Raw genomic sequence first — 144,179 nt, forward strand, 5'->3', positions numbered from 1 at the left:
TTTCTGTAAAGTGTGGTCACTTTTTTCCCTTTGGGAGAGTGTTGAGTGTTACATTTTCAGTGAATATAAAAGTTCACCCAAGTGACTTCCCTTGCATAGCCCATTAAGGATTCAGTCTTGGTTTCCAGGCACTGGATGAGTAGTGCAATTTTGGGCTGCCTGCCAACCTGCAAAATGGTTCTTTTCTTCTACTGGCTTTATCTTCATCTTTTCACATCCCATTTTTTTCTCCACTGGCTCCAATAAGGCTTCCACACTCCCTCATCTCTACTGAAAGAACTCTGGTCAAGGACACCAGTGATCTTCTGTACCATTCAACAAACATTCTACTGTGTCTGACTCAATGATCAGCAGCAGTGTTAAACCCATCAATAGTGCTTTCCTTCCTGAAACACTTCCTTTTCTAAGGTGCTGTGAAGATACTTTAGGTTTTTTCCTATATTACTAGCTACTCCTCTTCTGCTTGACCTCTAAATGTGGCAATTGGGGACTCAGGTTTCAGTCCCTTGTCTTCTTTTCTCTGCCGTCATACTGCTTTTGCCCATTTCCCTTGGCATTGTCTCTTTGCTCCCATGCTTTCAACTGCTGCAACTCCCATCTATCTAGTGCCAACTTTTCCTACACTAGAACTCTTATGTGGGTGCTAGACTCCAATATTTCCATCTACCTACTAATCATCTCCTCAAACTCAAAATGTCCAGAACAGAGATCTTTGTCTTGCCTCCATCCCCTCACCAGATCTCATACTCTGTCTCCTCTGTCTTTTTAAATGTCACAAACATATATCCAGCTGCTTTGGCCAAAAACCTAGGTGACATCACTAACTCCTCTCTCTCCTTTACATACCTCCACTTACAAATCCCTCCTCAAGCCTTGTCAGTCTTACATTCTCAATATCTCATGAATCTGTCCACTTAAACTTATCTTCCACTACCACCCTAATCTAGGCCAACATCCTCTGTTATCTGTATGACAACCCATCTTGTACTGATCTTCCTGCCTCTGCTCTTGCTCCACTACCTACAGTCCAATCTTCCCATAGCAGCCAAAACAGTGGTCTTTTCAAAACATAAAAAGGATTATGTCTCTTTCCCACACAATACTGTATTGTTTAGTTGTTCTTACAGTATCATCAGACTACAAATCCCAAATCCATAATCTGACATGTCTACCTTTTTAGTCTCCCTTCCCTTTCCTCAAACTGTGTGAACTTTTCTTAGTTCCTTAGATATGGTTATGCTCTGTGAGCACTGGTTCTTCAGGTATGTTGTCCCTTCTCACTTCATCTGCACCTTGTTGACCTAGTTGACTTCTCTTCATCCTTCATGTCACAGTTTAAATACCAATTCCTCAAGTAAGCCTACTCTGACCCTCCCATTCAGCCTTCAGAGCCCTTGCTCTGCTCTGTGTTTCCAGGAGCTTGCTATATACTCTTCCTGTCATGGTACTGATTTAACTGCATTGTAACTCTTTAACTATTTGCTGTCTCTCCATTGAGATTAGAAGCTCTAGAGGGCAGGGACCTTTTCACTTTTCGTACCCTATGTCTGCCACGTGTCTAGCAGAGTAGGCTCTTTGCACCAGTTCATCCTTCCACTGGCATACTTTTTACCTTCATCTTTAAAAGTCTAGCTACTCATCCTTCAGATCTCAGGTTAGAGGTCATCTCATATGTGCTGTCCCTGACCACCTTATTTGAATTAGCCACCCAGCCACTCCATCACATATCCCTACTTTCACCCTTTGTGTTACACTCGCTACTCTTGGATATTTCTCTTATTTGTGTGGCTTTTTAAAATCTCCTTATTGTCTATCTTCCCCAGAAAGACTGTATGCTCCATAAGAACAGAACTTGTTTGGTTTTGACCCACATTGTAACATGGTCCCTAGGTTAAAGCCCGGCACATGGTAGGATGAATACTGGATAAATACATGTTGGACAGATTGGATAAATGAACCCATGAATGAATTAATCAATGAATGAATAATTCAAACAATCAATCAAATGCAACCCAGAGGAGAGCAGCAGTCCTTGAGTAGAAACAGTAAACTAAGTGAAGAGACTGTGAAGCCTCAGCTGGGGCCTAATGTGGGCCATCAGTGGTTGCCTAAGGGCCATGGTTTACATTCTCCCAGGATGAATTGCTTCTGGAACTCATGAAAAGAAGACACTGAAGAAGATTCTTTTTTTTTAACTCTTTGAGTAGTGAGTTTTTTGTTAACCCTTTGAGGGAGGACGTACACAAACGTTGGTACTGTTCAAAGGGTTAAATTTCCAAATGGGACAGATCCTTGAAAAAAAATTGAAAGAAAAAAATTGCACCCCCATGGCTGAAGGAACAGATGGCAGAAGGTGGCTTCTCAGATCTGTCAGTGGGTGATGGAGACTGGTTAATTGATGACAGGTAAGGTCTGAGACACAGATGTCACATGAACACTCATGAAAACAAGTATAACATTGGCTAGTGATGAGACCCAGGGCAGAAGAACTGAGCTGCCCAGATGTTTAATGACTCTTTTGAACAGTCTCAGCTTTTCGGGAGGACAGTAAAGAGGAATATTGGCTAATAGTCCCTGCATTCCATTGCTGCCCTGCCTCTGCCTTCAACCTTCCTACCTCCCCACACATTCCCCTCCCCCATACCATCAACAGCAAGAACAGAAAGCCATCATTCCACTTCTAGAAGCTATGTTCACAAGGACGTGTCCAACCTACTAAATCAAGCTCTTCACTCTTATGAATACTAAGAAGTGAACCTCAATGGAGTTCTTGCCAACATAACTTCTCCCTTGCTCAGCATAGAAATTGAGATTCTCAGCTTTCCAGCAAACATTTCTGAAGCTACCTTGTTTCTTTTTTTAAATGGCAAACTAAAGAGCTCTCTCTCAAAAAGCCCCTCCTCCACTTCTCACTTTGGTGGAGAGCCATGCCAGTTTGGACATCTCCCAAGAACCAGACTTCTTATGCCAGACATTTTATGAACAACATGCAAGTTCCTTTAAATGCTGCCTGATTGAAGGAAGGTCTGTGGGATTTGAGCTTTAGAGAATTCCCACCCGAAGGCCACTTGATTATTAAGTACTACAAGAATAGACAGTAAGCTCAAAATATAAAACCAAATGCCTTGAAGTCCATTTGCTTTCTATTTCACATATTGTTGCAGACAGTTCAGAGCATTGTGTGTCTTCTGGTTCAAAACACCCTGTGTGGTGCTGCATAAAAAAAAAGAAATCATAATTTGTACTCTTGAAAGAGTCCAGTGGAGCAAGATCACCATATGTGCAAAGAAAATACTTGTTAATGAAGAAATGGGTAGTACAGACACAGATGGTGTGCCCAGCTTTCTTTGTCTGTGCCACTTCTTATAGTGGTCTGAGGCTCTCCGCTTTCCTTGGGGACCCATAACATAAAAGACCTGGATCCAGAATACCAGGATCAGGACTTGCTCCTTATCCAGGACTCTATATCACAGCTCAAGTTTAAATTCTGGTTTCTGGAGCAAGATAATCTAAAAAGAGCAAAAGCATCTTCTAACCGAAACTACCTCTCAAATTAACCAAGGGTTGATTGGAAAGCAGCGCCCCTGGCCCCAGAGCCACAGTGGGATGCCAGCTCGGGTGCACTGGGGATGAATTTATCCTGGTGGCTCCAGTCCTAATCAGCCTTCCTTCTTAGTAATCCACTTGATCATGTCCCATCACACAAGCAGTTACTTTACTAGAAAATAAAAATACAAACATGGATCTGAGTAACTTCCCCCAGAGGCCTGCCTTTGAGACTCTGGCAGAGCAGAAATCAATGAGGTGACTGAGCTTGTGAAATATAGACATTTCTTGTCGGAGCCAGTAGCTCTTGGAGGAAAAAAAAAGTAATAAAGGACAAAAAAAAAAAAAACCACCCCAAAACAAATAAAAACCCAACTTGCTTAACTGGTTATCTTTTTGCTTCAGGGCTAGCCACACAATATTGCTATTGCAGAATGAGTTCAAGGAAAATGAGAAAGCAGAAATGTGAAACAATAATTAGGCATTGCATGGTTATCATAAACCACCAAACGCCAGACAGCCTCTACCACAGCAGTCCAGAACACGCTGTGGTTCATGAGACAAGAGTGATGACCAAGGTTGACATGTCCACTGCCTCCACACTCTCCCAGCAATCCCGGGGCCCACCCACAGCATACCACATCCCAGCTCCTAAGAGATTCTTTCCCTTCCAGATGTGGCTGTGAGAAAGAGAACTAAGCAAAGGGTTCCTTCATCCCCAACTCACACTGTTTTTACCCAGATGGGTACAACACAGCAAAGCACAGCCAAACCCGCTGCTAGTGGCTGTGAAGAGACGAGGAAATGCGGGGCAGATGGTAATGCCATCGGACTATGGAACCAGTCCCTGAAGAGAGAGAGAAAGCCACACAATGAGTTTCATTCTGTGACAAATCAAATGGCTCAAATGCTGAAAACACCCACCAACATTCCAAAAGGTGTTTCCAAACTATCATCTTGACTCTTGATTCCTTGGGTGAAACAAACTTCTTTTATCTGAAAAAATCATGTGCGGAGTGCCTTTTAGGGAACTACCTTCAGAACCTGCAGGCAACTCCTGAGCGCTAGATGGAAATTTTTTTAAAAAAATTGGCCAACATTTGATCCGTGCCCACTACACAGATGTTCCAACAAGGCTGCCCTACTTCAGATCCAAAAAGAAGGCGAAGGGAACTTCCTCAGGTGTCACATAACTTGCTTCTGAAGAGCAGCGCTGAGATGTCCAGCACACTGGCAGCGACATTGGAATAAGTATACAATCTCCCAAGGGAACTTCTTGGATCGACAGCACATTGAATAAATGTAAAAGTTCTGATGCAATTTAATAAATATGAAAGTTCTGATATGCCTGTTAGAACTCAATATCTACTTTGTGTTGTGCCATGTGTTTGGGAAGAGGGGAAGGGAGTGAGGGACGCCACTGAATGAATTCACATGCTCTCTTCCTAAGTGGAGGAACAAAGGCTTCAGTGCAGGGCTTGGCAAACTTTTCCTGTAAGGGTCAAATAGTAGATGTTTTCAGCTTCATGGGCCATATGGACTCTATTACATAGGCTCAAACTTTGCCTTTGTAGTGCAAAAGCAACTGTAGACAATATGCAAACAATGAGTATGGCTGTGTGCCAATAAAACTTTATTTGCAAAAACAGCTCAGACTGGATTTTTCTCAGTGGGTGGAATTTGGTCCACAGGCCATAGTTTATGACGCGACGCCTGCTTTCTTCAAAGCGGACATTCATTTGCAGACTTCTTGTTCACTATCTACGAACAACTTGCTGAAAAGTAAAGGGACAAACAGAGGCCCCTAGACTCCCATAATCACTTCTCTTCAACCATTCTCAGTTTAATCCCATGATGTCATTCTGAAATGCAGCGGGTCACTGACAGGGTCAAATTACTCAGAGAAAAACAGGATGTTTGACATCTAAAATATTCAGAATGAGCCCAGAGCTCATCTCTATAAAAAATGCTTTTATATAGATGGGAAGCAAGGAAAAAAAGAAAGCAGCAATGGGTGGCTGAGTGGGGACAGCTACTAACAGAATGTGCTCAGATGGCAGGCCTGCTGCCCTGGAGAGCACATCTTTGCTTGCAGCTGTCACTGCGGTGGACAGATGACTTCATTTCAGCTCCCCCCAAATAAAGGGATAATAATTTCTCACTTGGGAGAAATATCATATGGTAGATGCTTGAAATGTTGTAAGAAAAGTATAAAGTACTTGGGGGGAAAAAGTTACTTCCAAAAGCATGAAATTTGTCTAGAAAAGGATAAGGCAGTTGCTTTGTGATTACTATAGCTTCTTAGAAAACCAAGTCTGATCCCATGGGATTAGGTAACAAGAGGGGCATTATCAAGGCAAATCAATGGGAAGATCTGTTTCTTGTGTTTATATACCTTTAGTGCAGCTCAAATATGCAACACTTATTCAACAAAGCCCTCCCAAGACCTGTCCCTGCTGAAATCTCCAACCTTAATGCCCACTAACTCGCTATCTTGTACTCCAGGCTTAAAAGTGCATAACATGAGTTTTAATTCTCCAAAGGCCCAGGAACATGTGGTTTCATGCCTCTAGGCTTTTGTTCATTGGAGTTGTTTGTTTTCAGAAGGTCCTTCTAGCCCTTCAAAATTCAACTCCTTTTGCCTGTTCCCTAGCCCCCGCAAATGTGTTCAGCACCCTCTCTTCTGTGCTTCCTTGAGATCTTGTATATATTGTGTTGTACTTACTACGCTGTTGAATTATTTACTTGATAATATAAGTGATTTCCTCCACTAGAGCATGGGCTCTTCGCTGTCTGGCAGAGCCTAGACAGTGCTAAGCTCACGGAGAGAGCTCCATAGACATCTGTGGACTTGGATGTCCAATAGTGAGGCCACCTTACTTGCCTAGGGATTCTCTTTTGAACCAGAGCTGAATTTTTCAGGGCCAGCTTAGTTAGGGCTCCAGGTTGAAGTTCCTAGAACATAACCATCTGTAGCTTTGTGTTCCTTAGTGTAAAGTCCTCACTAGGAATTGAGTCACTGTCATAGTTCTTTCACCAACTTTCTTAACTAAACTCTTACACACTAAGACTTCCAATCCAAACACTGGGAGTGTGCAGCCAGCTCCTTACTATCCTTCAAGTCTCATCTTCAATGTCTCCTCTTCTGAGAGACTTTCTCTGACTTCTTAGTCTTGGTCATCCCATTATTCTGTCTTGGTGCATCTTTTTTTTCTGTTTTTGCTTTATATCACTCATTATAATCTGTCATGATATGTAATATTTCTTTACTTGTCTATTGTCTGCTTTTCTCACTAGAGGCTTAGCTCCATGAGGACAGGGACTGTTTATCTCATTCATTGGTATAGCCATGGCTTAGAACAAGATATGACAGTTAGGCAAATATCTGTTGAATAAATCAATGTTGTGAGATTTGAGCAATGTGACACACCTGGAATGCCTCACACAGAACCCCTGCTTATAATCATACTACTGTATAAATGTGTTGTTGTTTTTATGTCAAAATCTCTTCGAACATACAAATCCCAGGGAGGAAAGAAGCAGGATACTAAATCTACATTTCTTCCAGTCCAGCACTTACAAACATGCTTCCTTCCACCTCCATAGAAATGTAAAGGGAGAAAATGCCAAAACGAAGGCTTTTGTCCTCTTTCAGGTACAAATAAGATGTGTGAAGGAGTCGGCAGCCTTCATGTTTTCTTCAAGTAAGGCAGAAGCTAAATTCTTTACTGCTTGAGCAAACAGAAAGACCAAAAATGTTCACACAGAACCTTAAAAGTGGAAGTGACAACACAGCAGAAAGGGAGAGAAGCCTGGATTAGGCGACTGTGCCCATATAAGGCCCTGCAGACAGCTCCCAGTGGAGCCTGAGATAACTTGGCACTTCTCAGCAAAGACCAACAGGACAGGATTCTGTTCACAAATAACCCCAGATCTGCTGTCTACATTTTCATCTAAACATTAGGAAAAACCTAAAACTACCCTAAACATTTCAGGCCTCAAAACTCTTGAAAGAAGTGCCAAAAATAACTCAAAGACGGCCATCATGGAAATGCTAGTTTGAGACTTACTGGAGTTCTTCCTGAGTTGTTGAGGAAGAGGCTGGGGTAGGGGGACAGAGCTCTGTAAGTCAACTGAGGTCACACATGGGCTGAGACCTGCTTGCTTTTCTACCAGTGACCTATGTGGCCAGGGACTTGGCCAAATCTCCATGCAGAGATCTAGATAACATTTTCGACATTGTGGGCTATGAGACCTCTGTCCCAACTCCTCACTCTGCTGTTACAGTTAAAAAGCCTTAGACCATGTGTAAATGAGTGGGTATGGCTGCATGTCAATAAAACTTTATTGGTGGACACTGAAATTTTAATGTCATAGAATCTTTATGTTGTGAAATATTCTTTTTTTGTTTTTTCCAACTATTTCAAAATGTAAGTTATTCTTAGCTCTCAGGCAATATAAAACCAGGCAGTGGGCCAGATTTGGACTGCAGGCTGCAGCGCACTGAGCCCTGCAGTAGGCAGGGGTGCACAAAGACAGAGCATTGGGCCTTCGGCCTCACTTGGATTTTTCAATCTCACTGTTCCATTTTTTGACTAGGATCCTGGTCAGCAAACTGTGGCTTGTGAGCCACATGTGGCTCTTTGGCCCCTTGAGTGTGGCTTTTCCACAAAATATCACATGTAGGTGCTACCTCGATAAGGAATGTACCTACTTATATAGTTTAAGTTTAAAAAATTTGGCTGTCAAAAGAAATTTCAATTGTTGTACTGTTGATATTTGGATCTGATGACTAATGAGTTTGCCGACCACTGGACTAGGTGACCTTCCACAAGTCAGTAAACTCTGTGAACCTCAGTTTACCCATCTGTATGGATCTGGAATAACGATTCAAAAAGAAAAGGCACAAAAACACTCAGCATAGTTCTTGGCACACATAGCCAGTACTCAATAAATGTTAGCTACCGTTATTTGAAATTCCCTTTTATCGGAACTGGGACTTTCCTTTCTGATAACCTTAGTGACTACCACAGTGTCTGGCTCACAATAGACATTCATGAATTCTTTGTTGAATGAATGAAACCCCACTGAAATGCAGCTCCTGATGCCTTTACTCACTCACTGTCCAGGCTGTAGAGTTATAGTCTCCCTCACTTCCAAAACTTTTAGTTTTCGTTCAGTATCCTGGTTGGGTTGCTACTGGGAACAAATGGTCAGGGCTGAACTTTGTGCAATGCCAGGATATACATGTGGTAGGTATTGCTTAACAAATGAATAAATGGATGAGCACCAACTACCTAAGCCAAGCCCTGTGCTGTGGTATTTGAAGTCTAAAAAAAAAGAGATATCCCTCTCCCCCATCCCTAGGGATCATGATGTTACGGGGGGGGGGGTCATTAGGATGAGGGAAACCCCTCTGAAAATTTGCTTGGGGAGGCAGAAGGCCATTGTACAGTACTACCTTAATGCCTTCTTCTCTGTGTTCTTCAGCTGATCTCACAGGGGCAGCAGGCCTGCTTACCACCTGCCTTCCTAGGAGACACAGCTCACACAAACAAACTGTTGGAGGGGTTGTTTTGAGCCAAATTGCTTTCTACATACACATCCTCACCCAGAGGGCCACTGCTCCAGCTGCTGAGGTAAAAAGGGGGTTGGCCTGGGATTCAGACCTGGGTGCTTCATGGGAGGAATTATATATTTTTATATAAACAGCATATGGTGTTCATCTACCCCTCATAAGGAGGCTGTGTGGTTTCCTGGCACATGGGTAATTTTAAGTTTCAAAGTTTCTCCTGGGTCGTGGAAAAAAAAAGCTGCAGAAAACATGGAAAGGAAAATTCTCTTGAGCTGTCCGCTGCAGTCCCTAAACCATGAAGAGCATCGCTGGCACAGTAAGGGCTCCAGCAAAGCCCCCTGAGGAAAGGCCACAGCCTTGCTGACAAGGTGTTGGTTTCCCCGCTGGAGAAACAGCCAGGGCTCAATGACTGCGCTGTACTGGCAGCTGCCTGCTGGGAAAGCCTAGCCTTGGATGACACCGAGAGGGGACTGTGGGCTATATCAGCACTGGCAAGATGCTTAAAGGCTTCCAGCTTTTCTCTAGAGTCAGGCTTGACTTGGCTTTGACTACAAATACTGTCAACCACATCACAAAAGCGCTCAGAAAATGGAAAATGTTAAGGGCATTTGTGGGAACCAAGAAGGAGCCAAACACAAACATGGCATCATTTTCCCTATTACCCAAGGAACCACCTTCCCAAGTCTGGAAGAGGCATAAAGTCAGGGGCCTTCATGCTTGTTGAACAGGCCTTTGGAAGCTCTAGGGAGTCCTACAGGAGTATGCATCTCAGAGCCTGCTTTGACCCTTTGCACCCATAGCATCGTCTGTTTTTTATGATTAATAATAGTGATACTATCTATAACAGCTATTATTGATAGAGTGTTCACTGCGGCCCAGGCACTGTACTAAGTAGCTGTGTGCTCTTGGACATTCAGTGAACCTCTCTGAACCTCAGTTTCTTGCTTACCTGTAAAAGTGATAATAACAGTGGTTAGCTCAGAGGGTTGTTGTAAGGATTCAAGGAGGCGATATATGTGAACTTCTTAACCCTGTCCCTGGCCCGTATTAGGTACTCAGTAAGGGGCAACTGTTATTATTATTTCATGTGAAAAATAGCAAATAAATAGGATCAAAGGGGAAAACGAGAACAGTCTTAACTCTGTTTGACTTCTGCATTCCCTCACCCTCACTCTTTTCACCCAATCTTGGCTCTCAATAAAGACCTTGCAATTCTCTCTCAACCCCCAGAAAGGCAGGCAGGGCAAGAGCTGACCTGGCCATTGAGAATCACAAACCAATTCATTCCGGGGCTCTGTGCCCATCCACAGCAACTCTGAGAAGACTGCCTCTTTCTTCCTCCCTGCTAAGTCCATCTTCTGCATTTTAGATGTCCTTGACAATGTAGCTTTTGCCTGGCTCTGCAGAGCAACACATGACACAGGCCATAGCAATGTGACAAGTAGTTTGTTGGTTCTCCTGCCAGGCTCTGTAGCTGTGAGTCAGAAATGCCAAGGCATTTGAAAGCAAGATCCACCCCTTCTGTGGAGGCCTCCAAAAATAATGCCCCAAAAGAGACTTTCCCCCTTCTGAGTGTGAAGTAGAAAGGAGAAAAAGACGAGTAGCAGCAAAGCAGTCCAGTGAAGGGCAGGTCTCATCTTTTTTCATTTTTTCACTCACTCGTTTGTTCATTACATTCTTAGCAAGCACCTACTCTCTTCTCAGTAGTACGACACAGGCGTGGGCGGAAATGAGACGAACGGGACAAGGGGTTCACCATGCAGGGGAGCAGAGATGGACAAAATTCACGAGGAATTCTAATGTGGTGTGATAAGTTTTCTGCCAGAGAGCAGAACAGGGTGCTGTTGGGCCACTGGAGGAATAGGAATGTGTTGTTTGATTCTGAGAAAACGCCAGCAGTAACAACATTAAATAGGTTTTGATGAAAACGAGTGGAACTCAGCAACCCAGGAACCAATGCAGAGCACACAGAGCCTGCAAAGGCCACCGTGGAGCTGTTTTGTCTGGGTCATGGTGACTCTGCTTCTATTTTTTGTCCATTCCTGAGCCTGCTAATCAGGTTCTTGCCTCCAGTCCTCAAGACAGAATTAATCCTTAAGAAAATGCATACAATATTAAGTTACAAAATACAAAATAAAAGCACTCAATCCTGTTTACAGTAGGGTTCCAATTTTGTACATTTTGTTCCTCTATGGGGGAGTACATATGCATATACAGTAAAAAGACTTGAAGGAAACCATCAAAACATGAAAAATATTTCTTTGGGAAGTATTTTTATATCTCCTTGTTTCTGAGTTAAATATTTTAATTTTTTTACAGTGATCATTTGTTAATCTTTACTATCTGAAAAATAATGCTAATATTAGAAGTCAAAAGCCTGCCAAAGGCTATGTGTTGTATGATTATGTTTATCTGACCTTCCAGAAATGGCAAAGTTATGGGGACAGAAAACAGGTCAATAGTTGCCAGGATCCTGAGGACAAGAGGGGCGACAAAAGTACAGGGGAATTTTTGAAATGATGGAAATGTTCTCTATCTTAATTGTGGTGATGGTGACATGATCATATCTGTTTTTCAAAACTCACAAAAATTTACATTACAAAGGACTTTACTTCATAAAATCGTACCTCAGTAAATCAGAGTTTGTTTTAAAGTTAGAATATTAATTATTTCCCCGGCTCTATTACCTCTGGAGAATCTGATGAACCTAGGAAGATAATAAAAATTTTGGAGTATGTGATATCCAAGAGAAATAAAAAAAGCAAATAAAAGAAATTTTAAATTTCTGTCAGGCTCTCCATGTTCAGCCTTAGACAGCTGGGGCTTGAGTTTTGTTTTTTGTTTTTAGCTCCTTTTTGTTAAGTCATTTTGAGACCAGGATTTATGTGTAAGACATAATTTTCCTTGGTATTTAATGAAGTGACTTTAGTATGAATTCAAGTATAGAATTTACAACTGGAGTGATATCTTTATGAAACATTGACATCTCTGAAAACGTTTAAAAAAACTTTTTATTAGAAACATTGTTTGGACGGTTAGAACAGACTGCCAAAATAATCCTCTTTAGACCAGACACTTCACAGATTGATCATTTATTCTGCTTTTCTTGATGGTATCTTATCTCAATTCAATCTGATGGGGAATCAAGAAGATGTCAAGCCAATGACCTCACTTTATTTTTGAAGATTAGAGTTTTCATTTACTGCCGGGGACATAAATAAATAAACAAACTTATTTGGAGTAGAAAACTACATGAACCAGAAGCTGGCAAGAAATTAAGATTATCTGATGAAGTAAGAGAGCTACCCTTGTCTGACCAGGGGCTGGAGCAGTAAATAGAGCATCAAACTGGGACATAGAAGACACAGGTTTGAAACCCCAATGTTGCAGGCTTGAGAGGAGGCTCATCTGGCTAGAGTGTGGGCTCACTAGCTTCAGCACGGGGTCGCTGGCTTGAGCGTGGGATCATGGACAAGACCCTATGGTTGCTGGCTTGAGCCCAAGGTCACTGGCTTGAGCTCAAGGTCACTGGCTTGAGCAAGGGGTCACTTGGTCTGCTGTAGCCCTCCGGTCAAGGCACATATGAGAAAGCAATCAATGAACAACTAAGGTGCCACAATAAAGAATTGATGCTTCTCATCTCTCTCCCTTCCTGTCTGACTGTCCTTAGCTGTCCCTCTCTCTGTCTGTCTCTGTCAAAAAAAGAGAGAGAGAGAGAGAGAGAGAGAGAGCTACCCTTCATACATAAGGACTTGAAGGTCTACTGTGTTTATAGCATAGAGGTAGGTGCTACAATTCTTATCCAGAATTACCAGGTTAAACACTGGGTTTCAGTTCAGTTATGTCATGCAAATATTTAAGACAGTTTTGTGCTTTATTTACTATAGATTGGATCATTATCTGTAAGTACTAATATTAAATACTATATAATTGAGGTAGAAACTGAAGCTACCTCTTTTATTTTTTTCCTTCGGCTACTAATAAGAAGAGAAAATTATATAATTTATCAGAGCTTTGGAAAGGAAGTGGGGAAGAAACTCAATACAGAGAAGAGCTGTTCCAGTCACTTTTTAATTTACCCATAAGCACTTCTGTTTTTCCTTAGAAGTGGCTCCAAATGCATAGTACAGAAACTATATGTACAGATTCTCCTGGTAAAAATAAAATCAGTTGAGAAATCACAGAGAAATATCAAAAGTTAGAAAATATTTAAGCGATTGATCCTGATAAAGGGCATCATGAAAAGATGGCATGGAGTTCTCTATGGGGAAAGAAATGGTCTATTTTATTTACAAACTAGGATTTTTTTTTTTAGTGTGAGAGACAGAGACAGAGACAGAAAGAGGGACAGATAAGGACAGACAGGCAGGAAGGGAGACAGATGAGAAGCATCAATTCTTTGTTGCGGCACCTTAGTTGTTCATTGATTGCTTTCTCATATGTGCCTTGATTGGGGGGCTCCAGCAGAGCAAGTGACCCCTTGCTTAAACTAGTAACCTTGGGCTTTAAGCCAGCGACCTTTGGGCTCAAGCAACGACCATGGGGTCATGTCTATGATCCCACACTCAAGCCAGCAACCCCACACTCAAGCTGGTGAGCCTGTGCTCAAGCCAGTGACCTCAAGGGTTCTGAACCTGGGTCTTCTGGATCCTAGTCTGATGCTCTAGCCCAGTGGTAGTCAACCTGGTCCCTACCTCTCACTAGTGGGTGTTCCAGCTTTCATGGTGGGCGGTAGCGGAGCAACCAAAGTATAAATAAAAAGGTAGATGTACTATTGTAAGTTGTTTATTCTGCCAAACTTAGTGAAAATCCGACATAAAGTACTTGGTAAGTAATTATTATTATATGCTTTAACTTGCTGTCACTCTGCTTTATAAATTTTATAAAGTAAAGTGACTTCCTTACTTTATAAATCACCATTACTGTGGAACCGGTGGGCAGTTAGAAAATGTTACTACTAACAGAGATCAAAAGTGGGTGGTACATATAAAAAGGTTGACTACCCCTGCTCTATCCACTGCACCACTGCATGGTCAGGCAACAAACAGGGAACTTTGAGCTTTAGACCCGTGATGGCGAACCTTTTTATAAAACCTGCCCACTTTTGCAGTGCTGGTCAACCTGGTCCCTCCCGCCCACTAGTGGACGTTCCAGCTTTCATGGTGGGCCAATTGCGGTGCCGTTTGGTTGCTCCGCTATCTCCCACCGTGAAAGCTGGGATGCCCACTAGTGGGCGGGAGGGATCAGGTTGACCAGCACTGCAAAGTGGGCGGTTTTTATAAAAAGGTTCGCCATCACAGTTCTAGACCCAATGGCCTAATGGATGTCTCCATTTGACTATCCCACAGGTACTTCATGCTCAATGTGACTAAACCTGAATTCCTTCCCTTTCCCTCTCCCTCTGATCTCTTCCTCTTGGGTTCCACATCTTGGGAATGGAACCACAACTCACCCAGTCCAGAAACCTGGTAGTTATCTGTAACATCCCACTCTCCCTCACTTCTCATATCCAAGGACTTAACAAATATCCCCTAAACGTGTTTTTGTTATTCTTTTACTGTCACTATTGGTCAGTGATGTCTCCATATTCCTGGATTCAATGGATGCTGTTCTGTCTTTGTATTACTTGATCTTTCACTGATTTTGACATTACAGGCCATTCCTTCTTTATTAACATTTTTTTCTTCCCTTGATATCTGTAACACCAGTCTCTTTTGTTTTCCATCAACCTCTCTAGTTATTCCTTGTCTCCTTTTATTACAATTTTCCTTTAAACATCACTGATTTTTCTTGGCTTTTTTTCTAGGACTCTTTCTATTATACATTTTCTCTTGGTGATCTCATCCACTCTCAAAGTCAAGACATCTCTTCTGTGCTTCAGGCTTATATATATAACTTATCCTTTATGGCTCAATACCACACCAGCTTCTTCAGGCATCATAGAATAATAATTTATCTAATTACAATTCTGTCTCTTCCACTAGACCATGAGTTCCTTGAGGGCAAGTACCAGGACTTATTTACCTCTGAATTTTCAGTACCTAGGATAGACACTTAGACAGTTTGTTGAATAAATTATTGATTAGTAGAATCAAGTAACTGGCCTCCTATAAAATGTAGAGGTTCAAATCCCATTGTAGATATTGCTACCAATGGGTCAGAAAGAGTAGAGCTCAGCTGAAGAGAGTACAATGTAATGAGAGCAAAGTTGCTGTGAACTCTGAAAAATCATCTTGAAAATGTGATGCTGGTCATCAAGAGGAGCGGGTGCAAACACAGAATCACTAACCCAAATGATGGTAGGGTCTAGCTTCAGCAAGAAATCTTCCTTTCTTATTGCTGTCTCCACCTGAAATCCCTTTGTAGAGTTAGACTGATGTGAACTCAAGAAAACCTTGGAGAGATGTAGGAGAGAAATGTCTCTTTCCTTAGTGTTCCTAGAGGCTACACATCTAACATTACCAGCTACTAGGAAAAAACTATGGTGAACCTTTTATTTCTTCTTCTTGTCTGATTGCTGTGGCTAGGACTTCCAGAACTATGTTGAATAAGAGTGGTGAAGGGGGCACCCCTGCCTTGTTCTTGATCTTAAGGGGATTACTTTTAACTTTTGCCCATTGAGTATGATGTTGGCTGTGGGTTTGTCATAGATGGCCTTTATCATGTTGAGGTATGTTCCTTGTATTACCACTTTGCTGAGAGTTTTTATCATGAACGGGTGCTGGATTTTATCAAATGCTTTTTCTGCATCTATTGAAATTATCATGTGGTTTTTCTCCTTTCTTTTGTTTATGTGATGAATCACTTTGATTGATTTGCAAATATTGCACCAGCTTTGCCTCCCCAGAATAAATCCCACTCGACTATGATGTATGATTTTTTTCATGTATTACTGGATCCAGTTTGCTAATGTTTTGAGGATTTCAGCATCTAAATTCATCAGAGATATTGGCCTATAATTTTCTTTCTTTGTGTTGTCTTTGCCTGGTTTTGGAATCAGAATTATGCTCCCCTCATAAAAGGAGCTTGGAAGTCCTCCCTCATCTTGGGTTTTTTGAAATAGTTTGAGAAGGATATGACTTAGTTCTTCTTTGAATATTTGGTAGAATTCACTTGTGAAGCAATCTGGCCCAGGGCTTTTGTCCAAGTTGGAAAAAAAGAAGTAAAACTATCATTATTTGCAGATGATATAATACTGTATATAGAAAACCCTAAAGTCTCAGTCAAAAAACTACTGGACCTGATAAATGAATTCCAGAAGGTGGCAGGATATAAAATTAATACTCAGAAATCAGAGGCATTTTTATACACTAACAATGAACTGTTAGAAACAAAAATTAAGCAAGCAGTCTCCTTCACTATTGCAACAAAAAAATAAAGTACCTAGGAGTAAATTTAACTAAGGAGATTCAAGACTTGTACTTGGAAAATTATTAAAGAAATTCTATAATTGATAAAAGAAATCAAGGAAGATACAAAGAAGTGGAAGCATATACCGTGTTCATGGATAGGAAGAATAAACATTATTAAAATGTCTGTATTACCCAAAGCAATTTATAAATTCAATGCAATACCAATTAAAATACCAATGACATACTTCAAAGATATAGAACACATATTCCAAAAATTTATATGAAACCAAAAAAGAACACAAATAGCCTCAGCAATCTTGAAAAGGAAGAATAAAGTGGGTAGTATCACACTTCCTGATATCAAGTTATACTACAAGGCCATTGTACTCAAAACAGCCTGGTACTGGCATAAGAACAGGCATATAGATCAATGGAACAGAACAGAGAACCCAGAAATAAACCCACACCTTTATGGACAATTGATCTTTGACAAAGGAGGTAAGAACATATAATGGAGTAAAGACAGCCTCTTTAACAAATGGTGTTGGGAAAATTGAACAGCTACCTGTAAAAAAATGAAACTAGACCACCAACTTACACCATTCACAAAAATAAACTCAAAATGGATAAAAGACTTAAATGTAAGCCGTGAAACCATAAGCATCTTAGAAGAAAACATAGGCAGTAAGCTCTCCGACATCTCTTGTAGCAATATATTTGCTGATTTATCTCCATGGGCAAAGGAAATAAAAGACAGGATAAACAAATGGGACTATATCAAAATAAAAAGCTTTTGCATAGCTAAAGACAATATGAACAGAAAAGACAAACTACACAATGGGAGATCATATTTGACAATACGTCTTACAAGGGGTTAATAACCAAAAATTATAAAGAACTTGTAAAACTCAATACCAGGAAGATAAACAATCCAATCAAAAAATGGGCAAAAGAAATGAATAGACTCTTCTCCAAAGAGGACATACAGATGGCCAATAGGCATATGAAAAAATGCTCAACATCACTAATCATTAGAGAAATGCAAATTAAAATCACAGTGAGATACCACTTCATACCAATCAGAATGGTGCTCATTAACAAAACAACACATAATAAGTGCTGATGAGGATGTGGAGAAAAGGGAACCCTCCTGCACTGTTGGTGGAAATGCAGACTGGTGCAGCTACTATGAAAAACAGTATGGAAATTCCTCAAAGAATTAACAATGGAACTGCCTTTTGACCCAGACATCCTACTTCTAGGAATATATCCCAAGAACACCATAGCACTGATTTAAAAGAAGAAATGCACCCCCATGTTTATGGCAGCATTGTTCACAATAGCCAAGATCTGGAAACAGCCCAAGTGTCTGTCAGTGGATGAGTGGATTAAAAAGCAGTGGTACATATATACTATGGAATAATATGGGGCTATGAAAAAGAAGAAAATATTACCTTTTGCAACAACATGGATGGACCTGGAAACTATTATGTTGAGTGAAATAAGCCAGGCAGAGAAAGAAAAATATCATATGACCTCACTCATTTGAGGAATCCAATGAACAATTTGAACTGAGGAAGGGAACTGAGACAGAGGAGAGATTAAAGGGACCAGAGGAAAAGAGGACAGAGAGAAAAGGGATGATAGGATGGGATAATCCTTCAGGGAAGGGGAGAGGGTGTTGTTGGGAGGGGGCAAGGGAGATGTTGAAGGGAATATGGGGGGGAATGCATTCGGGGTGACACTAGAATCTATGTAAACAAAAGAAATGAAAATCAATTAAAAAATCTATGGTGAACCAACAATGTCTTCTTTGGGGTTAAGAAAACTCGGAGTTCTGTTTGCTTCTTGAACTTGAGGCTTTAGTTCTTTCCACAGGCTTGGGAAGTTCTCATCAATTATTTGTTTAAGTATGTTCTCCATTCCATTTTCTCTCTCTTCTCCCTCTGATATACCTATTATTCTTATGTTATTCTTTTTGATGGAGTCAGATAATTCTTGTAGGGCTATCTCATTTTTTTTAATTTTTGAGTCTCTTTCGTCTTCTCTCTGTTGTGCCTCAAGTTGCTTGTCTTCTATTTCACTAATCCTCTCTTCTATCTGACCTGTTCTATTAGCTAAGCTTGTTACTTCGTTTTTCAGCTCGTGAATTGAGTTTTTCATCTCTGTTTGATTTGTTTTTATAGTTTCAATTTCCTTGGACATATATTCTTTGTGTTCATGGAGTTGTTTTCTGATCTCCCTATATTGCCTTTCTGTGTTTTCTTGTATATCTCGGAGGATTTTTAGGATTTCTATCTTGAATTCTCTGTCATTTAGCTCCAAGGTTTCCAATATATTAAATTTTTTCTCCATAGATTTTTCCTCATCTAGCTGTGTTACCTCTCTTTCTTTTGTATCCATGATATTCGATTTTCTCTTTCTTAATGGCATCTGAGGGTGGTTTTGTTGATAGTATTAATGAGATTTAATAAAGAATAAAAAGTTAAAAAAAATAAAAAAATAACAAATCGAAAAGAGTTGTTTTTTTAAAAAAAATTAATAATGAAATAAAGAAAAATAAAATAAAATAAAAATTTTTTAAAAAAGGAAATTATTCCCCCCCTCTTTTTTTCCTCTCCTCTCCTCTCCCCTCTTTCTTGAGAAAATCTTGTGGTGGACTGTGAGTTATAACAAACAATGCCTGTGATGGAGGGCCTGAATTGGGGAAAAGTAATAAAGGGGCAAAAAAGAGAGAAAGAAAAAAAAAAAAAAAGGAAAAAAAAAAAAAGAAAAAAGAAAAAAAAAAGAGCATATGGACCCACAAAAAGCAAATAAGGAAAAAATTTGGGTCAAGAATAAAATGATTTGCTTTTAGGTGTTGGTTTTCTAAGAGTTATGATGAGAGGAATAGGAGGAAAATGGAAAAATGGGGGGACAAATTAAAAACTTACTATTGTATTTAGTGGAACAAGAACTAGATAATATGGAGAGCCAGGGATGGGAGCACTGCTAGTGAGTTAAAAAGGTGAAGTAAAAACCCCCCAAAATGCCACAAACATAGGTTTGAGTCCCAGATAAGATAATTTGTTTGTTATTGAGGTTTGAATGAGAGGAGATGTAAAGGAGAAAGGAAGAAACTAATATAGAGGGAGAAAAGAAAGAGAGAGAGAGAAAAAAAGAGGGAACCACTAAAAGAAGAAAAAAGAAAGGAGAGAGAGAGAGAGAGTTAAGGGTTTTGGAGTGCAACCCTCATAGAGAGAAAGGAAGAGAAGAGAAATGATAATGGGAGATGTAACACTTATGGGTAGTGTAGTTCAAGGAGAGGAGAGAGTAAGACCGGTAGAGAGTTAATCGGCCAAATTGGAGGAGGAAAAAAAGGTCTCAAGAATGAAGATAAGAGAAACAAACGAACAAATATAATAAAATGGGATAGGTTATAAAGTCTGCAGATTATTCTTGATTTTGAGAGGTTATCTTCTTGCTTTTTCTTTTCTCTCCCTCTTCCTGGTCGGTGACTCTGTACCCCGGGTTCTGCCCCTTTGGCACGCTGAGGTAGAGGTGTGCAGTTGATAAGTCTCTATGGCAATGTCATGTATTGTGCTTTATTCTCGTTGGGAGTCGAGGCTCATTAGCATTTATAGGCTCCGACAGTGAGAGAGTCCGTGTTCCTGGAGCCTTTCTCCTAGTCTTTCCTTCCTCAATTAGTAGCCTGATAGTCCAGGTATGGGGTTGCTGCTGCCTCTGCCTGGATAGTAAGAGGCTCAAATTGCTGGCAACTCCCCACTCTATTTCCACTCAGCACAGGGCTCTGGGTAAGGCTCAGTCAGTCAGAGCTGCTAGCATAATCAGGCGGGCTTTCCGCCCACTCGAAGAGCTCTGGCTCTGCCACTCTATCCGGTAACACAAGCGGGCGCCCACTTCTGGGGGGCGCTTGGAGGAAACTCTCACTCACTGTCTGCAACCAGGATATCCGGCCAGCAGTCTCACGCTCTGAGTGAAACCCCCAACCGCAGGGAAAAGTTGCAGCGTTGGAATTGAGTCTCGCTCCGTCCCCGTGTGCGGCTTTTGCAAGGCGCTGGGGCGGCCCGAGATTCCGCTTTGGCCCACACAAAGGCCCCTGACTCTGCCCCTCTCTGCGATAACACGGGCGCGCACTGCCGAGGCACTCGGAGGAATCGCTCACTCCTTATCTGCGCGCGCAAACCAGGATATGAGGCCGGCCGCGGTTCCCTCTGAGTGAAACAGCCTCCAGCACGGAAAATCTCCACCGTTGGGATTAGTTCTCACTCCCTCCCGTGCGTGGCTTTCCCAGGGCGCTGGGGCTGCCCAGAGACTCTGCCCTCAGCCCACAGAAAGGCCTCTGACCCTGCCTCTCCGTGGGGCAACACGGGCACCCACTTCCGCGGCTTAGGAAGAAATCTCTCTTCCACTAACTGCGCACCGACCAGGAGACCGGGTAAAATGGCCGCTCCGCTTGTCTTTCTTTGTTTGGGTTTGGCGCGAGTGTTAGCTTGTATTGCCCGGGTTGCCACAGGATCAGATTTTCCTCGGCTTGGATCTCTGAGCCACAGCCTGGTTCGGCCGTTTTTGCTGCGGCGGCCTGGATCTATTCACCCCCTTTGCCCGCCTCAGTTTCTATATTCACAGTTACCAGAGAAAGCCGCCCTGTTTAGGTTAGTGAGGAAGGCGGAGCATTTCTTACTCCCTATTTCCTTCGGGGTTTGGTTATATATTTAGCCAATTTTTCACTCAATCATACCTTTGGGTGTATTGCGAAGAATCTGGAAGCTCCAAGTATAGGTTTTTCTGTTTCTGGTTGAAGATCTTGTTGAGTTTTGGGGGAGATTTATCGGTATCGCTTCCTACTCCGCCATTACTCTGACGTCATCTCCCAACAATGTCTTCTTTGTAAGTGAAGGAAATACTTGGTGGTATAAATTCTGAGTTGAATATACATTTCAGATCAACATATGAGTCTTACAATTTCTGGGTGGATAAATAAAATTCTGCTGAGGAATGAATGTAATCATGGATTAATATAAAACAATTTTAGGAAATACCTATCAGGACCAATATTATATTACAGAAAAAAATGACACCTCTCTGTGGATCATCTTTCTCTCATGAGAGTTCTGAAGTGGCTTTTCCCAGCAATTCCAGAGGCAAGGAAGACTTCATTTTGGAAACATTGGCTGGTGAGCTGGTGACTCGCATGTCAGATGAATTAATAAAAGTTAAAAAAACAAAAATGAGATGTTTCTTTCATCTTAATATAGGTGTCTATGGTTTCTTTTATCAGTTTCTTTCTATTGAGGCAAAAACCAATTTTTAAAAAATTTAACAACAGCTCCGACAAGGGGTTAATGTCACAAAGGTCAGCAACAAACAAGCAAACAATCCAATTAAAAAATGGTGAGAGGATCTGAACAGACACTTCTCCCAAGAAGACATACAAATGGCCAACAGATACATGAAAAAGTGGTGATCTTCACTAGCTATTTGAAAAATGCAAATCAAAACTACAATGAGATACCACCTCAAACCTGTTTGATCGGCTATTTTCAATTAGACAGGTGAAAACAAGTGTTGGAGAGGCTGTGGAGAAAAAGGAACCCTCATTTACTGCTAGTGGAAATGTAAATTAGCATAACCATTATAAAAGAAAGTATGTTGGTTCCTCAAAAAATTAAGAATAGAATTACCATATGATCCAGCAATCCCTCTACTGGGTATATACCCCCAAAACTCAAAAACATTGGTACGTAAAGACACATGCACCCCCATGTTCATTGCAGCATTGTTTACAGTGGCCAAGACATGGAAACAACCAAAGTGTCCCTCAATAGAGGATTGGATAAAGAAGATGTGGTACATGTATACAATGGAATACTACTCAGCCATAAGAAATGATGACATATTGCTATTTATGACAACATGGATGAAAATTGAGAGCATTATTCTAAGTGAAATAAGTAAATCAGAAAAAATTAGTAACTATATGATTTCACACATAGGTGGGATATAAAACTGAGACTCAGCCTGATCTGTGGCAGCACAGTGGATAAAGCGACGACCTGGAAATGCTGAGGTTGCCGGTTCGAAACCCTGGGCTTGCCTGGTCAAGGCACATATGGGAGTTGATGCTTCCAGCTCCTCCCCCCTGTCTCTCTCTCCTCTCTCTCTGTCTCTCTCTCTCCCTCTCTCTCTCCTCTCTAAAATGAATAAATAAAATTAAAAAATTTAAAAAAACTGAGACTCATAGACATAGATAAAAGTGCAGTGGTTACCAGGGGGAGGAGGGACATAAGAGAGGGGGTGGGGGAAAGGGGTAAAGAGGGACAAATATACAGGGATGGAAAATGATTTGAATTTGGGTGATGAGTATGCAATATAATCAACAGTTCAAATGCTAAATAAACTTTTACCTGAAACCTATGTACTCTTATTGATCAATGTCACCCTGTTAAATTTAATTTTCTAAGTAAAATTTTTAAAAATTTGAATCCCTATATATTCAATGAATTCTGGCTCAGTAGTTGCTATTTGGCTCAAATGTCCACAAAGTGTGCAGTTCAGGCACTGTTTCAGAAATCTAATGGCACACAGTGTTTTGAGAACAGCATACTAGAAGGCTTGGGATGCTAGATTCGTTTTGCCAGAGAACTTGCGATAGCCTTTGTGGAAAAGCACATAATGGAGCAGTCTCCTTGCTTGCACATATCCTCCACAGAACCAGAAAGGGTCTGCTTAACCAGCCGTGGCTTCCTTTCCAGGTCCAATATTCATATCTTGGCCCTTTATGCTCCTGAAAAATGCTAAGAACTGCATGTTACAGAACCTATTATATATATATATTCATTCTTTCAGCTGGACCAGTAGAAGATTGAAATCTAGAGCAGCACACTTGAAAAAGATTCTTGATAATATCACTCACCATTCCCTGAGAACTTTGGAAGCTTTCTCTTTTTTGCAAGGAGAAAAAATAATTTATTTTTTCCTCCATCCATTGTACTTTGGTTAAAGCATTTATTTTCCTCAGATACTACCCATACCAGAAATCTCCAGAAGTTCCTAGGTAATAATGGAAGAATGAACTACAAGTCCTGGTGTTTTTCAAACTTGCATCCTCTTCCAACTTTCTTGTTTGAGGCATTATTCTCCTTATCCCGCCCCTCTTTTCCTTATTAGGCTCAATCTGCCTTTACCTGTGTGATCCAGAGGCAAATTTAGATTTGTACCTTTACTGCCACATCTCTTAACTTCTTTGTCATAAAAGTTATTCTCTAAAATTGTAGATATGATTCCACTCACCTATTTTCCCAACCCAGATTGCTAGGAATCATTGTAAATGGCCTCTCTCACTCAACTTGATTTAGTCTCCAAGTTCTGTTGAGTTGGGCTAAATAGCTATTGCATATATTCCTTCTTCTCCATTGACATTTTTCTAGTCCAGGCTACCACTCTCTCTCAGACCAAGTCTTCTAACCATCATCTATGTCCACTCTTGCCCCTATCTAGATAATCTATCTTTCCTACTGCAGCCAAAAACAAAAACAAAAAACAAAAAACAAAACAGGCATCTTCTGTTATCTGACAGAAGACTTCTAGATTCTTCAAATGGAAAAAATTAAAACAAAAACAAACAAAAAACAGCTCACAGCTCACAGGCTTTTTGCCTAGTCCACATGGGAACACAGCTGTATAGGAAATTCAAATGAATAAAAGAGAACAAAATCATGCAATAAAGCCTCGTGACTCCCAAAGCAACCAAGAATTCAATTCTCCTCAAGCAATTTTTGTAGGATTAGTATTTAAACACACAGTGAACCACTTCAGTTCCAACAAATCTGGAGAAATTAGACCCTATTTCCAAAGGCACGCGGAGAACCTTCAAATGCATTTTCTCATTATTGCAAAGAAATAACATGCACAACTAAGCTGTGTCTCTTCAGTGGGTCCCAGTGCCTCAGACAGCACCGAGTGGAAAGTGAGCAGACCTAGTGTACTGCCAGGACACCAAAAACAGGGCTCCCAAGCTGAGGGGCTCTTTCCCTTGGCAGACAGAGTTGGCCAGAAACTGTCAGGTCTCCTGGAGTTCGGACCCCAGCCATGACAGCCCCAGATAAGCCAGTTCTCAGAGTTCGGTCTTTGCCATAGCAACCACTTGGTATACTTCCAAGTTCCTGAGCTGGAGATTCTGAAGGAAAGCAACCCAGAGCAGAAGCATGGTCTGAAAAGTTTTCCGTGTTTTATTCACATAGCACCTCATCGGCAAGATGTTACAGAGTACTCAGCCTCAGTTTCAAGAGCCTTCTGATTGTGGTCAAATTGCTTCAATATCCATCACTTCATTTGATCCTCCAAACTGGCTTGGCAGCTACTTGGGGCTGCAATCATAATCAAGTACCTCCCACAGTGCTGGCGCATGACAGTAGCTCAGTAAATGTTTACCCGATCAATGAGCTGTCATCATTTTATAAAGGAAGAAACAGGCTTGAAGAGGTTTCCATGGCTTCCTAAGAGTGTGCAGTGGCAGACAAGAGGACTGGGACTCCTCTGGTTTATATCACTTATGTGCTACCATGCTTGCCTTCAAAAGCCAACTCAATAAAAGTCATGACATTTCACTCCTTTCAACAAACATTTGTTGTGTAGCTACCCTAAATCACAGACTTTCCACCATTCTTCCCCTTTTCTCTGCCTGCCTGGTTCGTTCAAGTCTTGGCTCTAATGTTATCACCTGAGCAAGGCCATAGGACACACCCTCCCACGTGTGCCCTGCCCCCACAGCCCACATCCACTACCCTCTATCACATTTCCCATCTGTCACTTATCCCAATCCCTTATTATGCTGTGCATTTGTTTATTTATGGTTGGCCTTCCCTGACGGGATATAAGTACCATGAGGGCAGGGGTCCGGCCCACCTTCTGGTGACAGCCCACTCTTAGATAAGAAGTATCACTGAAACACAAAGCCAATGTGGTCTCAGGTGTACTCATAAAAATGTCTAGAACTATGGTCTGCTGGTGTGTGTCCAGAGGAAAGGGAGGCAATGAGGTTGTAAGGCTGGGAGGTGGAAAGACTTGGGTAAGACGTACTAGTTCCTCTTTTCAAAGTTCTGAAGGCTGCTGCCCAGGGGAGGGGTGTGCAGCTGCCCAAGAAGGTGGGAAGCAGACAGACGGCTTTGGGTGGCAGGTGCTTCTCATTGGGTACCACCTCCTGCTTCCCACGCTAATGTGCAAGTGCTGGGGGGAGCAGGCGTCTATTCCTCACCCTGTGGATACAGCACACTGCATGTTATGCTGGTCACTCAATAACTATTCAATCGGATGTTGTGTGGAAGATCAACTGCAGGTAGACATCTCTCACTGCTCACTCTGCCCGGCAGGCTCCTCATCTTTACCCCCTTCCCCTGGTTGATGCTATGCTTCCTCTTGAGGGCTAAGATAACCTGTGTAGGGTGTACAAAGAACAGAAAAGCAGCCTGAGAGCAGTCCCACTTGTGCATGATGGCAACTCAGACTGGATTCCTCTAGGTTCATTCAGGTGCCTCGCTGAACAGATGTATGAGCAGTTGGTTTTTCCCTTGGTCAGGAAAGTCTTCACTCTTCCCCTACCACCAGATCACAGTCCCCTTCCATGGCTTCCTACAGTTTTCCATCGGAGCCTTATGGTGCTTGGATCTGATGTTACTTGATTATTTGAGATAGATTTCCCCTACCAGGAGGCAATTAATCTTTCTTGCATGAATGATCCCTAGCAGCTTGAGATGGCTGTCACCGCCTGTAGAATATGCCGAGTGGGCACTGTTCTTCGCCACTGTATTCACTGGGGGCAGCGCAAAGTGAGCACTCAACTATTTCTTGAATAAATTAACTTTACTTTCTTGAATAAACAAGTAGCAGAGTCTGGATTTGAACCCAGGTCTGTGTAACTCCAAAACCTGGGTTTTTCTACTATGCCAAACTATGTGGTCACAGAGCCAGTGTTTAGGACCACAAGCTCTGCCATAAGGCATGGGCCCCTTGGTGAAGATGAAGATGTTCAAGGTGTACTGTGAGGCATGCTGCTGACCAGGTTGCCCTGTTTACAGGCTAAGAGACACAGGCACTCTACTAAGAATTTGATAAACTTCCCAACCAGGGAAACTCGTGTCTGCAGTCAACAGTGCAGAGGAGGAACAGAGATGAGACTTCGTGCCCTGCCCTGGCCTGATGGCACACAGTTGGTGGGAAGCAGGACAGAAATCTGCAGCTAGCTCCCTTCATCGTCCTTCTAGGTGTACTCGAGATGGAGTAGCCCAGACCCCGCCGCAGAAGCCAGTACAGTAGTGGTTAACGGTTTAGACTTGATAGAGTCTAGACTAGGTTTGAGTCCTGATTCTTCAAATCGCTAGCAGTGTGACTTCTCTGAATCTTTTTCCTAATCTTTGAAATGAAAATAGAATGTATCCTCACAGTATAATTAAGATTAAATATCTAGATTTAAAAATATTTCATATACACGTTGCTTTATGAAGCTGGTCTCAAAAAAGGGACTTGTTGTTTTCATTTCCAATTTATTTCAAGCTTCATACTTCATCATGTGTGTGGTACTTTTTACAGAACTTTCTGATTCAGTCGAAACATCTATACCATCACCTCCTTACACTCCTGTATGGAGTCAGGTAACGAATGCATTGTTCAAATCTAATATAGGGTTTGATTTGTGAATTAGAACACAGGGGTTTAGTTAAAAGAGCCTGTGCTGTGTCAGTCCACCACCTGTGTCTCTCACAGGACCATGAGTCGAAGAACTGGAACGGATGGCCACACATAGGAATAGTGTGGTTCGTGCCATTACCAGACATAATCAAAGTTGCTGTCAGCAAACTCTAACCTACAAAACTTCTCACGTACAAAAAGAAATACATTACCTAGCCTTAACTTGGAAAAAGAAAAATTTGTGTGATCATGCTTTCAGCCAAACTTGGAACTGCCTGTCTACCAAACTGAATACAGAATTTACTCTCTCCATAGAATGGGACAAATATTTTATAAACATATCCATTACTGAGCTAACAGGGTGCAAATCAGAGCCACAGGATTTGACTGCTTTGAGTCATATTTGTTAAATGGTCCAATTGTGACCATAAGGAAATACATCTAGCCTTACACATAAACACCAGAAATTTGCGGCCCTATAAGTTACATTGTTAGGTTTATGTTTCTTTCTTTTTAAAACATCAGTCTTCCTTCTTTCCCACTGGGTATATAGGTAGAAAAATAAATGAAGTCAGCACTCTTTATTTCTCACTAGAATAAACTGTGACTTAAATATGGTGAATGGTTATTTGCAAGGCTATACTTTTCTTTTTAATGACAGATTTTCCTAAAAGAAACCACTATAACATTTGTCTAAGTACTCCAAGGGAAGACAGACAGACAAAAAATAAAGATTAAAAGTCTATTACTGTAACATCACATTGCCAAACACAGACAACTAGGATAAAATGCCAAGAAACCTTCAAATATAACTTTAAAAGATGAGACATTCAAGTCATTCAAATGTGTAGCGTTCACAAAGAACAGAAAAAGCAGCCCGAGAGCAGTCCCACTGGTGCATGACAGCAACTCAGACCGGCCTTCATCCAGGCTCATTCAGGTGTCTCAGCTGAACAGATGTATGAGCAGTTGGTTTTATCCTTCTTTGCTTGGAGATGTGCAGAGATCAGAGGAGAGGAGAATCTTCCAGATGCTGATATAAGCACAGGAGGCTTGATTCCCCTTTGATAATGTAGAAAGGCTGAATTAGTTGACTCAAGTGTTATCAGTTTCTCTAAGAAAAAGTCTATGCATGCTGAAACAGACGAGTTACTGAATTTGTCATGCTAAGTATTTACAGTCCTTTTCATAAAGTGAGTTCAGTGAACTGACAGAATAAAAAAAGGTAGTTGTTAATTTCTTGTATAACCTTTCTACAACGTGAATAACTTCATGGGTAAATGACGCTGAAGTTCAAAGCCCCCCAAGCATACATTAACAAAAAAGTATTGACTGCATGAAGAGGCACATAACATAAAATGCACACTTCACACGGTTCCTGCATAGCAGGAAAGTCGCTATCACTACATAACAAATGGCTCTGCCAACAGTTAGAGCTGCCACTCAAGTGTACAACAGTAGGATCCCCTTAACATTTCAAGGACTATTTACAACTGCAAATACACCTTTGAGAGAATAAATACATTTTTTTGGAAAGACATTATTTTGTTGGAAAATTTGAACATAATGTAAATAAATAAATTTTTGAACTGGGTAAAATTTAAGGCAATGCTACTCAGACCCGTGGAGGGGAAAACCCACCAGTTTCTCTTTTGCTTCTGAAACATTAACAGGTCAGAATCAAGGTAAGAAAGTATCCCCGTTCCAAGTATTTAATGACATTTTAGGTATTTTCAGCATCACAAAATAGCATCCACTTTCATACTGGGAATATGAAATGTGAAATTGTTATGTACACTCCTCCTTGAAAACTGTAAAGAACAAAACCGCATGGCAGCTTAGATATTTTCTAATAAAAAGTAACAGGAAACTAAAGACAGCTACACCAGCATGCAGAGGGGTCATCCTCCTACACTCAGCCCTCCCGAGCACGGAATGCCCCTTACGACCCACTTTGGTGTAGCGTGTAACGATCATGGATTCATAAATTAACTTTTAACATCAACTACAGACTAACAAATGACAATTAGACACAGTAAATTCAAAATTTTTACATTTTGCTCCTATCTGGCTGCTAAAGAGCAGTAATTTAAATCGATATAAAAACTTCTGACCTACAGAGCTTAATTATACAGATCAAGTACAGAATCAAAAAGTAAGCAGCAATTGAGTTTCTTATTTAAATGTATCTGGTACAGAATATTTATACATTTGGGATGAGAGATCTCCCAACCACCATCCTCTTTCCCCCCGCCGCCCTCGGCCCCCTCTCGGCCGCCCCAGCCCCTCCAGATAGAAGTTAAGTGCCCTGAACTATGTGCAACTGTACTTTGGCTAAGCTGGCCAGATGTGTCCCCCTCTACGGCCTGGGTCTGGAAGCAAAGAAAGCAAGTCTTGGAAGCCATCTGCAGCGTTCCTTTCCCAACAACAGTGTCCTGCAGTCAAGGAGTCAATTATTTCATAGCAGGGGAAAGGGCCCACTTCACTCCCCCACCTGAATGGGGAAGATCAGGCCACCAGAGAAGGAGGAAAGAGAAAGGTCACACACAAGAAAGGCAGCAGCGATCAACGCAAGTTTCCCAGCAAAGGGATCTCTCCGCCCTGGGCTCCCCCAGAAATAACATTCCCACTTTCCTCTCCCTCCCCTCCCACAAAACAAAATTAATTCCCATCACAAGAACATGGTACTCTGGTTAAGTGTCAGGTAAATAGAAGAATCAGTACATCTGTCACTTTTTATATTTTAACTGAGACATGAAGCTAACAGAACACACAACATCACTGTGAAAATAAATTTCTAAAACAGTTCCAGTCTACACAGTGCAGCCAATAAAACATAAAGGAAGTGTTTGTTCACAATCTGCCTTGAACATATTTATATTCTTTCAATGCCATATAAATAGCATTTATATACCTTACACATTCAGACATGCACTTGGACTTTTTAGGTAGTACAAATTTCTTCACAATCACATGTGCAAATTTTACAAACCACTAAGTGAGTATTAGTAAGTTTAAGATGGACTGTGTCTCCTATTATCTAACAAATTTAATGGGGGCTCAGAATCATCCATAGGAAGCACCAGGCGTGTTCCCCGAATGACCAGTTCATGGTCCCCAAATGCAAGCTCCCGATCTAAGGCATCTTCAGAGCTGTTTCCCATAAATCTCCTCGGGACACCGGATGCTGCTGATTCCGTGTTCACAGTAGAATCCCCATAGGTCAAACTAATATCACCATCATTGAGAATAAGATCGGAGTCATCATCTTTTAATTGTTCCTGGTTCTAAAAGCAAATAAAATAAGTTTTAGGAATTGTTGTGAGATTTAAGAAACATTTCCAATAGCAGAATTTTCAAGGACTCCCTATTTAAACACCTCAGGGGTTGCCTGGTGCCCTTAGGATAAAGCCTCAAGTCCTTATGTTGGCCTAAAACACAGAGCTGACTTGGGCCTTCAACTTCATCTCCCACCACAGTCTACACTTACCCAACCTTGTGTGTCCGCTGGACTGAACTGCTGACAGTTGCTTCAATCTCTCAAGCTTTCTCTTAGCTCTTGTCTCCTATTCCTCTTCCATCCTTCACCGAGGTCTCAGCTTAAAGTCACTTTTCTCAGAAGTCACCTTAATACTCAAAAACTAGGCGAGGTGCCCTGCTGTGTTCTCCTCCAGCCCCCTGTCCTTAGCCCTCTTTCTAGAGCAGCACTGACCCTCGTGTCATAACCGCGTGGACACTGGGCCATGCTACACTCCCCCCACTGGACCCAGTCCCATCTGTCTAGTCCAACAACCAAAGAGTTTGGAGCACAAAGAAAAAATTGAATAAATTCAATTGATTATTGAATCGATTTATATAAATGAAGCTTTTACTTCTTGATTAACAATACCTAGAAATACAATATCCCTCAAATAGATTGAACCCTTACTGCATACTTGTCTCCAGGCTTGATAAACTTTAGTTCTAATGAAAACTTCGTGGCCCAAAAAGTATAATCAAATAATGTCCTACAAAGGGAAAAGAGTCCAGACTCTGAGTGCCATTTTGGTAAGAAATGTATGGGTGCACAGAGAAGTCAAGAAGGGCGTTCAACCAAATGAGGAGAGTTCGCTCTGCATGACAAGGTTGCTAGTACCTTTCACTGTCTTCTTTATGCTTCTGTACTCTCTCAAGTTTCAACGAACATATATTACTTTTAAAAATAAAAAGGCATTTAAATTTTTTTATCATTTTTTATTTTGAAATTACATTTAATGGAGTGACGTTCATGAATCAGAAGAGTACATAGGTGTTGTGGACCATTAATGGCAAAAAAGCCATTATAGATTCGGGGCTTGGCAGGGGGCTAAGTTCTCCCCCCTCCATCTCCATATTTGGCTTTGATGCTGAGTATTTGCACCCACTCCACCTGCTTCCTTGGGTTGCAGGAAGCAATATACATGCCCTTCCTCTGACTCTTTGTTTGTTTCAGATGTTTGTAAATTTCACTAATGTATCCTGTTTTTGCCTTAGGAGAGTTCCTGTCTTAGCCTTTGATGTGCAACTTTGTATCAGGGCCCTTGATTTGCATAGGTCTATATAATAAAGTGAACTGGGGCTATGAGGCACTCAGATACTGCCAGGCAGTTTGAGGAGTCCTCCCGGTCCCATCATTTTTGTTTTGACAAAGTGTGTTTCCTCAATTTTGCACCGTTATTAGGAGCCGCACTGGTCCGCGGCAAGCGGTGCCCAAACAGAAGACTTGAGTATGAGTATGAGGAAACTAAAACTGAAGGAAGGTGACAGAACTCCCCAAAGTGAAGTGTGCACAGTGAGTAAAGAAAGTTTTTGGGGAAAGTGTAGTTGGGAGTAAAAGATTATGGGACAGATAGGATAAAAAATAAGGAACCTTTATGTAGAAATGTTTCTGTATGAAGACAAATTGTTGTCTGAAGAGTATCAGGGTGAGCTGGAAACAGAGGGATGTGAATACAAGGATAACTTGGAGTCTGAGGATGACAGGGGGGATGAAAAATCCGTGGCTATGGCTGCCTTAGCCGCGGGGCCTCTGCTGCTCTCAGTTCCTTCCTACATTCAACCCTCTGCTCCTTCGTTCCCTTATCGGGCTGATTACCAGGCTCGAAATGTAGGGGAAACAATAAATGATGGCTTTACCCATTTTCCTGTTGTAGAAAAACAGGATGATACAGGGAGACTAGTGCGAGAACATGAACCTGTACCTTTTAAAACTCTGAAAGAGCTTAAACTTGCTTGTGTTCAGTATGGGCCTACTGCCCCTTTTTCACTTGGTTTATTAGATTCTATTAGGGCAAAGGCTCTTCCCCCAAATGACTGGAAGGTGATTGCTTGTGCTTGTCTCTCTGGGGGTGATTATTTGCTGTGGAAGTTGGACTTTCATGAAGGGGCTGTTGAGGTAGGAGAAAAATCTCAGCATAGTCAACCTGAGCCACCGGTTACTGCAACTATAGAATTTGAGAATGGATAGGAGATTCAGGGATTAGGAAAGTTACAGCTTTTCCTGTCCTGATCTGATTTTCTTTAATGTTTTAACTATGATCTTCTGAACTATCATTTTGTTTGTTTCTTGTTCTTTGCCTGGAGGTTGAGGCAGAGGACCTGTGTTGGATCTGACTATAGGAAATATCCCAACAGCTGCCGAGAGCAAATTTTCTCGGGGAGATTTTGTTTAGTCACATCCTTCAGTCTCTCTGTCAGAAAATACCCTGACTAATATCAGGCAGGCATCTTTCTAATCTGGATGTGCTCTGAAATCCCGGGTTTCTCTCTGGTTTGTCTGGTTCGTCTAATTCTTGTTTCTGTTTAGTCTTTGTTTAATGTTGTCAAAATGTGTCTGTTTTTAAGGCCTGAATTAAGTTTGTTTTTGCATGCAAAGGTTGGAAATGCTGGCTCTAATATTTAGAAAAAATAAAATGTTTTTGGAAGCTGTAAGGAGTGCTCATTTAAATTTAAATAGAATAGAATGTAGATCCTTAAGTCTTACTGATTTGGCTAGTGCATTGTGAGGTGTGTTCAGAGTTAGGAGCCAAAAGCAACTTAAGTAAGAAACTCCTGCAAATCTTCTTTGTCATGCTCTTTTTACTTTAAGTTTCTTTAATACTGATGTACAGGGTCATTCAGCAGCAGAGAGACTCTGGAACCCTGCAAGAAAAGCCTTCCCTGAAGTGCGATGGAGGGACCCACTCACAGGAATCTGGAAAGGGCCAGACCCTGTTCTCTTATGGGGCCGAGGATATGTGTGTGTTTTCCCTAGGTCTGCTGAAGCTCCTCGGTGGTTCCCTGAACGACTGGTGAGACACCATGATTCTAGATGAGAGACTCACTTTACAAGAGCAATTGCATAAGACTTACTATGCTCTCTTCCCTTTCTCAATTATTATCTAATTTTTTAATGTTTTAGATCATTTTATTTCCTTTCTGCTCCATTGCTTGAAAAGAGGGCAAAAGGGGGGCCTGATTTGGGTGTTGCTGAACAGAAATCTCATACAGCCATCTTGAGATTTTTCGAGAGAGATCTCTGTTTAGTATATATCCTTATTACGTTCCTATTAAGGTAGCCCTACTTAAGATCAAGCAGGCCATAGTTTAACCTCTAAAACCCTGGGTTTTCACTCTTGATTTGTGTGATTGTATGTAAAGTCTTTGTATAATGTCTAAATGTTTTTGTTTATAAGGCCTGAATTAAGTCCTTACATGAAAAGTAATGATGATAATAGTTTTGGAAGTGCCGGCTCTAGTATTGAAAACAAAATGGGGATAATTTCATTTCCCTACATGGATATGATTTTGTTTGGAATAAGTAAAGCGCGCTCATTTTGGATCCAAAAGACTTGCTGGTTCGGCCAGGCTGCTCCAGGCCGCAAGTGGAAGGCTTGGGGCAGCATAGATTTACATAATAAAGGTGTAAAGATTTTTTTTGCTGTAGGAGAATAATGAAGATCACACTGGGATTTTTCAGTTTTGATATGTACTCTTTAAGGTGCCTGTTAATTAATATTAAGGGGGTGTTTTGATAAGTGTGGGAATGTTGCTTGAAGGTGCATTTACTCTATTTTTGTTAAAAGTTAACAAAGTCAAGAATTTCTTGCAATCTTTGAAGTCAAAATATTGTAAAGTGTGCTTAACATTTGCTTGAAGATCAATTGTAAATAATATAAAAAGAAAGGGGGGGTCATGTCCTGGAACCCCTGCAGGTCTACCCTGTCATGCTTTTTACTTCAAACAGTTTCTTTTGAATGCTGATGTACAAGAGATGCCAAATTTTTTGTCCTGCAAACTACTACCCCTTTTTTATTTTTATTTGATTCCAGCTAATAACACTGTTTTGTCCTTTTCTGAATAGCTCCAGATATATAGGCAGATAGGGACTCTCAAGCCCCTCAGCAAGATCTTCTGAGCATGGCTTTTAAGGTACCAAGAGGCCAAAAAAGCCCAAAGGAGATCAGGTAAAATACTAGCTCTTGGCATACGCCCTCAGAGGCTCCAACGCTCCAACTGGAACTTCATCAGGGCCCTGCTTCAACAGTGGAAAGGATGGTCATTTGAGCCAAAGCCTGCCAGGCTTACATACTTTTACTGTGAGGAAGAAGGGACACTGGAAGGTAGGCTTCCCCCTCACTCCTCTAAGGGAGGGTTCAGTCTCTTCCAGCCCTGCTCCAGCCACCTGTGACCTAACCTTGCCCAGAATACTGGGATTTGCCACTGAAGACTGAAAGGTGCCCAGGGCCGTCGGCCCCATCTACAGCACTGTGGACGAGCCTGGGGTATTTCTTCCAAGTAGCCGGTAGACTGGTCTCATTGACACAAGGGCCATTTAACTATGTCTTGCCTGAATATTCAGGGTTTTTTTATTCTTCCCTCGAAGATCTCTGTTGTGGGTATTGATAGTCCTATTTTCTGCTGCTTTGTTTAATATATAGTCTTTCCTTTATTCCTCCTGCCTCAATGCCCCACTCATATTTTAGGCTAGGACCTACTCCTAATTCAGAGCTCCTTTTTTCCTTTTTTGCCAACTTACAAATTTACCTCTGCCACCCAGCTTAGTGTATCCCAAGGTTCTCCTCACCACCCCATGGCTGTAAAGCTCCAGTATAGGACCCCTGGGTTCATCTTTCCAGTTTAAAGAAAACGGAAGCTCCGTCTTCATGTGTGCTGCGGATAATGCAGTCTACCTGGGTCATCACCAGCTAGAATCAGCGGTCATTGGGACTTTGACGCTAGCTGCAGAGTGTGGAAGTGTGACGGCAATTCCAGTGCCATGTGGACTTCTCCTGAATGTGGACTTTTCCTGGACTCCTGCTCCTGTGACAGTTTTTGATGGACTGAACTGGGGTTGGGTTGCATTTGCAGAGATTTGGAATGGTGTTGGTGCCAACTTGGACTTGGTGAACACTTTAAGGACATTACTCTTTTATAGATTCTTCTTGTATTAGCTTAAAGAGTTTGCTTAAAGGCTTTAATCGATGTATTAGTATACTTGTTTTGGGTATCTGTTAGCATTTGCTATACTAATTTTGTGTTTGTTCTGTATTTTTTCCGTCTTCCTCCAAATTAGAAAATCAGATGAGTGCAAATCTCAGCACACAAATTAAAAAGAAAAGGGGGATATGTTGTGGACCGTTAATGGCAAAAAGTCATTATAGATTCGAGGCTTGGCAGGGGGCTAAGTTCTCCCCCCCCCATCTCCATATTTGGCTTTGATGCTGAGTATTTGTGCCCACTCCCCTTGCTTCCTTGGGTTGCAGGAAGCAATATATATGCCCTTCCTCTGACTCTTTGTTTGTTTCAGATGTTTGTAAATTTTACTAATGTATCCTGTTTTTGCCTTGGGAGAGTTCCTGTCTTAGCCTTTGATGTGCAACTTTGTATCAGGGCCCTTGATTTGCATAGGTGTATATAATAAAGTGAACTGGGGCTATGAGGCACTCAGATACTGCCAGGCAGTTTGAGGAATCCTCCCGGTCCCATCAGTTTTGTTCTGCCAAAGTGTGTTTCCTCAATTCTGCACCGTTATTTGGACCTGCACTGGTCCGTGGCACATAGGTTTTAGGTGAACATCTCTATAGCATTTGAACTGTTGACTGTGCTGTGTGCTCATCACCCAAAGTTAAATCATTTTCCATCACCCTATATTTTAATGTAAAGAGTAAGAATCATTCTAAGCACTCATTGATCAAGCAAAATCAATGTGGCTAATACCACTTGAGGGAAGTAGAGCTGATAGAAACATCTTACATTCAGCTCTCCAATACTATGTGTGTTTGAAAATTTTAAATTTGTGTAACAGTCAAATAGATTGAGAAGGCTATTAAATAAATGTAATTTCCTTTTGCCTTGCCAGAACTTTGCCTAAATACTCAAAGACAAAGACATGTGAATTAAAAGCAAAACCCGTAATGACCAACCACCCATAATTCCTTCCTGTCTTAACTAGTTAACACTAAGTCTAACCAGTGCATATCACTTAATCCAGCAAAACTCAGAACAAAGGTCTGTGACACCTTTAAGTGTCGGCAGCGGCTCTTCAGCACCTTCTAATGTCTCACTAAGTTTGACATTTGAGGAAGGAGCTATCAAATTTTAAAATGCATATGTAGCTTTGGTAGTTGGCTCAGTGGATAAAGCGTCAGCCCAGAGTGCTGATGCCCTGGGTTCAATTCCTGATCAGGGCACACATGAGAAGCAACCATCTGCTTGTCTTCCAAACTTTGCTTTCCCCCTTCTCTCTTTCTTTCCTTCCTGCAGCCAGTGGCTCGATTGCTTCAAGTGCTGGCCCAGGCACTGAGGATAGCTCGGTTGATTCGAGCATTGGCCCCAAACAGGGGTTACTGGGTGGATCCTGGTCGGGGTGCATGCAGGATTCTGTCTATCTCCCCACCTCTCACTTAAAAAGAAATAAAATGCATATATGCCTTTTGACCCAGCAATTTAACATTTGAAATCTATTCTGTATACTTTTATATATATACTTGAGTAAGTTTATATGAACAAGGGTTTTCACCAAAAACATTGCTTGTAATAACAACAAAGAAAAAGAAGGAGAGGTCTATCCATAGAAGACTGATTATTACATCAATCTTGGTGTAGTCACACAATGGAAGCACTGCAGTTATGAATAAAGAAAAGGTAAAGGATCTCATAAACTCATAGAAAGGTATCTATGATGTCCACTAAGCAAAAAACACACACACACACACACAAAAAAAACCAAGTAACAGGACAATACACTGATTATGAACTTATTTGTGCAAAATAATAGCAAACAGCTATATATACACATATAAGTTTGTGAAGATAAACTATCTTAGGCAGTAGCCACAATAAACCCTTAATAGAGAATGCCTGAGGAATGTAGGTGGGAGGGGGGCAATTTCTATTTCTCCCTTGTACATTCCATCCTGTTTGAATATTTGGACAAAGCATATTCCTTTTAATAACTAAAAACAGTAGGTGTTCCTATAAAAAGGGGAAATTTGGACACACACACACAGAGAACAGCACATGAAGATGAAGACAGAGATCTGCGTGATGCATCTATAAGCCAAGATATGCAAAAGCTTAGCAGCAGACCAATACAAGCTAGGAAACAATGAGGAGGCACAGAAAAGAGTGCCCCTCACAGCCCTCAGCAGGAACCAACACTGCCAATACCTTGACCTGGCTTCTAGCCTCCAGAATGCTGAGACAATAAATTCCTGTTGTTAAGCCATTTGGTTGTGCTGCTTTTTTACACCAGCACTAGGAAGCTAATACCATGATGTTGTATTTTGCTTTATTCCACAGGACATACAGTTCTTGTGGAACTCTTCTGGCTGTTGGCGATGGCCGAGTGGGTCTCCAGAATCCAGGAGCTAAGACTCACTGACTTACCAGCAGAGTTGGCTGACCCCTCTGCACAGAGCCACATAGGCTACTAGGGCACAGGGGGAGTGGAGGCTGCTTCTGAGAAGGGGGCTTGGGCAACGTGGGAAGGAGAGAAGAAACAATCTGGATGTCTGCCCAGCCCATCTAACCAGCACGATCTGTCAGAACTGTGCGTGCTCCACTATAACACAAAGCTGTGAGGGACTCCTCCCTGACCTCGCTGCCAGCCCCCAGAGTCTACCCATCCTCCATTGTCTGGGGCTGTGCGTTCACACCCCCAGAGAAGGGCGGAGGGGCCTGGAGGGAGTGCATGTCTGTACCCCTTCACCACAGCCTGCCCCTCAGGACGCTGTATCAGAGTAGTCAGAATTGGCAGGTTTTGTTAACACTTTATTTGATACCACAGATTATTTCTGAAAGGTTGGGTGAGAAGCAAAGGTTTTTAGAAAATACTTATAACATGCTAACATTTAAAAATAAAAGCTGGTCAGCATCTGCCATTTCTTTCTCTGTTGTAATACTTGTCAAATCGACAATCATATGTCAGTAGCTAAGGAAAAGATACGGCATGGTTGTATCTAAACATGCTTGCACCTCCCAGCAATGTGGAACAGAGGCAGAAAAAGCTTTACTAATATCCAAGACGGTACATGTGAAATAAAAGGCCATCTGTTGTACTTCAGGGGCATCAAAAATTACTTTATTAATCCTCTCAAAATAATTGTGAAAACCCATATTTACAGATTAACACACACACACACACACACACACACACACTCAGTAAGGTGTTCAGGCCACATATTGCAGATAAATGAACCAGCATGGAAAAAGAATTATATGCTAATATCACCAACAGTAAGGTGAGGTACTATTCTAGATCTGTTTTGATTGATGTTACAAAGCCTGTGAATTATATTTATAGATCCCAGTTGATTTTCTGAGCAAAGTATGCTTATATTCCCTCTCATGGATTTTATACTTTAAAGCAGGGGTCCCCAAACTTTTTACACAGGGGGCCAGTTCACTGTCCCACAGACCGTTGGAGGGCCACCACATACAGTGCTCCTCTCACTGACCACCAATGAAAGAGGTGCCCCTTCCAGAAGTGCAGCAGGGGGCTGGATAAATGGCCTCAGGGGGCCGCATGTGGGCCGTAGTTTGGGGATGCCTGCTTTATTTTATTTTATTTTATTTTATTTATTCATTTTAGAGAGGAGAGAGAGAGGGAGAGAGAGAGACAGAGAGAGAGAGAGAGAGGAGAGAGAGGGGGGAGGAGCTGGAAGCATCAACTCCCATATGTGCCTTGACCAGGCAAGCCCAGGGTTTCGAACCGGCGACCTCAGCATTTCCAGGTCGCCGCTTTATCCACTGCGCCACCACAGGTCAGGCCGGGACGCCTGCTTTAAAGACAAGTAAAACAAAGCTAGCAACCCAAACACTGAGCAGATAAACTTATTTACATAATAAACAACTTAGGTTTTGAATAAAAGCTCCTTACTTCGTAAGCCTGGGGGCTGGTCAGGCATCTCGCGATGGGTCCACAGCAGGCAGGGAGTGTTGTCGTGAGGGGAGGCCCACTGTGTGTCAGCAGAGGCTTCAAATAGCTGTGCTGGTTAAGGAAGGGCTGCATCCTTGTCTTCACAAATCTAAAAGTACAACTCATTTGCTAACAAGCACCGTTGCTGCACCGACCATTTCAGAGGACAGCAAAGGGACTTGACATGACATCAGTGAGATAGCAAAGGAAGATTTTATCATCTCTACTTCACAGATACGGAAACTGAGGCTCAAAAAGTCTATGACCTACCTAAAGATAGGATGAGGAACATGGAAAGGCAAGCTCCATACTGGAGAAGGTATTCACAAATACATATATCCAACAAAGAACCCCACTCAGGAATCCAGAAATAACTTCACATCAGTTAGACAAGGCAACTCACAAAGTGGACAAAAGAACTGAGCAGACACACTTCATAGAAGAGGACATGGAAATGGCCAATACGAAAGGATGCTTGACCTCACTGGTTACGAGAGAAATGCAGGCTAGACCACAGGAGAGACATCATTACACACCCACCACAATGGCTAAGAATGAGAAGGCTGACAAATACCAGGTTCTGGTGCAGACGTGGGACAACTGGCACTCCCTTCCCTTGCTGGTGGGGGTGTAAGTCAGTTACAATCACTCTGGAAACTGGCTGGTAATATCCATTAAAGCTAAACACACACTTGCCCTAAATTGCATTCTTAGGCGTCCAATGCAAGAGAAACGAGTGCCTGTCTATGTTTAGCAAAAGATGTACACACAAATGTTTACCTTTATTTGTAATAGCTCAAGGTGTCAGTCAACCAAGAGTTTGTCAACAGTGGATAGTTGGGGGAAAATAGAAGATTCATACTATGGAACACTATGCAGTGATGAAAAAGAAATGAATTACCAAGACAGGCAACAATACGGATAAATTATACAATGTTGAGTGAAAGAAGCAAGAGAAAATAATACATATGACTCTACCTATCTGATGGGAAAAAAAAGCACGTAAAACTAATCCATGTTGTTAGAAATTAGAATACTGGTTGCCTGTTTGGGGGTATGACTACAAGGGAACACAGGGCACCTTCTAGTGTGCTGATAATGTTCTACATACCTTCAAGCGGTGACAGGCATGCAGCTATATGCACAGATCAAAATTCAGTGAGCTGTACACTTACGATTTCTGTGCATTACAATATTCAAGTTGTATTACAACCATAACAAACAATCTGACTACACAAAGGAACTAAAATGATGAATTCTACCTAAAATCTAGGGCACTAGGTTTTAAAATTAGTAGGCATTGACCCTGGCCAGTTTGCTCAGTGGATAGAGTCGGGCTGGAGTGTGGATGTCCTGGGCTTGATCCCTATTTAGTGCACACATGAGAAGCGGCCATCTGCTTCTCTTTCCCTACAGTGCCCCCTTCTCTCTCTTCTCCTCCTGCAGCCAGTGGCTTGATTTGTTTGAGCGTTGGCCCTGTGTACTGAGGATAGCTCAGTTGATTCAAGCACCAGCCCCAGATGGGCATTGCCAGGTAGATCCTGGTCAGAGTGTACATGGGAGTCTGTCTCTCTACCCCCTCTCCTCTCACTTAAAAAAATTACTAGGTCTTATTCTAGTAGCACTTAGTAGGGTAATATTGAGTTAAACAAGTCCTGGTGTTCTATAAATCCTATAGGAATATACAGAAAAGTAAATTACTATTCTACTGTTTCTATAAATTAGGAGTATTTAATTGTTCTGCACATTATGCAGAAAATGTACAGAATGTTTTATACAGGAAACAATTTTTGTTAAATGAGAGGGATGAAAAATCCCTATGACACATGGAAGTGGCTTACACCCAAAATGCTGATAATGGAGCCAAAAGTAATGACATAATCACTAAACAATTTTAGAGTTAGGATCTCTCCCTAATGAGAGTTTTAATACCACAGACATGCATGTACTCTCTTTTCCACACAGTAATTTAATTGTGAGTATTGTGAAAAGGGAACATAAAAATCTAGCCAACAGAATATAGTAAGCAGTAGATTCTAATGATGTGTCAAATGCATTTTTCTTAAATATACAAGGCTTTGATGAGAAAGACAAAAGCAGGCAAACATTTTTATGTAGTTGTCTCAAATATGCTTTAATGGAACTTAAACCAGGTTTTGATTCATTTAATGGTAAGTCTCAGCCTGAAAGAACTGCATGGTTCCTTTTTGTACTTCAATTTTTTTTTTTTTTCATTTTTCTGAAGCTGGAAACAGGGAGAAACAGTCTGACAGACTCCCCGCATGCGCCCAACCGGGATCCACCCGGCACGTCCACCAGGGGCGATGCTCTGCCCACCAGGGGGCGATGCTCTGCCCATCCTGGGCGTCGCCATGTTGCAACCAGAGCCACTCTAGCGCCTGAGGCAGAGGCCACAGAGCCATCCCCAGCGCCCGGGCCATCTTTGCTCCAATGGAGCCTTGGCTGCGGGAGAGGAAGAGAGAGACAGAGAGGAAAGTGCGGCGGAGGGGTGGAGAAGCAAATGGGCGCTTCTCCTGTGTGCCCTGGCCGGGAATCGAACCCGGGTCCTCCGCACGCTAGGCTGACACTCTACCGCTGAGCCAACCGGCCAGGGCTCAATTTTCAAATAAGGAATTAATTTAAAAAAAAATAGGGAGTAGGCCCTGGCCGGTCGGCTCAGTGGTAGAGCGTCGGCCTGGCGTGCGGGAGTCCCGGGTTTGATTCCCGGCCAGGGCACACAGGAGAAGCGCCCATCTGCTTCTCCACTCCTCCCCCTCTCCTTCCTCTCTGTCCCTCTCTTCCCCTCCCACAGCCAAGGCTCCATTGGAGCAAAGTTTGCCCAGGCGCTGAGGATGGCTCTGTGGCCTCTGCCTCAGGTGCTAGAATGGCTCTGATTGCAGCAGAGCGATGCCCCAAGATGGGCAGAGCATCGCCCCCTGGTGGGCGTGCCAGGTGGATCCCGGTCAGGCGCACGCGGGAGTCTGTCTGACTGCCTTCCCATTTCCAACTTCAGAAAAATACAAAAAAAAAAAAGGTAGTACATTGTTTTTTAAGGGCATGATCTAAACAGGTAATAGCCTAAAACATGACCCAAAGTATAGCTATGAATGAGACTGTCACACTAGGACAAGAAAGAAACTTGGCAAACAATGTAACACTGGCATTCTGAATGGAGAGGAGAATTTGCCTGTCTTCGGAAAGGTCAGAGAAAAAAAGCACATCACTGACTATTGTGGTATCTAACCTTTCTAATCTTATTCTCATGCTTTCCTAAGGCAGACTTTCCTCTTTTATTCTAGCAAGTACACAGACAAGAACCAACAAATACCTCTTTCAGGATTCACGAAATTAGCTAAAGGACAATAAATATTCAAATTTGCTCAATAAATAACCCTATACATCAAAGAAAATCTATCCTAAGGGCTCCGGAGTCCCTTCACACAGCCAGCTTCTGCAACAACCAGTCCACTGGTTTCATGGGTTTGCACAGGAATTCATGTGTGTGGGTCTCCTTCAGTAAGCTTCCCACCACCCTGAAAGAGGAAGGACAGACCACAGATTTTACACTCTGACCCAGGAAGAAAAGGATCGAAACAGTGGTTCCGTTAGACTGTAACTGTCTGTGTCCACACTAGCATCCTTCTCTCAGTTAAGGATACTTATGGTCGAAGTTGTACCATATCCGGAAGAGCCAGGCGCTCTCTGCTTTGGTAGTTCTTCTTTCATTTTCAGGAATACTCTGCAAACAAATAGTAAGAAATCGATATACACACAAAGATAAAAACACATTTCTTTAGGGTCACTTCTTTATAGAATCAGAAGTATAGCATATTCCATATGAGATACTCTCCAACACGGGGGGCAATCCCTAGAAATCTTCAAAGTTGCTACTATGTTCTTAGAATGCTAGCAAAATGACACCAAGTTGGGCAAGTCCATAGTGGGCCTGACCGGCATGGAGGGAAACCTCACACAGCTGCCGGAGAGGGATGAAACCAGCTTCCAAACACAAACGGAGCTTTTATTCGTAACTCGTAACTTGGTATGGTCAGTAGTGGAGCAGTTAGGTGATCTGATTCACGGTGGCTCTAACAGGAGCTAGCTGGGCAAGGCCCTTTCCTCTGTGGGCCTGGATTTCTTGATGCATGCAGTGTGAGGGGTAAGGAACACCAAAGGTCCTTTCTAGCAAGAGTGCTCTATGGTTCCATGATTTTCCAAGAGTGGAGTTCAGATTCTGGGTTTTGGGTCCCTTCCTGTCCTTCCTGATCCTAGAAATAAATGAATGTTCCTTTTAAAATGTTTGAGAATATTGCATGGGCTTAAAAGAGCTGAAAAAACACCTCTACTTCCTTTGACATCAGTAGGCATAGGTTTGTGTGTCTTGTTTTTTGAAGAGCAATAATCTCTAAATCTCATGATCACCTCACCACACAAACACCTGGACACCCCCCCCCCCACTCCACACTTACTATCCTGTTCCTCAGTGCCTCCCAGTGCACACTCACAACACTGAGTAAACAATGTAACAAACCAAGGTGTCCACGGACTTTTGAAGGCAAGGGAAAAAAGGTATTTTTTACAGTATGTCACAAGTGATACTCACCAACCTGGCTTTCTGCCTGTCACTCCATTTCCATTTCTCCTCTGTGACAACAGAGGTGACAAAGCAGGTGGAGACTCATGAGCTAGTGATCAAGCATTTGTCTGGTGTGCTGTATGACAACTTTATTCTTGTCTGAACACAGCGTGGAAGCATTAAGGAGCTATTATCCCGCTGAAAACTACCCCAGCAGCTCAGAATCATGGAAATTTATCCAGCCTGGTTTGCTCAGGTATTTCAAGTCCATGTAATTAATTATACTTGAAGTTTCTCACCAAAAGAGAGGCAAATTTTTACTATATCACACACATACTCATCACTCAACAGCTAACAAAATTAGCATTTAGGAAATGTATCTGACAAATGTTGTTGTTTTAAACCACACCCTGATGACAAATAGAGCAAGGCTTGTTTCACACAAGAAAAAGAATTGTGTTTTGAAAGAGATGTTTTCTGTCTTTAAAAGTATTTCTGTGATTTCCCATCTAATGTCTGGGACAGAGCCACACATTCAAGTGGTGCTCAGAAACTATTAGAAAGTGCCTGGAAAATACCAGGAAAGAGCAGTCAGTTTAGAGAAGGCACTGGGTTACGCTGCACTCAGTCTACTAGGTCCAAGTGCAGTGGAACAAGGGAGATAGGAACATGGGGAAGCAGGCAAGGAGATGCGGGCAGGGCTGAGGCACGGGGTGAGAAAGGGCCTTCTCCTGAACAGTCAGGGAAGGCTGGCTGAAGATTCCAAAGCTTCTAGGCAGTTCTCAAGGGTAGCTGCTGGTCATCCAATCTGAAAGTTACACAGGAAGAGCAGCTGGAGTGGGGCTGACATCAGAGACAAGCCTTCATGCGCAAACCAAGTGGAAAAAGGCTCCCCGTGCCAGAGCAGTCACTTGAAAACTCCGGAGTGCTATGGCCTGCTTTCCTCTGGAGCCAAAACCCAGGGTGGCCCAGAGATATGTGAGCTGTCACCTTTGATAAGCACACGGTCTAAAACTCAGTGTTGTTCCTACCACAGAGTGAGAGAACCCAGCAAAGATGCCAGTTAAGAGCTGAGCAAATAGGACAGGATCTAAATAATGGTCATGGCAGATGTTCTTTCCAAACAACTGGACAGTTGACAGAAATGCCACGGACAATACAAAGGCATATTTACCAAATGTTCTTGGTCTGAATCAACACCAACCCTAAAGGAGAAACACAAAAGATATATGAGATCTTGAAGAAAAAAAATATATATATACTGTATATATATATATGCCCATTCACACACGCACATTGTCAGGCAACTTCTTTCAACACAAGCTATGGAGTGGTTAATGCTTTCTTGCTTTTCTCTGCTTGTTGATTTAAATTTCTGACTTCTGCCACTTTCCTTAGCAACAGCTCAGACCCTTAGGCAAGCAGAGTTTATTAACGATTCTCTTCTGTAATCCCACTTACCAGTTTCAGAAAAATAACTTTTGCTTCTCTGAATGTGAATGCCAGTCCATTATAAGCAGAGTCAGGGGAAGCAGCATTGTCCCAACTTACTGAATAAAAACGACTGGCAGTTCCAAAAGCCAGGCAGGCACAATGCAGCCCCAGGAGGGAGGTGCATGCTTCTGGACCTCTCCGTTCTCATGGTAACATTCTCTTGTGATGACTAAACAGAGAGTCCAATTACAGTTGGGTTTTTTTAATAAGCTAATGAATAGACATTAGCCTTGGTTCTTCATAATTCTTTCATCTGCTCAGAACTCCTGCTTTCCACATCCCAGGGAACAGCTTCATTATGAAGAAGTTCTCTTGGACTCTTCCCGATGTCCTCACCACCAGCGGCACTCACCAACTCTGTTCATTCTTTCTAAACCGTCTCTCAGGTCACCTCTCTTTCCCATGCCAACTGCTCAAACTCAGGCCTCGTTCTGACTCACGAAGTCGACAGCACTTGGACGTACGGTTTTCCAGCTGCCAAGCTCTTCCCTAGATTTCACTGTCTAAAGCCTAGAGCTCACTGGGTTATTCTCTTGACAAATGACTCTGAGAGTGGCTTACAACCCAGAGGGTCAAGTCTAAAGTCTTCGGTGTGGCATCAAGATTCTCTACAAATTAGCAGCCCTGTTCCAACCTAGCGCTTCCCCATTCTATTCTCCATACTCGCCATTAGCCACACCTGGCTACTCCTCTTCCAAATCCCTGTCCTTTCCTGAGCCTCATGACTTTGCTCATGCTGTTCCCTCTATCTGAAATGTCGTCTCTCTTTTTTTTCTACTCCTTTTCCGAGTTCCAAATGAACCATTCTATGACCCTTCAAGCAGAATTATTTCCTCTTTTGTGCTTTGACAGCACCTTCTAGATTCTTCTCTAACACTTAGCACAATATAGTTATTTACCTGTCAGTCTCCCCAAATAGACTGTGAACTCCTTAGGGTAAAGGCCATGTCTCAACTCATCTTTGTATCCCGAGTCTAGCACAGTACCTGACATATACAATAGGCGCTCAAATGTTTATCAGTTGAGGTCACTACTACAGACAAACACAGAAAACAGCAGCATGAGAAGCTGAAGCTGTAGCAGTAGCGACCCAGAATAGGAGCAATACTGATGGCAAGGAAATGAGGCAAGACCTCATCTGAAAGGCGAGTGAATCATAGTACTTGAAAACAGATGGCGATGACCAGATTCATAATTCCAAGAAAGGTTCATTTCTTCGTTGTTAAAATGGCCAGAAGCTGTTCAATATCTTTTTAGCCACGTTGAACTCAAACCACATTTGTGCATCTCAAGTGACACCTAGTGGTCGCAGAGAGAATACATCTGTAATATTTGGAACACTATGGGAAGCGATTTCAATGTACTCAACCTTTAGAGAGCACTTAGTAGCTTCCAGGCATTGCTCTCTCTAGGCACGGGCAAAGGCACGACTGAGACACAGACAGCCCTGCCATCAAGGAGCTCGCAGACTAGTGAGGGACCGACGAGAGCATAATCTCCAAAGGCTCTGCAGTCAGGGAGAGCTGGGCTCTCATGTGACCTCAGCCCCTTTCGTCCAGGGATGTAGCTCAATGAACTGTGATTTTTATCACCTGGAAAATGGGGATAATATCCAACCACACAGAGTTGCTGCAAGGATCGAATAAGAAAAGTATTATATATCTCAAGATTTTCAAAGAGTGTCCGGCACATCATTAACACAAAGTGGTAGCTCTTCTAACAGTATAATTATTACGAGGCTGACTGAAATACTATACTCAATGTTAAGCAAATGGAAGAGTGGTTCCAATACAAAAGGAGAGGGCCAAACAAAGCAGGCGCTTGAGCTGTGTCCTTTCCTGGGAGTGAAAAGCAATTCCAGGCAAAGCAACAAAGGGGGCAAATGCTTGCAGATGGAGAAGTGCCAAACACAGGTGGTGAGCGACAGGGAACCGAATGTGACCATCATAAACTATGAAAGGGTGTGGTAATAGCTATCTGGCTGGCTCTAACTCACCGAGGATCTGTCGCCCACACAACAGCTGGAGTGATGTTTTGACCTACAAAATCATGTCTCTCCTGTGCTTTAAAGTCATAAGATTTTCAGTTGGATTTTAAAATCCAAGCTCATTACCATGACCTACAACACTCAAAAGCAGGAGTCCACAAACCACTGCCGCATCCAACGCACCTCCTGTTTTTGTGAATAAAGTCTTGTTGGAACACAACCACACCAACTGATTTATGTACCACCTATGGGGCTTTCACACTAGAGCTGCGTACTGAGACAGAGTCCATACGGCCTGAAAACCCTAAAATATTTACTACCTTCCCCTTACAGAACGAGTTTGCAAACTGCTGCCCCTATAGGGCTATGCTCACCTCATTTCCTACCTACCCTTCAGTCACTATACTCCAGGTATGTGGGCTTTTTTTCTGTTCATTAAAGAGGTCAAGTGAGTTCCTGCCTCAGGGCCTTTGCATTTGCTTTCCCCTCTGCCTGGACTGCTCTTCTTCCTGTTTAACTGGCAATACCCTGTCCTTCAGGCTGACTGAGCTTAAATGTAACTTTAGAGAGAGGGACATTTCCTGATTTCTACCTATGAAATACATTTGATCCCCAGTCACTATCATAGTACCTTGTTTATCATCATAATATTTAGTATCATCTAAAATTGTCATTTTCTGTTGATTACTAGTTTATTTTCTGTCTTCTCCCACTAAAGTATAGACTTTATGAGACCAAGGGCTTTTTCTATCTTATTAATACCACTGTAACCTCTATAGAGCAGGGTCTCAAACTTCCCATTACTTACATTTTGGCCCAGATAGTAATTCTCTGCTGTGGGGGTTGCTTTGTGCAATGTAGGGAGTTTAGCAGCACACCTGGCCTCTACCAGCTAGATGCCCATAGCAGCCTTCTGTCTTCAATTACGACAACAAAAAAAATGTCTCCAGACATGACCAAATATCCCTTGGGGAGTGGGGAAAAATTGCTTCCAACTGAGAATCATTAAGTTAGAGCCTAAAACAGTGTCTGTCACATGGTTGATGCTCAATTTATCAAACGAATAACTAAAAGGCACATTTGCAATGCTATGCTAAGAGCTTTACAGACATTATTAGTTCACTGAATCCTCACAACAACCCTAGGAGGTGGGGACTAACACACATATGCTACAAATGAGGAAACTGAGGCTTAAAAAGGGTGATGGGCTTGCTCAAAATCACAGAATTAATAAAGGAAGGAGCAAGAACTCAAAATTAATGAGCAGGAACTCAAAGCCAAGTCTAAATCTGTACTAATCTTAAACTTCAAGAACTTATTTTCAGTCTCCTCAAAATTATACTAGACAAATTTCAGAGTTGGTAAGTGAATTGAAATTCTAGTCTCTCTTTGAAGAAGCCAAAAAACCCAAAAACCAAACCAAACAAAAAAAACTAAAACAAGAGTTAACCTGCAACTGACTGCAAGGTAATACATATAATTAAGTACCAAGCTATGCTATAGGACAGGCAAGATGGGGCCAGAGAGTTTGCAGTGCTGGTTAGGTAGATTTAACCTTGGGTGGGTAAGGGAACTGTGTGGGTTTTTCTTTTTTGGGAGGAAAGGGAGTAAGCATGGATATTTTGTTAGGTTTGTGTTCAGGGCTGTTAGGAAAGATAACTGACTACTTAAACTTGAGACTAAATTTAAGAGTATTATTATTCCGCCTGACCAATAGTGGCACAGTAGATCGAGCATCAACCTGAGATGTTGAGGTCGCAGGTTTGAAACTCCGAGGTCCCTGGCTTGAGTGGTGGGCTCATTCAGCTTGAGCACAGGCTTGCCAGCTTGAGTGCCGTCACTGGCTTGAGCACGAGGTGGCCGGCTTAAGTGAGGGATCATCAACATGATCCCAAGGTCATGGGCTTGAGCCCAAAGGTCACTGGCTTGAAGCCCAAGGACGCTGGCTTGAGCAAGAGGTCCCTGGCTCAGGTTGAACACCTCCCTCCTCGGTCAAGGCACACGTGAGAAGCATCAGTGAACAAGTAAAGTGACGGGACTGAGTTGATGCTTCTCATCTTCCTTCCCCTCTCTCTCTCTCTCTCTCTCTCTCTCTCTCTCTCTCAAAAAAGTATTATTTTCCCCAAATTCTTACATTTAATCTTGTTTTTCTTAAGAATAAGGAAGAGTCTTTATTCCAAAGCTCTTGAGAAAAGGAAGAAATTTAATCTTTCCAAAATTTACCACCCTTTTTTCGAGGTTCTTCTGTCCACCAATTGCACCAATTGTCTGTATGACTTTAAACAACTTAGAAATTTTTTAAGCCTCCATTTCCTCACTTGTAAAGTGGACCTTCTGTGATCAGACAAATGTGTGAAATGCACTCAGCACACTTCCCAGCACATTATAGGTGCTCGAGGAATGCCAGGACCTCCCTGAAGCAATAATCAGGGTTATACAAACACTATTTCTGTATACTTTTGATTATATACAGTAACAGCACAGAAATTGTGAGAAAAGGATGTGAACAGTAACGTGAGATAAAGACAATAGTAACTACATTCAAAGTGTGATTTAGAGCAGGTTGGTCTTCAGAATGTTAAAAGAGAGGCATAATATAATGAAAAAAATGGAGAACAGATTCTATAAAATGTAACATACTGCTTTCTCTAATGAACCCTACAATACATTTTAGAAGCTCAGTAGCTTTTAAGGTCTGTAAAGTTTCAGCTAAATGCAAAACTAAAATCTACAAAGACTTTAGCAAGAAAGGCTGCTGTATCCATGGAAACAATGCACAACTCTTGAGATACAAGGGAGCTTTCCAACTGAATGCATTAACGAGTATGCATCTAAGATGAAGACCTCACAATCTCAACCTGGGATTGTCAGGTCAGAAACCGTGCTGCTCATAAAGAGAAGAAGTATTGATAATATCTAACACTGATTAGGGTTGGGATAAACAGGCCTGTCTCATAGGCTGCAGAAGAAAAAAAAATGATCCAATCCAGTGGTATGGATCAGAAGCTTTAAAAATTTGCATATCCTGTGACCAAGCAATTCCACTTCCAGGAATGCATCCTTAGGCAATTATCAAACAAATGCACAATGGTGTGTGCCTTTCCAAGTGTCTGCAGTTATAATAAACAGTAACAGCAAAATCTTCAAATGCTAACGGTAACAATATCCTACAAACAATACAAAACTCAACTGTAGAGATTTAGGTGAATAAATTATGATCCATACAGCCAATAAAATAAGGATATTTACTAACATAAATGTCCATGCTATATTACATTTAAAAATCAATTTATAAGAGTAGGTATAGTGTTGCCCCTTATTGCTAAAAAAATATATATATAATACATAGCAAGAGGTCTGGAAAGACATCCTTCAAAGTGTTAACAACGGTTTTTATTTTTTTTGCATATTTTTCTGTACTACATGTTATTAAATATATTTGTCAAAGTTTAAAATTTTCTCATGATTAAAAGAAAAATAACCTGAATTCTAATTTAAAATTAAGATGTCCCCAATCACTACTGACCTTATATGCAAGCACGACAGCATGGCAGTGGTGCCGCCACCAAACACCCACACGGTGAAGAACACGATCAGCAGCGTCGTGCTGAACATCATCTGCCGAGCGTAAGTAGCAGTGTCCCGAATGGCCAAGGCAAATGCCATCGCTCCACGGAGGCCTAAAGGGAATGGAAGAGGAAGTTCTTCAATAACTCATCACCAACGTGAGCTTCGTACATTCAGAGAAATCAGACATTCTGAGAACTCGGAGGGGTGTGCACAATGCATAATGTATAAGGTCTACCAGAAAGTTCTGTCCGTTTTTTTTTTTTTCAATTTTTTTTTTTTGTATTTTTCCAAAGCTGGAAACAGGGAGGCAGTCAGACAGACTCCCGCATGCACCCGATCGGGATCCACCAGGCATGCCCACCAGGGGGCGATGCTCTGCCCATCTTGGGGCGTTGCTCCGCCACAATCAGAGCCATTCTAGCGCCTGAGGCAGAGGCCACAGAGCCATCCTCAGCGCCCAGGCCAACTTTGCTCCAATGGAGCCTTGGCTGTGGGAGAGGAAGAGAGAGACAGAGAGGAAGGAGAGGGGGAGGGGTGGAGCAGATGGGTGCTTCTCCTGTGTGCCCTGGCCGGGAATCGAACCCGGGTCTCCTGCACGCCAGGCCGACACTGTACCAAGTTCTGTCCGTTTTTGGAATAAAACAAAATACAAATTTTGCTTACCGTCAATAAACTTTATTAAATAATATAATTGCCATTATTATTAATGATTTTTTGCCAGCGTGAGGGCAATTTGTATATCCCATTTTTGAAAAATGTTTTATCTTTTCATGCAAAAAACTGAACCAGTGCTTGTTTGATATCTTCTTCATTTTTGAATTTTTTGCCCTTCAAAAAATTTTGTAAGTACAAAAACAAATGATAGTTGGAGGGTGCTAAGTCTGGGGAATATGGTGGATGCGACAGACATGCTTCTGTAGCATTTCTTCCTTGTTGAAATTCGTAAAAATTAGTGTCATAAATGAACTTTATCAGTAGCCATGGGTACACTATGGCTTCACACATAAGACTAACGTGAATCAACTTTGTTTTAGTTAATTTGCTACATCAGTATGTATACATTAAGTGATAAAAATAGAGGCACATATGCACCAAATAAACATGTGCTTACGTGTCAAAACTTGTTGTGATAGAAACGGACAGAACTTTCCGGTAGACCTTATATATATATGTACATACAAATACATGTAAAGAGAGTAACTAGATGATACTGACATGCATTGATCTTTTAATAATTTTTTAAAGTTTTAAGATTTTAAAATTTGTTTTGGGGGGGGGAGAGGGAGAGAGGGTGGGTGACAGAGAGAGAGAGAGAGAGAGAGGGGGGGGGGGCGAGAGCAGGAAGCATCAACTCCCATATGTGCCTTGACCGGGCAAGCCCAGGGTTTCAAACCGGCGACCTCAGACTTCCAGGTTGACACTTTATCCACTGCAACACTGCAGGTCAGGATAATAATTTTTTGAAATTTATTTTTAAACTTACATGCAGTAAAATTCACTCTTTCTGGTGTCCAGTTCCATGATTTCAACAAATGCATAGAGGTGTGTGACCACTAATACAACCGAGACACAGCAGTTTCATTATCTCCCTACATTCCTTTCTTTGACCTCTTTTTCGTCCAGCTTCTTCATCCCCGTGCTAAAGCCCTGGCACCCACTCATCTGTTCTCTATCACTCTGTCTTTGTCTTCCTGAGAATGTCATATCAATGGAACCAGACAGCATGTGACCTTTTGAGACTAGCCTCTTTCATTCAGCTTACTGCCTCTGTGGTTCATCCGTGTTGTTCTGTTCTCTCCCCGTTTTAGTGCTGAGAATTAGTCTGGTGCGAATGTAGCACAGTCTGCATATTCAGTCGCCCACTGTGACACAGATATTGGGGCTGTTGCCACATTTTGGCACTTAGGAACAGAATTGCCAGACATTCACAGACAGCTTTTTGTGTGAAAGTGCACAAATCTTTACCTTCTTTACTAAGTGTGACATATTTCTGAATTTGGAATTTGGAACCAGAATTAGGACACTAGAAGTTTGTTTTTCTATTGGCAGTTGCAATTCCAATGGTTCAGGGAGTCCTATATTACCAGCGTATCATTTGTTTAAAACCCAGCTGGCATGTGCACTGTGAGTGGTTTCCTGGAATGGGCAGAGAAGGAAAGTTATAACTTACCGGCAAACATCATCATGTGTTGAAAATTTGATCCAATCTTACTTCTTCTGCCCAAATTAAGTAAGAGGGACAAGGGGTAAATATTGGCAGCTCTTCCCAAGAAAATAGCAAGCTAAAATTATTAATAGGTTAAGGATATTTTCTTTTTGCTATATTAATATTATTTAGGCTCTACATTCAAGACGGTGAAAGACTGCCTTAGGAAGCTTTCTAGCAGAGTCTTCTGATTCTGCCAACACCGAGCAGTCCAACGGAACTTTCTGCAATGGTGGAAACGTTCTTTATCTGCATTGGCCAATGTGCTGAGTGCCTGAAATGTGGCCAGTGTGACTAAGGAATTGAAATTTTATTTCATTTCATTAATTTAAATTTAAATAATTAGAATTGCCTAGTTGCTAACCAAATTGGACAGTGCAGATCTAACACAAAGGAAATTCATGAGATGAACAGAAACATGTTTAAAAGCAGAGTTTCTTTGGTATGATCTTAAGATTATTAATATAATAGGTTAATTCATTTTCATTGTCAGTCTTGGTAGGAGGAAGAGTAATACTAGCTAAATGTGTTCCTGCTTCCTCAGAACAAAGAAAAGAGCAGCCCAAGCACCTTGTACCACTGGAATTTCTGTTATCCCCATGTGTACCTCCAAGTCTATTAACTTCTACCCTGCTTCAAAGGGAAGGCTTCATGGGAATTCAGAAGGGTTTTTTTTTAAACATTTTTTAAAAATATTTATTTATTTATTTATTTATTTATTTATTTATTTATTTTTTACAGAGAGAGAGAGTAAGTCAGAGAGAGGGGCAGATAGGGACAGACAGACAGGAACGGAGAGAGATGAGAAGCATCAATCATTAGTTTTTCATTGAGCGTTGCAACACCTTAGTTGTTCATTGATTGCTTTCTCATATGTGCCTTGACCGCAGGCCTTCAGCAGAACAAGTAACCCCTTGGTGGAGCCAGCGACCTTGGGTTCAAGCTGGTGGGCTTTTCCTCAGACCAGATGAGCCTGCACTCAAGCTGGCGACCTCGGGGTCTCGAACCTGGGTCCTCTGCATCCCAGTCCGATGCTCTATCCACTGCGCCACTCCCTGGTCAGGCCAGAAGGGTTTTAACAACCAAAAAATTTAGTGTCTTTTCCTCCAGTTTGTCATCTACAGAGACTCCCACTTTACAATTACAATTTTTATTTCAGAGGTTACAATATAACTTCTACCCCATTTTCTAAAAGAAAGATAAAGGAAAATCTAAGATTAAAAACAAAAGAAGGCCCTGTCCAGTGGCTCAGTGGATAGAGTGTTGGACTGGCATATGGACGTCCCTGGTTTGATTCCTGGTGAGGGTACACAGGAGAAGCAACCATCTGCTTCCCCCCGTCCCCTTCACTCCCTCTTCTCCTCTCACAACCAGCAGCTTGACTGATTTGAGCGTGGCCTCTGACACTGAGAATAGCTTGGCTGGTGTGAGCGTGTCAGCCTCAGGCACTAAAAATAGCTCTGTACTCGAGCATTGGCCCCAAATGGGTTTGTTGGGTAGATCTTGGTCATGGTGCATGTAGGAATCTGCCTCACTATCTCCCCTCCTCTCATCTAAAAACAAACAAAAAAACTCAAGAAAACAAGATGGAAAAAACAAGTATTGACCTAAATATCTTTGGAAATGTTTACAGTCTATAAGACTAAAGGCAAAAGGAACTGCACATAAGCACTATATGCTCATTGATAAACTTCTATCTTGTTTAAATCTCAGTGAATTTGTGTCTTTGTCACATGAAACCAAACCTAGATCCTAAAATATAGCAAGAAAACAGCTCTCCCTGGTAAGGGTTAATTTTCATGGCATGATTTTGTATTGAGAAACTTAAACTCCTAACAGACTCAGAAACCTAAGGAGAATATTTAGCATTGTTTCTGGTTAAATGTAATGGGTCAAGCCACTTGACTGCTCAAAAATTTCACAAACATAGTAGGATATGAAGTTTTTAATCTCATGGGAGTCTTCCAGCTAAGATTCTTCTCTTATTAATAGGACTTTATCTTTTAGCCTGAAGTTCATGCAGAATGGCATTTCAGTAGTATCTCACTTCCTAACAGAGATCCTGCTTAAGAGTTTTAATTTTTTTGTGACAGAGACAAAGACAGAGAGAGAGACAGGTAAAGACAGACAGGAAGGGAGAGAGATAAGAAGCATCAGTTCTTCATTGTGGCATGTTAGTTGTTCGTTGATTGCTTTCTCATGTGTCTTGACCCTGGGGCTATAGCAGAGCGAGTGACCCTTTGCTCAAGCCAGCGACCTTGGGCTTCAAGCCAGTGACTTTTGGGCTCAAGCCAGTGACCATGGGCTCATGTCTATGATCCCACACTCAAGCCAGGGACCCGGTGCTCAAGCTGGTGAGCCCGCGCTCAAGCCAGCAACCTCAGGGTTTTGAACTCGAGTCCTCTGCACCCCAGTCGGATGCTCTATCCACTGTGCCACCCCCTGGCAAGGCTTAAGAGTTTTAATTTAAAAATATTTCTTTTAATCTCTTTGGCAGAATCTGTATTCTGATGTGTTTCTGAAAATACTTCTTCTGAAAAATCACTCATTCAAACATCCTTTTCTCCAACGACAACTCTTCTTTCTCCCACAATTCGTGTTCATCTATCTCACTAAGATAACCCTCTACCACACTGGGACCTCCAGCCCCAGATTTGGCTGCTTCCCCTGTCAGTCCTTTCCCAGCTTCACTTCTCCAAACATTGTAACAACACTCTCCAAGGCCTGCTGTTCACTTGCCTCTTTTTCTTTTTTTTAAGGGAGAGGAGGGGAGACAGAGAGACTCCCACATGCACCCCATCCGGGACCCACTCAGCAATCCCCGTCTGGGGCCTACGCTTGAACCAATTGAGCCACTCGCTGTGGGAGGGGAAGAGGGAGAGAAGGGAGAGAAGGGAGGGGAAGAGAAGTAGATGGTCGTTTCTCACGTGTGCCCTGACGGGACTGAACCCAGGTATCTGTATGCTGGGCTGACACTCTATCCACTGAGCCAGCTGGCCAGGGCCCATTTGCCTCTTTCTGTGCTTTCTTTGTACCCACTTGACAAAACCTCAAACTTAGATGGACCCAACTATCTCTTTCCTCCATTCTTCCAGTATGAAGTCATACAACAGGCAGACTGAGTACTAACGTCTATTCCTCATACTTGAATGGGTCCCTAATACTGCTCAGCAATTCTACAAAATTTCTTTGGTCAGCTCACTCTTCCATTCTCTGTAACAACCATTTCTAAATCTCCTGAAAACTCCTGTCATCTGTGGAAGCCAGCCTCCAAGATGGTCCCCAATGATGCCTGCCTGCACATATTCACAGCTTTGTGAAGTCCCCGCTCACACTGCACTAGGGTCCACCTGTGTAAGCAACAGGATACGGCAGAAGGGATGATGGTATATCATTTCCAAGATGAGGTTATCAAAGGCACTTTGGCCTCCATGTTCAGGCTTCGTCAGCTTGCTTCCTCCGAGGGAAGCAATGTCGTGAGCTGCCCGACAGAGAGGCCCATGTGGAGCAGAACTGAAGCCTCTAGCTAACCGCCATGTGAGTGTGGGGTGGATTCTGCAGCCCATCAGGTCTGCAGAGTGTACAGTCCCAGCCCAGAGACTGACTGCAACCTCATGACATATCTTTGAGCCAGAAGCGCCCAGCTAAGCTGTTCCTGGTATGCTGACTCTCAGGAACTGTGTGAGATAATACATGACTGTTGTTTTAAGCCACTAAATTTTAAGGTGATTTGTTACATAATAGGTAACTGATAGGCCACCTGCTCCTATCTCACTTTTAGCAGATAATCTCACCTCCTACTTGATAGACAGAAACAGAGGTTATCAATCAGGGACACTGTCTTGCAAATATGCTTCATCCCTACATAATCTCTCCTCTCTGGAGCCACCATGGAGTTCCGCCTCCTCCTGCTGAAGGCCACACGCTCTAGATTTCACCTCCTCCTGCCTCCATGAGGCTGGCAGTACTGATTGCTCCCTTTCATGTACTCAGCTTCTCCCCTTCTACTGGATTTTAAAGACTCAACAAGAGAGAGAGCTTGAGAATGAGAGAGAAAGAGAGAGAGAGAGAGGGAGCGAGAGCATACCTCTTCAGCCTTCCATCAACTGTCAAGTACCGCCCTGTGCACAGACCGCACTGCTCCCCAGTCCCTACCCTCTCCTCCTTCCCTTTCGTAACAGAGGACGGAAAGTTTGTCTGCACATTGGCAGAATTGTAAGAGACCTTTTCTGTCATTTCAGTCGATCAGAATTAATTGTGCGATAAACAAAACTGAAAATGCAACAGACAGAGTAGGAAAAACTTAAAATCCTTAGTTGTACTCAGAGGAAAATTTTACATACTAATTGTATTCTTATTGTACTCAGAAAACACACGTGAATCATAATTAAAAGAAAACATTTTAAAAACAGAACCCATAATAAAGGATACAAATGCTCCTACTACGAATGTGGGGTTAAAGACATGGTTCTGGAATGTGAACAGTGCCAGTCCCATGTAGGAGAAGATGAAATTCTCTGCCAAGAAATTGAGAAGCTCAAACAACTGAAACAAAACATTAAAAGGTTAATCCAGTAAATTTAGTTGTATAATTTGAAAACGTGCATTACTAAGACAGTGAAACAGACACTTCAAATATGTAAAGATCATGTGTATCCCCCAAAACATGTGATTTCAGAGGGAAGGAAATGCAGTGATATTTCCACTCCCACAGAAAAAGCCAGAAATCTTGCCCCTCTCCCCAATCAGCTTTCTTTCTCCAGTCCCCATATCCAGTCATTCTTATCCTCCTCTTCCAAACACAAATAATTTTCCTTTTGGAATGTTTCTTGTTGTCTCTGCCAAACGACCTTTGTCTACATTTCATCACTTCCCACCCACAATGCTGCCAAAGGACCCTAACGGGTATCTGTGTCACCCTTCTACACAGCCCCATCCAGAGAATCTCTAAATACGGCAGTTTCCCAGACACTTTCCTCTTCACAGGCTATAAGATCCAGTTCACATTCTTTTTTTTTTTTTTTTAAATTTACTGTGTTAACACGGTTTCAGTTCAGATTCCTTTGTGCTGGCATAGGGTGCTTCGTGATGATTCTCATACTGCCACCTTGGCATGTGGTTTCACTTCTACAGACTCTTGGCCTTCACTGAGGGGGTGTGGGCATATGCGCTACTGCCTTGTGCTCTGTGGCCTCTGCAGCTGCCTGTCCACCCCCACCTGTCCACACCACTGCCTTGCCAAGTGTTACTAACAGAGGAGGGACACGAGACTTGCTGAACGATTAAATTCCAGGCTCGGGAACATGAGCCCTCTACCCAACAGAACAGGGTACTAAGTCACAACAAGCAGTCAGGAGCCCAAATGCCTTTTCCACTTGCTAGCCATGTGGCCTTAGGAAAGTTAGTTCATCTTTCTAAAGTGGTGTTGCCTTATTACTGAAAAGTGAGAATAAAAGTAAAATTAAGTACATATTTATTAATTTACTTCAAATGACAATATAGTAGTTTTATACTTGTTTCATAACAATAGCTAAACTTGACCTAGTTTTTACTGTGTGCCCAATACTATGCTAAGGACTTTCCATGCATTATCTTGTTTCAATCTCGCAACAACTCTGTGAGGTAGGTACTATTATTCTCCTCATTTTCAAGATGACAGAACTGAAGCACTGAGAAGTTATGTAACCTAGGCCTGGTCACGCAGCCAGCAGGTAACAGAACCAGGATCTACAACACAGTGACTCCTGAGCTTCCACTTTAGTCTACACCAGAGACTGACAGGCTTTTCCTGTGAAGGGCCAAGAGTAAATATTTGAGGCTTTGTGGGTTTCTTGGTGCCTGTCACAACCACTCAACTCTGCTGACAGAGCACAAGAACAGCCAGACTATATATACATTAGGAGATGGGTATGGCAATGTGTCAATAAGACTGTTGATGGACACTGAAACTGGAATTTCACAGAACTTTCACATGTCACAAATCCTTCTTCTGATTTGTCTGCAACCACTTAGAAATGTGGAGACCTGAGTTTGCAGGCCTCACAGGGAAGCCTGGCTGACGTTTGCCAAGCTCTGCTCTGCAGTTCACTGCCTTCCATTTGAGAATGTTTTATTTCTGCCTTTACTGGCTTTGCTTCCCCAGGTTCCTCTGAATACTTGCCAGCTTTCTAGTCTCACAAGTTACTCCATGATAGCTTTCTAGCTCCTCAAGCTTCAAACCATCCCCCCAAACTTTAGTATGACATATAATCTGAAACACACAGCTAGAATTTCCACTAGTCTGGTGTTTTTAATATACACAAGCTTCATATTACCAATAAGACATGACACTCTTACCTTGTTTTTCTTTATTCCCCACCCCAGTGCCTAGAAAAATGCCAAGCTGCCCCACCAGCCGATTATCTTCTCTATACTTATTGCAGTGAATTGACTTGTGAAAGGGATTTTTAACTCCAATGCATATCCTTTGGGGGGGGGGAGGCCAATTTCTTTTGAGGGGTTGGGAAAAAAGCATATGTCATACTCTAAATTTGTGGCTCTAGAGAAAAAGAACTACAGGTGTCCCTCGTCATATTGCAGTTCACTTTTCACAGTCTCACTGCATCACGGATTTTTAAATTGTATACATCTAATTTTGTATCGTGGATTTTTCGCTATATCGTGGGATTTTGCAGTATATAGGTATTTTTATATATTTATTATTGTAATTATTTTTGCGGTAAAATAAGCAAAATAAGTGTGGGAAAGGTTTCTAAGAGTGTAGGGGGGTTATAAAGCCCTAAAAATATATATAAATAATAAATATATGGTTGTTACTTCACGGATTTTCACCTATTGTGGGGGGTTTTGGAACCTAACCCCGTGATAGACGAGGGACCATTGTACCTTTGCTTCTGTTTTGTCATGAGCCCTTTCCAGGCTAAACTCAAGTGTTCTAATCATTTGACAAAACTTAAAGCTGCTATTTCTCCATGTAATCCTAATCAAGTATGCATCTGTATCTATTCTCGAAATGACATATTGTTCATGTCCTTGCTCCATATGCCTCAGAAGACAAGAAATGCTTTGTCTGTATCCTTTATAGTTCCCTTCAGGAACCTTGCATGACTGATCCTTCCGCACCATATGAATCCCAACCACACACTCCTGGAAACTCAGCACCTGTGCAGTGCCTGAAGGAAGTTAATCTCTGTATCATCCAGCAGTAGATGGAGTCAGATTAGAAGGCAATCTTACCATCATCACACAGTAGTTGTTCTCCTCAGACCTGAGTGAGCTTCTAAAGAAGTAAGCCTTTATATTAGGAAAGCAGGAAGGAAGCTAGCTGACACAATAACAAATAGTCCTTGGCTATTCTGCTGACCCACCTCACCCTAAAAGCTGTCACCTTTCAACCTGTGAACTCCAGCTATTTATGGAGTCAAAGGAAGAGGATTCGGGATGAGTAGACATCATTTTGAACAGATCAAGGTTTATTTATTTATTTTTTTCAGTATGCAAACACTTCTGTTTCACTGCAGGGAGGAAGAGTTTATAAAGTTTCTCTTACCTGTTTAGTTCTATGCTGAGACTCCATGGACAAATTGTTGTATGTATAATGGGCCTGTGTGATGCCACAGAACAACACGGCAACCACGCCTGTAAAGACAGAATTCCAAGTTCCCATGAGAGGACAGTTCCTGACTTTTCTACCGAGGCTCTTATTTTACAGAAGTAGATTCTACACTTAGTTGACATTTTCAGCTGTGACTTACTTTGTTGGGACTTATCACTTCCATTGAAAATCTTTTTTATGCCCCCAAATGATGTCATAAATCCCAGCCATTACAATGTGCTCAAATACTAGAGGAGCTTGTCTACTAGCAGACAAAAATAACTGGCAAAGTTGCTTTTGGTAAGAGTTTACAATAAAGAGGAGAAAGGAACCTACCTGTGAAACCCCAGGCTTCAGCCAAGAGGAAGGTACTCCAGGACATCAGAAAGAACAAGCCTGTCTCCAACAACTGGAACTCCCGTAATTTGGTGAACTTGGTCACGTAAGACTGTCAAGGTTGGTAATAAGATCTTGTAAGACAAGAGTACAGGAGTGTAAGTAGAAAAAAATAAGCAAAGCAAGGCAACCATGAAAGTGAGAGAAGGATTCGCCAGCCTCTCTAACACAAAATCCACAGAATAAGGAGGCACCAGAGTGAAGAAACTCAAAATGAGCACCCTACTGAGGAGTCAGCAGTCCCCCCTTTTGTGACGAAGTCTTACAGCTTAGTCAACCCAGCTGATTTATGGGTGTCACATGCCTTGCCAGCAATCACGTGGTAAAGGACAGGCAGAGACAGGAGCAACAGATCAGATGCACAATATGCCAACTCTATCAGTTTGTGACCCAGAGCAAGACAGCTTCCATAATTACAGAAACGTACATCTAGTGAAAATGTCATTTTCGTCTGACCAGTGGTGGCGCAGTGAATAGATCAATGACCTGAGATGTTGAAGTCCCAGGTTCAAAACCCTGAGGTTGTTGGCTTGAGTGCGGGCTCATCAAGCTTGAGCATGGGGTCACTGGCTTGAGCAACAGGTCGCTAGCTCGGCTGGAACCCCCTGGTCAAGGCACATATGAGAAGCATCAATGAACAACTAAAATTGCCATTACTACGAGTTGATGCTTCTCATGTCTCTCCCTCCCTATCTCTTGCAAAAAAAAAAAATCATCTCCATGAGATTTCAGATTTATTCAATGTCCTAACACCTCTGTTAGGGTGCAGAGCTTTCCATGATGAAGAAACTAAGGCATGTCATTTATACTAGTCTGAAAAATATTTTTTAGCTAGCAGTGGAAGGGCCCATGTGAAGCTGTGACAAATCTTGGGCTGGAATCTACACTCACTTCAACAAACATACTACAACAAGATTAATAAGATATACTTCCCATCCTCAAGGAACTTGTAATGGGAAAAGAATACTATTGGTCCTAGCTCCTTCAGAATTCTTTTTACGGGCCCTTTGTGCCTCAGTTCACCTATAAAAAGTTACAAGACAAGCCTCTTCCAGCACAAAGCTGAAGTGTAACAAACTTTCAGTTTTCTTTGAGAGAGTGAGAGAGACAGGAAGGGAGAGAGAAGATGAGAGAGAGCAAGAATCATCAACTCCTAGTTGCGTTCTCTTTAGTTGTACATTGAGTTTCTCCTATGTGCCTTGATCAGGGCCAACCCAGCGCCCCCTTGCTCAAACCAGAGACCTTGACCTTTACATGTGAGCAACGTTTGGGCTCAAGCTGGGGAGTTTGGGATCATGTGTACAATTCCCAGCTCAGGCCAGTAACCCTGCGCCAATGGGCCTGCACTCAAGAGCCAGTGACCTCGGGGTTTCAAACCTGTGACTGGTGACCTCAGTGTTCCAAATTGCTGCTTTATCCACTGTGTCGGTCAGGCAAACTAATAGATTCTTGAAAAAACTATTTGAAGTTTTATAGCTGGAAGTTCTTTAGAGATCATCTAGCCTCACTGATTTCCCCCATGGTTCAAGTCCTCTACCTTCCTCCAAAGAGGCTCCATGAGTGAAGTGTCAGTGTTTTTATACAGAAGCTCCAGGAAGGCAGAGGCCACATCTGTCTTATCTTTGATTCCCAGAGCATAGCACCTGGCATGTAGCAGGCAAACAAGAAATGTTTTTAAATGAAAACCAGAATGACTTGCCCAATATTTCAGATAGCAAACTGGTGGCAGTGCCTAGGACGCTGGAGCAGAAGGTTAAAATCGGTGCAGCTGAGATGAATTCCATGAATCCTGGCCCAGGAGCCCTATCTGGTTCCACTGGCATCATGGTTGTAGGGTTCCCATTTTCCCTTTTAAACAAACAGCAAAAGACTGCTAGGCTGCACGGGAACACAGAACACTCAGAGGCTCTCTGGAATATATCTACTTTTACACTGACTTTATACACAACCTTAAAATTCACCCGAAAGGGTCACTGTGTCTAATTAAACGTTTGTAGTGCAAGTTTGAGGGCATGGAGCCCTACACAAAACAATTGAATTCTTTTATTTATTGGTAAACATGATTGTATAATGTTTTCAAACCAAGTGCTTGGTTATAAGATTAATAATTATACCACAGTGCTAATCATGGAACTAAGAGAGGCCACAAGACACAGCACTCAATCACGCTGCTGGGTTAGTTAGAACAGATTAATATCATAAAAGGATATTAACGCCGTCACCACCCCAGTAGCGGCGCCCATCGCGAAAGAGCCACTGAAGATCCCAAGGAAGATCCCGATAGACTTGAACATGGCCGTGACATCAAAGGTATGGCTGTTGTCTCCAGCTGGCTGGTACGCCACTATTGAGCTACAAAGAAGAGACTGTTCTTACTTCCAGAAGCAACTTTTACTTTAAAAACAGTATCTAAAAAATCATTACATGAATAAATAAATAAAAACATTATCTAGTGTAGAGCTTAACAGATGAAACCAAAGGGGGAAAAAATAAAATCTTTGAATTTGGATTGCCAAAATCAAAGTCAAAAGGTTACCAAAACCCTGCAGCAGCTGAAGCTAACGGAGAAAACAGCTTTGACTTAAATGACAATTCAGGAGGTTCAACACGCTAAGGTCCTGTTTATGAAAGTTGTCTTGAACCTTTTCTCCAGCTTCCAGATACTGTGCAGTACTGTTCTTCTGTGACTCTGCTTAAGACATACTAATAATACTGAGTGCCGGAAAGCCCTAACATACTAATGTGAACAAATTGATGAAAAACTACACTATTTCCCACAGAGAAATAATACTCAACCTGGTCACATTTTGTTTTTTCTATGGGGAAAAAAAAGGTGACTGAAGTCTCCTTTCAACTTTTAGAATACCAGCATGGGCTCAATGCCTAACATCTATTCACTCATTGAAATGGACTTTCACAGGGAAAAAGGCTTGAGAGGCCTTACAAGGAATTAGAACCCACTCAACAGTACTTCTAGCACACCCAGCTGGATCCTCTACCTCAAACTTCTGAAAGAAAGCAACTCTGTAAGAGGCCAGGCCAGGCAATCACAGGCGGCACTCTCCATCTTGACTCACAATACAAACCTGGTCTAAAATGCTTCTTTTCAAACAGTCACCCCAGGAATTAGAAGTGGCTGAGAAAAATCACTGTTGCCAGCAGGTCTCTGGCGGGAGTGCCTACCATTACAAAATCAGTCCTCATTTCACTGAAGTGAAGTACCAGTGTTTCAATAAAAATTCTACACTTAAAAGACATCATACAAGTCATGTCAAAGAAAAGGAGGAATAAAACTAACATTGCTAATAATATACTGTGTTCTCCCTGAGGTTACTGCAATGTTTTTTCTCATTCAAGGCTACAAAATGGGCTTGCTGTACCTCATACAGCAAGTTCTTTTCATAGCTCCCCAGTTAAGTTGAAAAAAATCGAAGACCAAATGAAAATTTCCTAATTTTACCTATTTTATTGAAGTATAGTACTAACATCAATTTCTTGTAATCGCACCAAGAAATTTCTGAAACTCACAAAGAATTGAACAATTTAAACATTTGCATTTAAATGTTCAAAGTGACCAGACCTTTTAGGGACCAGTAGATCTGATACTGTTTTACTACATACAAAGTGGCCTTTAATGTCATGCTTTCTTACCTACACATCAAGGGCCCCACCACCATAAATGAGATCTGACCACAATGTAATATGGAAATATAGCAGCTGCCTGGCAGAAAGCAAGGATACAGCTACAAAAACCTTCTTTCTCCATTTTTTCAAAATGCTGGCTGGAACAAAATATCTGGTGCCATGCCCTCCTGAGACTACCTTCCCTAGATTAGTTCAGAAAAATACAGGATTCCCGGCCCTGGCCAGTTGGCTCAGTGGTAGAGCATCGGCCTGGCGTGCAGAAGTCCCGGGTTCGATTCCCGGCCAGGGCACACAGAAGAAGCGCCCATCTGCTTCTCCACCCCTCCCCATCTCCTTCCTCCCTGTCTCTCACTTCCCCTCCCGCAGCCGAGGCTCCATTGGAGCAGAGATGGCCTGGGCGCAAGGGATGTCTCCTTGGCCTCTGACCCAGGTGCTAGTGTGGCTTTGGTTACAACAGAGTGATGCCTCAAAGGGGTAAAGCATCGCCCCCTGGTGGGCGTGCCAGGTGGATCCCGGTCGGACGCATGCGGGAGTCTGTCTGACTGTCTTTCCCGGTTTCTAGCTTCAGAAAAATACAAAAATAAATAAATAAATAAATAAATACAGGATTCCCATTATTCACTATTTTATGCTTTAATTGCTAAAAATGCATGAAAACACATGAAAGTCATGATGGGCTGAGAACAAATAACATATTCATTTTCTTCTATTTTAGTCAATTGCTGGCCTCTGGATTGAAATCTTAACTCATTTTTTCCACATTAATCAATATTTTATTTTGAGGCAGTGACATTTTTATGAATAAATTTTAAAAAGCCTGAAAGTAATACAATGTACTATTGGGGGATGGGAAATTAATCAATCGCTCCACTACCCTGACAGATCTTATTCCCCATCTGTATTTCTTTTCCCTTTTTGTTTCATGCATGCTACTTCATGTTTAGTTGTAATCACAGTGAACATGTGGTTCTAAATTCTGCTTCTTCAATTGGCAATGATGTAAGAATTACTAGTCTCTCAAACCTTGGCTTCTAAGACTTCAAAAATGGTCCAAATGGAAGTATATGTGATTTACTTAACCATTCCTGCACTGTTACACATTTAAAAGTTGCTTCTAGAGGACTCCAAGATGGCGACCGAGTAGGCAGAGGTTCCAACTGCCACCTCCCTGGACCAAATTGGATTACAAATTAATTCAAGAGCAATTATCTTGATCAACCAACTTTGGACTAAACCACGAGGAGTCTATAACCAAGGATCACAGAAGCCACACTGAGACTGGTAAGAAGGGCAGAGACACGGAAAGGATTGCCCCGTGCCCAGCAGTGAGCGGTGGCTGTGTGTCCACAGGGACTCTCACTGTGGGGGGGTGCCCTGAGAGGTGTGGGTCCTCAGGCCCAGGCCCAGAGCCCTACCTTAGAGCCCCAGAGCCTAGAAGCGGCACCCAGACAGCATTTGGTGGGGAAGAGCTGAGAGGTTTCTGTCTGCGAGAAAGAGACAAGAGCTCTTGGGAGATAGAGATTCTAGCTTAAAGGGCCAGCACAGGAAATCTCGTTCACAGTCACTTATCCAGGGCCCTAGAGGAGAGAGAGCTGCAAGGACTAGAGTTGCGTGAGGACAGTATGTCAAGTTGGAGGCCCAGGGAAAGACGCTGTGGGGGACAGCCACCAGAACCCCTTTATGCTGAGTCATTCTCCAATACTGCAGTTGCCATCTTCCTTGGGTGGAGCATCCCTCTCTGAGAGGCATCCGCCTGGGGGAAAGCAACTGCTCTGCCCTAGGAAGTCTCTCCTGTCCCACCCTATAGAGACTGGGAAGATCTGAGAAGTCAGGAAGCAGGGGGCATGTCAGTGACTCAGAAATCTGATGTGGGAGGCCACAGCTCCCCTGCATCCCAGCCTATGACTGGTGCTTCTGCCTCACAGGAGACTCAGTAGAAACTGTCTGGGCTGCCAGCCGACAAATCTCTGGGTCTCTGAGACCACACTCACTGGACTGCTGGAAGCCACACCCTACAGAGGTCTATGAAAAAAGTCTGGACAGACTAATACCTGGAGCCGAGGGGCGGAGCCACATACACCACCCTTCTTAATTTCTGAATTGCTGCACGTGCTAGACTCTGCCAGAGGTTTTTTTCAGTGGCCAAACCCAACAAGCAGCCAGCAGACAGAGGCTGCAAGAGAAGGGGCTCAGGGGACCTTGGCCTTTTTCTACCCTTCCCCCAGCCTAGAGAGGGTAAAAGCCAGACTTGGGTAGGCAGCTTGGTATATGCATGCGCATCTGGCCCAGCAGAGGCAGCCACAAACTCTAGATTGCTAGTAGCTCCAAGAATGTTGCTGAGGGCCTGTCACGGGCAGTGTTCTCACTGGTCTGTGCTGGGTTCCCTCCAGGGATGACCAAGGCTGACACATGCAGTGGCCAGCTACAGAAAACTTTGGTTTAGGACCTAACGACCCTTGCTGGCAGTGTGTCCTAAGAGAGAGCTCAACCAACCCCAGGCCCAGCTGAAGCGAGTTCCATTCTCTGTGGCCCTCACCTGCACAGCAGCTTGTGTGCATTGGATAGGGTGGAGCTTCACAGTAATCTGGCCTGGTGCTGGGTATCCTGCCCTGCTGGGCTAGGTTCTACAGGGGGAAGGGAGAGAGGCTTGCAGCATGGACATTTAAAGTATGGGTCCCCATGAACCTACTGTTCGGTAAACTCGAGGAGCTTAGCCACTCTCTGGGAGGGAGCACAGTCAGCTGAAGGGAAGGACTCTCTCAGTTCTCCTCTCTGAGACCAGGAGCTCACCAGCAGGAAGAACTTCTTTATAGAGGATTGTCAGCCCTACTCGATCTGAACCTGTTGATCACCTTGCTGCAGAGAAATAAAATTTGAGTATCCAGCAGTGGCTGAGGGATTAGGCTCTGGAGTAGGGGCCGCTTTCCTAATACTGTGCTCCTAACCAAGAGACCCCTGAAGTAGAAGGTCTCACTAACATTGTATTCACAAATTCTGCTGCACTAACTCTCCAAGCGTGCAACCTGTAGAGGGGTTTGTGGGGTGAGGCCAGTCTGAGCGCACATGACAGTCTTTCTACAGAAGACTCTGTGAGAAGACCAGGAAGCAGCAAAAAGAGGCGGAGCAGCTGAAAAGTAGAGGCAAATCTTACGAAGCTTGGGGCTTTTACAGAGCTATAATCATCTCTAAGCAGGAGGAAGATGAGCCTTAAACATGGTTTGGCCCCTCTCACACTACCCAGGCAAATAAAATGCAGACACAAACAGTGAACAGAGCAGTAGCTCCAGACAGGTAGCCCAAGGCAAGTTACAAACAACAGCTGATGCCAATCCAAGGAGACTCAGAACCAACACAGGCAGTAGTGGGTGAAAGACAGCACCAACCCTAGACTCAGCTAACTACACAAGCAGCACACACAAAGGAGTCTAGCACGCACCAGATACTGAAGAGAATAAATATGCCCAGCAGGACAGACACTGCACACTGTGTAATACACATGACCAAGGTTGACCCTTAGAGCCAAGCCATCCTAAAGGCACGAAAGGACCAACTGCATTCAATACTCACATACTACAGGAGGGTAAATACTACCCTCAAGAAACATACCTAGAGTAAGGAACTGAGGTGGCCTGGCAGCCAGTACCACTGAGCCCATTTTCCTCATAAAGATACCACAACAAATTTCAAAACCAGACAACGCTACCTAATACACAGAGTGGGCAGACAAAGAAATATGACCCAAATGAATCAACAAGAGAAATCTTCAGAAAAAAATAACTAAATGAAATGGAAGTAACCAAACTACAAAACACAGAGTTTAAAATAATTATTTTTAGGATGCTCAAGGATTTTAGAGCAACAATGGATGGTCATAATGAGCACCTAAATAAAGAGATAGCAAGCATCAGAAAGGACAGTGAAATCATAAAAAAGAACCAGTCAGAAATGACAAGTACAATATCAGAAATGAAGACTGTGCTAGAAGGAATCAACAGCAGGCTACATGAAGCACAGGATTGAATTAGTGATTTAGAGGACAAGATAAAGAAAAGCACAGAAGCAGAGCAGTGAAATGAAAAGAGGCTCAAAAAGATTGAAGAAACTCTAAGAGACCTTTGCAACAACATGAAGAGAAACAACATCTGCATCATAGGGGTTCCTGAAGGAGAAGAGAATGAACAAGGGATAGAGAACCTGTTTGAAGAAATCATAGCTAAAAATTTCCCTAAATTGGTGAAGGAAAGTCACACAAGTTCAAGAAGCACAGAGAGTCCCATTAAAGATGAACCCAGCAAGGCCTACACCAAGATACATCATAATTAAAATGCCAAAGTTAAGAGACAAAGAAAGAATACTAAAAGCTGCAAGAGAAAAGCAGTTAATTACTACAGAGGAGCCCCCATAAAGATGACTTCGGACATCTCAGCAGAAACACTTGAGGTCAGAAGGGATTGGCAAGAAATATTCAAAGTGATGCAAAACAAGAACCTACAACCAAGACTACTTTATCCAGTAAGGCTATTGTTTAAAATTGAAAGAGAAATAAGAAGATTCCCAAAGGAAAAAAAAAAAAAGACTCAAGGAATTAATTACAACCAAAGCAGTACTGCAAGAAATGTTATGGTGTCTGCTGTAAAAAGAGCAAAGGAAAAAAGGAATTGAGAGAAAGGACTGTAGGTTTAGAGAATAAGATGGCAATCAATAAGTATACATCAATAACCTTAAATGTAACCATTTAATGCTCCAATCAAAAGACATAGGATAGCTGCATGGATAAGATAACAGGTCCTGTACATATGCTGGCTACAAAAGACACACGTGAAAACAAAAGATACACATAGACTGAAAGTAAAGGGATGGAAAAAATGTTTCATGAAAATGGAAATACAAAAAAAGCTGGTGTAGCAATACTTATATCTGACAAAATAGACTTTAAAACAAAGGCTATAAAGTAAGAGATAAAGAAGGTCACTACATAATGATAAAGGGAGCAATCCAACAGAAAGATAAAACCAGTATAAATATCTATGCGCCTAATAGAGGAGCACCTAAATATATAATGCAGATTTTGATGGGCATAAAGGGTGAGATCAACAGTAATATTATAATAGTAGGGGATTTTAATACCCCACTAACATCACTAGACAGATCCTCAAGAAAGAAAATTAACAAAGAAATAGCAGACTTAAAGGACACACTAGATCAAGTGGATTTAATAGATATATTTACAACCTTTCACCCTAAAGCAGCAGAATATACACTCTTTTCAAGTGCTCATGGCACATTTTCTAGGATAGACCACATGTTAGGACACAAAACAACTCTCAATAAATTTAAGAAGATTGAAATCACATCAAGCATCTTCTCTGATCCCAATGCTATGAAACTAGAAATCAATAGAAAAACTGAATAACATTCAAACACTTGGAGGCTAAAAAGCATATTATTAAATAACAAATGGGTTAACAATGAGGTCAAAGAAAAAAATCAAAATATTTCTTGAAACAAATGAAAGTGAACATAAAACAACCCAAAATCTATCGGACACAGCAATAGCATTTCTGAGAGGGAAGATCATAGCATTACAGGCATACCTTAAGAAGCAAGAAAAAGCTCAAATAAACAACCTAACCCTGCACCTAGAAGAACTAGAAAAACAACAACAAATAAAGACCAGAGAAAGTGGAAGGAAGGAAATAATAAAGATCAGAGCAGAAATAAATGACATAGAGGCTAAGAAAGTAATATAATAGAGCAATGAAATCAAGAGCTGGTTCTTTGGAAAGGTAAACAAGATTGAACAAACCTTACACTACTAATAAAAAAAAAAGAGAACCCAAATAAATAAAATTAGAAATGAAAGTGGAGAAGTATCAACTGACACCACAGAAATACAAAGGATTGTAAGAAAATACTATGAAGATCTATATGCCAAAAAATTGAACAACCTAGGTGAAAAGGATAAATTCCTAGAAACATATAATCTTCTAAAACTCAATCAGGAAGAATCAGAAAATGTAAACAAACCTATTACAACAAATGAAACTGAAACAGTTATCATAAAACTCCCAGCAAACAAAAGTCCTGGACCAGATGACTTCATAGGGTAATTTTACCAACCGTTCAAAGAAGAACTAACATCTATCCTTCTCAAGCTATTTCAAAAAATTCAAGAGGAGGGAAGACTCCCAAACTCATTTTATGAGGCCAAGCATTATCTTCATTCCAATCCAGGTAAAGACACTACAAAGATACAAAACTATAGGCCAATATCCCTGATGAACATAGATGCTAAATTTCCCAACAAAATATTAGCAAACTGGAATCAGCAACACATCAAAAAGATCATGCATCATGATCAAGTGGGATTTATTCTGGAAGGAAAGGCTGGCACAATATTTGCAAATCGAGGAACGGGATTCATCACATAAACAAAAGGAAGGATAAAAAAAAAATCACATGGTTATATAACAGATGCAGAAAAAGCATTCAATAAAATCCAGCATCCACTTATGATCAAACCTCTCAGCAAAGTGGGAATACAGGGACAGCAAAGTGGGAATACAGGGAACACACCTTAACAAAATAAAGGTCATATATGACAAATTGACAGCCAACATCATACTCAATGAGCAAAAATTAAAAGCAATCCTCTTAAGAACAGGAACAGGCAGGGGTGCCCCCTTCAACCACTCTTACTCAACATAGTTTGGAAGTCCTAGCCACAGCAATCAGAGAAGAAGAAAAAATAAAAGGCATCCAAATTGAAAAAGTAGTAAAACTATCATTATTTGCTGATGACATGATACTGCACATAGCAAACACTCTCAGTCAAAAAAACTACTAGACCAGATAAATGAATTTGGCAAGGTGGTAGGATATAAAATTAATATTCAAAAATCAGTGACATTTTTATACACCAACAATAAACTGCCAGAAACAGAAATTAAGGAAACAATCCCCTTCACTATTGCAACAACAGCAGCAAAAAATAAAGTACCTAGGAGTAAATTTAACCAAGGAGGTAAAAGACTTGTACTCAGAAAATTATAAGACATTGAAAAAAGAAATCAAGGAAGATACATACAAGTGTAAGCAAATACCATGTTCATGGATAGGAAGAATAAACAATTAAAATGTCTATATTATCCAAAGCAATCTAGAAATTCAATGAAATTCCTATGAAAATACCAATGGCACACTTCACAGATCTGGAACCTATATTGCAAAAATTTATATGGAACCAAAAAAGAACCCAAATCTCCACAGCAATCTTGAAACTGAAGAAAAATTTTTATATTGGGTGATGGGTATACAATATAATCAATGCTATAGAAATGTTCACCTGAAACCTATGTATTCTTATTGATCAATGTCACCTTGTTAAAGTTAATTCTCTAAATCAAATTTAAAAAAAATAAAAAATAAAACGAAGAACAAAGTGAAAGGTATCACATTTCCTTACATCAAGTTATACTACAAGGACACTGTAATCAAAACATCTTGGTACTGGCATATGAACAGGCATACAGAACAATGGAACAGAACAGAGAACCCAGAAAGAAACTCATGCCTTTATGGTCAATTGATATTTGTCAAAGGAGGCAAAGGTATACAATGGAATAGACATTCTCTTTAATAAATGGTGCTGGGAAAATTGGACAGGTACATACAAAAAAATGAAACTGGACCACCAACTTACACCATTCACAAAAATAAACTCAAAGTGGATAAAAGACTTAAATGTAAGTCACAAAACCACAAAAATCTTGGAAGAAAACAGGCAGTAAACTCTCTGATATCTCTTGTGTCAATATTTTTCTGATATATCTCCACAGGCAAGTGAAATAAAGGATAAAATAAATAAATGGGATTATAGCAAACTAAAAAGCTTTTCCACAGCAACAGACAGCTTTAACAGAATAAAAAAACAACCCACACAATAGGAGAATATATTTGCTGATATATCTGATGAGGGGTTAATAACCAACATTTATAAAGAACTTCTAAAACTCAACACTAGGAAGGTAAACAACCCAATTAAAAAATGGGCAAAGGAACTGAATGGACACTTCTCCAAAGAGGACATACAGATGGCCAATAGGCATATGAGAAAATGTTCAACATCATTAATCATCAGAGAAATGAAAATTAAAACCACAATGAGATATCACCTCATACCTGTCAGAATGGCGCTCATTAACAAAACAACACACAATAAGTGCTGGCGAGGGTGTGGAGAAAAGAGAACCCTTCTGCACTGCTGGTGGGAATGCAGACTGGTGCAGCCACTGTAGAAAACAGTATGGTGCTTCCTCAAAAAATTAAAAATGGAACTGCGTTTTGACCCAGCTATTCCACTTTTAGGAATATATCCTAAGAATCCCAAATCACTGATTCAGAAGAAGAAATGCACTCCCATATTTATTGCAGCATTGTTTATAATAGCCAAGGTCTGGAAACAGCCCAAGTGTCTGTCAGTGGATAAGCAGATTAAAAAGCTTTGGTACATATACACAATGGAATACTACGCAGCCATGAAAAAGAAGGAACTCTTAACCTTTTGTGACAGCATGGATGGACCTGGAGATTATTATGCTAAGTGAAATAAGGCAGGCAGAGAAAGACAAGTATCATATGACCTCACATATATGTGGAATCTAATGAACACAGTGAACTGAAGAAGGGAATAGAGGCAGAGGCAGGGTCACAGGGAGCAGAGGGACAGCAGTCAGAGGGAAGGGGGATGAGGGGACAGGATCAGAGAAGGTGAAGGAATTAGTGAAATTATATATACAAAAGACAGAGATATAGATAATAGGACAGCAAATCCCAGAGGGAAAGGGGGAGGGAGGGAGAAGAAAGGCAGCAAAGGGTGTGTAGTGTGGGCATGTTGTTGAGGGGTGAGGGTGTTATATTGAGTGGGACACTTGAATCCATGTTAATATAATTTTAAAAATTAATAAAAATAATTTTTAAAATATAAGAAAAATTAAAAAAAGAAAAAATAATAAAATGAATTTTAAATTTAGAAAATGAGCAGAGAACCTGAAGAGAGGACTCAGTGAAAAAGGTGAAGGGATTAAAGAGCAACAAAAACACCAAAAAAACCTGACAGATAAGAACAACAGTCTGGTGATTATCAGAGGAAAAAAGGGAGCAGGGGAGGTAGAAGAGAGAAAGGGAGGATAAATGGTGATGGAAGGAAATGTGACTGGGGTGGTGAACACACAATAGATATACAAATGATGTATTACAGAGTTGTACACCTGAAACCTGTCTAATTTTATTAACCAAAAGCCACCCCTTAATAAATTGTTTAAAAGCTGCTTATAAACTTTTTACTCCTATTAATAACAGTGTGAAAAACAAAGTTGTGCTTTTTAAAGATTTTGGACTATTTCCTTGTGCTATTCCTAGAAATATGGTGTTACTACACCCACGGCTCTTTCTGTACACTGCACGACTGCTTTCACATCCATTGGCCTAGAAACTCTACTTCTAAAAAAATCATACAGATATAATCTCAAGAATTAACATAGATTTACACATACATATTGTAAAGCCAGTAGCCACGGCTACCATCACAGCCGCCTGGCCCATGCAGGTTCACATTTGATTCTGACAGACGGTAATGAAACAACGGAGCCAAGAACCGGTGGGCCATCACCTTTAATCCTAGCTTGCACCCGGCGGGCAAGAAATACATACAGTGGGAAAACACTTCCCTTTCCATTCAAGGCTCCCAAAGCCACTGACTTATCCGGAGTTTCCTAGAATCAAAGGTTTCTACCTCACCAGCCTTATTCACCTCTGTTCCCCATCTCCTTCTCCTGTACAAACTGATTCTTCTTCAGCACTCTGCCATCTTGGCTGCTTCTCCCTTCCTTCACGTGGCCTTTCTCTGCTCTCCTCCTGCATGGGCTCCTGTGCCCCATTTTATAGTGTAGAAATCAAAGCCTTTAATCCGATATACAAACAAGGAAGTCTCTGATATAAAGTCACTTAGGGTAGGAAAGGCTTAGCCTTAAAACTAGGCCTTAAGCTATAACGACCCTGCCTGCTTACAGCCTGTCTCCCACACCCAGTGCAAACTATAAGTGAGTAAACATATATATCATATTTACAAACTTATTTGACCAACACATATGTTCATGTAGTATTATTCACAATAATACAATATTAGAAAATGCCAAATATTAATTAACAGAGGACTGAAGAGATAAATTTGAGGTGCATTCTTAACAATGGGATAATAGAGGTATTAATATATAGTGCAATGTCCAAGGGAAAAAAACACATTACAGAAAGTATATACACTCTATGTCTTTTCATGTTTAAAATGACTAATATATTTATATGTATGTTAATTCCTAATGGGAAAAGTCTGGATGAAAACCTTAATCATAATTATTTTTGAGAGCTGAAATTTCAAAAATTTCTTATTTTCTAAGTGAAATCCTTTGAATTTTTGTTACAAATGTATTAATTTTGTTATCATAAACAATGAATGAAAATAAAATGCAAAAGAGTAGGTGATACCAATTTCAATGTTAACACCAATGTAGTTTTATGACACCAGGGTTTCTCAGTCTGGCATTATTGATATTAGGGCCAGATAGGTATCTATCTGCTGGGTGGTGGGTGTTTTCCTATGTACTTACGGGTATTTAGCAGTACCCCTGCCTGGCCTCTACTCACCAGATGTGAGCAGCAAGTTCCTCCCATTCCTGACAACAAAAAAGTTGACAAATGCTGCCAAATATCCCCCCCAGGCAGGGAGACAAAATTGCCTCCAGTTAAGAATGACTGCACTGGACCATTAACAGCTGTAACTATTTTCATTAATAAATTCTTCTTCTTAACTGAACAGGTAAAGCTGGTGATATATTTTAACATGTATGAGTTCAATTAGTTTGTCATATTTGTTTAGTCACTGTACTTCCTTCTTTATAAAATGTACATGACCCTAAAACATATTTTAAACTAGTCTGAATTTAGGTCTTCAGGCTCATTACGATACATCCATCAGAATAGAATGCAACTTAGATCTTATCTCTAACTGGATAAATATACAGTGGTACCTTGAGATAAGAGTTTAATTCATTCTGTAACCGAGCTCATAAGTCATTCAACTCATATATCAAACAAATTTATCCCATTTAAAATAACTGAAATGATTTAATCTGTTCCAGCCCTGTGAAACATCCCCAAAACATTCTAAATTATGAAAAAAGACATTTTTAATTAAGAAACATACATGTATACTTAGTTACCAATGCATAACAAAATATATGAAATAAAAGAAAAAATGTTATTTAGTACTGTATTCTTACCTTGGGTACAGACGAGTGCGGTTAACGGAGTTGAATGGCGGAGGAGGAGGGAGGGAGGAAGGGATGCAGGCACTGTAGACACGTAAACTAAAACTGCACTTTCTTAACACTAAATGTAAACTAAAACTGCACTTTCTTAACCTAAATGTAAACTAAAACTGCACTTTCTTTACTTAAAATGAAACCACAAAAACTTAATTGTAAAAAAATGCACTTTCTTAACTTTAAACTTAACTTAAGCTTAACATTAAGTATTTTTCATTTAATCATCACCTGTTCTTGCCTTTTTGGCTGCACCTTCGGCACTTTCACTTGAAGGACTTGAATAAAAATCTATCCAAAGAGGTTTGCTTTTGCCTGCCTTTTAAAATGTTACGGAAATGTGACGAACAAGTGTCATTAAAAAGTGCTGAAGCACAATCAGTTGAAACTTTTCCTGGGTGTTTCTTTTCAATGAAACTTGAAAGCTTCTTGCACATTGCCAGCATGTCTTTAATTTCACTTGTAGAAATCACTTCCTCCAACTCTACCTCTTCCTCACTACTAATCTCTTGCAGAAGCTCCACATGTTGCATCATCTGTAGCTCCTTCAACTCCTCAGTTGTGAGTTCCTCCTCATGTTCCTCAATGAGCTCGTTTACGTCACCCTCATCTACCTCCAGACCCATCAACTTTCCGAGGGACACAATCTCCTCCAACACTTCTACCTCGGTCTCAGTCTCTGGTTCAAATCCTTTGAAGACCCTATCTGCAACAACACCAGGCAATAACTTTTTCCATGCCGAGTTCAAGGTTCTTCTTGTAACCTCTTGCCATGCCAAGTCAATAATGCGTAAACATATCACGATGTTGTAGTGATCTTTCCAAAACTCTTGAAGGGTTACATTTGTATTCTCAGTCACCTCAAAGCATTGGCAGAACAAGTGCTTTGTGTAAAGCTTTTTAAAGTTGGAAATGACCTGCTGATTCATAGGTTGCAAGATTGAAGTTGTGTCGGGTGGGAGGTAGAGGACTTTCACAAATTTGAACTCATCGAGAATTTCATCTTCAAGACCAGGTGGGTGGGCTGGAGCATTATCAAGGACTAGTAATGCTTTCATCGGGAGTTTATTTTCTTGAAGATATTTCTTCACTGCAGGACTAAAGACGAGATTTACCCATTCAATAAAAAACTGCCATGTAACCCATGCCCTAGCTTTGGTGCACCACATAACCTGCAGTTTTTCTTTAAGAATCTTGTGAGTCTTAAAGGCTTGGGGATTTTCGGAATGATACACTAGCAGTAGCTTTACTTTACAGTCAACATTAGCATTTGCACACAATGCAAGGATCAGACGGTCCTTCATGGGATTATGGCCTGGCAGCTTCTTCTCCTCTGCAGTGATGAAAGTCCTCTGGGGCATTTTTTTCCAGAACAATCCTATTTCGTCACAGTTGAAAACTTGTTGGGGGATGCAGCCTTCCTTTGCGATAAGCGCAGCAAAACATGTGATGTACTCCTCAGCTGCCTTACGTCAGCACTCACAGCTTCACCATGCCTCACCACCAGATCTCTTCTTGAAATTTTCAAACCAGCCATGACTTGCCTTAAATGTATCTTCTGCTGCCTCTTTTGAAGTTGATAGTTCTTTCTTCTTCAAGTCGCCGTAAATAATACGTGCCTTTTTGTATATTACAGTCTCCGTCACTATCTCCTGCCAGCTCTTTCTCTTTCACCCACACCAGCAGAAGCTTCTCCATTTCTTCATGGATATTTGTCCTTAACTGGGATCGAATTGTAGTTCCTTTAGCTGGATTTGCACTTTTGATGGAATCCTTTTGTTTAAGGATGGTACAAATTGTAGATGTATTGCGGTCGTACAGCCTTGCCAGTTCAATCACTCATACACCACGCTCATGTTTTTCTATTATTTCTTGCTTTACTTCTATCGACATCATTCTCTTCTTTTTCTCAGCACTGTCCTTTACATTCACTTTCTTTGGCCCCACGATAGCACAGAAAAAAAGTTAGTAAAAAATGCAAAAATGGTGCAAGAATGAGTACAGCACACAAAATTTGACATGATTCTACGGGTAACACGTGAGAAAGAACGAGATGCTGGTGTTGTGCTGCTAATACTGGACCTATGCGCCAATGCACCAACTAGCGGCAACTTCCCAAATCACAACTCATATCTTAGAATTTTGCTCGGATCTTGAACAAAAATACAGACCGAGTTGCAGCTCGTATCTTTAAAAAAAAAAAATTGTATGTTGGTCTGCTCGTATCTCAAGGTACCACTGTACTCAACTGTAGGAGTATATACAGATGTGCCTCAGACAGTGATGGACGAAGGAACCAGTTTCACTCCACCCTCACCAGATTAAAAGTATTAACATTAACAAAAGAAGTACTGCTCATCTAACATGACCAAAAACAACAACAAACAAACAGAAGCAATTTCCAACATCACTTCAAGAATGGTTGCCTTATTAACCTATTCATTGCCAAATGGAAGTCCTTCAGAATGGGGTTCCCCCATTTATGCAAGGTTGCTTTACAGAATATACACATAAGAAAATCATTAAACTAACAAGACTCAACACAAAGTAGACTATTTCTATCTAACATACTTTAAAAGGCAAGTGACAGAGATAACCGACATATCGTCAAGCACTGCAGCTAGTTACCTCTCACAGCCAGCAACAGACTGATTTTCCTTCAACTTTTGGGCAGAAACTCATTTGCTCGCCTACCCTAAGACACCCACACAGCTGACAGTTTCCTCGACATGATACCCTCTAGATACAGCCCTTCTCCACTAGAGTGCCACCAAACTATGTAATGAGTTAAATCATCTCCTATGGATCTAGAATAGTACTAGCTACGCACCATCCTTAGGAGAACTGAGAAAGGAATCACTCTGATCATTCTCTCTGTAAGACTTATATTCTCTCCCAGAACCCTGTTTGAGAAAGGCTACAACAGAAGGATCATGGCCCATTGTGAGTTCTTTTCCCTTTAACACTATTCAACTGTTCTTTCTTAAACTCGCGGGAAATAAGTTATTTTACTAATGGAAAAACTAAGGCACAGTGCACATCAGTTTCCGATGGGACCAGAACAGAGATTTTTCTGAGTTTTCATCCATTAGGCAATGAGGAAGGAATACTTATTAGCAAGATGACTAAATAGCAGAATAATTATCTAAGATTGGGGAATTGATGCTAAATCACTGCCTATACCTTACTCTTTTCATCTGATGATCTTACATGTTTCTATGTACTAAAAGCTTCAACAATCATTGTAGTTCTATTTATTTTTATAACACTTAATAACCACACTATCCCTTCAAATAATATAAAACTTTTACTTTGTACTTATGGTCATTCAAGGTCCATACGGTCTATATCAATATTAGTTCTAGCCTTTATGCTTTATTTCTTAAATTTATATTAGCTGCAGAAAGCTGCAAACACGTCTGGCAACAAATATTGGCAGAGCAGATGGAATTTACACATATCATACTCACCAAAAAAGATTTTATCTTTTACATATCTTTATATACAACATTTGAGGGCTTAGTAGAAAGGATAATTTTCTACTTTGCAGTAAGACAATTGGGCCACTATAGCTATGCAAACCAGAGTCAGTGACTGATTACTCTTTGATAGTTAATACAGTGTAAATGAAGGAGAGAAATAAAACCAAAGAAAGAATGTGGGCTTTCCCTTTTCTCTCCGAGCAGTCTGGTATGGAAGAAAGGCAAATATCTGTGGGGTTAGAGATTTGCTTAGTAGGAACAGGTGGCAGGACTGAGCTCATGAGATCGAGACCCCTTCTCTTACCTGCAAACACCTTCTAACAACATGTACAGTAAGTTCTAGAATTACATTCTTATTGCTCATTTCAATCATTGTCTTTCAAAGGTGTATTAACACTTCTAAAAATAAAAAAAACATGTTTCTGAAATGATTACATTAATAGAAATACAAAGTAAACTACAATGACATATTTCTCAATCATCAAATTAGCAAAATACAAATATCTTACAAATAGTCAGTTGGTGAAGCTACAAGGAAAAAGGCACTTCAATAATTTAGTGGTTAAAGTGCAAATTGGCATAATTCATTTGATGGGAAATTTAACCCACTAATCAATCATACTAATGGAAACTTATCCTACCAATATACCTATGCATGTATAAATCAGGTAAGTTCAAGTTTAATCACTGTAACATTACTTGGGATAGCAAAGGATTGAAAACTTTGTTTCCAACAATAGGGGACTGATTAAATAAACTATAGTTCAGTTCACAGTACAGTATATAGAACACTATGTAGCTGAAAACAAAGATTGAGAAAACTCTGTTTTGATATATATAAAGATCTCCAGAATACAGTTATGTAAGAAAAAGCTAGGAATAGAACATCTATAGCATGCTACATTTAAAATAAGAGTATTAATTCATATATGTGCCTGCATATGAATAAAGAAATACTAAAGATACACAAGAAACTAATAAAAATAGTAACATAAAAGGGGCTGGGGGGGTCCAATGGATGAGAACAGGAGTAAGAGTCTGACATCAACATTTATCTTTATATATCGTTTTGATTTTTGAATCATGTGAATATATTACTTATCAAAATTTTATTTTAATTCAAAAAATAAAATGTGCATATTTTAATGATAGAACAGAAAATAAAATTATGTGTATGTGTGTGTATGTGTATACTACAATCACAACTATGTAAAAATACCATGCCTAGAAAAAACAATAAAAGGAAATGTCCTAGAATGTTTATAGTAATTGTCTTTAGACGTTAGGAGCATGTATTTTTTTCTCCCTTTCTTGTCCCTATGTTTTCCATGTTCTCTGTAAGCATGCATTTTTGCAAGAGGAGAAGAATGCCTCATTTTCTCAAGTGTTTCCATTCATAATGCACTTCATTCAATAAGTGACTTTCCACAGCTAGTACCCTAACATTCAATATACAGAATATAATAAGAAAACAAACAACTTACGAAGACAGCACTATGGCAACAGCATCATTGAGGACACTTTCACCAAAAAGAAGTGCATAGAGTTCAACATCAACTTGAAGCTCGTGGAATATGGCAAGAACAGTCACTAGCAAGTAGAAAGAGTCAGAGGAATATTTAGACATCACAAATATAACATATTCCCCTCTATAGATGATAATAATCGTTATTTAGTAATTCATTTCTTTGTCTTAGAATTCAATCTTAATAAACATTCTCTTACCTTATTAAAGATTCAGTAATTTTATGTCAACATTTTTATTTTTTTATAGTTTTATTTAGACAAATAATTTTAACGGGGTGACATTGGTCAGTTAGAGCACATACATTTAGAGAAAACATCTCCACATCATTTCGACATTCGATTATGTTGTATACCCACCACCCAAAGTCAAATCATCCTCCCTTTCATTTGGTTTTCTTTATGCCCCTCCCCTCCCCCACCCCCCCTGTCTCCTCCCTTCCCCTCCCCCATCCCCCGTCTCCTCCCTTCCCCTCCCCCACCCCCTCCCTCTCTGTCTCCTCCCTTCCCCTCCCACACACCCTCCCTCTCTCTGTCTCCTCCCTTCCCCTCCCCCTGGTAACCACTGCACTCTTATTTATGTCAATATTTTTATTTTCTCTAAATGTGTACCTACAACATCTCCTTCCTCTCTCTTACAAACAGCTACAAATAACCTTGGAAGCCTACATTCTTCATGCAAATGCTAATAATCTTGTTGTGTACATTTCTTTTTCATAAGGAAGATATTCAGAATTTGTTATAGATCAGGTGATCATTATATTTGAAGAATAATGTTATGGAAAACATTTCATGCTGCAAACTTAATTTTTTTTCTTGGAGCCTTACAACTCACTTCTGTTCGACTTGTAAATTTTAAGCACACTGGCTTAGCAAAGACAGTAGGAAATGAAAACACAGGTTTACTTTTTGACCAGAATTACAGCTGCTATATTTAACTTAATAAGAAGCCAGCTATCATGCTATTACAGCATAAGAAGAAAAAACCTTCCTTCAGGGAACAATTATATGAAAATTCTTAGGAAATAATATGGGATTGAAGTTGCATTATAACTTTAATTGCTGAGTCCCATATAACTCATTCACTAAAAAAACCTAAGTAGACATGAAAGATTATTATAACGAAAGACAGGAGAACCTCTTCAAATGCCAACCAAAAACACAGGAGACTTGCATTGAAAAGATCCAGTTTCTACTGCAAAGCATTTCATCTGGAATGTACTGATACCAAAGATTACCAAAAGAAGGAGAGCAGGAGGGCGGGAACAATGCTGCAGAATTTTAAAAAGAGAACTTTCTAGCAAGGGAACAATTGCAAAATAAAAAGAATTGTTACAGGGGCACATGTCTTTATAATTCAGAATAAATAAAACTATCCAATTTTATATAAACAAAAGTTTCACGTGGACCATTCAGACAATACTCCCACCAAAACAAAACTAGAAGGTTGAAGCAATGTGGCCAGTCCTATTGACTTAAATTTCTCAGAGGTTTTAAAAAGTCACTGAGGACCTTGCTTCTGGTGAAGACACAGAAAACAGAGACCACTGGCTACTTAACCATCTTATCTTCATATTGATAATGGAAACAGTTACAAATTATAAGGTGACAGTCTTGATGGTCTTTAAGGAAACATTTTGATTTTCAGTTTTAAAGATTCTAAACTATACAAAATGCATCTCTAAAATGTCTTATCTTTTAAAATAATCTCTTACATAGTGTAAAACATATTTTCCTATCTTCTTTTTATTTTTCTTGTGTGACAGAGACAGAGATAGAGACAAGAGAGGGACAGACAGGGACAAACAGAGAGGAAGGGAAAGAGATGAGAAGCATCAATTCTTCATTGTGGCATCTTAGTTGTTCAATGATTGCTTTCTTTTATGTGCCTTGACCAGGGAGGCTGCAGTAGAGTGAGTGACCCCTTGCTCAAGCTCGCAACCTTGGGCTCAAGCCAGCGACCTTTGGGCTCAAGACAGCAACCCTACACTCAAGCCAGCGACCCCACACTCAAGCCAGATAAACCCGCCCTCAAGCCGGGGACCTCAGGGTTTTGAACCTGGGTCCTCCGCATCCCCGACTGATGCTCTATCCACTGTGCCACCACCTGGTCAGGCTGTTTTCCTACTTTCTCTAATTCCCTGTGTTATCAGGGTTAACACAGAAATTGAGAGATAACCTCAGGACCCTATCTTTAATGATGCTGGATGGCAAGAGAAGGCGATTAATATACAAAGTCAAAAGGTACAACAGAACAAATCTCTACCAAGGTCCTAAAGTCTAGTAAAATAAAACTTGCACCTTTCGTTCAAAGCCTGCAATATCTATCCCTATACCTACCTCTTCAGTCTACATATTCTCTAACAATCTACTTTGTAGCTGTTTGGCCCACCTATACTATATTTGGAAAACTACAACCTATCTCAGTGCAATTAAATTCATTCTTCAGCTGTGCTAATACCAAAATTATTTTAAAATTATGAGGCCAGCCTGGCCAGGTGGTGGCGCAGTGGATAGAGCGTCGGACTGGGATACCGAGAACCCAGGTTCGAGACCCCAAGGTTGCCAGCTTGAGTGCGGGCTCATCTGGTTTAAGTAAAAGCTCACCAGCTTGGACCCAAGGTCGCTGGCTCGAGCAAGGGGTTACTGGGTCTGCTGAAGGCTCCCGGTCAAGGCACATATGAGAAAGCAATCAATGAACAACTAAGGTGTCCAATGAAAAACTAATGATTGATGCTTCTCATCTCTCTCTGTTCCTATCTGTCTGTCCCTATCTATCCCTCTATCTGATTCTCTCTCTGTCTCTGTAAAAAAAAAAAAAATTATGAGCCCAATTTTATAAAAACAATCCTTTAATGTATATTAAAGTGCACCAACAACCCAAAAACCACAACTGTAGTAGCACAATTACCTTCTAAGAATTATTTAAAAACCTTTCGTAACCTTAAGTGTAAACTGGTGAATGCAAACAGAAGATTTTTAGGGAACTGGTTCTCTAGAAACTTAAAAGGAAGTATATAATTAATACTCATTTTAATTAATCTAGTTCATCTCCTATACCTAATTAATAGGAATAGAGACCAACATAGAATTTTTTTTTTTTAGTGAGACAGAGAGAGGAACAGAGACAGGAAGGGAGAGATGAGAAGCATCAGTCCTTCATTGTGGCACCTTAGTTGTTCATTGATTGCTTTCTCATGTGTGCCTTGATGGGGGGGTGGCTATAGCAGAGCAAGTGACACCTTGCTCCAGCCAGAGACCTTGGGGTTATGTCTTTGATCCCATGCTCAAGCCAGATGAACTTGTGCTCAAGCCAGAGCCCTCAGGTTTCGAATCTGGGTTCTCTGCATCACAGGCCGATGCTCTATCCACTGTGCCACCACCTGGTCAGGTGACCAACGTAGAATTCTGAAGAGAACACTTTGTCTAAACAACATCAGATTGTGGACCAATAACAGGCAAATGTAATAAAGTAAGAAAAAAATGTGTGCATAAACCAAAGGGAACCATGAATTTCATTTTTTTTTTCTCCACAACTGGACGGTAGAGTATTACTGGAAGTAGCTAATCATGAAATCTGCACCTCAAAGGAACAATTACTCACATATGTTTGCCAGCAAAACAATGTTTCTTAAGCTTCACTCTCCTGTAAAACATACCTGGGTCAGTTGCTGATACGATGGCCCCGAACAGCAAGCAATCTGTAAAGTAAAAATCTCCCGCAAGTTGGCCCGTCACTTTCATCAGGGTCACGCAGCCATACATTATTGACCTGCGCAATAAACATATTTCTACTTTAGAAGAAATATCAACTGTTAAAGAAATTAGAATACAGTAAAAACAAGAAGATGGGTATGCTGTAGTACTCTGTGACTAACCCTAAATAATTCATGTCTTTAAATATGGCTATACCCTAGCCTTAAGGAAAACTCAAATGACTTACCTATGTGATTGCATTTTACTGAAAAGTCCTTGGATATACAATACTGCATAAATCAAATATGCACTATTTTAAAGTTATAATTTGAAAGCTGAAAAGTGTTTTAAACTTCAAGTACTTACCCAATTACGAAACAAGAAATTGCTGTTCCAAGAAAAGCATACGCTAGAATAGACCCAAGATTTCGAAAGAAATGTCTCTGACAAAAGAAAAGGTTATACACCATGTTAGAAAACTTTCCAATTATTTGAAAAAGAAAATATTTTCTGTTCTAGTGTGCTGTGGTAATATTAAATGCCTTCTTCATTAAAGGAAATAAGATAATTTTTGTACAGACATAAATTTCAGCATCTGAAAAGGATAAGGAGCCCTGGCCAGGTGGCTCAGTGGATGAAGTATCACACTGCCTGCCGCACAAGACCAAGGCTTCCATCCCGGCTTAGGCACATATGAGAGACAATCAATGAGGACACAACTGGAGGAAGCAAGGAGGGGGAGCAATGATCTGATGCTTCACTCTCTCTCTTCCTTTCTCCCTTCCCTCTCCTTTCCTCTCTCTCTCTCTGTCTCAATCAATAGAAAAATTAAAAAAAAAAACAGATAAGAAGAGAAAAGGGAGGGAAACCTGGAAAGAACTATCTGTTTCTGAAGTGTCAATAATGGTAAAGCCCATGAAGTTTAAGCTTGTTCAAAATATATGAAATACAAAAGCACTTACTCTTTTCAGACTATATCCTGCATAAAATATGATCGGAGGAAGTAATATGTTGAAAAATACTTCCGGATCAAAAGTAACCTGTTAAAATAAAGAGTTCTTTTAGATGAATTCTCTTAGAAAACTTCATAGTACGTCATGACACTATTAAAAGGAAAAAAAGAAATGTTAGACCGGTGAAAGGTAAGAATCTTACTGTGGTAACTGAAAAATATTTCATATAGGACATCTGCTGTTTCACTTCTCAACCAAATGACAAGCACATAGATTTGGATCAACCAGTTAACCCAGATCTGGGAAGAAGTGTGTTAAAATCCTCTATTAAAAAGCTTAGGAATAAGAGAAAGCATGAACATGTTCTTGCTTTAAATAATAGAGACCCGGAACTGGTGACAAAATACAGGGGATGGCATTACAGTTGGCAAGAGGGAAGAGACTTCTTGCCTAGGTAACACCACTAAAAGTATATAACGTAATATTATGGTAAAAAGTTTCTGCACAAATCATCTCTAGTCCCGACAGTCCATTTCTTTTCATAATTATTGCCTAGAACATCGTTCCTAAGGCTGTAGTAGGATGTGACATAAACACAAAGCACCTACACACATACCCATCCTACAAGTTCCTTTACCCGAACTTTTAAGGAACTGGAGTTTTCCACAGGTAGGAGGAACCCTTGCTGCAAAAGAAAGTCACATACAAAGTTTTATTTTTTTTTATTTTATTTTTTTTTTCATTTTTCTGAAGCTGGAAACAGGGAGAGACAGTCAGACAGACTCCCGCATGCGCCCGACCGGGATCCACCCGGCACGCCCACCAGGGGCGACGCTCTACCCACCAGGGGGCGATGCTCTGCCCATCCTGGGCGTCGCCATGTTGCGACCAGAGCCACTCTAGCGCCTGGGGCAGAGGCCACAGAGCCATCCCCAGCGCCCGGGCCATCTTTGCTCCAATGGAGCCTTGGCTGCGGGAGGGGACGAGAGAGACAGAGAGGAAAGTGCAGCGGAGGGGTGGAGAAGCAAATGGGCGCTTCTCCTGTGTGCCCTGGCCGGGAATCGAACCCGGGTCCTCCGCACGCTAGGCCGACGCTCTACCGCTGAGCCAACCGGCCAGGGCTGTTCATACAAAGTTTTAAAAAGCACTCAAGATGGTCAGGAACACAGTCAAGTAGTTATAACAGCCCAGTCCTGCCGATGTGGAATACAGAAGTGGAGGCAAATGGCGGACACAGAGAGTCTGCGGAGCTTCAGGAATCGGAACTATGAGGGTGACAGGAAAAAGCAGCTCCAAGAATGTCTGGGAGCCGGGTTGGTAAAACTGCAACCCAAGGTCCTCCCATAAAGCTTTATGTACAGCGTGGTACGATGACTGATAATCAGACTGAGGCCCCTGAAGTTGTGCCAGATTATGAATCAAAGATTAACCTGTCCTCAGCATAGAATAACATGAAGGCAAGAAATAATTCAAAGAGACATTAATAGAACATTCTAGGTGTTGTCAACTCAGTGTGCTGAAGTATTATAAACTTTAAGGACCATATGTAAATTGAAAGAAACATTATAAATTCTGTTTAATTCTCTACTGGTCATCATTTATTACAATTGCAAACACCACAGTGAAATAAAAGGGGTTACAGTACATAACCTCAATCAGAAAATGAAATGTACAGATATGGTCATTACTCTGCATTGCATTACATTCCTTGAGCTTTTACGCCATTTTAAAAGACTATTTTAAATACCATTAACATTCATTATTTATTTTTCTTCTGAGTGACTTTGCTTCTAGTTATACACATTTAAAAAAATAAAAATTCCCTTTAACTGAGAACTTACCTTTCTAAGCATCTCGTTATCTTGAACATTATTGAGTTCATGTGAACTAATTTCTCCTTTTAGTGTATACTCATAAAACTTTCCACTAACATTGACCAATAAGGTAGCTGGGCTGGACTGCACTTCACAGCTCAGGGTCACATTATTTACATCACTTGGAACATGAATTCCATATCGAAGCACAAGTCCCACAAAGAGACCTGCAAATAATAAAAGAACAATATTAGCTCTTCTTTCAGACAGAGGCTACTTCTTTTGTACTCTACACACATCTTTTGAGTAGATAAGAGAAGCTTTCTTATGACAGTCCCCTGTGGTTCGGAACCAATTTTTAGACCAAATGCAGTTACATTTTGAAGTTTTACTAAATTCACAAATCTTTTTTTAAAAGATTTTTTATTTATACATTTTAGAGAAGGGAGAGAGAGGGATAGAAAGGGAGAAGGAGGGAGAGGGAGAGAGAGGGAGAGAGAAGGAGGAAGGGAGAGGGAAGAAGGGAGAGAGAGAGAAGGAGAGGGAGGGAGGGAGAGGGAGGGAGGGAGAGAGAGGGAGGGAGAGAGAGAGAGGGAGGAAGAGAGAGAGAGAGGGAAAGGAGGGAGGGACTGAGAGAGAGGAACAGAGAGAGAGAGAGAGCAGGAGAGAGAGGAAGGGGAGGAGCAGGAAGCATCAACTCCCATATGTGCCTTGACCGGGCAAGCCCAGGGTTTCGAAACAGCAACCTCAGTGTTGCAGGTCAACACTTTATCCACTGCGCCACCACAGGTCAGGCTAAATTCACAAATCTAAGAACCCAACATTCATATAATCCAGTGAGACAGGAGGCAAAAACATTCCCTAAGGTAAGAGCACATATCATTGCATCTCTACATTAAGATGTGAGTAAGTGGTTAGGAAGATAACAAAATGAGAAAATACCTTCAAATAATCTGTACACAGCAAACGCTCCAAGGCAGCCCAACCTGACAGTTTAATTGTATTAGAAATATGTTTACCACCTCCATCCATCAATTCACAAGACTGTTAAACACACACATATCTCAAGTTACTCCTACAGCACGTGGTTGGCCAAATACTGCACATTAAAAATTAGAAAGGCAATAATATTTGTAGATTGATTGAATTCTCATACTATTACAAGGTCAGATTTTAATTTTAAAATAGATGCTTCAAAATAAAAAAATGGAATAAAAGTCCTGAATCGGGTACTATGATATCAATAGATTGATAATTTTGCCTGGATCATTATAATGATATTCAAATACATGTAATGTTCTAGGTATTATAAACCTATATTGACCAAACAGTTTAATAACGGCTTTATTGATATATAATTCACAAACCATAAAGTCTACCCTTTTAAAGTGTACAACTCAGTGGCTTTCAGTATATTCAAATAGTTATATATTGATCACTACTATCTAATTCAGAAACATTTTCACTGCTCCAAAAATAAACCCCATACCTATTGGCAGTCACTCTCCATTTCCCCTTCCCTAACTGCCAGCCCCTGGCAACCACTAATTTCTCTTCTTCTATAGCTTTGCCTATTCTGAACATTTCACACAAACAGAATGATACAATATGTGATCTTTTGTCTGCCTTCATTCACTTATATGTTTTAAAGGTTTATCCACATTGTAGCATGAATCAGAACTTAATTCCCTTTTATGGTCAAATACTATTTTATTATATAAATATACCTCAACTGAAAATTAACTTCTAGAACTTTCTGTAACTCTAAGATGTACAATATACCCCTATTAGTTACAATCTACCTTCCTGCCTTGTTTCACTCTAACCAGCCGACCATTTTTTAATACATGTGAATGGAGGACCATGCTAAGCAGGGCGCCAGGGTTCAGAGATGAAAACAACATCCCTCCTCCAAGTAGCTCTCAGTTAACTGAGCAAAAACACTGCATGAACAATTATAGTATACAGGTATTATACAAACAAAGAGGAAGTACCTAACGAACCTAAGGGAATGGGACATTAGGGCAGTCTTTCCGGAGGTGTCATCTAAGCGATAACAAAATAAAAGAAAAGGCCTGACCTGTGGCGGCTCAGTGGGATAAAGCGTCGACCTGGAACACTGAGGTTGCCAGTTCAAAACCCTGGGCTTGCCTGGTCAAGGCACATATGGGAGTTGATGCTTCCTGCTCCTCCCCCTTCTCTCTCTCTCTCTCTTTCTCTCTATCCCCTCTCTCTAAAAAAATCAATAAATAAAATAAAAAAATAAAAAATAAAAGAAAAAGGTTTTCCAGGTAGGTGGTTCACTCTGGCCGGGTTATAATGTGACAGAAGTGGAGGTGCTAAAGATCAGCAGAAGGTGAATCATAAGACCTTGCATGTTTAGGGAGTTTGGACTTTATCCTAAAACCAAAAGAAGTCATAGAAGGGTTATAAGCAGGAGATTGACATCAGATTTCCGTTTTAGAAAGATTGGTCTAGAGACTACAGAGGGTCAAAAAGGCCAGACACAAGGCCACCACGGTTATTCAGGCACTAAGTTTAGAACCTATTTTAAGAGAGCAGAGGCCTGAGATGTGGTGGCACAGTGGACATAGCATTGACCTGGAACGCTGAGGTCACTGGTTCAAAATCCCAGGTTGCCTGGTCAAGGCACATATAAGAGTTGATACTTCCCTTCCAACTCCCTTTGCTCTCTTTCTCTCTCCCCCCTTTAAAATGAATAAATGAAATCTTTTTAAAAATGTAAAAAAGAAGAGAGTAGAGTGAAGAGACTAGAGATAGGGAGATTTTTAGAAGGTATTGTCTTTCAAAAGGATTGGTAACTAAACAGACTGGGAGGATGGAAGATGAATGACTGAAAGTAGTGTAAGCCGACCTGAGCTGGCAATAGGTGGGTAAGCTGGCCTAACAACGTGCTGGGGAGCAGGGCCGTCCACAGAGACCGGGACAGATTTACAGGGGGCAGTGTGCAGCTTGGTGGGGGTCTCCACTGGAGACACACAGGGGCAGTCAGAGGATGGCTGGGTCAGGAGCAGAGGAGAGTAGTCGGAGCAAATAAAGTGGGGAGAGGACTACTATGGTATAGGCCTGGAGCGTTAGTCCAAGATTTAACAGCCAACATGAAAGGGCTGGTAGGGGAGAGGATCTGACAAGAGAATTTAAGAAGGAAAAGCCATATGAGTAGGGAAAGAAGAGAAGGGAGAAAACCGCAAATGCTGCAGCCAAGTCAAAGAAGGCGGGCATGAGAAAGGGTCCACAGGGTTGGCAACCAGGAATCATAGGTGACCCTGGGGAGAGCAGTTTCAGTGAAGCTGTGGGGTAGAAGCCAGACCAGCGTGGCAAATGATGAAGCAGAAATAGGAGGTATAAGAGCAGTAGCTGCTTGGGAAGGGAAGGGTGTGAGGATGACGGACCTTTTAGTCAACTTATAGCCAGCCACGCATTTTTTTAAAAGTGAGCAGCAATGATTAAATGGTGAACAGTACAATGACATCAACTTTTAAAAAGTTTGAACAAAGGTTCAGATTTAAAAGCAATGAAAGACACACCTCGGAACCATCTTGCCTACAGAAAACAAAATTAAAAACTGACAACTGGGTATCACCTGTGTTTGATACATGTAACTTGGGGGAGAAAATGCTACAGATCTACACTTGATTCTGACTATGTGATATAGTAATAGCTCTTTTCTCTACTGCTCCCCAAAAGCTCCTGAGTAAGAGGCTTAGTAAAGGTTGCTCCTTTATATACCTGCATAAATTACAGTTATACCACTGCAAATACTGATAACAGCGGCATACACTCTTTCCATATCCTCAAGCTTGACGGTAGAAGGAAAAGTGCCCAACACAGAGCCGTCACTGGGTGCCCGAGAACGCTCAGCACCTGGACACATTTGAGACATACCCCTTGGCAGTTAAAGCATCAGCAAGGAGAATAATTACTTAGTTTGGAAAAAAAAATCAAGATCTTTTTATTACAGCATCAGGCATCTGAAAGATTGCAATTTCTTTGAATAAAGTGGACAGATCAAGTTAACCTGGATTCTGTGGAAGGTCAAATCCTAATCACGGAGTTAAAGCAATTCTCAGAAGCAGAACCTACACAGAAAAGAGTGCTTTGTTAAGGGGGTAAGGCAGAAATTTCTAGCCTCCTACACAAGCAGAGGCACAAAAATTATGGATATCATGAAATTTAAAATGAGCACTAACAGGCAACAACAAAGAATACTACCCCAAAGAGATATCTTTCACAAAATAGAGAGGTCCCCACCCTCTTGCACACTCCTGACCCACTAATGCTAGAGACCGTCCTAGGGATAAAGAATCCAGCACCACCCAAAGGCCCTACTACTGTATGCAAATACAATGAGTGGAAATTGGTTTTTTTTTTAATGGATTTCCGCTCATTCTTCCATTTTATCATACCACAAGCCTCTGACAGTAAAAAATATGCAAGGAACATCACTGGGTTATTAAGTGTGGCCAAAATTGATAAAATCTCCACATATTAAGATGTATATGTGTGTATATATGTTTATATTTATATATGTGTACCTGTGCATGTATATACATATATGCCCCGTTATTTTTTTATTAACTTAGAAACATGTATATAATATTTACCTACTTCTTGAAGAATGCTGTTAGATTCTGTCTTAAAAGCTCACTGAACTTCAATATTGACAAAAAAGTCAAGGCTTTTGCCGACCTCTGGTTAGTTTTATGTGTTTATTCATCTATGTCCTGCAAGACCTCCAACCTTTATCCTCCTCCTCAAATCCTCAATCTCACTGCCTATGTTTCTGAGAAGCTGTTTGATAGAAACTGCCTCAATTCCAAGCCTCTGCATTTCAGTACGAGCTCGTTTCTCTTAATTTTTTTTTATTTATTCATTTTAGAGAGGAGAGGGAGAGACAGACAGAGAGAGAGAGAGAGAGAGAGAGAGGAGACAGAGAGAGAGAAAGGGGGAGGAGCTGGAAGCATCAACTCCCATATGTGCCTTGACCAGGCAAGCCCAGGGTTTCGAACCGGCGACCTCAGCATTTCCAGGTCGACGCTTTATCCACTGCGCCACCACAGGTCAGGCCTGAGCTCGTTTCTCTTGAGTTTCCGTCTCAGGAAAGATCAACCTGTTACCTAAGAGAATTCTTTCACCTGGGACCGTCTGAACTGTCACTGCATATATCATTTGATTCTCATAACCTTATGAAATAGATACTATTATAAATCTCTCAATCATCATTTCCTCATCTATAAAATGTGGATAAACTACTTGTCCCAAATTATTTGGCATTAAGTGACAAGGGCAGAATTAAAATCTGGGTTTTCTCTTTCCAAAGATGCTATGATTTTCTAATCATCTCCTCACTGTCACATCAGCACTAACTGTCCAGGGGTTAGGGCTCTATTCTCTCATAGCCCTCCCCCACAGCCCTCCCTAAATATTATCTCTTTACATATTTGATCTCGTGAAATTTAGTATAGTATGGTGCAGGAGTAAAAGTACAAGTTCGGAATCAGATATATGAGTCCTGGCTCCATCAGGTTCCAGCCTGCAACCTCAGGGTAAATAACCTCTCAGTGAACCTCAGTTTCCTCAAACATAGTTGATCATAATACTTACCTGTTTTGCTTTCATAGTTCAGCTTCATTGTTTCAACATGAGGCAGTGTGGCTAGGGGCTAAGAGAAGGAGACTTCTGAGTCCGACTCATGGGGTTTGAATCTTGGCTCAGTACTTGCAAGTTATGTGACTTCAGACAGGTCATTTCTCCTTTCTGTGCCCCAATTTCTTCGTCTGTAAACTTGGGAAGATAATAGTCCCTGCCTCACTGGGCTGTAAGGTTTAAATGAAGTGATACTTGTAGAGTGCCTAGCAGTGTCTAACACATTGTAATGCTTGAAAAACATTATATATTAAGTCACTAGATTGTAAGTGCTTTGTGGGCAGGGATGATGCCCCTCATCCGTATTTCCTACAGTTCATACATCAAAGGCACTTAATATTTATTAATGAGTAACATTAATTAAGCATAGGACTCTGGATTCTGTTAGTTTAAGGCAAAACAACTATTTCTTCCCTGTCTTGCTTTGTATATAATCTGTAAGCACACTGCAGGGACTGATTACTTTTCAGATTTAATTGACTACCCTGATAATTTTTACTACTTTTAAAGTTCTTAAGCAAACTAGCCCAATGAAGAAAATGCTTGGGTGCTTTGACACTGTAGAAACTAATCACACTGACAACTGAATAACTTTTACTTTTGCTTCTCAAAAAGATAAAGAGGCTTATTTTAAAAAGCATTTCCGCGGGTTTTAGGTAGCTAAATACAGTGGTCCCCAACCCCCGGGCAGTGGACCAGTACCGGTCCGTGGGCCATTTGGTACTGGTCCGCAGAGAAAGAATAAATAACTTACATTATTTCTGTTTTATATATATTTAAGTCTGAACGATGTTTTATTTTTAAAAAATGACCAGATTCCCTCTGTTACATCTGTCTAAAACTCACGCTTGACGCTTGTCTCGGTCACGTGATAAATTTATATGTCCCACCCTAAAGGCCGGTCCGTGAAAATATTTTCTGACATTAAACCAGTCCGTGGCCCGAAAAAGGTTGGGGACCACTGGCTAAACAGACATCATAGAAATAAGATCATCAGTAGGCTGAATCTCAGAGGTCTGAACATTCCCAAAGTAACAAGCTTTTTATCTGGAAGTCAAGCTGAGAAATAAAGGCCTGACAATCATATATCACCATAACAGCTAGGATGGCATAGGACTGATAAGGTAAATGGCAGATGGTGATTAGGACTGGAAGATGTCAACTTTCATGGCATTGAAACTACTTTGATTCAATCCTACCTATTCTCAAACTGGACTAGGGAGTTAGGAGGCTGTTCATCCACAGCCTCCCTGTCCATACTAAGAAAATGGGACAGGCTAAAGAATGCCAAGTTGTGGCAAACCAACCACTCCTCACTTTATATTCCATAAGAGATGCCCTTGTTTTACCTTCACAAAATACTAACATTAACATGCACCATTATTTTTTTTTATTAACTTAGAAACATTAGGAAATGCAATTAGTAATTTCACTTTTCAACTTCAGCCCAAGAAGTAGACGAGGTTAATGATATCAATTACCAAAGAGAAACTGTTCAGGGCAATCCTAAGTCTCTTTTTGATTTAAAAAAAAAAATACTGTTTGCCTCTTAAGACTGAGACATTAAGAGAACTGTTCTGAGCCTAACCAGAGAAAATGCAGTTATAACAGCAATAATAATAGTATCACAGCTATCATTTATTGAGCCTTTACTTAGGAGTCAGGTACTAAGCTAAAAATATTTCTTCCTCACAATAATCCTACTATCATTGTTCCTAATTTATAGATGACCGTGTAAGAGGGTAAGGGACTTGTCTAAGATCACACAAAGCTATTGGAACAGTGGGACAGGAACCCAGGTCTGACTCTAAAGCAGGGTTTGGAAAACTACCCTGGCAGTCTGCTTTTACATGGCTCAAGAGCTAAGAACAATGTTTACGTTCTTAGAGGTTTGCAAAAAGAAAAAATAAAACAAAGAAGAAAAAGCAACAGACACACAGAGACCTATGTGACCCACAAAGCTGACAATACTATCTGGCTATTTACAGAAAAAAAAATTGCAGACCTCTAGTCTAAAGCCTTGCACCTTTAACCACTATGTCATACTATCTCTCTATGGCAGGGGTCCCCAAACTATGGTTGGCCTGCAGGGCCACATGCGGCCCCCTGAGGCCATTTATCCGGCCTGCAGCACTTCCAGAAGGGGCACCTCTTTCATTGGTGGTCAGTGAGGAGCATAGTTCCCATTGAAATACAGGTCAGTTTGTTGATTTAAATTTACTTGTTCTTTATTTTAAATATTGTATTTGTTCCCGTTTTGTTTTTTTTTTTACTTTAAAATAAGATTATGTGCAGTGTGCATAGGGATTTGTTCATAGTTTTTTTTACAGTCCGGCCCTCCAACGGTCTGAGGGACAGTGAACTGGCCCCCTGTGTAAAAAGTTTGGGGACCCCTGCCTATGGGAAAGAGATTTTTGTTATAGGTTCCTTATTTTGAAACCATTATACTCATTTGGAATTTAACCAAATTTAAGATGTGATTATTTTCTTTTTATTACCTGTCTACCCAAGAAGGATACATCCTTGGAGGCAGGGATCTTAAATTTCTTTGTATTTTCTGTACATAAAACATAGTAGGCTGATTAGGCAGCGTTTGTTGAGGATAGTAAATAAATTACACACTGTTTTCCAGAGAAATTAAATAGAGATGTACATAGCTTATCTGGCCAATTTAGCTTAAGGGTTGCTACAAATAAAATGCAAAAAGAAAAAGAAAAAAAGAAGTATGAAAATCATTTAAGTTGTATAAAAATTAAGAATCCTAGGAAGCAGAGATACTTTGCACACAGGCTTATACTTGCATTATCCCACAAATAAAAAGTAAGCCTGAGTTCATGCATTTTCCTAATGCACACAACTATCTGTCCTTGCTAACCCTGAGATGCACATTCCAGAAGCCTGTATTTACTGGAAAAGGGTGTGTGGGTGTGTGGGTGTGTGTGTGGGGGGTGTCCTGTGCCAAGGCTGCTTCTACCTATCTGCAAGTCTGAGAAACAAAGCTCAACAAGCTCATCAGTTGAAGTCTGCTACAAAAGTATTGCACAGAAAGAATTTTTTGTCCTCTGGAACCTCTTCAGCCATATACACCCTCACAGGTATCTTATATTAAGACAGTCAGCAATATGCATCTCCTTCTCTCGTGAGGCCCCAGCACAGGTCAAAATGCCTCTGAGCCCACTGTTTGATTTAGCCGTCTCCCCTCATGACTACACCAAACAAATAAATAAATAAACTAAAAAAAAAAAAAGCACACCAAGACTCAAGAACTGAAGCCGTTTACTCAATGATCCGTCAATAACCTTATGGAACTAGCAAGTCATACTACATATGTGTGGAGTTCCTAATGATTGTTTGGCTGAACCGTCCTTATTGTCGTCGCTAAACTGCTCGAAAATCTTGAACTCTATCTTCTATCCTCCTTGGTATGCTTGAATTGGAAGGGTCAACCATATGTATATGCGTATCACATTTTACAAACACAGTATTATACACCAGAATGTCATTTTAAAAATGCCTAAGTCTTCTTCAGCTTCTTCCGTGTTGGAGTTTTTACTTGGGCTACAGGGGAGTAAAGTCTTCATTCTCCAGCAGGAAAGGGCAGGGCGTAACAAGAACTGGGTGAATGGGTCAAGGTAGACTCCGGTTCCAAAAGAACGCCAGGTTCGGAGCAGTAGAGGTACTAGACTTCTGCAGCCTCGACGGACCCTAAGTAAACTGACAGCCTACAGAAACGTATCGCTGGGCTGTCTTCCCCTCCCCCAGTACCCAGCCCGATATAAGACACCGCGCCCACTCCCTCCGCGTCCTCAGTCCTGGGTCTCAAGCTTAGAAGGCAGGGGCAGAGGGGTGCAGAAGAGAGGGGGGATGGGGTCGGAGGAAGAAAAAGTGTGGACAGGCAGAGAAACAGTGCGAGGCAGGCGAAATGGGGTGAGAGAGAAACGAGGGGCGTAGCAGAGAAAAGGCGAGGAAGAGAAATGATGTGGGGGGAGAGGCAAGAAATGGAAGGAATCAGACCGGGAGCTGCACGTAGGCCCGACAGGGCCAGGAGAGGAGCCCGGACAGCCGGCGGCCAGAGGAGGGGCAGCGCCAGGGGCGGACGTGGGGGCGAGGCGCTCACCGTAAATCATGGCCAGGCCGGTCTCGTGCAGGAAGCGGACCCGGCGGTGCTTGAAGAGCCAGATCGTGAGGATGGTGAGCGTGAGCAGCAGGATGAAGATGAGCAGGTTGGCGCTGTCCTGCCGGTGGCTCTCCTCCGCTTGCTTCTCAGACACGATCTCCTCGTCCATGGCTCTCGCCGCCCCGCCAGCGCCGTCCGAAGCTCCGGCCCAGCCGAAGACGCCCGCGGCGAGGAGCAACCAGAGCGGCCGCGAGAGCTGGTGTGCCCGGGGGCAGCCGCCGTCAGAACCGCGGCGGAGTGGTGAACGCCAGCCCGGCGGAGCCATGACTCCCCCGCCCTCCAACCCGCGGTCCGACCACTCCCCTAGGGCTCACGGGAAGGGGGAGGGGCCCCGGAGAAGCCCGCCGAGCGCGCGACGCCGCCGCCGCAGCTGCCACCGCCCCGGCCGCTCTTAAAGGGGCCGCGACACTCACTGCTGGCTTTGCTGGGTCCTTTCGTCCTGTCCCGCTCCGCGCTAGCTCCTTCCACCACCTAACACACAAACTAGGGCGCTGTCGGAGAGTGAAAGGCCATGGAACCTACCCCACTACTTTCTGGAATAGAAACCATGGCTCAGCGCAATCAAAAAGTGGCAGATTGTGCTAGGCCTAGTTTCATCCTATTCTTAGAGCTCTCAGGAGAATTGATCTTTCATAACTCACCTCAGTATTGTCCCCCAGTGTCTCTTAACAGGATAGGAAGTTGTCCCCTTGGGAGTGGCCTAAGTCTCTCCATCTTCGTAATTTAAGTCGGATTCTCCTTGTTCTGTCCTCATTGAAAAAATCAATTCTGTAGCAGTCTATAAAAGAACGGACTCAAAGCCAAGGATTATGCATGTCTGTGTGTTCGTTTTTCTTTACATGTAAACATCTGATATAATTCACCTCTCACACTGTACAGAGAAACTCATCAATCTTGCATCGAAGAGTCATTCGCTTTGAGCTCAAATTTATCCATCCTCCAAAAACTTCCCTTCCTTCCGCAAGAAACCTGTGGTGTGGCCTTCTCTCTCCCTGTCCTCTTGCTCCTTTTTCTTTTTTCCAGCTGTCTTATTCTTTTTTTTAATTTGATTTTAGTTTTTTCAATTAACAGTATACATTCAATATTGTTTTGTATTACTTTTAGGTGTACAGCATAGTGCTTAGACAATCATATACTTTACGAAGGGTCCCACCCAATATTTCCAGTACCACCCTGGCACCATACATAGTTACTACTACTGTATGATTGACTATATTTCCGATGCTGTACTTTACATGCCCATGATTATTTCATAACTACCTATCTGTACTTCTCAATTCCTTCACTTTTTTCACCTCGTCCCCCCATCCTCCTCTCCTCTGGCCACCATTAGTCAGTTCTCTATACCTATGAGACTGTTTTGTTTGTTTATAATGTTTTTAGATTACATATATAAGTGAGATCCTGTGGTTCTTGTCTTTCATTGTCTGCCTTATTTCATTTGGCATAATATTCTCTTGGTCCATCCATGCTGTTCCAACTGGTAAGATTTAATTCTTTTTATGTCTGAGTAATATTCTATTGCATATATGCACCACTGCTTTTTTTTTCTTTAATTTATTTGTCTATTGATGGGCACTTGGGCTGCTTCCATAGCTTGGCTATTGTAAATAATGCTGCAATGAACAGAGACGTGCATATATTCTTTTGAATTAGTGTTTTGGGTTTCTCAGGATATATTTTTAGAATTGAAATCACTGGGTCATAAAGAGGTCCATTTTTAATTTTTGGAGAATACTTCATATGTTTTCCATAGTGGCTGCACCAATTTGCACTCCCACCGATATTGCACAAATGGAGAAAATGGTTATATTTTCTCCACATCCTTGCCAACACCTGTTGTTTGTTGATTTATTTATTTTAAATTTTATTTATTGATTTTATAGAGAGAGGAGGTAGAGAGAGAGAAAGAGAAACATTGATTAAACTAGTAACCTCTGCATACCCAGATGGTGCTCTAACCAACCAAGCTATCTGGCCAAGGCTGTTTGTTGACTTCTTGATACCATATAGCCATTCTGGCAGGTATGGGGTGATAGCTTATTGCGGCTTTAATTTGCATTTCTCTGATTAGCGATGTTGAGCATCTTTTCATATGTCTGTTGGTCATCTGTATGTCCTCTTTGGCAAAAGGTCCTTTGCTCATTTTTCAACTGGACTCTTTTTTTTTTGGGGGGGGGTGTTGATTTGTATGAATCCTTTATAGATTTTGAATATTAACTCCTTATCAGATGTATTGGCAAATATGTTCTCCCATTCAGTGGGTTGTCTTTTTATTTTATTGATGGTTTCCTTTGCTGTGCAAAACATCTTAGTTTGATGTAGTCTCATTTATATATATTTTTCTTTTGTTTCCCTTGTCTGAGAAGATATATCAGAAATATTGCTATGAGAAATGTCCAAAATTTATTGCCTATGTTTTCCTCTAGGATTTTTATTGTTTTGAGTCTTACATTTAAGTCTTTAATTCACTTTGAGTTATTCTTGTATATGGTGTAACAAGGTAGTCTTGTTTCATTGTTTTTGCATGTATCTACCAATTCTCCTAATACCATTTATTGAATAGACTGTCTTTACCCAGTTGTATATTCTTGCTGCCTTTGTCAAATATTAATTAACTAATAAGTGTGGGTTTATTTCGTGGCTCTCTATTCTGTTCCATTGATTTATATATCTGTTTTTATGACAATACCGTGCTGTTTTGATTACTATAACCCTGTACTATAGTTTGATATTAGGTAGGGTGATACCTTCAACTTTGTTCTTTTTTTCTCAAGATTGCTGTGACTATTTGGGGTCTTTTGTGGTTTCATATAAATTTTTGGATTATTCTAGTTCTGTGAAAAATACTATTGGTATTTTCATTGGGATTCCATAGAATCTTTAGATTGCTTTGTGTAGTATGGGCATTTTAATGATATTAAGTCTTCCTATCTATGAGCATAGTATATGCTTCCATTTATTTGTATCTTCTTCAGTTTCTTATAATTTTCAAAGTTCAGGCCTTTTATCTCCTTGGCTAAACTTACTCTTAGTTATTTTTTGATGCAATTGTAAATGGGATTGCTGTATTAGTGTCCTTTTCTGATAGTTCAGTATTCGTGCATAAAAATGCAACTGATTTCTGGATATTTATTCTGTATCCTGTGACTTTACTAAATTTATTTATCAGTTCTAGTAGTTTTTTGCTGCAATCATTAGGGTTCTCTATATACAGTTTCATGTCATCTGCAAATAATAACAGTTTTAATTCTTACTTTCCAACTTGGATCTCTTTTATTTCTTCTTCTTGTCTGATTGCTTTGGCTAAGATTTCCAATGCAATGTTGAATAAGAGTGAGTAAGGTGGACATTGCTATCTTATTCCTAATCTTAAGAGAAATGCTTTTAATATTTCCCCATTGAGTATGATGTTATCTGTGGGTTTGTCATGTATGGCCTTTATTAAGTTGAGATGTTTTCCCTCTGTTACCACTTTGCTGAGAGTTTTCATCATAAATGTGCCTCTTTCTGTTTTAAAGCTAACTTCCCTAGCACAGATGTGTTGACCTGGGAAAAGAATATACCTACCAGGAAGCACTAAGTAGTGGCTAATTGTGTTCAAGTTTAAAAAACAGACCCTAGCAGCTATTTCTAAACATGGGCCTTTGGGAAAAGTCACCTGCCATTCGCACTGAACTGCCTGCCTGCATTGTGTTTTTGCAGGCGGAGCTAACTTTATAAAGGAATTCCTGGAATCATATTTCAACCACAGGACTGAGATGTTCCCTGGTGAATCAGATCTCTGCAGCTCTATCCTCATTAGAATCTTCACCAGCCAATCACAATGGCTCCACTCTGACTAATCAGGACAGTGCTTCTTGTAAGAATCAAAATGTGAGGATCTGGATCCTAATTTGCATGAGGATAGATCAATCAGGAACCAGGGGTATGGACTTCTTTATAAGACAGCTCCCCTCTGACTCTGAGAGTGCACCTCCCCTTTCCTTTTAAGGCTATTTTTCCCTAGCTGGAGAAGTCCCCTTGCTGGAGGAGCCAGTAGAGGCCCAGGAGAGCAGTCTAATCAGAGAGGGATCTTACTACATGGCCTGCCTCACAGCCAGCCTCACTTCCATAATTAAGCTGTAACACGACTGTGCCATTCTAAAGCTATGCTTTTATCACATTGAACTGTTTGCACTGAATAGTTTTCTTCTTCAATGCACCCCAAATTGGGCATTCCTATTGGCATTGAATTGGCTCTATCAACCATTAGTGTACAGTAGTCACATTTGACACCAACTTTCATTGCTCTTCCTCAAAGAATGTTTTCTCTGTTCTTAGCCTCTCAACCTCACACACTAGAATGTTAGAATGTGCACAGTTCTTTTTTTTTTTGAACAGACACAGATAGGGACAGACAGGCAGGGAGAGAGAGAGATGAGAAGCATCAATTCTTCGTTGTGGCACCTTAGTTCATTGATTGCTTTCTCATATGTGCCTTGACTACAGCAGAGCAAGTGACCCCTTGCTCAAGCCAGCAACCTTGGGCTTCAAGATAGTGACCATGGGGTCATATCTATGATCCCATGCTCAAGCCAGTGACCCTGTGCTCAAGCTGGTGAGCCTGTACTCAAGTTGGATGAGTCCGCGCTCAAGCCGGCAACTTCAGGGTCCTCTGCATCCCACTGCGCAACCGCCTAATCAGGCAACACACTTCTTATTTCTTTGAGAACAGTAGATCCTTATTTCCCCATACTTCTCAGGTCACTCGTTAGCTTGTGTGGGCTTTTTGTTCTGCCTAGACTTTCATTTTCTACCTCCACATGAATTAACTACAAATCCTAAGCCCTGACCTACCACTCTCCTTTCTGGCCTCTACTGTTTGATACTGGATGCATATCCTGTTCAGTCTCCTATCAATCTAAAAACACTAAAAATATTTGTAAACAAGCTCATTATCTACTTCTAAAAATATGTATTCTTCTCCAAAACAAGAGAGGGTAGAAAGAGAAGGGCAGTAGTATAGTGGATGCCTATATTCAAGAAAGAAAAAGACTAGGTCACAACTATCAGAACCCAGAGTAATTATGCTGGAGTTTTCAGTTTATTTCTTAAACATAGCAGCTCAGTGTGCAAAAAAAAAAAAAAAAGAAGAAGAAGAAGAAGAAGAAGAAGAAGAAGAAGAAGAAGAAGAAATAAATAAATAAATAATTGAGATGTTTTATGTCATTTGGTATCAAGACTTTTTTTGTTGTTATTCATCTTTATTTTATTTATTTATTTATTTTTATTTAGACAATTAATTATAACAGAGTATCATTGATCAATTAGAGTACATAGATTCAGAGAAAATATCTCCAGGTCATTTTGACATTTGATTATGTTGTATACCCATCACCCAAAGTCAAATTGTCTTCCGTCACCTTCTATTTGGTTATCTTTGTGCCCCTCCCCTCCCTACACCCCCTTCCTCTTCTCCTTTCCCCTCCCCCTGGTAACCACCACACTCTTGTCCATGTCCCTGAGTCTCAGTTTTGTGTCCCACCTATGTATGGAATCCTACAGTTCTTAGTTTCTTTCTGATTTATTTACATCACCCAGTATAATGTTATCAAGGTCCATCCATGTTGTTGTAAATGATCCGATGTCATCATTTCTTATGGCTGAGTAGAATTCCATAGTATATACAGTGTGTCCGTAAAGTCAGGGCGCACTTTTGACTGGTCACAGGAAAGCAACAAAAGACGATAGAAATGTGAAATCTGCACCAAATAAAAGGAAAACCCTCCCACTTTCTGTAGGATGATGTGGCAGCATGTGCGCATTCGCAGATGATGACGTAACACCGTGTATACAGTGGAGCAGCCCACGGCCATGCCAGTAGAGATGTGGACAGTACAGAGGAAAGTTCACTGTGTTCTGTGGCTTGCTAAATTCGAATCCGTGACCAAAGTGCAACGTGAATATCGGTGCATTTATAATGAAGTGCCACCACATAGGAAATAATATTACTCAGTGGGATAAGCAGTTGAAGGAAACGGGCCGTTTGGTGAATCCTCGTCGTGGTAGGCCATCAGTCAGTGACGAGTCTGTAAAGGCTATACGGGATACCTACCTAAGGAGCCCTAAAAAATCTGTGCATGGCCTGACCAGGCAGTGGTGCAGTGGATAGAGCGTCAGACTGGGATGCGTAGGACCCAGGTTCGAGACCCCGAGGTCGCCAGCTTGAGCACGGGCTCATCTGGTTTGAGCAAAAAGCTCACCCGCTTGGACCCAACGTCGCTGGCTCAAACAAGGGGGTACTCAGTCTGCTGTAGCCCCACGGTCAGGGGACATATGTGAAAGCAATCAATGAACAACTAAGGTGTCGCAACGAAAAACTAATAATTGATGCTTCTCATCTCTCTCTGTTCCTGTCTGTCTGTCCCTATCTATCCCTCTCTTTGACTCTCTCTCTGTCTCTGTAAAAAAAAAAAAAAAATCTGTGCATGAGCCCACATCGAACTGCACTGAATAGGTATGAAACTGGGAGAGTTTTTCTTTTATTTGGTGCAGATTTAACATTTCTATCGTCTTTTCTTGCTTTCCTGTGACTGGTCAAAAGTGCACCATGACTTTACGGACACACTATATGTACCACATCTTCTTTATCCAGTCATCTATTGAAGGGCTTTTCGGTTGTTTCCATGTCTTGGCCACTGTGAACGATGCTGCAATGAACACGGGGCTGCATGTGTCTTTACGTACCAGTGTTTTTGAGTTTCTGGGGTATATACCCAGTGGGATTGCTGAGTCATATGGTAGTTCTCTTCTTAATATTTTGAGGAACCACCATACTTTCTTCCATAATGATTGTCCTACTTTACATTCCCACTAACAGTGAATGAGGGTTCCTTTTTCTCGACAGCCTCTCCAACACTTGTTATTACCTGTCTTGTTGATAATAGCTAATCTAACAGGTGTGAGGTGGTATCTCATTGTAGTTTTGATTTGCATTTCTCTAATAGTTAGTGAAGATGAGCATCTTTTTATATATTTATTGGCCATTTATATTTCTTCCTAGGAGAAGTGTGTGTTCATGTCCTCTTCCCATTTTTTTTTTCTTTGTATTTCTCTGAAGCTGGAAAAGGGGAGAGACAGCCAGACAGACTCCCGCATGCGCCCGACCAGGATCCACCCGGCACAGCCACTGGGGGCAACGCCCCGCCCACCAGGGGGCCCCGCCGCAACCAGAGCCACCCCAGCGCCCGGGGCAGAGGCCAAGGAGCCATCCCCAGCGCCCAGGCCATCCCCACTCCAATGGAGCCTCAGTTGCGGGAGGGGAAGAGAGAGACAGAGAGGAAGGAGAGGGGGAGGGGCGGAGAAGCAGACAGCGCCTCTCCTGTGTGCCCTGGCCGGGAATCGAACCCAGGACCTCCACACGCCAGGCTGACGCTCCACCACTGAGCCAACCGGCCAGGGCCTCTTCCCATTTTTTTATTGGATTGTTTGCTTGTTTGTTGTTGAGTTTTATGAGTTCTTTGTATATTTTAGATATTAGGCCCTTATCTGAGCTGTTTGAAAATATTATCTCCCATTTCGTTGCCTATCTGTTTCTTTTGTTGTCAGTTTCTCTTGCTGGGTAAAAGCTTCTTAGTCTGATGTGGTCCCATTCATTTATCTTTGCCTTCACTTCCCTTGCCTTTGGAGTCAAATTCATAGTGTTCTTTATGGCCAAGGTCCATGAGTTTAGTACTTATGTTTTTTTCTGTGTCATTTATTGTTTCTGGTCTTATATTTAGGTCTTTGATCCATTTTGCATTAATTTTAGTACAAGGAGACAAACTGTAGTCGAGTTTCATTCTTTTGCATGTGGCATTCCAGTTTTCCCAGCACCATTTATTGAAGAGGCTTTCTTTTCTCCATTGTGTGTTGTTGGCCCCTTTATCAAAAATTATATGACCATACACATGTGGTTTTATTTCTGCGCTTTCTATTCTGTTCCATTGGTCTGAGTGTCTATTTTTCTGCCAATACCATGCTGTTTTGATTGTCGTGGCCCTATAATATAGTTTGAAGTCAGGTATTGTAATGCCCCCAGCTTCATTCTTTTTCCTTAGGATTGGTCTGCTATTCAGAGGTTTTTATAGTTCCATATAAACCTGATGATTTTTTGTTCCATTTCTTTAAAAAATGACATTAGAATTTTGATGGAAATTGCATTAAATATGTATATTGCTTTAGGTAATATGGTCATTTTGACTATATTTATTCTTCCTATCCAAGAACAAGAAATATTTTTTCCATTTCATTGTATCTTTTTCAATTTCCCTTAACAATTTTTTGTAGTTTTCATTATATAGGTCCTTTACATTCTTTGTTATATTTATTTCTAGGTATTTTTTTTTTTGCAACCATAAAAGGGATTATTTTTTTTAGTTCGTTTTCTGATGTTTCATTGTTGGCATATAGGAAGGCAATAGACTTCTGTATATTAATTTTGTATACTGCGACCTTACTGTATTGGTTTATTGTTTCTAATAGTCTTTATGTGGAGTCTTCAGGGTTTTCGATGTACAGGATCATATCATCTGCAAAAAGTGAACCTTTACTTCTTTTTTCCCAATATGAATGCCTTTCATTTCTTTCTCTTGCTCTGGCTAAAACTTCCAGCACTATTTTGAACACGAGTGGAAAAAGTGGGCAATTTTTCTTGTTCCTGACTTTAGAGGAAAAGTCCTCAGTTTTATGTCATTTAATATGATGTTAGCTGATGATTTGTCATAAATGCCTTTATTATGTTCAGATATTTTCCTTCTATACCCATTTTGAGTGTTTTAAACATAAAATGGTGTGTATTTTATTGAATGCCTTCTCTGCATCTATTGATAGGATCATATGGTTTTTGTTCTTTGTTTTGTTGATATGGTGTATTATGTTAACATTTTACATATGTTGAACCATCCTTGTGATTCTGTGATGAATCTCACTTGATCATGGTGAATTATTTTTTTAATGTATTGCTGTATTTGATTTGCTAGTATTTTGTTTAGGATTTTAGCATCTGTATTCATTAGAGATATTGGTCTGTAGTTTTCTTTCTTTGTGATGTCCTTGCCAGGTTTTGGTATGAGGATTATATTGGCCTCATAAAATGTTTTTGAAAGTATTTCTTCTTCTTCAATTTTTTGGAAGACTTTGATTAGGATAGGAACCAAGTCTTCTTTGAATGTTTGATAGAATTCACTAGTATAACCGTCTGGCTTGGACTTTTATTTTTTGGCAGGTTTTTGATAGTTGTTTCTATTTCCTCTTCTTATGGGTCTGTTTAGGCTTTCTACTTCTTCATGACTCAGTCTAGGAAGATTGTATTGTTCTAGGAATTTATCCATTTCTTCTAGATTGTTAAATTTGGTGGCATATAGTTTTTCATCTCTGTTTGATTTGTTTTTATACTTTCAATTTCCTTGGAAATATATTCTTTGTGTTCGTTGAGTTGTTTTCTGAGCTCTCCAAATTGCCTTTCTGTGTTTTCTTGTATATCTCGGAGGATTTTTAGGATTTCTATCTTAAATTCTCTGTCATTTAGCTCCAAGATTTCCAATATATTAAATTTTTTCTCCATAGATTTTTCCTCATCTAGCTGTGTTACCTCTCTTTCTTTTGTATCCATGATATTCGATTTTCTCTTCCTTAATGGCATCTGAGGGTGGTTTTGTTGATAGTATTAATGAGATTTAATAAAGAATAAAAAGTTAAAAAAATAAAAAATCAAAGAGTTGTTTTTTTAAAAAAATTAATATGAAATAAATAAAAATAAAATAAAATAAAAATTTAAAAAAAAGGAAATTATTTCCCCCCTCTCCTTTTTTCCTCTCCTCTCCTCTCCCCTCTTTCTTGAGAAAATCTTGTGGTGAACTGTGAATTATATTGTACTAAATAGAACAAACAATGCCTGTAATGGAGGGCCTGAATTGGGGAGAAGTAATAAAGGGGGGAAAAAAGAAAAAAAAGGGGGTATGGACCCACAAAAAGCAAATAAGAAAAAAATTTGGGTCAAGAATAAAATGATTTGCTTTTGGGTGTTGGTTGACTAAGAGTTATGATGAGAGGAATAAGAGGGAAACAGGAAAATGGGGGCGACAAATTAAAAAATTACTATTGTATTTAGTGGAACAAGAACTAGATAAAATGGAGAGCCAGGGATGGGAGCACTGCTAGTGTGTTAAAAAGGTGAAGTAAAAAACCCCCAAAATGCCACAAACATAAGTTTGAGTCCCAGATAAGATATTGTTCGTTATTGAGGTTTGAATGAGAGGAGACGTAAAGGAGAGAGGAAGAAACTAATATAGAGGGGGAAAAGAAAGAGAGAGAGAGAGAAAAAAAGAGGGAACCACTAAAAGAAGAAAAAAGAGGAGAGAGAGAGAGAGAGAATGTTAAGGGTTTTGGAGTGCAACCCTCATAGAGAGAAAGGAAGAGGAAAGAAAAGATAATGGGAGATGTAACACTTATGGGTAGTGTAGTTCAAGGAGAGGAGGGAGTAAGACCGGCAGAGAGTTAAATGACCAAATTGGAGGAGGAAAAAAAAAATCAAGAATGAAGATAAGAGAAACAAATGAACAAATATAATAAAATGGGATAGGTTATAAAGTCTGCGTATTATTCTTGATTTTGAGAGGTTATCTTCTTGCTTTTTCTTTTCTCTCCCTCTTCCTGGTCGGTGACTCTGAACCCCGGGTTCTGGCCCTTTGGCATGCTCAGGTAGAGGTTTGCAGTTGATAAGTCTCTATGGCAATGTCATGTATTGTGCTTTAGTCTTATTGGCAGTTGAGGCTCATTAGCATTTATAGGCTCTGACAGTGAGAGAGTTCGTGTTCCTGGAGCCTCTCTCCTAGTCTTTCCTTCCTCAATTAGTAGCCTGATAGTCCAGGTATGGGGTTGTTGCTGCCTCTGCCTGGATAGTAAGAGGCTCAAAGAGCTGGCCACTCCCCACTCTATTCCCACTCAGCACAGGGCTCTGGGTAAGCTCAGTCAGTCAGAGCTGCTAGCATAATCAGGCGGGGCTTCTGCCCACTCAAAGACCTCTCTCTCTGCCACTCTATGAGATAACATGGGCGTGCACTGCCGAGGCACTTGGAGGAATCTCTCGCTCACTATCTGTGCGCAGACCAGGATATCAGGCCAGCAGTCTCACACTCTGAGTGAAACCCCCACCCACACGGAAAAAGTTCCAGCGTTGGAATTAGTTCTCGCTCCCTCCCCGTGCGCAGCTTTCCCAGGGTGCTGGGGTGGTTCGGAGATTCCGCCTTCGGCCCACACAAAGGCCTCTGGCTCTGCCTCTCTGTGGGATAACACGGGCTCCCACTCCTGAGGTGCTCGGAGGAATCTCTTGTCCACTCTCCTTGTGTGCAGACCAGGATATCAGACCAACTGCCTCACCCTCTGAGTGAATCCCCCTCCCGCACGGAAAAGTTCCAGCGTTGGAATTGGCTCTCACTCCCTCCCCGTGAGCAGCTTTTTCAGGGCGCTGGGGCGGCCTGGAGATTCCGCCTTCGGCCCACACAAATGCCTCTGACTCTGCCTCTCTGTGGGACAACTCGGGCGCCCACTCCGGGGGCTTTGGAAGGAATGTCTCGCCCACTATCTGCGCGTGCCGACCAGAGGATCAGGGTAAATGGCTGCCCCACTTGTCTTTCTTTGTCTGGGTTTGGCGCGAGTGTTAGCTTGTATTGCCTGGGTTGCCACAGGAACAGTTTTTTCCTGGGCTTGGATCTCCGTGCCACAGCATGGTTCGGCCATTTGTGCCGCAGCCTGGATCTATTCACCCCCTTTGCCCACCTCAGTTTCTATATTCTCAGTTCCCAGTGAAAGCGCCCTGTTTAGGTTAGTGAGGAAGGCGGAGCATTTCTTACTCCCTATTTCCTTTGGGGTTTGATTATTGTGAAACATCTGGAGGCTCCAAGGATAGGTTTTTCTGTTTCTGGTTGAAGATCTTGTTGAGTTTTGGGGGAGATTTATTGGTATCTCTTCCTATCGCGCCATTACTCTGACGTCATCTCCCATAGTTTTTCATAGTATTCTACAATAATTCTTTGTATATCTATGATATCTCTGTGGTGATTTCTCCTTTTTCATTTTGGATTTTATTTATATGAGTCCTTTCTCTTTTTTTCTTAGTGAGTATTGCCAAGGGTTTGTCAATTTTGTTGATCTTTTCAAAGAACCAGCTCCTTGTTTTATTGATTCTATAGTTTTTCTGTTCTCTATTTCATTTATTTCTGATCTGGTTTTTATTATTTCCTCTCTTCTGCTGGTCTTGGGTTACCTTTGTTTTTCTTTTTCTAGTTCCTTAAGATATGAAGTTAAGTGTTTTACTTGGGTTATCTCTTGTTTGTTCATATAAGCCTGTAGTGACATGAACTTCCCTCTTATTACTGCTTTTTCTCCATTCCAGAGATTCTGATATGTGGTATTGTCATTTTTGTTTGTCTGTATCTATCTCTGCTTTTATTTCTTCTTTGACCCACTCATATTTTAGAAGTATGTTGTTTAATTTCCATATTTTTGTGGGTTCATTTACTTCCTTTTTGCAGTTGAATTCTAGTTTCAATGCTTTATGGTCAGAAAATATGCTTGATATAATGTAAATCTTTCTGAATTTTTATGTTAATTTTCTGGCCCAACATATGGTCAATTCTTAAGAATGTTCCATATACACTGGAGAAAAATGGTGTTTTGGGATAAAATGTCCTGTAAGTGTCTATCATATCCAATTGTTCCAGTGTTGGGTGAGAGGGCGAACTGGCTGCAACATCTGTCACCCCATTGATTGCCAGGGTTGATTCGGCTGATCTGTCTGGCTAGGCAGGTGTCCCCTTCCTCCCTCACCACTCCACGTGCATCCCTCCCAAAGCTGCATGCTTGGTTGAAGAGGACGACCTTCCTTGATAGAGGAGAGGACCGTCCTTCGGTCAAGGCTGTACAAGTAGCTGCGCTCCCTTGCTAGAACCTCCAAACAAGTCTCAAGCTCAATTGTTCCAGTGTTTTTTTAAGGCTGATATTGCTTTATTGATTTTCTGTTTGAATGAATGATCTAGAGCTGTCAGCAGTGTATTGATGTCTCCAAGTATGATTGTATTTTGTGAAGGTTTGTAGCTCTGACAATGGCAGAGTCAGTTTTCCTGGTGCCTCTCCCCACGTCTCTCTCTCCTGATCAAGCAGCCTGGGGACCCAGCTGTGAAGTTGCCTCAGCCACTGGTTGCAGAGCAAGAGGCTGTAAGAGCTGCCAAGTTCACCTTCCAGTCCCGCTCAAAGCACAGTTCTGCATAAGGCTTTGTCAACCAGAGCCGCCAGCATAAGCAGGCAGGGCTGGGAGCCGATTGCTGTTCAGATGCCTTTCTAAGGGCCCCCAGGCATGTATAGTATGCCTCAGTGCTCTGTGGGTCTAATCTCCACAGGCTTTTCCCTTGTGCCCTGTTTGGTAGCCCACAGCAGGCTGCTTGTGTACCCAGCGCCCGCCCCCAAAACTTCCACAGTGCTCTCTGAGGTCTGCTCTGCAGGAATACACTTTGTAACCTGTATTGGCTGGCAGACACGCCCCAACCAGACAGGTCCAGGCCTAGGGATCCCGGCCCTTGTGCACCTCCCGTGCTGTTGGTTGGGGAGCCAGGACCACACAGAAACTCTGGCTACAGCCCATGTAGATGTGCACTGCTGACACTCTTGGGCTTAGCCCCTCTGCCTGTGAATGCACACACCCATGCCAGGGGCGCCAGGTGGAGCCACTCGCACACCACCCACAATCGCAGACCTGGAGAGAATAAAGCCCAAAGCTGCTCTGGCTCCATAGGCAACCCACTTGCCCACCTCCACCGGAGTCTGCCACTCATGGTAGCTGCACATCCGCAATCTCAGGCTGAGCTGCAGGTGCACTCTCTCCTCCACTTGATTGTTCACCCTAGCCCAGCTTCTTCCCTCGCCCCTAACCCTCCTTTCCTCTCATTTCCAAGCAAAAGTGGCCCTTCCTCAGGTCAGTGAGGAAAGTGGAATACTCAATTTTCTGTCTTATTTCCTTCAGAGTGGATTATATATTCAGCTACCTTTTCGCCCAATCATACCTTTGTCTGGTGTGTGTATATTGCAGGTGCTCCTGAGATTGTTTTTCTGTCTCTAGTTGTTGAAACTTTTGAAATTTCAGGGGAAGATATCGGAAGCACCCCTCATGGCACCATTTCTCTGATGTCACTCTCAAGACTTTTTGAAATGAATAATCATATTAACCTCAGACAAGTAACATAGGATACTTTGTGCGGATGTGGTAATGAAACCCCCAGACAGATATTAATAAATCTGGAAATAGTCCAGAGGAGAGAAAGTAACATAATCAAAGAGAAGAAGCAACTAATGTTTTAAGAAAGACTAAAGGGATAAAGAAACTCTTGTCTGGAAAAAGAGAAGTGTCAAGAGCAGCAGCAATAGCATAATAATGATGGGTAACATTTATTGAGTGTTCACTGTGTGTGAGATTATTCTAAATAGCTTATATGGGCCCTGGCTGCCTGGCTCAGTCGATTGGAGTATTGTCCCTGAAACACCAACATTGCAAATTTTGATCCCTGATCAAGGCACATACAGGAAGCAATCAATGAATATACAACTGAGTGAATGCTTCCTCCTCATTTCTCTCTCTACCTATCTAGAATCAATGTAGGCATAATAAAAAAAGAAAAACCCCTATTAAACAGCATATCTATCATCTCAATTCTGACAACAATTTTATCAGTAAGTACTTTTATTATCTCCACTTCTCAGATGCGAAAGTGAGGCATAGTGAAGTTAAGTAACTTTCCAATCTCTCAGATGTAATAAAGGAGAAGCCAGTATTCAAACCCAATCTAACTCTAGAGCATATACTTTTTTAAAAAATTGTATTTAGGGAAGTGACGTCACTGAAATGGCGCCGTGAGCAGCGCGTCCGACAGCTCTCCCCTAAATCACAACAAATTTATCAACTAGAAACAGAAAAATTTATCCTCGGAGCATTCCGGAGTTGCACACAAACTGATAGCGAAAGGACTGTTATCACTTGAATCTGAGAGACGAGGGTGTGGAGGAATCGACCACAGGGACGTTCTTTCAAACCGCAAGGAAGTGCGCCTGTGGTGAGTCAGCCCATATACTTGGGAACCGCGAGCCGCCGCGAGCTGTCGCGAGCCCCCGCGAGCCGCCGCGAGCGGCCGCTGCGAACCGCCACCGCGAGCGGCCGCGTGCGCGCCCGGTCCAGTTGAGCACCGCTGACGTTCCCAGCGGCCCGCACACTGCGAGTGGGGGTCGCCGGCCACCGGTGCCCGGAGCGCCCCATTCGCGCACGTGCCTTGGGCATTCCACGCGCCCAGGGTGCCCTGCTGGCCCGCACACCCAGGGGGCTCCATTATCCTGCGCCTGGTGCGGTACAGCCACCAGCGGCGGGGCGAGCGGGAGAGGCTTGGGAGATTCTCTCCGTGGGCGGGGCACCTCACCCAGCCATTCAAGCTAACAATCAAGCGTTGGGAGAGGGGCGCACACAGGCAGCCTAAAATACCTTCGGAAGCACAGCTGCGACCCAATCACTGAAATTAGCTTAACCCATAAAATCTGCGCACCCTCGGTTCTAATTGATAAGATCTCTCTCAGTTCAGCGATCCAAGACAAGAGGCGTGATATTTTTTAGTGCCTCTCGCTAAAGGCGCGGGGGCAACTTCTGATTGATAGAGCCTCCATATTCAGGGATAAACGCTAACAAGAAGGACTTGGCAGATAATAAGGTCTATACTACACTAGTCGTAAGCAGAGACTAGTGCCTCTTCTTCCCTGCAAAAACAGGCTACAAAGTGTGGAAAGCCTGGGTTGAGAGGTCCAACTAAATGATAGGCGCTGAACAGTCACCTTGACAACAATTGACTCCCACCCCCGCCTGATTACACTGGAGGCCCTGACTCTCAGAGCCTTTCCCAAAGCCTTGCACTGAGTGGGGATAGAGTGGGGATTTCCCAGCTCTTTGAGCCTCTTACTCCCCAGGCAGAAGCAGTTGCAGCCTTATAGCTGGATCACCAGGCTGCTAATTCAGAAAGGGGGGAATAGGAGAGAGAATCCAGGAAAGCAAACTCTCTCATCGTTGGACCCTGCAAACGCCAACAAGCCTTTACTTCCAGCAAGACTAAAGCCAATTATATGACACTGCCATAGAATCCCGTCAACTGCAAATCCCTACCTAAGAGTGACACAGGGGCAGAGCCTGGGGTACAGAGTCACCGACCAGGAAGACGGAGAGAAAAGAAAAAGGAAGAAGTTAACCTCTCAAAATCAAAAAAAACCCACAGACTTTACAACTTGATCCACTAATTTTTGTTGTTGTTGTTGTTGTTTGTTTCTTCTATCTTTTTGCCTTTATTTCCTCCACCTCGGTCCTTCTATTCTCTGCCCATCTTATGCTTCCCCTTTCTTGAACTACACTACCCATGAGGGTTGCATTTTATTTTTCTTCTTCATCCTCACCCTCCTTTAAGGTTATACTCCAAAACACTTAACTCTCACTCTCTCCTATTTTTTTTTTTGTCTTGCTTTATTTTGTTTTTTTCTCTTCCTATTTTATTTCTTCCTTCGTTTTTCTCTTTTTCTTATTTTTTCCTTTCTATTCGTTTTTTCTTTTCTCATTTTACTTTCCTCCTATATAATCCTCAATCACGAACAAATTAGTTAATTTGGGACTCAAGGCTTTTTTTTGGCTTTATTTCTCTTTTTTGCTTTTGTTTTTATTTTTTTTTTCTTGTTTGTTTATTTTTGTGGCATTTTGGGTCCTCCCAACCCAAGGTCTCCATTGTATTTAGTCTTCGCTCCACTTAATACAACAGATTTTTACTTATTATTTATATTTTTTCTTCTTTATTATTCTTTTTTGGTCCTTTTTTCTGGTTCCCTCTTATCCCTCTCATTATATCTCTTAGTTGACCATCACTTACAAGCAAATCATCTTATGCTTGTCTAAGATTTTCTTCCTTTTTTTTTTTTTTTTTTGCATTTAGTAGGTCCCTACTCCCTTTTTTTGCCCCTTGAACTCTTCACCCCAAATCAGGCCCTCCATTATAGGCACGATATTTCCCTGAGGAGGGGAGAGGAGGGAAAGAGAAGAGAGAAAAAAAGGGGGAAATAATAAATTATTACTGTTTTTTTTTTTTGTGGGGTGTTTTACCTATTTTTTTTTTTACTTTTTACTCTTTATTAATTCTAATTAGTGCTATCAATAAGACCACCCTCAGATGCCAATAAGAAAGAGGAAATCGAATATTATGGATACAAAAGAAAGAGAGGTAACACAAATAGATGTGGAAAAATCTATGGAGAAAAGACTTAACATATTGGAAGCCTTGGAGCTAAATGACAGAGAATTTAAAATAGAAATCTTAAAAATACTCAGAGATATACAAGAAAACACAGAAAGGCAATATAGGGAGATCAGAAAACAACTCAATGAACACAAAGAATATATTACCAAGGAAATGGAAACTATAAAAACAAATCAAACAGAAATGAAAAACTCAATTCACGAGCTGAAAAATGAGGTAACAAGCTTAGCTAACAGAACAGCCCAGATTGAAGATAGGATTAGTGAAATAGAAGACAAACAACTTGAGGCACAACAGAGAGAAGAAGAAAGAGACTCAAAAATAATAAAAAACGAGAAAGCCCTACAGGAATTGTCTGACTCCATCAGAAAGAATAACATAAGAATAATAGGTATATCAGAGGGAGAAGAGAAAGAAAATGGAATGGAGAATATACTCAAACAAATAATACACGAGAACTTCCCAAGCCTGTGGAAGGAACTAAAGCCTCAAATTCAAGAAGCAAACAGAACACCAAGTTTTCTTAACCCCAAGAAACCCACTCCAAGGCACATCATAATAAAGATGACACAAACCAATGACAAAGAAAAAATTCTCAAGGCAGCCAGGGAAAAGAAGAGTACAACATATAAAGGAAGGCCTATTAGATTATCATCAGATTTCTCAGCAGAAACTCTACAAGCTAGAAGAGAGTGGACCCCAATATTTAAAGCCCTGAAAGAGAGGAACTTTCAGCCAAGAATACTATACCCATCAAAGCTATCCTTCAAGTATGAAGGAGATATAAAAACATTCACAAATACAGAAAAGATGAGAGAATTTATCAACAGAAAGCCCCCACTCCAGGAAATACTAAAGGGGGTTTTCCAACCAGATTCAAAGAACAAAAGAAAACAACACCACAAGTAACAGTTCCACCAAGAACACAATAAAACCAAACTTAAACTGTGACAACAAAGGAAAAAAAGGGGGGAGAGGATGGAGATTAACAGTAGCAAAGGATGATGAAGTGCAGAAATACTTATAAGATAGGGTACTACAATGAATATGGTAGGTACCCTTTTCATTACTTAATGGTAACCACCCTTAAAAAAACCACCACAAAAACACTTGACTTAAAAAAGGTAGCAACAGAGGAAAGAAGTATGGAACACAAACAAACAAAAACAAATGATAGAAAAACAAAAGAGAAGAATCAAACTAGATACAAAACTAACAGAAAGCAATTTATAAACTGGCAGTAGGGAACCCACAAGTGTCAATAATTACACTAAATGTAAATGGATTAAACTTACCAATAAAAAGACACAGAGTAGCAGAATGGATTAAAAAAGAAAATCCAACTATATGCTGCCTACAAGAAACACATCTAAGCAACAAGGATAAAAACAAATTCAAAGTGAAAGGCTGGAAAACAATACTCCAAGCAAACAACACCCAAAAAAAAGCAGGTGTAGCAATACTCATATCTAATAATGCTGACTACAAGACAGAAAAAGTACTCAGAGACAAAAATGGTCATTTCATAATGATTAAGGGGAAGTTGAATCAAGAAGACATAACAATCCTTAATATATATGCACCAAACCAAGGAGCACCAAAATATATAAGACAGCTACTTATTGACCTTAAAACAAAAACTAACAAAAATACAATCATACTTGGAGACCTCAATACACCGCTGATAGCTCTAGATCGGTCATCCAAACAGAGAATCAATAAAGATATAGTGGCCTTAAACGAAATACTAGAACACCTGGATATGATAGACATCTACAGGACACTTCATCCCAAAGCGACAGAGTATACATTTTTCTCTAGTGTACATGGGACATTCTCAAGAATTGACCATATGTTGGGCCACAAAGACAATATCAGCAAATTTAGAAAAATTGAAATTGTACCAAGCATATTTTCTGATCATAAAGCCTTGAAACTAGAATTCAACTGCAAAAAAGAGGGGGAAAAACCCACAAAAATGTGGAAACTAAACAACATACTTCTAAAAAATGAATGGGTCAAAGAAGAAATAAGCGCAGAGATCAAAAGATATATACAGACAAATGAAAATGAAAATACGACATATCAGAATCTCTGGGATGCAGCAAAAGCAGTAATAAGAGGAAAGTTCATATCACTTCAGGCCTATATGAACAAACAAGAGAGAGCCGAAGTAAACCACTTAACTTCACACCTTAAGGAACTAGAAAAAGAAGAACAAAGGCAACCCAAAACCAGCCGAAGAAAGGAGATAATAAAAATCAGAGCAGAAATAAATGAAATAGAGAACAGAAAAACTATAGAAAAAATCAATAAAACAAGGAGCTGGTTCTTTGAAAAGATCAACAAAATTGACAAACCCTTGGCAAGACTCACCAAGGAAAAAAGACACAGGACTCAAAAAAATAAAATCCAAAATGAAAGAGGAGAGATCACCACAGACATCATAGATATACAAAGAATTATTGTAGAATACTATGAAAAATTATATGCCACCAAATACAACAATCTAGAAGAAATGGATAAATTCCTAGAACAATACAACCTTCCTAGACTGAGTCATGAAGAAGCAGAAAGCCTAAACAGACCAATCAGCAGGGAGGAAATAGAAAAAACTATTAAAAATCTCCCCAAAAATAAAAGTCCAGGCCCAGACGGTTATACTAGTGAATTCTATCAAACATTCAAAGAAGACTTGGTTCCTATTCTACTCAAAGTCTTCCAAAAAATTGAAGAAGAAGCAATACTTCCAAACACATTTTATGAGGCCAACATAACCCTCATACCAAAACCTGGCAAGGATGGCACAAAGAAAGAAAACTACAGACCAATATCTCTAATGAATACAGATGCTAAAATACTAAACAAAATACTGACAAACCGAATACAACAACATATTAAAAAAATAATACATCATGATCAAGTGGGATTCATCCCAGAATCTCAAGGATGGTTCAACATACGCAAAACGGTTAACGTAATACACCATATCAACAAAACAAAGAACAAAAACCACATGATCTTATCAATAGATGCAGAAAAGGCTTTTGATAAAATACAACACAATTTTATGTTTAAGACTCTCAACAAAATGGGTAGAGAAGGAAAATATCTCAACATGATAAAGGCCATATATGATAAACCATCAGCCAACATCCTATTAAACGGCATAAAACTGAGGACTTTCTACCTTAAATCAGGAACAAGACAGGGTTGTCCACTCTCTCCACTCTTTTTCAACGTGGTGCTAGAAGTTCTGGCCAGAGCAATCAGACAAGACAAAGAAATAAAAGGCATCCATATCGGAAAAGAAGAAGTAAAGCTATCACTTTTTGCTGATGATATGATCCTATACATCGAAAACCCGAAGGACTCCACAAAAAGATTATTAGAAACAATAAACCAATACAGTAAGGTCGCAGGATACAAAATTAACATACAAAAGTCCATAGCCTTTCTATATGCCAACAATGAAATATTAGAAAACGAACTCAAAAAAATAATCCCCTTCACGATTGCAACAACAAAAATAAAATACCTAGGAATAAACATAACAAAGAACGTAAAGGACCTATATAATGAAAATTACAAAGCATTGTTAAGGGAAATCGAAAAAGATACAATGAGATGGAAAAATATTCCTTGTTCTTGGATAGGAAGAATAAATATAATCAAAATGGCCATATTACCCAAAGCAATATACAAATTTAATGCAATTCCCATCAAAATCCCTATTACATTTTTTAAAGAAATGGAACAAAAAATCATTAGATTTATATGGAACTATAAAAAACCCTGAATAGCCAAAACAATCCTAAGGAAAAAGAATGAAACTGGGGGCATTACAATATCTGACTTTAAACTATATTATAGGGCCACGATAATCAAAACAGCATGGTATTGGCAAAAAAATAGACACTCAGACCAATGGAACAGAATAGAAAGCCCAGAAATAAAACCACATATATATGGTCAAATAATCTTTGATAAAGGGGCCAACAACACACAATGGAGAAAAGAAAGCCTCTTCAACAAATGGTGTTGGGAAAACTGGAAAGCCACATGCAAAAGAATGAAACTCGACTACAGCCTGTCCCCGTGTACTAAAATTAATTCAAAATGGATCAAAGACCTAAATATAAGACCTGAAACAATAAAGTACATAGAAGAAGACATAGGTACTAAAATCATGGACCTGGGTTTTAAAGAACATTTTATGAACTTGACTCCAATGGCAAGAGATGTGAAGGCAAAGATAAATGAATGGGACTACATCAGAATTAAAAGTTTTTGCTCAGCAAGAGAAACTGATATCAAAATAAACAGACAGCCAACTATATGGGAACTGATATTTTCAAACAACAGCTCAGATAAGGGCCTAATATCCAAAATTTACAAAGAACTCATAAAACTCAACAACAAACAAACAAACAATCCAATAAAAAAATGGGAAGAGGACATGAACAGACACTTCTCCCAGGAAGAGATACAAATGGCCAACAGATATATGAAAAGATGCTCAGCTTCATTAGTTATTAGAGAAATGCAAATCAAAACTACAATGAGATACCACCTCACTCCTGTTAGATTAGCTATTATCAACAAGACGGGTAATAGCAAATGTTGGAGAGGCTGTGGAGAAAAAGGAACCCTCATTCACTGTTGGTGGGACTGTAAAGTAGTACAACCATTATGGAGGAAAGTACAAAAACTACAATAGAACACTGAGTCCCAAAACTCAAAAAACTACAAATAGAACTACCTTATGACCCAGCAATCCCTCTACTGGGTATATACCCCAAAACCTCAGAAACATTGATACGTGAAGACACATGTAGCCCCATGTTCATTGCAGCACTGTTCACAGTGGCCAAGACATGGAAACAACCAAAAAGCCCTTCAATAGAAGACTGGATAAAGATGATGTGGCACATATACACTATGGAATACTACTCAGCCATAAGAAATGATGACATCAGATCATTTACAGCAAAATGGTGGGATCTTGATAACATTATAAGGAGTGAAATAAGTAAATCAGAAAAAAACAAGAACTACATGATTCCATACATTGGTGGAACATAAAAATGAGACTAAGAGACATGGACAAGAGTGTGGTGGTTACCAAGGGTGGGGGGGGAGGGAGGACATGGGAGGGAGGGAGGGAGAGAGTTAGGGGGAGGGGGAGGGGCACAGAGAACTAGATAGAGGGTGACGGAGGACAATCTGACTTTGGGCGAGGGGTTTGCAAAATAATTTGATGACAAAATAACCTAGACATGTTTTCTTTGAATATATGTACCCTGATTTATTAATGTCATCCCATTACCATTAATAAAAATTTATTAAAAAAAAATTGTATTTAGAAAATTAAATTTGCCCTTGCTTGTGGGCTCAGCAGTAGAGCATCAGCCCAGCGTGTGGAAGTCCCAGGTTCACTTCCCAGTCCCAGTACACAGGAGCAGTGACCATATGCTTCTCCACCCTTCCCCTTCCTTTCTTTCTTTTTTTCTCTCTTTCCTTCCCACAGCCATGCTTTATCTCAAATGCTCTAATAGCTTGGTTGCCAAGTGTAAAGCCAGCAACCACGGCCAGGGCCACCATCAAAACAGCCTAACCCATGCAGGTTCGCATTGGATTCGGACAGTCGGTAAAGAAACAGTGGAGCCAAAAACTGATAGGCCATTTTCTTTAATTCTAGCTTGCACCCGGTGGGCAAGTAAAAATACACACTGGGCTCCAAAACCCACTCACATTCAGTGCTCACAAAGCCACTGACTTATCCGAGTTTCCTAGAATCAAAAGTTTCTAGCTCACCAGCCTTATTTTCCTCAGTTCCCCATCTCCTTCCTTCTCCCTGCATAAACTGCACAAACTGGCCTCTCACTCAACACTCCGCCATCTTGGCTGCTTCTCCTGGCCTACTCCACGTGGCCTCCTTCTGCTCTCTGCTCTGCTCTCTCCTCTAATGTCAGGAACCAAAAGTGCAAGCTCCCGTTCTACCCCTATTTTTTAGTGTAGAAATCCAAACCTTTAATCCAATATACAAAACAGGGAAGTCTCTAATACAAAGTCACTTCTCTGAGGCATGATTGGATTGTACCACCCCACATCAAAAAAAGGGTGGGAAAGGCTTAGTCCCAAAACCAAGCCCCAGGCTACAACGATCCTGCCTGCCCCCAACACACATTAATATCACCTGGGCAACATTATCCTTTACAAAGTGAGCATAATACATTTTATCTGCCCAACACCAAGTAATGGAGCAGCGGCCCCAGATGGTCAGAGCATCACTCTGTAGGGGGCTTGCCAGGTATACCCAGATCAGGGCACATGCAGGAATCTGTCTTTCTGCCTCCTTGCCTCCCTGCCTCTCACTTAACAAAAAGAAAAGAAAAAAGAAAAGAAAAAAGAAAATTAAATTTAATGGGGTGACATTGATCAATAAGAGTACATAGGTTTCAGGTAAACATTTCTATAGCATTTGAACTATTGATTGTGTTGAATACTCATCACCCAAAGTCAAATCATTTTCCATGTAGGTATATTTGTCCCCCTTTTCTCCCCTCCCCCCTTCCACAATCCCCCCCCCACACACACACACAACCACTTCACTTTTATCTATAGGCAGTTTTAACAATAGTAGTATGGACCTTCTAGCAAACAAAATTTAAAGATATGTATCAAGTAACCACAGTTTTGTTTACTGAGATTCAAAACTAAAAATACCAAGACACCACTAATGCTTTAAGAATACATTGTTTTGTTGTTAGAATTTCTTACACTGAGCACACATCACTTTTGTAAAGAAAAATATTAACTGGATGCTATTTCAATATAAATATTGAAAATCTTAGTTTACCCAGAAGGTAACAAATTTTTAGAATTTGTTACCTATAGAGGCCACAATAAACATACACAGTTTGAAGAAACATTTAGTGCCTATGATAGCTATGAACATTTTATAGATACCTATCACAGTCAGGAATGTATTCCTAGGGAAAGTGGAGTTTTTTAGCCACTTAGTAAAGGACAGAGTATATGTGTAGGAAATGAAGACATGGATGAGTGGTGTATGACACATGGTGAACTCATCTACTTGGGTGGCATGCAACAAAGTTAATTAACTTGAAGAAAATTCTAGAATTGCAGTGGTTTCTCTATTCAACAGATTATCCTAGGGAAACAAGATGAGTCTTTCTAAATAGCATCTGGGTATGAAACTCTTTAAAGAATGGATTAGTCAAAAATATACATATACATAACACATAGACACAGAAAACAAGGTGGCAATAACCAGAGGGAAAAGGGGTGGGGGCAAGGTTAAGGTCGACAAAAAAGGAGGGAAATGGGGATGGAAAAAGACTTTGTTGGGGTGAAGGGTGCACAATGTGGTGTGCAGATGGTGTTATATTGAGTTGTACACTTGAAACCTGTATGGTTGTGCAAATCAATGTCATCCCAATAAATTCAACTAATAAAAGATAAATAAATTGCAATTTAAATTCACAATCAAAAAATAAAAATTGTGATCCTCACCTTTAATAACATCAACATCATTTATCCACTGTGTATATTTGAAATGACTGTTTCTCTGGGAAAACTAAAGGCATTTTGGGGTCACCTTTCATGAGGTTTGACTCTTGTTCTAAGAGTCCATGAAAACAACGGTGCCATTAGATGTACATTGCAGCTTTGGGATTAACTTTGACCAATGTATGAGTGGACCCAAGGCACTTACTTGAATGAAACAGTCTGTGGTAACTGTGACAAAAAATACCTTGGCTTCCCATTGGGCTGGAACCTACAGATAAGACAATTAAAATCTCACTCCATGAATAGGAGCTAACCACTTATTTGTAGAAAATTGAAACCAGCCTAGTTTCTTCTAGTTTCTTTTGCCCTCAGTACATGAGTAAGTGATTCAAAGGAAGAGAGTGGGAATGCATTTTAAGAGGGTAATGGAGAAAACAAAATTTAATGGCTGGACACAGGTCACTTCCCTGAAGACTAGGATAATGTATTAGTGGTTTATAAAAATACCTGTATCAGATTTCATACTGGCTTTTTTTTTTCAATCTCGTTCTTTTAAAAGAGAGAAACAAAATCTCAACTCCTTTAAGAAACCTAATCACTTTCTGCTTCAGATAAATTAATATTACAAAAGGCATTTTAATAGGGTGCCTGAAAAGGGTAATTTCAATTTGATCATTATCAAAGCCAAAACAAAATGTTAGGAGGTTTTATTTTTTTTCAACTATCTTTTCTATCTTGTAACCTCCCAGGGAAGAAGAAGGAAGTACTTTTCTGTCTCATACAGAGAGATTATTTCCTGGTTCTCCCTGATTGGGACATTTATAAATAGAAATACATTTGTAAAAAATACACTGTACTTGACATTGATCAAGTACCATGTCAAACCTTGGCTTAGAGGTGAAAAAATTGTAGAGTTCTCAGAGAAAAATAGTGACCATAATTTAATGGCTTGGAAAATTAGATCCAGGGCAAAAACTATATTGTCCTGTAGAGTTGAGGAAATCTGATAATTCTTGGAAGCCTTCTTCTATCTTTTAGCTTTTTTTATCTTTGAGGAAGCTCAACTATATCAGAAAATGTTAGTTATCTGCTTTACCAGGCAGTGGCACAGTGGACAAAGTCTGGGCCTGGCCTCCTTGAGTGTGGGCTTATCCGGCCTGAGTGCGGGATTGCTGTGGGATCATAGACATGACCCATGGTCGCTGGCTTGAAGCCCAAGGTCGCTGGCTTGAGCAAGGGGTCACTGGCTTGGCTGGAGTCCCCCAAGTCAAGGCACACATGAAACAGTAATCAATGAACAACTAAGGTGCTGCAATGAGGAATTAATGCTTCTCATCTCTCTCCCTTCCTTTCTGTCTGTCCCTCTCTCTCTGTCTCTTTCTGACAAATAAAAAGTGTTAATTATCGATTGAAGGGTTATCAAAAGTTAAGAGAGGCCCTGGCTGGTTGGCTCAGCAGTAGAGCGTCGACCTGGCATGCGGGGGACCCAGGTTCGATTCCTTGCCAGGGCACATAGGAGAAGCACCCATTTGCTTCTCCACCCCCCTCCTTCCTCTCTGTCTCTCTCTTCCCCTCCCGCAGCCAGGGCTCCATTGGAGCAAAGATGGCCCGGGCGCTGGGGATGGCTCCTTGGCCTCTGCCCCAGGCGCTGGAGTGGCTCTGGTCGCGGCAGAGCGACCCCCCGGAGGGGCAGAGCATCGCCCCTGGTGGGCGTGCCGGGTGGATTCCAGTCGGGCGCATGCAGGAGTCTGTCTGACTGTCTCTCCCCGTTTCCAGCTTCAGAAAAATACAAAAAAAAAAGTTAAGAGAACATATGGAGAATTTTGAACCCAATTCAAATTCATAGAAATGGTCTCCATAAAGATCCTTTCAAATAAGGGTATATCCTTCCCCATTCTTTCCCATAATTTATTATTTCATTTAGTATTTCCTTGAATGCCTACCATGTGACAGGCAATTTCTAGATATAGACAGAAATAGCTGTCCTCTTGGAGCTTACATTCCAGTGGGGTAAGAGGAAAGTAAACAATAACACAACAAATATAATAAATACATAAATCATAGCATTTGTTGGGCAATAAAAATAGAGCAGGCTAAGGGGATCAGGAATAGGAAGATTGCAAATTTAGAATACGTGGTCAGGATTGGCAACTTCAAGCAAGTGAGAGTGAGTAAACTGATGCAGCTAAAAAGTAGAATTCTGACTGGGTTGAGGGAAAGAATGTTGACCATACTGTGCATTTACCTTGTTATATGCAGTTCACAACCCTGTGCCAGTCAGTTGGCTCTGGAGGAGTTGGTGCTGAGTCTGGAAAAAAGGGGGGCATATTAAGTCTGAAGTGCCAGAGGATAGAAATAAATGATCAACAAGCAATCGGAAAAACAGGTCTGGAGCTAGGGAGATACATTGAGTTAGAAATGTCAAGTTGGAATCACAGTAATATCTGTGGTGGCTGAAGCAATGGCAATGAATAGGAAAGCTCGCAAAGAAGAGCCCAGTGAAAGGAGGTCAAGGGGAGCACCTCACTATTGAATGTCTACATATTAGGAGATAAAGACAGAAAAATCATGAAATGAGAGGGTATTTTATTCCAATCACAGAGAGAGTAAGACAGAGACAGGATGAGCCTGTCTTACTAGCATCCTTATATTCCTCCCCCTTCATTTCTACTAAATGTAAACCGGTTCTCTTCATGACAAATATATACCCCTGTGGGCATGAGTCATTCTTAAAGCCCATTTGAGGGTTAGGCGAAGGGAACTAACTGTTGCTGATCATCCCCCTGAGCATGCCAAATACCGTTTTCCTTTGCACCCCACCCGCCTCCTCGCTTTCTCACTCTTGCCTCCTCCCATAGTGCCGGTTCCCAAATGGTTGTGTTGAAATTCATGGGAGTCTGAAAGACCAGAGAAACAGGCTTTATTGAAAGGAAGAAAGGAACCCTGCCGGGCACTTCTCCCGGGGAGAAGAGCGCTGGTTACAGACTAGGGGCGAGTTATATAGTATTTGGGAGAGACTGAGGGGATACTGAAGCAAAAGCCCTGATATGTCCAGAATGCTCCTCCTTGGGGGGCTTTGAGCATGTGGGTGTTGAATCAAAAGTCCTGGTATGTCCGGAGCCCCTCTTTGGGGCAGCTTGTCAGCTTTTTGGAATTCCTCTGTCTCAGGGGCGATAGTCAGTAAGGGTGAGGTCTGAGATAAGCGGAACATCAAGAGGGCAGTTTGGAATACACACATCTATCATTTCTCAGCTCTGTGGTTACATATAAAAGAAAGGCAGTTATTAATTTTATAATATATGGTGAGGGGTGATAAGAAAGAGGAGAAAAAATTGGAAAATTATTGCTTCTTCTGGAGAGAACTCAAGAAGGGAATCTTGCCAAGCCAAGTCCCTCATCCAGTTAAGGAGGTCATCAATTTCCATGCTGTAAGGTCTGAACCAGGTGATGTCTCCAAAAACCTGAGTGAGGAAGTAAAAAAATATTTGCGAGGTAATAATTGTTAGTTGCTTGCGGCAAGTGCCAAGTGTACAGAGTGACATGGTGATAGGTATAGTCTCCTGGTTGAGCCTCATGAGACGTGCTGGTCTGGTTCCTCTCGATTGGGAGGACATGTGGAGATTTTTAGAGACAGGAAACCTGTTGGTGTAAGTTTTTAGAAGGACTGAATATGTGTGGTTGAAAAGGAAGGGGGTTTGGAGAACATACAGGAGGGAACTTCTCGGGCTGAGGGGCGGCTTCTTCCTGCTGTCATCCCTACCTATTTGATATTTCCCTCGTCAAGTTCTTCTTGGGGTATTGGGGAATAGGAGTGTAAGAGCATTTGATTGTAGGTAATCCTAGAGATTTCTCTCATCCAGTCCTATAGAAACTTGATAAAGAAAGAGGCAAGTATTTGGAGATTAGGAATGCAGAGATAAGGAGGGTTGTATAGTAGGGGTGAAAGTTCTACCATGGTAAAGTTAGAGTTATTCTTTCCTGGCAGCCCTGGAGAGAGCAGTTAGCTTTAGCTAAAAGAAATGTTTCATGTCCATTTGTAGGCTCTTCTTCAGCCAAGAAGACCCAGCGGTCTTGTCCTCTTACTATGTGAAGGGTAAAAAGATTGAAAAGCATTAAGAGGTGAATGCTATTCATTCTCCTAGTTCTTCAGGGATACGGGAGAGCTTTAGGGTTAGGGGACCTGTAGGGCTTGAAAGATAGGATTTAGGAAGTTTGCTGATATAGGGTTTCAGATTTTTCTGTTTCACGAGGGCAGGTTTCAGGGTTGGTGTGTTGGGTTAGGTAGATTTTTCCAATTTTCTGATTCACAAAGGTCTGTGTTGGGCAGATAAAATGTATTATGCTCACTTTGTAAAAGATAACGTTGCCCACGTGGAGGCGGCACCCAGGTGATATTAATGTGTGTTGAGAATCCTTGTAGCCTGGGGCTTGGCTTTGGGATTAAGCCTTTCCCACCCTTTTTGATGTGGGGTGGTACAATCCAATCATGCCTCAGAGAAGTGACTTTGTATTAGGGACTTCCCTACTTTGTATATTGGATTAGAGGTTGTGAAGCTACAATATAAAATGGGGGCGGAACGAGAGTTTGCTCTCTTGGTTCCTGGGATGATTAGCATGAGAGAGTAGAGCCAGCAGCGGAAGGAGGCCACGTGGAGGAGGCCAGGAGAAGCAGCTAAGATGGCGGAGTGCTGAGTGAGATGCCAGTTTGTGTAGAGTTTGTATCTGAGATAAGGAAGGAGATGGGGAACAGAGGAGAGTAAGTCTGGTGAGCTAGAAACCTTTGATTCTAGGAAACTCGGATAAGTCAGTAGCTTTGTGAGCACTGAATGTGACTGGGTTTTGGAGCCCAGTGTGTGTTTTTACTTGCCCACCGGGTGCAAGCTAGAAGGCCCATCAGTTCTTGGCTCCGTTGTTTCTCTACCGACTGTCCGAATCCAATGCAAACCTGCATGGGCCAGAAAGCTGCTGTGATAGTGGCCTTGGCCCTGGCTTCTGGCTTTACAGTGTGCATGCAGTTCTGTAAGAAACTAGTGAACAAACCTAAGAGGCAGGGTCTAAAAGTTAGGAAAATAAATAGGAGAGTGAGTGGACCAATGAAAGGCAATAGTCAAGACACCCAGTTTGTGTGAAACCACTGATTCCATGTTTATGAATTCGCTGGGCGAGAGAGAGAGAGAGAGAGAGAGAGAGAGAGAGAGAGAGAGCGCTAATAGGAATAAGATAGGGAAGTAGCCAGTCCCCCTGCCCCTAGACCTACTTTTATAGAAATTTTTAAAGCAACAAGAAGAGAAATTATCTGTATAGCTCGTTTGGTCCTTAAATTGACGGATAGTGTATTAGGAACTGGAAGAGGCTCAAGGTGTAGGATTAGGTTGATATTTGGGGTGAGACAGATTAGAGTACAGATTTCTGTACAGTTAGTAAGGAGATACATATAGGTGTTGGTCTCATATGAGTAGAAAACCCCTGATTGGGTGAGGTAGGCTGAGAGGTGAATAGAGAATAGAAGGACAAGGGGTTGGTTTTGTTTCTCTGTTTCTGAGCCCCAGATGGTCAGGGTAGAGGAGTCGTCACAATAAGTGGGGAGAGTAGAGGATTGTTAGCTAGGGTGACTGATTAAACATTCTTCGAAAACCAGTTTTCTGACTGTACAAATTCTTTTTTTCTCGGTACAAATCTCTTACAACCTGCACAAACCTTCTACAACTTACATAAACTTTCTTTCATGCACTTTCTTATCCAAAAATAACTGGCCTTCAATAACAACTTGCTTTTCCTTTTTCTTTCAAAAGTATTTCCATACCTTATACCTTCTATTATCAAAACCATACAATTCCTTTCTAGTCAGAACTCTTGATTTAAAAATCTTTAACCTTTAGTGATAATTAAGTTGACTTTCTTTTTATCCTAGTTTCCCTTTTCCCAAAGCCTAATTAAAAGAGTCCTTAGTTTTTTTCATATATTTGCCATAATTAGACCAACCAGCTTCAGGTTTGTGATTGGAGTAAGGCATGCCGTTTTTCTACTTTAGCAGCAGTGGGAGATGTCAGGATCACAGTGTGTGGACCTGTCCATGTGAAAATCAGTCCTTGGGTGATGTAATGCTGGAAGTGCCTCTTGGACAGTCTTTGAACAGTTTGCTGAGTAACCTATAAATCCTGCGAGTACTTAGGGAAAGAGTGGTTACATTTCTACACTTTGCAGTTAGAGTTTAAGTCCTATTGACCACTGCTTCTAGCTGGAATTAGCAGCAGGTCTCAGCCTATAATAGGCATGGGTCATTGAGATAAGAGGAATAAAGGAGATACTATACATTAAATAAAGTAACAAAATCAGATTGTCAATACCCACAGTAGATATCTTTGAGGGATAAATAAGATTTAAATATTCAAGCGAGGCACAGTAGATGGCCTCGTGTTTACAAGAAATGAGATTAGCTTATCTGCTACTTGGAAGAAATACCTTAGGCTTGTGAACGATGTCCTTCGGCCTTCAGTGGCAATTCCCAGCACGCTGGGCAAGGTCAAGCCACAGGTAGCTGGAGCAGGGCTAGAAGAGACTGAACCCTCCCTCCATGGAGCAAGGGGGCAGCTTACCTTCTCGTGTCCCTCTTTCCACAGCAGAGGTGTGTCCCTTGATGGGGCCAGGAAGCCTGGCAGGCTTCAGTTCAATGGCCTTTTTTCCATTCTTGAAGTAGAGCCCTGATGAAATCCTATGAAGCCCCTTAGGGTGCTGGAGCCAAAAGCTGGTATTTCCTGACTTCTTTTGGGCCTTATTTTCCTTTTCTGTTACTTCTTTGGTCATTATAGACCTTACAAGCCATGCTCAGAAGATCTCACTGAGGGGCTTGACTAAGAGAGCAAAATTGGGAATTTAGTGTTTAAAGAAGCCTATTAGACTGAGGAAAGAAAAGATTTATCTGTGGTGGTAGGTGGTTGGAGACTGTGGAGTGTCTGAGTTTGATCTAGGGTGAGACTTCAGGTGGTGGGGGTTAAAGTAATGCCTAGATAGACTAGGGACTGAGAATGAAGTTGAGCCTTAGCAGAAAAGACACGATATCCCTTCATAGTGAGGAAGTTAAGAAGGGTGGTAATGTGTCTCCTTGAGGCAGGCAGGGAGGGGCTGCAGAGGAATAGATTATCTACATATTGTAAGAGCGTACTAGTTTTGAGATTGCATGCTGTTAAATCCTGAGCTAGTGCCTGCCGAAACAGGTGTGGGCTGTTTCTGATCCCCTGGGGTAAAATAGTCCATGTAAGTTGCTGGGCTGCATTAGTGTCTGGGTAAAGGCAAACAGAAAGTAAGAGTCAGGGTGTAGAAGAATGGTAAAGAAAGCATTCTTGAGGTTTAGGATTGTGAATGAGTGGTGTTTGAGAAAATGTGTGACAGTAACTTGTAGAGATTAGGGACCACTGGATGGAGGGGAATTACTGCCTCATTGATTAGGTGTGAGTCTTGTATGAGGCGATAAGCCCCTAAAGGTTTTCAAATAGGAAGGGTGGGCGTATTGCAGTGAGAGTCCATGGGGATGAGTCAACTTGGTTTAAGAGGTGGGTAATTATTGGTTTAAGGCCTTAGAAACAGACACTGTTACACATTAAACAAAGACTTCACATATTATGAATTAAGGAATTTAAATGAGCACGCCTTACTTGTTTCAATTAAAATTAAACTAGAGGTATTTTCTGACAAACAAAGAGACAAGACGGATTACTTACTCACATAGCTTAATATACAATTCTGCTTTTTAAGTTTTTCGAGATGGCAGGGAGTTGCCAGCATAGAGGGGAGGAAGAGAGAAAGCAGACAGATGGACAGTGTGAGCAGCTGGATGGAAAGAAGGAGGGTCAGAATCTGCAGGAGGAGGAGGAGGAGAAGGAGGAGGAGGTTAAAGTGTTGGTGTGGTGCCACGTGGTCAGAGGGGTCAAAAGGATTTAGAGCTTTGAGGAGAGGGGAGAGGGCAAGGAGAAAAGAGGCACAGTCACAGTTTGTAAGGAGGGAAGAGAGGTCAGAGATGAGACAAGCACCACAGTCAGAGCCACAGCTTCTAAGGAGGGGGGAGGGGACGAAGAACACAGTGGAGAAGGGAGAGGCCCCAGGCCAGCAAGGAAGGAGAAAGAGAGACTGGTGAATGAGAAAACAGGATTTAGTGAAGGGAAGGGTCTTTCTGGGGGGGGGAAAGACTCCAGCAAAAAAGATTTGCTGAGGGAGTAGAGAGGGGTCCCAAGAGCGGGGTGCTCCCGGGGGTCAGGCAGGAGGGAGAGAGTTGGGAGTCCACGGAGAAGGAAAGATTAGGAGCAGAGGTTTTAGGTGAGGTTTCTTTGGCCAAAACAGCCTGCATGTAGAACAGAAGGCACAGAAATTAAGGACAGGAGAGAAGGGAGAAGAAAAGCCTGCACGTAAGGAATCTCTGATGCCCTCCCCGTCTGGTGGTAGAAATTGTCAAGATCTCTTAGGATATTGTAATCAAATGTCCCATTTTCAGGCCAATGGGAGTCATTGTCTAGTCTGTACTGAGGCCATGCAGAAGAAGATTAATTTCTTCGGTTTGAGGTCTGAGAGATCAAGTTTGGTGAGGTTTTTTATGAGACATCCTAGAGGGGTCTGGTCGGAAGGCTTAGACTCTGAAGAGCCCATAGTGGAGACAGGTGAGCAAGAGGGGGCATCCCCGCCTTTTGTCACTGTCCCGAGAGAATCTCCGTGTGGGGGTGTGGTCCCTAATAGAGGTCATCACCACCTGTCAGGGAGCTCCGAGGACGAGAAGTCCGAGAGAGTAGAGAGGTTTGGCTAGGCGCCTAGTCTTCCCTGCAGTCCACTGAGACAAAATCAAACCCCTCAAAACGTGAGGCATGTCAGAGAAAACCGTCTGACCAGGAAGGGTTGTTTTTAGAGAGAAATTTAGAGGCCAACCAGGGAAGGGGAAGGGAGAAACTCCTTACCTTTCTGGTCCAGCAGGGGTTCAGGACAGGGTTAGACTGCCGGCCAATCAACCTACAATTACACATCCAAAGAGAATCAGGGACTAAGCCCGGGACAAGTTGCCACTGCCCATTGCTTCCCTGGTTGTAAGTTTGGACGGCAAAGAGGGGTCGTCCAGGCAGTTAGTACCCTGTCCCGGGTTTTGGCACCAAATGTTGGAATCCATGGGAGTCCGAAAGACCGGAGTAACAGGCTTTATTGAAAGGAAGAAAGGAACCCTGCCAGGCACTTCTCCTGGGGAGAAGAGCGCTGGTTACAGACTAGGGGCGAGTTATATAGTGTTTGGGAGAGCCTGAGGGGATACTGAGGCAAAAGTCCTGGTATGTCTGGAACCCCTCCTTGGGGCGGCTTGTCAGGTTTTTGGAATTCCTCTGTCTCAGGGGCGACAGTCCAGTAAGGGTGAGGTCTGACAGATAAGTGGAACATCAAGAGGGCAGTTTGGAATACACATATGTATCAGGTTGAAGCACAGGAAAAGCCAACACAAAACCAAGACATAGCTTGGGGAAAAGCAAACAAACAAACAAACAAATAAAGGAACGGAAAACCCCCTGCTGGGGCAGTAACCTACACCAAGGGCCTTGCCCCAGGGCTTCCAGACCCCACCCCTCTGCCCTGCCCTCTCACAGGCCCCGCCCCTTGCCCATTCTGGTCAGCTTTTCAATGGATTGGCTGTTGCCTTTCTTTCCTGCCCCTCCGTCATCAGCCCCCCCCCCCCCGCGCGCGCGCGCGCGCGCGCGGCGCGCGCACAGAGCGGCTACGCATTGCCCGCTGCCCCGTGGGCGCTTGCAGACCTTTGCCCGCGTGCTTTCCCTTCCTTCCTGGCATTCCCGCTTCCGCTTTCTGAAGGTTCTTTTGTTTTCCCACCTCTGTGAGGCCCTTGGTGCCCAGCGGTCCAGTGACGTCATCTTTCTGCGCTTCGTGGACACCCGCTGTTGGAAAAGGGAACTGCTGCGCTGCCCTTCTCATTTTTTGGGCTGCCACTCGTGCAGAATAATGGCACTGTCACTGTGGAAGGGGCTGGTGGGCGTCGGCCTTTTCGCCCTAGCCCACGCGGCCTTTTCCGCTGCTCAGCGTAAGTGCCCCGGGGGACGGGGACCGGGACTGCTCGGTTGCGGGACTTTGGGGCCGATGTGTGCGCGCACCAACGAGAGTGTCAGACCGAGTGTCCCAGAAAGGGTTATTGGAGACCTTAGAGTTTGGGGTGACTACCAGAAGCGGTGCAGGGCTCCCCAATGGAGGAGAGAGGCAGCATGAGAAGGGGGTGTCTGGAAGAGGGCTCAAAACGGGATGGGCGCGCTGCATAGAGGGCAAAGGGGGAGTCTATCCGGGAATCCAGGACAAGTGATGTCAGATCCAGCGTGGTGCTGAGCAGGCAGTGTCAGATTGAGGATCTCAGATGCTCACCGTCCAGTGACAGCCAGGTCGACAGCATTTGGGGCACTCCTGGGCTGTACAGGCAGTGACTGAGAAATTAGGTGACCGGGTGACCGTGTACCTTGGGTAAACTATGGTACAAGGGAAAGAGCTCTGGACTGTGAGTCTGGGGGGCATGTTCTTAAAAATTTGCTTTGCTGCTAAATCTGTAACCTTGGACAAGTCATGTAACAAAGAGTAACATAGAAAGTTTAAGTGGCAAAACAGTAGAAGTACTTTATCATACAGGTAAGATTGCATCAAGAAGAAACTTGGAGTCCAGCAGAGGATGCAGTGCATTCTTGAGACAGCTGATCAGTTTTTGACGTCTTGTCTCTTAGGTCAGGAGTCATTAAATTCTGGCAAGTGGGTCAGATGGAGCACCCCTCCTGTTTACTTAGTGAGCTAAGAATGTTTTTACACTTTAATTCGTTGGAGGGGAAAGCAAAAGAATATCATTTTATGATCCATGACAGTTATATAATGCCAAAGTTCCAACGTCCATCAGTGAAGTTTTATTGGCAGTCAACCACACCCATTCGTTTAGGGTGGCTGCTTTCTAAGGGCAGAGTTGAGTTTGTGATAGAACCAATTGCCTACAAAGCCTAAAATATTTATTATCTAAATATTTATTATATGAAATCTAATTAGATATTATCTAATAGCTAAATAATATTTATTATCTAAACTATTTATTATTACAGGTAAAGTTGGCGGACCTCTGTCCTAGCCTAAAGACACCTAGCCCATGAGAGCAGGGAGAATGTATATTTTTTGCTCATTGCTTCAAACTCAGTGCCTAGCACAATTTTTCTCATGGTAGGTAATCAATATGTTGAATGAAGGAACTTGAACTTTATTCCTTTACCATATTTCCCCATGTATAAGACGCTCCCATGTATAAGACACACCTTAATTTTGGGGCCCAAAATTTGGGGGAAAAAATGTATTACATAAAGTTATTGAACTTAAGTTTCATTCATCATGAAATTCATACAACTCCTCATCTCTGTCAAAACTCCCATTATTAGCTTGTCCTCATCTGTATCTGAGGTCGAATACTGTCTTCAACGATGAGCTCAAAAACAAGCACAAAAAAGCAGGAAATGCAAGTAAAAAAATCTACAACCACTGTATAAGACACACCCAGTTTTTAGACCCCAAATTTTTCAAAAAAGGTGCATCTTATACATGGGGAAATAGGTATTTGCTGGATTGCTTTCTTTCTTTAGGAATAAATTAGAAAATGAAATGTGGCCTGACTTGTGGTGGCACAGTGGATGGAGCTTCGACCTGGAATGCTGAGGTTGCCGGTTGGAAACCCTGGGCTTGCTTGGTCAGGGCACGTATGGAAGTTGATGCTTCCAGCTCCTCTCCCCCTTATCTCTCTCTGTCTTTCCCCTAAAATGAATAAATAAAATCTTTTAAAAAGAGAAAATGAAATGTGAATTCCTACAAAGTCCCGATTTTTTCAAGTTAAAACCTTTTGTTGTGTTTATTACACATAATTAAAAGGATCCAATTATTTTAACAGTTATTACATGCATGTATTCTGACATTGTCTAAAGGAAATTGAATTTAATTTTTTATTTATAATTTTTTAGATTCACAGAAAAGTTTCAAAGATACTACAGAGAGTGACTGTATACCCCTCAACCAGTTCCCACTATTGGTAACATCTTACCTTACCATGGTATATCGTCTCAACTAAGAAACTGACATTGGTATATTACTATTAAGAAGTCTAGCTTTTATTTGGATCTTGCCATTTTTTCCATTAACGTCTTCTTTCAGTTCTAGGACCAATCCAGGATATCACATGAGACATCTAGTTGTCATGTTTCCCCAGTCTCCTCTGTTCTGTGCTCCAAGCTTTAATGATAATAATCGCTCACATAATTAAGTGCTTACCAAGTGCCAGGAACTGAACTAAGCACTTCACTTGTATTATATAATTCCATTCTATCGAAAACCCTGTGGTGTGGCTGTTGTTATTACTCTTGTCTTTGAAAGATGAAGACGTTGAGACATACAGTTAGGAAACTTACACAGAGGTACAGAGACGTGAAACGGTGGGGCCAGGATTTAAAGACAAAGCATTCAACTTGAGCTGATGTGCTACACTTTCATGAAATTCAGTGTCAGGAAATTGGCTGAAATTTTACTGTGCTTAGGTGCTGCTAGAGGTACAGTGCATAATGCCCTGACAGAGCTCATTGTCGAGTGCAGAAACAAATGGATCAAGAAATAATCACAATAAAGTGATATAAACACTGCACTAAAAGTGTGTAAAGATAAAGATGTATAGAGACAGGGACAGCTCTAGAGCCTTGCTGCTCAAGTGTGGTCAACACACCAGCATGTTTGTGATCACTTGGCACCATACTAGAAATGCCCACTCCATATCTCTAGAATTGGAATCTGGACTTCGGTCAGATCACCAGTGATTTGTATGCACATTCCTTTGAGTAGCCCTGCCACAGGTGGATTAATATCGGTGGAGGCCCCGGGCACAGAAGAAAATATCGGGCCCCTCAAAAAAGAGAGAGGGGCGCCTGACCAGGCGGTGGCGCAGTGGATAGAGCGTCGGACTGGGATGCTGAGGACCCAGGTTTGAAACCCTGAGGTCGCCAGCTTGAGCACAGCTCATCTGGTTTGAGCAAAAGCTCACCAACTTGGACCCAAGGTCGCTGGCTCAAGCAAGGGGTTATTCGGTCTGCTGAAGGCCCACAGTCAAGGCACATATGAGAAAGCAATCAATGAACAACTAAGGTGTCTCAATGCGCAACGAAAAACTGATTGATGCTTCTCATCTCTCCGTTCCTGTCTGTCCCTGTCTATCCCTCACTCTGACTCTGTCTCTGTCTCTGTAAAAAATAAATAAATAAAATTTAAAAATTAAAAGAGAGAGAGAGAGAGGGACAGGGAAAATAAAAATACATGTTAAGCATATTTTTAAATAAATAAAAAATATTATATACTGTTAATGTTAAAATTGCATGTGTGAAACCAAATCTGGTGTCATTAGGAAAAAGTGTAACGTTGGGGCCCAGAGCGCACACCTGGTGCGCCCACAGTTAAATCCACCTCCAAGCACTGCCCTGGGGGAGGGGAGAGTTTTGTGAGGTACACGTTTTCTACCACACGCTTTAGCTGTAAACATTTAAGGTCCTAGAGCAAACCCTTTGTTTTACAAAGGAGGAAATGCTTGCTAAAAGGTAGTGTTACAGAGTCAGGTTAGACTTCAGCTAAATAAAGTTAGCTGGAATCTGAACTGACAGTAGGGACTTAGGCAAAAGCTGTTTTTGTTATTGGTTTGATTTTTCTTTTCCATTTGTCCTTACGATAAACCCTGTAAGAAAAAAACCTTGGAAATGTCTAAACAAATTCTCTTTTAAGAGTCAGTACACATGTAGTCACAACAGTTTGCCTTTTTAAGTTCACAATACACTTAACTAAATGGGATTGTGGAAGGTTCATCTAGATTTAGGATTTTGTGTTTTTATGTTTCCAGTGAGATGAAAGTTCCTTACGGCATCTGTCACGTCAACGGGACCTCTTTATAATGCTCTGTTGGAAAGAGACTAATACTTACTTTTGAGGCTAATTTGGTCATGTCAGGTTGTGGCAGCAGATAGCCTACTGTGGTGCCCTGGCGTGCGCAGCTTTGCCACAACGAACTTTGTTATGGCAGAGAACCTATCACATATCTCATTGAGTCCTCGCGTTATTTCCAGTTTACTCTTGCAGAAGCTTTGACAGTGAAAAGATAGGTACTGTATTCCTTTGAGTCTAAGACACACTTACCCTCCCACATCTCCATTTTAAAACTCTGAAATTTCCATGGCCTGATAGCTCCATTTGTTAGAGCACTGGCTCGAAGCGCAGAGGTAGCCGGTGCAATCCCTGGTCAGGGCACATTCAAGAACGGATTGATGTTCCTGTCGCTGTCTCTCCCCCCTTCCTCTCTTGCTAAAATCAATAAAAAAATTTTTTTTAATAAAACTGAAATTGAGATAAGTATTACATGAAAGTATCTTACGTTGAATGAGATAATATCGGTATACAGTAAGTTCAAGAGCTGGTTTTATGATCCAGGCTTATCAGCTTCATGATCCTGATTCTTTTTCTTAGTACTTTGCTGCTTCCTGAAGCTAAGGCAGCCGCATAATTAGAATTTAATCATGCAGGCAGAAATTGATGTCCTGGAATATTTCCTACTCCACCACTGTCCCAGAATATTCTCTCAGGAAAAAACATTTCCATACCATTTCTGTGATGGTGGTGCTATTTCAAGAGTGGAGAGTTCCTGTAGGCTTCCTAATTTTAAAATAATTGTGATTTCTTTGACCAGTTAGTGAAAGAAATGATTCATTCAGAGGATTCTGATTTTCCTATAGCAATGAAAGAAAAAATATGTATAGATATTTCTTCCTCATACTTACTCATCTTTCACTCTTACCATTTTATAAGGTGACAAAGCAGGTCACGATGAGAATAAAATAGTTCAAGATCAGGTTGATTGCCTTAGAAGAAATTTTTGAGGAATACAGGATTAGCATTACTTTATGTAGAATATAAGTCAGCTGCTTCTTTAGTATTTAGATTTGCTTACATTTTAAGGGAGAAAAATGAGCTACGATTTCCTTAATGGTATGCTTCTGGTTTATAGATCGTTCTTATATGCGATTAACAGAAAAGGAAGATGAATCACTGCCAATAGATGTAAGTTGGTCATTTTTATTCTATTAACATATACTTTAAGAATTAGCCATATACTTACTTTATAATAATATTTTAACTGGTTTTTATTCTCAATATTTTTCAGACATGAAATTATATCTGTTCTCTACTGTTTGTCATTCATTGTAAAACCCAAACATTTGGAAACAAAATATTTCTGTTTGGTTTCTAGAACTATAGTTTAAATAGTCTTTCTAGAACTTGCTCTTCCATAGTCTGATATGCACTTAAAATTTTGATAATTTGAGTCTGACCAGGTAGTGGCAGAGTGAATAGAGCGTCAGAGTGGGATGCTGAGGACCCAGGTTCGAGACCTTGAGGTCGCCAGCTTGAGCACGGGCTCATCTGGTTTGAGCAAAGCTCACCAGCTAGGACTCAAGGTTGCTGGCTTGAGCAAGGGGTTAGTCGCTCTGCTGTAGCCCCCAGGTCAAGGCACATATGAGAAAGCAATCAATGAACAGCTAAGGTGCTGCAATGAAGAATTGATGCTTCTCATCCCTCTCCCTTCCTGTCTGCCTGTCCCTATCTGTTCCTCTCTATCTCTATCACAAGAAAAATTTCATAATTTGACTTCATTTTTTTTGGAAAAGTTATTTTTTTTATTTTTATTTATTTATTTATTTTTTATATTTCTGAAGCTGGAAACAGGGAGAGACAGTCAGACAGACTCCCGCATGCGCCCGACCGGGATCCACCCGGCACGCCCACCATGGGGCGACGCTCTGCCCACCAGGGGGCGACGCTCTGCCCACCAGGGGGCGATGCTCTGCCCATCCTGGGCGTCGCCATGTTGCGACCAGAGCCACTCTAGCGCCTGGGGCGGAGGCCACAGAGCCATCCCCAGCGCCCGGGCCATCTTTGCTCCAATGGAGCCTTGGCTGCGGGAGGGGAAGAGAGAGACAGAGAGGAAGGCGCAGCGGAGGGGTGGAGAAGCAAATGGGCGCTTCTCCTGTGTGCCCTGGCTGGGAATCGAACCCGGGTCCTCCGCACGCTAGGCCGACGCTTGGAAAAGTTATTTTTTATATAAAATTTAAGAACAAACAAAACCAAGAAACTGTTGTTTAGGAACATATACATAGGAGGTAAAATTAAAGAAAAACAAGGAAGTGTTCTTTAAGCTAAAATGATAGTGAGCTTCACTCACAATTTTTATTTTTACTGGATTTTAAATTACAAAATAGTAGATTCTTTGTAACAGAATTAAACAGTAATGTAAAAAATAAAACTGACCACATTAAAAAAAAAAGATAAAAGAAGAAAACCTGACTCCGTTGCTCAGCAATTGTACTTCTGTTCTGAACAGTTTGGAGTGTACTGGCAGGTCAGTTTTGTTCCTGTGCATAAACAACATTATCTTTATTTATGTCTATATAGGTTTACTTAATCAAAACACAGGGTTTTTAAAAAATTATTATACATGTGTATATATGGATAGTTTTATATTGAGATTTTTATTGCTTAATGTATCTTAACATACCTTCATGACTACTTATAGATTTAGCACATTCTTGTTAATGGTGCCTGTGATTGCACTGTATGAAATAGGTAACGGCAAACTGGTGGTGGAAGTGTAAACTGGTATAACTGTACATTAGGTTTTAATTTAGAAAGAGAAATAGCTTGTGGTTAATTTTGGCTTTAGTTGTCTATCAAGGACATGGCTGGTGTGGTTATTAACTCATTCCCCCTTCACATTTGCTTTGTGGTAGATGCACACACATTCATTTATAGCTATTTAAGAAAACTTCCTTCTGTTTACAAATGGGAAAAATTTAAAATTAGAGACAATAACAATCAAGAAAATAAAATACGCTTGTACTCCCATGTCAGTTAATGTCAAGCGTGCAAATTTCTCCTTGCACAATCTTTTTCAAAAGCAGTTTGGTATTACCTAGTAAAGCTGAGTGTGCATACACTCTTCACCAGTGTTTCTACTCCCATGCATCAGGAGATATGCACAAGGTTATCCATATTGACGTTGTAAAAGTAACATAGAAGAAACAGCCCACACAACCATCAAAAGGAGAATGTATAAATTGTGATATTTTTATATACTGGAATATAAAACAACGAAAGTGAATGGACTACAACTACATACTATAAAAGAGATCAATCTCACAAAATAATTTCAAAATGTGGAAAAGTAAGCAATATTTGTTTTAGAGGTGCATACACAGCTGGTAAAATTATAAAGAAAAGCAAAAAACTGATTAATACGCAATTTGAGACAATAGTTAACTGAGAAAGGGTGAAGAATATTGCAGAGGGACATGTGGAACTTGAAAGGTACTGGTAATACTCTGTTTCTTATGATGAGTGGTGGGTAAGAGGTGTTCCTTTTTTTTAAATAAACATTTATTTATTTATTTATTTATTTATTTATTTATTTTTGTGTCAGAGAGAGGGACAGATAGGGACAGACAGACAGGAAGGGAGAGAGATGAGAAACATCAATTCTTCGTTGTGGTTCCTTAGTTGTACACTGATTGTTTTCTCATATGTGCCTTGACCGGGGGCTACAGCAGACCGAGTGACCCCTAGCTTGAGCCAGCGACCTTGGGTCCAAGCTGGTGAGCCTTGCTCAAACCAGATTTTTTTATTTTTTTTATGACTGTCTCTCCCTGTTTCCAGCTTCAGAAATATAAAAAAAAATAAAAATAAAAAAAAAAAAAAAATAACTTTTCCAAAAAAAATGAAGTCAAATTATGAAATTTTTCTTGTGATAGAGATAGAGAGGAACAGATAGGGACAGGCAGACAGGAAGGGAGAGGGATGAGAAGCATCAATTCTTCATTGCAGCACCTTAGCGCTCAAGCTGGCGACCTCGGGGTCTCAAACCTGGGTCCTCCACACCCCAGTCCGACGCTCTATCCACTGTGCCACCATCTGTCAGGCCAAGAGGTGTTCTTTTTATATTCTATGATATTTAACAAGAATACATTAAAAAGGTCTTAGTTCTTGGAAGCAAATAGTAGTTGATAACTGATTTTTGAATGGCTTATTATATGTTTTCATTATTTTAGCAAAACCCACATATATTTTTGAAGGCAATCCATAGAATTTATAGATTTTATTGTGTTTAAGACCAAATCCTTTAACTGAGAATTGAGTCTTTGATAGGATCTAGGAGAAACACCTCTTAGAGGCTCAAAAGAGATGGAAAGAAAATTGTAAATTTTTATAATAATATTTCTGTGTTATTTAGTAATATTACTTTTTATACTCACAGATAGTTCTTCAGACACTTCTCGCCTTTGCAGTTACCTGTTATGGTATAGTTCATGTTGCAGGGGAGTTTAAAGACATGGATGCCACTTCTGAACTAAAAAATAAGTAAGTTTTCCCCTTTTCATAGGCATTTCATTTCTTGGGGGTTTTGCTTCATTCACGTATTTTTAAATGTATGAGCTATGGTACATAAAAGTTGGTTTTTACATTTTGATTATATAATCTGTATGAGTAATGAAGTAAAAATATTGAGGCAATATTTGATATTATAGGAGAAATGGAAGTGGAATGGCAGATTATTGACATTAGAATATGATATTATATTATGATTACTTAAAATTATTTATTTGTTTGTTGGGTGGATGGGTAGACAGAAATAGTCATATAGGAAGATATTCTCTCAGATATCCTTCCCTTCCTCTCTGTTCCTCTCTTTGTTTTCTTCCCCTTCCCTCCTTCCTTCCTTCCTTCCTTCCTTCCTTCCTTCCTTCCTTCCTTCCTTCCTTCCTTCCTTCCTTCCTTCCTTCTTTCCTCCCTCCCTCCCCCCTTTCTCCTTCCCTCCTTCCCTCTTTCTCTCCTTCCCTCCTTCCCCCCTTCCTCCCCTCCTCTCCCCTTCCTTCCTTTCTTCCTTTCTTTCTTCCTTCCTTCCTTCTTCCCTCTTTCCCTCCTCCCTCCCCCTCCCTCCTTCCCTCCTTCCCTCTTTCTCTCCTTCCCTCCTTCTACCCTTCCTCCCCTTCTTCTCTCCTTCCCACCTTCCTTCCTTCCTTCCTTCCTTCCTTCCTTCCTCCCTCCCTCCTCCCTCCCTCCTCCCTCCTTCTCTCCTTCCCTCATTCTCTCCTTCCCTCCTTCCCCCTTCCTCCCCTCCTTCTCCTCTTCCTTCCTTTCTTCCTTCCTTCTTTCTTCCCTCTTTCCCTCCTCCCTCCCCCTCCCTCCTTTCCTCCTTCCCTCTTTCTCTCCTTCCCTCCTTATACCCTTCCTCCCCTCCTTCTCTCCTTCCTTCCTTCCTTCATCCTTCCTTCTTTCCTCCCTCCCTCCTCCCTCCTCCCTCCTTCTATCCTTCCCTCTTTCTCTCCTTCCCTCCTTCTCCCCTTGCTCCCCTCCTTCTCCCCTTCCTTCCTTCCTTCCTTCCTTCCTTCCTTCCTTCCTCCCTCTCTCCCTCCCTCCCTCCCTCCCTCCCTTCCCTCCTTTTTTCCTTCCTTCCTTCCTCCCTCCCTCCTCCCTCCTTCCATCCTTCCCTCTTTCTCTCCTTCCCTCCTTCTCCCCTTCCTCCCCTCCTTCTCCTCTTCCTTCCTTCCTTCCTTCCTTCCTTCCTTCCTTCCTTCCTTCCTTCCTTCCTTCCTTCCTTCCTCCCTCTCTCCCTCCCTCCCTCCCTCCCTTTCTTCCTTCTTCCCTCCTTCTGTCCTTCCCTCTTTCTCTCCTTTCCTCCTTCCCCCCTCCTCTCCTCCTTCTCCCCTTCCTTCTTTCCTTCCTTCCTTCCTTCCTTCCTTCCTTCCTTCCTTCCTTCCTTCCTTCCTTCTTTCCTTCCTTCTTTCCTCCCTTCCTTTTTTCTTCTCTCCCTCCCTCCTCCCTCCCTCCTTCCCTCCTTCCCTCCTTCCCTCTTTCTCTCCTTCCCTCCTTCCCCCCTTCCTCCCCTCCTTCTCCCCTTCCTTTCTCCCTCCATTCCTTCCTTCCTTCCTTCCTTCCTTCCTTCCTTCCTTCCTTCCTTCCTTCCTTCCTTCCTTCCTTCCTTCCTTCTTCCCTCCCTTCCTTCCTTATTTCCTTCCTTCCTTCCTTCCTCCCTCCCTCCCTCCCTCCCTTTTTTCCTCCTTCTCCCCTTCCCTCCCTCCCTCCCTCCCTCCCTCCCTCCCTCCCTCCCTCCCTCCCTCCCTTCCTTTCTTCTGTCCCAGCTGTCCCAGCTTAGTCTTGGAAAGAATAAGGTGTTTTCTGTTTTTTCCGTTACACTTGAACCTAGTTTGTAACACACTCTGTTCTCATGCCCTTTTCTGTTCCTGGATTGAACTATGTTTGTTATTCTGCTTTCTTTTTTATCCTGTACTTCTTCTACACTGTTTTCATGAGCTTTGCTTGCTTTACTTTTCAAAATTTCTTACTTTTATAAAACCATCCATTAGCTTTGGTCAATTCCATCTCTGGGCTTGACCCACTTTCTCAATCCTGAAAAATTTAACCCTTTAAAATATTTCCTTAGGGAGATTTACAATAAACATTTATGTGTTAGAGGGAACTCACCCTCTTTTTACTTTACATCTTAAATAGTCACATCTGTTTCATGTGGGATATGCTTGGATTTTTAGGTGGGCTGACTTTGAGACTTGAGATTTATCAAAGGAAGAATTACATTTTTCCAGGAAAATAATACTGAAAAACAAACCAACACTAAAAGCTATACACTTAGGTGTTTGTGAACTTTTTTTACACCACATATCTCTCACTGGAAAAGAAGAAAGGATACTTTACTATCATCACCCACTACTGTTCTTACAAAGAGTCTATTAAGAATCATAGGCAAGGGACCAGGAAAGAGAGAAGTAAAATAGAATGGCATTAAGTAGGTGGTAGCAAAATATGAATTTAGTAGGTTGTTGTTAAATATATGGTTTGAAAAACAGCAGGTACAGAGGGACCAAAGGAATTTAAGGAAATTTTTGCTATACTTGAAAGATTCTTAGAAAATAGATCTGTGAAATAATCACAGAGTTTGAACAGTGAGGGCCAAAGGAGAGTATTCAAAGGTACAATCTCTGTACTGGTATTTTTTTAAAAACGACTATTTGGCATGGGCTAATCTTAGATCTACAGATGTGATTCAAGTTGACCACTTACTTATATTATTCATAGGCATATTGGAAGGACTAGCTGAATAAAAAATTCTATGACAATATGTTGCTTTTCCAGATTTCTTATTTTCTTTATACAGGAAAACCAATGAGCTACACAGTATGATTACCATTTATGGTCTGATTTCATGGGTTTAAACATAGTTTAAACTAAAACCCATAGCAAATTCATAATTTAGCAGAAGCCTCCTTATTTTCACATAGGCTTTTATAAGGCTTTATCTAAAATTGATGTCTTTTTCTTTTAAGGACATTTGACACATTAAGAAATCACCCTTCCTTTTATGTATTTAATCATCGTGGTAGAGTATTGTTCCAGCCTTCAGATACAACAAATTCTTCAAACGAAGATGCATTGTCCT

At 41.3% G+C, this 144,179-nt stretch overlaps 2 protein-coding genes across 3 annotated transcripts in view; one reads left to right on the top strand and one right to left on the bottom strand.

The window, feature by feature from the left end:
- Positions 1–27,779: 27,779 nt before the first annotated feature.
- SLC9A6 (solute carrier family 9 member A6) lies at positions 27,780–98,043 on the bottom strand. The gene is made up of 16 exons (XM_066248924.1): positions 97,677–98,043; positions 87,920–88,119; positions 86,088–86,165; positions 85,492–85,568; positions 85,089–85,201; positions 81,390–81,495; positions 63,611–63,752; positions 61,341–61,446; positions 60,960–61,048; positions 57,842–57,955; positions 53,375–53,486; positions 51,161–51,314; positions 45,328–45,358; positions 43,237–43,316; positions 39,539–39,644; positions 27,780–30,446 (listed from the first exon to the last, which is right to left on the bottom strand). The coding sequence occupies exons 1-16, from the start codon at positions 97,999–98,001 to the stop codon at positions 30,174–30,176; spliced, it is 2,106 nt and encodes a 701-aa protein (XP_066105021.1). The 5' UTR covers positions 98,002–98,043; the 3' UTR covers positions 27,780–30,173.
- Positions 98,044–132,354: 34,311 nt separating this feature from the next.
- MMGT1 (membrane magnesium transporter 1) overlaps positions 132,355–144,179 on the top strand; it is a 13,483-nt gene continuing 1,658 nt past the window's right edge. The window contains exons 1-4 of one of the 2 annotated variants that reach the window (XM_066249563.1): positions 132,359–132,668; positions 137,682–137,734; positions 140,982–141,085; positions 144,067–144,179. The exon at positions 144,067–144,179 is cut by the window's right edge and continues 1,658 nt beyond it. In XM_066249563.1, the coding sequence (XP_066105660.1) occupies positions 132,590–132,668; positions 137,682–137,734; positions 140,982–141,085; positions 144,067–144,179 (349 nt within the window). In that variant the 5' untranslated portion in view covers positions 132,359–132,589. Of the gene's footprint in view, positions 132,669–137,681; positions 137,735–140,981; positions 141,086–144,066 lie in introns of both variants that reach the window. The other variant, XM_066249564.1, reaches the window with a different exon arrangement.

Source organism: Saccopteryx bilineata, chromosome X (assembly GCF_036850765.1).
Source record: "Saccopteryx bilineata isolate mSacBil1 chromosome X, mSacBil1_pri_phased_curated, whole genome shotgun sequence".
In the NCBI taxonomy this organism is placed as follows: domain Eukaryota; kingdom Metazoa; phylum Chordata; class Mammalia; order Chiroptera; family Emballonuridae; genus Saccopteryx; species Saccopteryx bilineata.

What these genes read in the sequence shown, in the direction of transcription:
- SLC9A6 (XM_066248924.1), bottom strand. Translation starts at nt 98,001, where the DNA reads ATGGCTCCGCCGGGCTGGCGTTCACCACTCCGCCGCGGTTCTGACGGC. An exon ending in CAGGATATAGTCTGAAAAGA is followed by an intron (nt 85,569 to 86,087) that starts GTAAGTGCTTTT and finishes TTCTTTTGTCAG; the next exon opens with AGACATTTCTTTCGAAATCT. An exon ending in GTTGCCATAGTGCTGTCTTC is followed by an intron (nt 63,753 to 81,389) that starts GTAAGTTGTTTG and finishes TCTTCTTTGTAG; the next exon opens with CTCAATAGTGGCGTACCAGC.